The sequence below is a fragment of the Dermacentor andersoni genome, unplaced genomic scaffold (assembly GCF_023375885.2).
Source record: "Dermacentor andersoni unplaced genomic scaffold, qqDerAnde1_hic_scaffold ctg00000042.1, whole genome shotgun sequence".
Taxonomy (NCBI): domain Eukaryota; kingdom Metazoa; phylum Arthropoda; class Arachnida; order Ixodida; family Ixodidae; genus Dermacentor; species Dermacentor andersoni.
The window spans coordinates 816,184-959,139 of NW_027314756.1; the positions used below are offsets into that span (position 1 = coordinate 816,184).

General features: G+C 45.6%; 3 long non-coding RNA genes and 1 pseudogene across 3 annotated transcripts; all 4 read right to left on the reverse strand.

Moving 5' to 3' along the window:
* Positions 1-14,163: 14,163 nt before the first annotated feature.
* LOC129381294 (uncharacterized) lies at positions 14,164-64,252 on the reverse strand. The gene is made up of 5 exons (XR_008609494.2): positions 63,934-64,252; positions 59,289-59,392; positions 49,154-49,289; positions 20,500-20,784; positions 14,164-14,267 (listed from the first exon to the last, which is right to left on the reverse strand). It is a non-coding gene; the product is annotated as an uncharacterized lncRNA (long non-coding RNA).
* LOC126516859 (uncharacterized) lies at positions 23,970-26,022 on the reverse strand (annotated as a pseudogene).
* Positions 64,253-86,082: 21,830 nt separating the features above from the next.
* Positions 86,083-87,903, reverse strand: LOC129381261 (uncharacterized). The gene is made up of 2 exons (XR_011891360.1): positions 87,589-87,903; positions 86,083-86,840 (listed from the first exon to the last, which is right to left on the reverse strand). It is a non-coding gene; the product is annotated as an uncharacterized lncRNA (long non-coding RNA).
* Positions 87,904-108,955: 21,052 nt separating this feature from the next.
* LOC140214423 (uncharacterized) lies at positions 108,956-110,852 on the reverse strand. The gene is made up of 2 exons (XR_011891362.1): positions 110,472-110,852; positions 108,956-109,712 (listed from the first exon to the last, which is right to left on the reverse strand). It is a non-coding gene; the product is annotated as an uncharacterized lncRNA (long non-coding RNA).
* Positions 110,853-142,956: the final 32,104 nt, after the last annotated feature.

Consider the following 142,956-nt stretch of genomic DNA (forward strand, 5'->3'; position numbering starts at 1 on the left):
CGCTCTCTGCTCGCGGACGTCGTCAAATCGGATGAAGCTGTACGAGGCTTCGGGCGAGAGCCGACCTGCGGGCGGAGGTACCCGCTCGTAAGTGTACTGAAAGGTGCGCAGACCAGGCCTGGGTGTCTTGAGCCTGATATCGGCGTCACCCATCGGCATTCCTACAGCGTCCTTACGTATGGCGTGAATATGAAGACTCTGAAGATCCTGGCAATCATTCAAGGTGCGCTGCAAGAAGTCGGCCGTAAGCGGCGTCGCTACAACTTCCACGTACATGGACTGTAGGGTTAGGGTTTGTGACTGGCATTGCGTGCTTGTTCCCGCCACAGCGTCTTTCTCCAGCCACGACTCGTAGTGGCAGTCCTCGTAGAGAGACCATTCTAGTTTCTTCACCTTCCTGAGCCTCTGTGACAACATTCGAAAAAGCGCCGGAGGCTCGACGACGCAGTTCAGAACGCACAGCTCCTCGACGTTCTCACACCTGGCGACAAACGCTAGAAGAACCTCGGAGGCCAGCGTCAGGCAGTTGGTGAATCTCAGTTGGCGCACGTTCTTCATCTTTACCTTTTCGCGGTATGCATTCAGCGTCCACTCATCCGTGTCTGAAGTGAACGCTACCCTCTCGACGACCCGCTCGCAGTCGGCGACTCCTTTCAGCTCAGTTGCTGCCTTGGTGAGAGCGAGACGTGAGGCGCCGTCCAAGAGTTCGAATATTGATTCCCACGCTTCAAGCGGGAGTCCGCCGATTAGCTCAGAACTGGGGGACGGTTGCGCCATAGTGAAACGCTTCGCTCGCTACCTTGAAAGTTGCCTTGGCTCGACTGTGGGGTAGTTTGGTGCACTTGACGGGCCCGGCCAAACGCGTTTTCAAAGAACTGCAGCTGATGAAGTCTTAGTGCCACTTGGTAGCTTTTCGTTGGAGGAAAACACCACTTTCCAAGAAGACCAGGTCTGTAAAGTGAAATGATATGTGTTAACATCAATACCGACTTCCTGTAGACGAAATATGTCAGTGAACAGGGCGCTTATGGTGCCTTAGGTGAAACATCGCCAAGCTGGTTGATTGGAACTCTCCTGTCATTTCTACGCACACACGTTTTGTCAGGCTTACGGACGCCACATTATCCGAACCATGCCACAATATGGATGCAATATGTGCTCTTAATGACAGCTTCTGGTTAGTTTAGAGGAAGAAAATGCTTATTTCATCATTAATTTACATTTAACAACAGCGAGAGCGAAGCCATCGGGACAAAAATGTGTACCATACAGATGTAAATTCTATTGCCTCTACATACTACACAATCGTAAATTTGAATCTCAAAAGAAAAATGAAACGGGATATTTCAGCGTTGAATTCTTATTGCCTCGCGCAGAAAATTGCAGAAGGCGTCAGGAACGTTCCCGTGGCTAAAACCTAGTTTGGTAGCACCAAAGGAAAGGGCCACCGGGAAAGCCAACGGCAAGCGAGGTTTACGTAATGGTTCTTCCAACAATCGCTTTCTTTGAACCTTAAAATGGCGACATGCTAGAATGAAATGTTCTAGAGATTCACTCTCATTGAAGAAGTGACACAATGGTGACATCGGCAGACCAGAGCTGTGAAGGTAAAAATTTAGTGGGGGGACTCGACAACGTACTCTCTTAAGCGACACTTCTGCCTTTCTAGTAGTTCCAAGAAAAAAATTAGGTGCGAATATACAGAGGCGGACAATGAAGGTTTCTAAAAGTTGTTCTCAGTGGCTAATATTCTAAATCGCGAGGCTGTTACAAACGCAAATGATGGTAAAATAGGGATTACCGGGCGACCATGTGATGCTACTGCGAGTTCTTTAGCAAATTTATTTAGTATTGGACATTTGCTTCCCAGCACACACCAAACGAACGAGGCGTAAGTGTTTTGGGACGAACGAAGTGACTGCTTCTAATGCGTTTGATAAAGTACGAGTGGTTAGTGAAGAACAAACAGAGATAAAATTTGTTAGATTACGGCTGCTGATAAAGGTGAAGGTAATCTACGTAAAGCAAAACAATAATTCAGCTTGAAAAATAGGTGTAAAATCAGGTAGCCGGATTCAAAAACACCAATTAAGAGATGGCGATACAATGCTCACGGCTACCTTTTCTTTACAAACAGAAGCGGCAGTTGCTATTACAGTTTTTGTTTCTAGTTGTGCCAGGTGATCTTTTAAAATACAATACCATTTAGGAATTGACGGGGCAAATGTTTAGCATTATTTGCAAAAATGTCCTCGAAATCAATCTTAGCTATCGGAGTTAGAGCTGCTTATTAAGTCTATCGGACAAAAGGCCACGTAATGGGTCCAATATAATTTTCACAAAAAGAAAACAACTTTAAGTCACCGTAAACGTGGCCACTGATATTTAAACACTGAGTACGACTCATTATTGAAAGTGTACTGGGATGTCCTCGGTGGGAATGCGTAGATATTTAGAAAGGTTCGCACTGGTAGGATATGATGGGCCTATGATCATATTCTAATTCTTATTTTCCTTCTCACTATTCTTCTGTGGTACGTGCTGCTCTCCGGATACATTATTACTATGATCGGCTGGTCATCAGAAGGTAATTTGGAATGGACAAAATCGTACGGAAAATAAGATCACTACATTAAGTCTTCTCGGCTTGATTCGCAGGTCGTTGTCCATATTTTCGGTTTATTCGTATGCACTGAGTTTGCTTTCTTCTCTTTTTGGGTAAAAATCGAGAGAGCTTTACTACCGCGAGGCCTTGTCATTATTGCCAAAAGTGACATTTTCTTAAGGTTAAACTACTAATTGGCATATCAAACGTGAGATCCTCGACAATGATAGCAGGCTTGAGCCACCGAAGTGAACGAGGGTTGCAATGTGGGCTTGTTGGTAATGCATCTTCAAGGGAAGTATGGTAGCGCGATTCAAAGACGGGACAAAAGAAGACACAAAGGGACACACACAGCGCTGTGTGTGTCCCTTTGTGTCTTCTTTTCTCCCGTCTTTGAATCGCGCTACCATACTCCCCACCGAAGTGAACCCTGCCTTTCCTAGGAAGCACTTACATTGATGCGTAGAACAGTCCAGACAGGAGGATCTTCACGGTTGTTGTTCTTCTTGTTGCACGGTCCATCGAATGCCCGTCGTTGTCGTCGTCTATATTTTTCCTGCGCGAAGTGGCGCCGCCCCACTAAGGGGGTTTGGCCCAGCTAGAATCGGTTTGCGTTCATGGAATCTAGTGCGAAATAAAATTTAGAAACGCAGGAAGACTTCAATTTTCACGGGAAATGGTTAAGCGCCGCCAGCTTGAAAGCAAGGGGTGAGCAAATATAAATAGGAATAAAAAAACGCTGACGTGATGAGCGACATCGGAGCCAGCTGTGGAAGAAGACGACGACGACGAACGCGCGAGCAGTTGCACGAGCGCGTTCGCGCGGTGACACCAAGGGACGCCGACGCTCAATCCAGGAACAGGCGCCTATGAGCATCGCTCTAAAACGAGGAAAACAAAGCCTTAAATTTATCGAGCGAACCGTCCGGAATAAGCATGAATAGGGTAATATTTACTTAAACAGACACACACACACATTCTAATGTAATCAGCTTGTTAGCATTTCCAAATTTTTCTGCGTCTTAGCTTATCCCTTGTAATTAGTAAGAACCAATATTTTCCGAAACAAGAACCAAAGTTCGGCAAAACCGATTTTACCATGATTGTCGACTGTTTTAAGTCTCGTATTGAATAAATATAGCGACACAACGTATTGCCACCGTCGAAACAACTTATGTATGAGGCGTATACTGAAGCGGGACTCCTCTTTCGCACTTCCCCAAGAATATTCGGCGCGAGCTGGCGGCGGCGCCGCAAAACCTGCGAATGACCTCCGAAATGCATGGCGCGCCGCTTCATGCGAGCGCTAAGAAACGCGTCATGCGGCTGCCGGGCTCCTCCCTTCGGACACGCTGCGCCACCTACTGGCGCGGCCGAGAAGTCCGCGCGTGGCGCGCCGGCGCCTGGGGACGCCGAGATTTGTTCCCTCGCTTGCCGCACAGCCAGTGACACCTACTCAGTGACTTCAAGGGGTGTACGGTAGCGCCATTAAAAGACGGGACAAAAGAAGACACACGCAGCGCTAACTTCCCACAAGACCAGAAAAGAAAGAAAGTGTTCCTAGCTGCCAAGTTAAACACAGGAAAAAACGGCGCTCTTTGGCCAAACCTGGCCCTTGCGCCACTAAACACAACACATCATCAAACACAGGAAAAAGTTTAGAGATTGTAAGGCATCAATTATATATTGTATACCCTTATCGTGTGGAAAGTATTACGTCGGACAGTCGGGCAGATGTATTAATGATAGTCTGCGCGAACACAAAAGCAAAGTCGACAAAGTTGCATCAGATAGGTTTCTCTCCCTTCATTGTAAGCAACATAAGTGCTCCCCTCTCTTCGAATCAACAACCATTACTGGTAGAAATAAATGCGAACTGACTAGACTTATATTAGAAGCCGAGCAGATTGATGCCCTAGGGGATTACTGGATCGGCAAACAGTCATTGGCTCTCTCTGAAAAAGAACTGAAAATTTTGCGCATTGCTTAACATATCACTTATAAAAATGTTTCACTCTGAATGTTTATTTGTTCACGTGGATGTGACTCATCTCGGCTGAGTGTGTATAAGTACGACCTGGTTTTCGATAATAAACATTGTTGGAAGTTGGTACTGTGTGTGTCCCTGTGTGTCTTCTTTTTTCCCGTCTTTTAATCGCGCTACCGGACACTCCTTGAAGATGCGTTACCAACAAGCCCACATTGCAACCCTCGTGGCTACTCAGTGACCCAACTTGGCGAGAGTTTCATTGAAGAACAGAACGTGTCCGGTGAATTCATGGTGCAGCTCGCTGAAGCGTAGTCATGCAAGGAGATTCATTGAAAAGCGACACATACCCAGCGCATTTGTGGCGCAGCCTGCTAATGCGTCGGATTCTTGTCCTCGAAGAAAACTTGTGACGTGGTTTCGGTTCCAATCAGCATCGGATAAACTTAGGGAATTCTTTTTCATCATTGCAGAGCGGCAGATTCCCAGTGGTAGATACCTATTTATCCAAGTTGACGTCAAGAAAGCTCGTTGAGGAGCTGTACGCGCCTACTGGCACATACCCAGCAACCCATGTTGGCATCAAAGGGGTTCATTAAAAACCAGCACAGACGGAGTGGAACATACCCAACTGCCATCGCCCGCCATCGTTCCGCCGTCATCATATTATCACCATCCCGCCACCGTAATCATGCCGTCGTCATTGCATTGTTGCCATGCCTTCGTTGTCATGTCATCTTCGTAAGTGCATCGTCGTAATACTGTCGTTTTATATTCGTGGTCGTTGATCGTCATTTCAGCTTCGTCATCCAATTATCGGCATGCCATCGTCATTACGCAATCGTCATTGTATATCCATCACCATCCCATTCACGCAACCACTGTGTCGTCACGCTTCCTGTCATTATCAACGCGATAGCGTTAAGGGCCGCATGTCGCAGAAAATCCGGCGTCCCGCGTCCAGCGTCGAACACCGCTTCGTCAAAACGAATTTCTAACCAAATTCCGAACCGCTCTTTATCACCAAAGTTGTTCATAACTTGTGTTTCATTCATTACAAAGTTATTTCTCGCAATTTTGAGAACGGCAGCCCACAAACAAATGTAATAAAAAAACACCGACAGCGAATATATTTTATGTTACCTCTTCTCAGAACGAAATATTAAAAGTGCGAAACAATAACACGCGATCGACCCACGCAAGAGACCGCGTTTCTACCAGAAAGCTTGCCTTCGTGCATAGCGTTCGTCGCCTGCGTTGCCCGGTGTTACGTTTCGCCTCCGACGTGTGGTATAGCCGGCGCGGATGCAACGGACGCCGGGGCTTCGTTCACAGCGGCGGACATTTTGGCCAGTTCAGCGCTGCCCCAACGCCTCCTGCCAAGCGCGTCCAGGCATGTTTCAATACCACGTGTATTCGTTCGTGTGTGTGTGTGTGTGTGTGCATGTTGGTGCCCACGCTTGTCAAAGCGCGGCAGCTGGGGAGAGGAACTCCCCAACTGTGAAGCGAGGAGGTCTGACCGGCGCCGGCTCGGCGGATACGTCACTTCTTGTCACAACGTGTCCGTGCGCCGCCGTCACGTGCGCCTCTTGCGAGCCGTTCCTTCTTGCCCTCGACTCCGAGAGTATAAAAGCAGCTGCCCCCGCACGCCAAGAGAGAAGCTTCGATTTATTCAGTCGAGTAACGTGGTCTCCCGTTTCTCCACTTCGGTCGACCTGACCGGCCGCTCTTTTGCGATGCTAAAATAAACAAGTTGTTCTGTTAGCAGTCGACTCATCCTTTGTCAGGACCTTAACATGCTTCCAGCTGTGCCCCAGGCCGCCAGGCCAACGCTACCCTTGGGGCTTGCGACCCATTTGCAACACCGGTAAACGTTACGGTTACATAAGATGCAGTAGCCGGAAGGAGGAAAGGGGAGGAAAGACAAAAGCAGAAGGCAGGGAGGTTAACCAGAATAACGCCTGGTTGGCTACGCTACACCGGGGGATGGGAAAGGGGAAAACAAAGATGACAGCTAGGGAGAGAGAGGAGGGAGGGCAAGAAGGAAACTAGCGGTGAGTTCACTGACACGTGTGGTCTCAGTTGCCGGGAAGCATGAAAAGCAATCAGGGGTCTTTCAATGCTATCGCATTCCACTATTAAAGGCGAAGCTTAAGCGCCCTCCAAATATTTCCTTCTTCATTCCATTGTTATACTGCCGTCGTCATGCCATCTTATTCATTGAATTGTCGTAATTCTGTCGTGTTATTTGCAGTATGGTCATGCCGCGGTTGTCATGTTATTGTCGTTATTGCGTGGTCGTCATACAGTCGCCGTGAGGCATTCGTGGTCATGGCGCCGTGTTCGTTCTAATATCTACGCGCCGTGATTGCTTAGTGGCTATTTATTTCGTTACGCTGCCATGTACGAGTTCGCGGGATCAAATTCTGGAAACGGCGGACGCATTTAGTTGGTAGCTAAACTCACTAAATGCCCTACTACCGTGCTTTGGGTGCACGTTAAGGAACCCGAAGTAGTCAAAATTAATCCGGAATCCTCCACTGCGGCGTATCTCGTAATCAAATCGTGTGTTTGGCACGTAAAACACCAAAATGTTTTTTTTTTCCATCACCGTCATTCCAGCACTGTCATCTACGTTCGTCACGCCATTGTCGTCATACCATCCTTGTCCTGCTGTTATCGTCATACAATTGCCATTCCGTCATCGTCGTACCGTCGTCGTCGTTCAGCCGTCGTCATCCACTCTTCGTTATGCAATTACTGTGGTTGCGTCGTCGTCATCATTCGTTGTCGTCATGCCATCGTGGTCATTCAATTCTCATTATGTTGTCTTCATTCCCGTGTCATCCCATAGTCTTCACGCAGTCGTCGTCATGCGGTATGCGCATACTCGTGATCCGCACCTTTATCAGTATGGATTAATCCCGACGGTTCTTTAAATGACGGCTTGTTAGGCTGCTGGATCCTCGGTACGCAGTTGCTGCTTGCGCGCGGCAGAACGAGCCTGGCTTGCTGTAAAAATGTGTCCAATTAGGTCGTACGCTCCATACCTGCAAATGGCCCTTAAAGGGCTCCTCACCAGGTCTGGCCATTTAGATCTCACAAGCGCAGTGCATACAATGCGCAGTCGCGATCATGTCTGCTGTTACACCCCTGCGAGCTTCGGAAAGCTTAAATTTCAAACCAAACTACGTTTGCCTTTCTGCTCGCGGGCGCCGTGCGCCGTGCCGCGGAGTCGATCAAGGAAGTGCGCCTACGTAGATAGTAGTGCTGCGACGTCACTCATAGTGACACCTGACTTTGAGAATTATTCTCGGCACCATCAGTTAATAGTTGAAACTGTTGCTAGAATTAAAGTTTGGAGAAATAATAAAACATACACATTGAATGGCTGCGTGTTTTTCAAGCGAAGCTTGTATTGCCTCACTCATGTCGGCGTCGGTGTTGTACGAAAAAACCGAAGCCGCTCGAAAGTAAAAATTGCTTGACGGGTTACGAGACCACCGCTCCAACCGATTCAGGCACTGTCGGTTCATCATACGCGACATTTCAAGCGGGGTTTTATAAGCATGAAGAAGTAGGCGGAGAGCAAAGGGCGAACCAATTACAGGCGTCCCCTCCCTCTGGAGAAGGGAAAGGGTGTGATCGCGTGTTCGCTCGCCTCGGCGCCCGCCGTTTCCCGCCAGTCCACGGCCGGCAGTCAGATGGGGAGGCCGCGTTTGGTTCGTTCTGCCGAAGAGCAGGCTCTTGAAGGAAAGGCAGCGGGAGCGAGCCACGCGTCATGCATTCGGCCGAAGAAGAGGCGGCGTTTGATGACAGCCGCCGGGAAATCGCCCAAGAAACGGCGAGTCGTCGACGTGCGGACCTCGCCGTGAGGGAGCGCTAAGCCGAGGCAAAACGACAACGAAGAGCCGCGGATCCCAAGCTTCGCTTGCACCCCTCTTTACAGTAGTGGAAGGGCGGTCAATTTTTGTTTTGCTTTGTACCGTAGCAAGAAAGGTGTACTTCTGTTTCGTCTGTTTGTTCGCACTTCATGCAGGTGCGCGCGCAGAGAGCGAAACCGTATCGTTTCCTACCGTGTTCCAGCGCGCGATCATGCTCTGTGATCCGCTTGCGTCTGCCTCAGTGTTCGTGTAGCACTGGCTTATAGCGATATAGTCATGTGTTCCCGTGCTCAGCGCGCAAAATCTTGCGCTGCGCGAAACGAGAGAAACGCAACAGCTCGCGCGGGAGACCGTCAGCGTAAGTGCGCCATGCAGAAAGAACGCGTAAATAAAAAAAATCGCCGCCCAAGCACTCCGTACAGATGGTTAACCAGAGAAGCTGAAACGTGCGGCCCCGGTGCTTATCACTGGGTTAATCCCGACGGTTCTTTAAACGACGGCTTGTTAGGCTGCTGGATCCTCGGTACACAGTTGCTGCTTGCGCGCGGCAGAACGAGCCTCTTCTTGTGCCCGGGCTGCAGCATTAGCACGGCGTAGACGAGCTCGTTCCCGGTTCTGCTAGCGGCGTTGCTGATCGAAAGCTGCATGCTGCTAAAGAGTACGTATGACGCGTGTCCTACTCGTTTCGGAGCCGGAGAGAAACTGCTGCGCGCGCGCTCAGCCGCGATGGAGAGCAACGACGTCACTACTGGCGCAGCTAATGCAACACCATCTAGGTAGCACAAGGGCTTTTCATTCCGATCCATGAGTTCTCGTTACCTGGCCCGACTGCCATAGAATCTAATGGGGATGCTCCCGAGTAGGCAACTGTGATTTTTGGCCTTGTGCTATCTAGGTGGTGTCGGTTAATTGCGCGCCTCCTTTTTTTTTTTCGTTTTTTTTTCGCGCATGCGAATGGGGTTCCGCCGGAGGAGTTTTCGGCGTACAGGCGACAGACGGACGGATGAATCGGCTAGCCATATGCAGCTTCGCAGTAAAAAAAAAAAAAAAAAAAAATTAATGCGGGGCTTCTGACTTGGGCGTCAAGCGATCCTCCAGTTCCTATATGGGAGAACGCAGGGGTGGAATTTCGCTTGCGGAGGCTAGACGGGGGTAAGTGGAGAGAGTTTGTGTTAGCGGTGACGTCGCCTCCTGAAATCATGGGTTCGCTGCACTCAAATATTTTTATCTCGGTTATTGATGAACCAATTTCAAAATTTCCTACGGTAAAACGCTCCGTAAAGGGCAGGTAACTTCCAGCGCCTAAACAAAATTTGCTATGTGGCCTTGTGAGGGGCGCTCTTTAATGAAAGTATAAGGCATAAAATTAAAATAACAATTTGTAAGAAAAGAACGATGTATTCCAAATAATATTTAAATGAGAATTATAAATTTTGTGATGGTTGTTTAAATACATAATTTATGATTAAAACATTTTGTAGTGTCCGCTATTTCCTTTCTATGTATTAATGTATGCTATGGTATTCGAAATACAGGGACCAACTTCTGCACTCCCGGGTTACCCATATCCAAGCAGACAACTTTCTTTTTCTAACGTATAGTTTTATGCAACTTCATGTGCGCCGCTGGTTGACGAAAGGATTGTGATATTTTTCTTTTCGAACGGGCCAACTAAGTTTTTATCATACAAATTTGCTATTCAGCGTAAAGTTAAACTGACGTATTATTTTATCGAACATACTTTTAAGTCGACTTGGGATAGTGATCGCTCCAGAGAAGCTCAGGAAGACCAGGCAGGAGTTTGAGCACATGGGGGAGATTGGCATCGCTAAGCCGTTGTCGAGCAGCTGGTACTCAGCTCTGCACATGGTCCCCAAGATGTCTGGTGACTGCCGGTGACATTCGCCTTTTCTTCATCACCGACCCTGCCAGCAGCCTCCGATTCCTTAATGACACATGAGCCAAGGTCAACTTTCTGCCTGCCCATTCTGTCGACGCACCTGCGCGCCCATATGCCACCTGTAGGCTGTTACCGGCTCCAACATTCCTGTCTACCGGAATGCTGGTCAACCGGCGACCCCGGCGCTCGTTTCGCTATATGTTGTTCGCAGTGGGAGTCAGTCAAGTCATACTAGGAGTGGACATCACTTCAAACTCTCCCCTTCTGGTGGACATGGCACACAAGAAAGATTCTACTGTAGGCCTTTTCGTCAGCGGCAAGCCCTCGACCTAGTTTCCGTTCGCTTTCACGCTGCCTCGATCCGTCCCTTCGCCGTATGAGTTGGCTGAGAGAGTTCCTGTCTATTACTGGTCCTCCACATTGGACGAAGCGTGTTCAACACGTTGTCGTCTGCCCATGCACCACTTGCCCATGCACCGCCCATGCACCACTTCATCGAAGATTTCAATTGCTCACCTTTCCACCTCATCTTTGGCACCTCCTTAAGACTACCAGCAGAGTTAGTCTTCTGTTCCAACGTGGTCACATCAACACACATACCCAGTTCCTCTTATGTCGATCAGCTAGCGTACCTCATCACGTGCCTACTCGCTCCTCCTACCCGAGCCCAAGAACACAAGCCACCGTTCACACAGCCCTTGTTTCTTCTGCATCGACTGCAGCCGGCGTGCTCTCGAGGCAGTGTATTATTATTATTGTTGTTATTATTATTATTACATGGTGTGGGAAAATATATATGCTTGAAAGAGAGAAAAGGGAAAGCAAGGCGCAGTCTGGCGACTGCCGCCTGAAGAGGCGGAGTTGGTACGCTAACGCTACAGGAAAAGCTGCACGAACAAAGAAAACTGCAACAGCGCTGCCATGTTGTTACACCTTATTTCTGTAGCGCTGAGAATATTCAGGTTTAGTCCTGCACTATTCGATCGTGATCCATACTATCGGGAGTGTGAGCCCTGGACCGCGTTGTTCTGTGTTCAAACACTGCTAGGTGAAACACTGAAAAAAGTGGGGGCAGGTGGGCTGTGATGACGCAAATTCCCCATATATGTATATAAAAATTGCTAAAGCTGTTATCTTTAAATTTTGTAAAATTGTAAAACGGCGAACAATTCAATTCCTTACCTGCTAATGCTTATTCGCGATATAATGAGTATTTTTTTAAAAACATGGTTGTATTCAACACAAATTGTTCATTAGCAAGTTGCCGCTACTTTTCCGTATCGGGCATGTTTCTAGCCTCTTAACGTGGGCCGTTCCCGAAGATAGTGAAGCCTAAAAAATGTGGGCCGATATGTGCTACTGGGACCACTGGTCGCCATTACGTTCTGAATATATTAATGCGTAAGCATTTTAGGGTTACTTCGGAAATGTGTCCGCCTGTCCGTCTGTAACGCGTGACACGATGCGCTCCATAGGTATACATGGGGTCTTATAGGGGCATATATGACGATGCCTGATGACTACGTACGACTACTGAGGTTTATGATTTCGACTATAGAACACCTACATTTATAGCCGGCACGGAAAGAAAGGAGGCCGCTACAATCGGCACAACAAGTAAGGCTACCATGTTTCCGCAAATAAATTGAAGCCTATTTATTTCAAATGTACTCTCAAGGCCAGATGGCGTTACAGAGAGAAGTTCGATAGAAAAAAAAAAACATGTTCAATGTCCATGTAAGCCTTCAGCAGGTTAAAATCTTTCATTTGGTTTTACTTAGGAAAGCATATTGACACTTATACTTATTAGTGACACGAGCATCGAGGGACACTCGTTTCTTGCGCAGCACTTCCTGTTCACCTCCTGAGACGACCGGGATGAAATTCAAATCAGAAAAAAAAAAATTAAAACAATTGTACAGTACAATATTTATGGGTTTCATTATAGATTTGATATCAGGTCATAAGTTTAGTTACAAGTTGAGTTCCCGAAGTGTCTGAAATAATTGCAATTACAAATCGCTGAGATGAACTCAAAATACATAAACAAAATTGAAAAAAAAAAGTTTAGTACGAAATTCATGGGTTTCATTATAGATATGACATCAGAGTTTGAGTTACTGAAGTGTCTGGAATAGTTAGAATTAGAAATCACTGATTACCGCACACCAAAGCACGGAATCGTAGACTTTGGAGACCTGGCACGTGAGCACGACTTTAGCGAAATTCGTGGAAACCCTGAAGTAGAAAGCGGTAGTAATGACGTCACAAAAAGGTGGCATGATTTTAATGGAAAACAGTTGCCTCCGAGTTCGGTTCGTGCGTTGCGTTCGCCAAAAGTTATTCTAAAGAACACCAACCCCAAGGTGCGAGTACCACTGAGACACCCGTGTCAATGATTAGGGTCGCCTACCATTTTTCTATCCTTTTCTCCGCGACTGCATTTCACCCAGTAACAACTTCAAGCTATCGCGCAGCACAAAACGCGCCTGCATGATTGGAATGTTATCGATGGTTCTATCCGTTGTCTGTTGTCCCCGAAGCTAGTGTAATCTGATTGTATGCACGACGCGAATTGTGCAGAACTTTCTGGAAGACACGGGGGCACCAGCGATTACTCTGGAACCTTCGATCGCTCATGTATAAAAGCCGACGTGCTTGACCAGCGGATCAAATTTTCGACTATCGCCGACTGTTCGCCGCTATCGATCGTTGTGCTTTGAGTGTAGTCTGGTCACACGTTCGCCCAATAAATAGTTAAATTTCGCCATTCAGTTTTGCTACGGTGTTCGTTGGATGGATGGATGGAAGGTAGGAGCGTCCCCTTTGAAACGGGGTGATGGCAGTTGCCACCATGCTCAGCTTTTTATTTTTGTTTACCTGTGTTGAGGGTTATTAAAATTCGCCATTTTCTTTAAATACGTCTTCCTACGCTTTCATAAGGTCATAATTACCCTACTAAAAAACTTTGTTTTCAAACAGGTCTCATCAAATAGGATTACGCAATGGGACCCATTTGTACCAGGTCCAGTTTGTTTCCATTTGAACCCATTTAGTTCAGTCCCATTTGAACCCATTTAGTCCAGACCCATTTGATCCCGTCTATTCCTGTTCAGTCCTGCCCTGTTTAATATAGTCCTGTTTGATTCTGTTTATGCCTGTCCTGTCTGCCCCTGTCCAAATTTCTTTATTGCCCCATTCGAACCAGGTTATTTCAGAATGGTTTTATGTCGCTTAATATAATTTACTCTTTAAACCTATTTGGTACACTTGAGTATTTGCAATCAGCATTAAGACAAGTAGGTCTGCATTATGTTTGCTCCAAGTATGCCACTGTCACATATAGGTTTGCCTGGTACATTGCTTGATACAAAGCTGAACAATATTTTCTGCATAAATTGATTAGCACTACCAACACATATGATACATCATGAACGAGTTTTGTATGACCTATGAACACGTTCATCATGTATGACCTATGGGAAAATGCACCCTGAAAATGATTGGTACCTCATTTTCATATTTACTACAAGTATACGAATGTAATTCTTGCAAGTGTACTACCTGTTTGATCACTTGTACTGATCTTACTGCAGTGTTGTGTTGCTGTAATGGTTTGTTCACAAATCTAAAGTAAAGCATAATATTGAGGTGGAAAATGTCAGAAGTAATGACTTGCAATTGTAAATGAAAGGGAAGTATACTTTACGTAGGTTTTTCTGTACACCCACTTCAGCTTTCATTAATCCTGAAGTCCTCTGGTTCAAGCCAAAGCATGTCACACATCTCACAAGCACTGTTTATTGGACCTTCTAATGGTACTTCGATGCACCTAGTCTACTGAGAGAAGACCGTTGGATTGCGTTTCTTGGGCGAGAGCTTGTAGGGCACCTGAAAAAGTAAAGCCAATAATTTCTTTTCACTCATGCAATAGGTTAACGCATAGACAAAATCAGTTTCGCATATGTTCACACCGATAAGAATGGTTCAGCATTCAGATCATAGGAGATAATGAACAAATCTTATTGAAACATATGTGGTTTCATGCAATGCCTTTGATTCAAGGGAACATGCAATACTGTGGTAGAATAAGCTGTCATAATTAGCAGGCCACTGAAAGAAGTGTTATAAAAAAAGATGGACACATTGTTTGACTAACAAGAATTACTAGTATTGAAGCAACAGAAGTAATACATGTATAAAATGTACCCCTGAAAAGCAGCATAGACCGGTTGAGCTAATAAATAACTCAGAAATTACCCTTCTGCCAGCAAAGAAAATACTGTAGTGTAATGGCTTTGGCACTGCACTGCTCAGCCAGAGGGCATGGGATCGAATCCTGGGCACAATGGCTGAATTTTGATGGCGGGGAAATGCAAAACCACCCATGTAAGGTGCATTGGGTACACGTTAAAGAAGACTAAGTGATCAAAATGCCGCAAAACCCCGTTGACTCGAAGTTGTAAAAACTGGGCAAAATTTCGAGATAAGCGAATTCACAAAAGCAGAAGGCCCGCACGAAGACCATATAGAGCCTTTCAAAGTAGGCACCAGCAGCCACAAAATTTCTCACAAAAGCGAAATATAGCAGGTGCGGTATTTTTGGCAGATCACTTTTGTAGGACATTGTACAATTTGGCACCCGACATGTCGGGCATCTACGGGCAACAGCGATTCTTGCACAGATTGTAGAAAACACTGTTGCATGCGGGCGTTGACATATCCAAAGCCTAGCCACACAAAATACTGTCGACTCTCATTACAATGATCCCTGATAATCCAACAAAAACATTTGCTGTATCTGAAGTCTGTAATATGTGAAATGCCTCGCTTCCGAAGCGTTTGTCGCGATGTCTAACAACTTTATTACAAAGAGTGAGTGACGAACTTCCAAAGCAAGAAACAACAAAAAAAGTTGCAGTTTTGCCCGAAAGGCGAAGCATCGATTCCGACAGCAAATTAAGCAAGATAAGCGCGGCAGTAGCAGCGAGCAAATTGGCCTTCGTGCTGTCTCTCGCTTCAATGCAAACTAAATGGCGAAAGCACAGCATATACGAAGTTACCGGCACTGGGCACACTTTGTCCACATCGCAGATCGCTTTGAAGATGATGGCCGTGCGGGCATGCACTTTGTTCAGATCACTTTTAAGGTACGGTGCCCACACGGGCGCGCAATTTGTCCATATCGCAGATCGCTTTCAATATGTAGCGCCCATGCACTTCGTCCACATCACAGATTGCTTTCAAGATATGGTGCCCACGCGGGTGAGCACTTTGTCCACATCGCAGATCGCTTTCAAGATACGGCGGCCGTACCATAAGCAGCAGCCGCCTAGTTGAACCAGCCCTCGCTCTCTCTCGCCTCATGCGCAAAAGAAGACAGCGCGTTTCCACCCCGCCTTCCTTCCTTGCACGCGCGATATTGAGCTGCGATCGTCAGCTGACCCTTGCAAGTCAGTTGATAGCCTGTGTCAAGAGGGCAAAAGTATGTCTTATGCGCCCGATTTTGAAAAAAATTGCCACTAATTTCGTCCACTGTAGCCGATAGTCCATTGTAGCACGGTCTGTTAAACACGAACTTCGTTGCATTAATAAAATAGGTAGAACAAACTAAGGCTTAAATATCGTCTGTCATATCCAAAAGTTTGTTGTATGCGGATCCGTTGTAACAAGCATAGACTGTATAGCGAAAGTGCTTGCATGCCAAAAAAGTAATCAACCGGCATTACTGCCCCAGGGCCGAGATTTTGCAGTCCTGTCTTCCGCTTGATTATGTGCCGCTCTTTCTTCCACCGTTCTTGGCTGGCTTGTCCTGTACTGATAACGCAGGTGGAGCATCATCATAACCACTGACGAAGTGTAATTAGAAACGGCATCAAAGAAGGCATTGTTACAATATTGCTGCCCTAAATTTGTTAATAAGGAAAATACCTATAGCATACCAAACTTTTGGCACAGCATGGCCTAGCACACCGATCCATACAGAGCACAACAAATTTTTTTTTATTTATTTATTTATTTGTTTCCACAAGCAAGGAGGTACATGGTTGTGGCGAAAAAACAAGGGGAAAAAAGCTGCGGAAGAAGCAGCTTGACTGGCCCCAGGTTCCATGTACAATGGCAGCAGCAGGGCAGGTGGGAAATGTTTTAGGGGAAAAAGAGGGGAAAAAAAAGAAAGAAGAGCAAAACACCAAGGGCGAAAATCACAAAGTACAACCGTACACAGTCAAGATCGCAGAAACATTTCATGCAGATTTTTTTGCAGAACAAGTGAGCACATCGATACTGCATCTGGTGAGATCATTGAGTAAATTGGGCAGCCAGTGGCATAACATTTGCTGGCCATAATTAGTTCAAAGTTGAGGAACCCACCAAGTCTCAGGAGCTCGAGTTGTGTAAGGGATTTCTCGTTTTGTGAGATTAACGAGAGAGCTGAGGGCGCCAATATTTTTCTCATATCTTCTGTAGGTTGACAACAAGGGCAGGTTTATTAGGGCAGGCAATTTAAGGGCTCCAAGCGTGCTGAAAAGAGGAGGAGAATGAAAATTACGAGGCTTATTACAAATAACACAAAGAAATTTCTTCTGGATTACAAACAGCTTGTGAATATTTGTGGCTGAAGTTGTCCCCCATATGAGGCAGCAGTAATTTAGGTGACAGAAAAAAAGTGAGTTGTAAATCAGCAATTTCACGGATTGCGGCAGGTATCTAAAGGAATAGACAACACCGAACACCTGTGACAGTTTGCCGGTGAGGAAATCTACATGAGAGCGCCATGTCATATCATGATCAAAGTGCACACCCAGACATTTGATTGATTGGACAACTTCAATAGTACTGGAGTTAAGCAGAATATCTCCAGGTAGCTTGACATTCATATTTCTTGGATGAAAGAGCAAGACTTTGGTTTTTGAGGAGTTGATTGTTAGACCATTTTTGAGGGACCACTGGTGTACTTTGGAGAACACACTGTTAGCACGTAAGACCAAGTCATCCAGGGATTTGGATGAAAAAAGAAGTGTGGTGTCATCGGCATACATAACGTACATTGTGCCAGAATCAATGTTAATAAAGTCATTGACGAAAATATTGAACAACAGAGGGCCCAAGGTGCTTCCTTGTGGGACACCTACATGAACAGGAAGGACACTGGATGATAATCCATTTACATGCACAAATTGCTTCCTGTGACTCAAGTAAGATTCAAGTAAGCTGAGGGCAATGCCAAGGATGCCATAATAAGTTAGTTTACGAACCAGAAGTTTATGATCAATAGAATCGAAGGCTTTAGATAAGTCGACAAAAACGCCTAAGGTTAATAAACGTGCCTCAAAATTTTCAAGGATTAGTTCTTTCTGCTTAAGGAGTGCTAGTTCAGTCGACATGAATCTGCGGAAAGCATGTTGATGTGGGGTTAATAAGTTATGTTTGTCAAGAAAACAGGATAACCTACAAAATATTATCTTCTCTAGTCCTTTGGAAAAAATTGGGAGTATGGAGATGGGTCTGTAGTTCGAAATAAGTGTTTTGTCACCTTTTTTGAAAATGGGAAGCACCTTTGCCACCTGCATTCTTTTTGGGAATTGGCCTTGGGAGAGACAGATATTGTAGATATGAGCAAGAACAGGTGAAATAATATCAAGAATATAGCTGACAGGCCTGATTTGCAGGCCATCAGCATCACAGGCACTACTGTTACTGAGGTTACGGAAAAGCAGTGTTATTTCATGTTTATTTGTAGGGTTCAAAAATATTGATTCCGTGCAGTGAGTATCTATAAATTGACAGGCACTCGGGCTGGCAGTTTGGTGACATGTACTGGTGAAATGATCATTAAAACAACCAGGAAGCGCATCACTACCGATTTTCTCACCGTTAATGACTATGTGCGTCTCAGGTGTATGACACGGTTCTCTGTTTGTTAATGTGTTTAACTTCTGCCAGATTTTACGGCCATCATTCTGGCATGTTAAAAAGTTATTTTCAAAATATGAGGTACGAGCCATACGTAGCTGTTTTGTAAGCCGGTTACGGAAGGACCTAAAGGTTTTCAAATCACCAGGATCTTTGGAATTAAAGCCTATTTTTCTCTTTAATTTTTTAAATAGGTCATTCGTCACCCACGGTTTGCGAATTCGGGAAGCGCGAGGCTTTCGTGAATGGAACGGAAAATGTTTCTGATAACATATGCTAAAGGTGTCAATGAACAGCTCATTGAGAATCATAAACACAACTCCAGTCAACTTTACACAGTTCTTTGCGAAAATGGTCAAGGTTATCGCTGGTGATGGTTTGAAATACAGGAAGACATATATTTTTATTTTTTGATTTACGTTTCCAGCTAAAAAATATTGGCATGTGGTCACTGATGTGATATGAAAGAACACCAGATTTGATATCAGCCTGACCGCAATTCGTGATGAACAAATCAAGGCATGTTTAAGTATCAGAAGCCACTCTAGTAGGAGAACGTATGACATTACGTCAGGCAAAAGAGTGCAACAATAGCTCAAAATCACGCCTCAGGACAGTGTTAACACAAAGATCTATATTAAAGTCACCACCGATGATGATATTGTACTGGAAATCGGAAGTGTATTCGAGAAGCGTTTGAAGGAAGACCAAAAAACAATCAGAATTTCTATTTGGTGGACGATAAAAAACAGAGTAAACCGTACGCGCGTGAAGGATTGACAGCGCTTCATGATCATTAGTGACACACGAGAATTCCTCAACACACTTCACGTTGAGGCAGTTTCGCACTAGCATGCAGAGATCACCACCACGTGAAGCAGTTCTGGATCGAATAATATAATCATAGTTCGGGAGCAGCCAGGGAAACGAGCTCTGGTGGTACCAAGTTTCTGACAGCATAATAAAATCAAACTCCAGATCCAGGCTGCTAAACATGACGTCAAGTTCAGCTGTCTTGTTTCTCGCCGACTGACAGTTTACATGAATACAACGAACTGATCCATTGTGCCCAGGTCCAATGAACGCCTTTAATTCGGAAGGAAAAACATAAGGTTCACATATGGATGCCATTATGATATGAAAGAAAAAAAAATGTGCTGTTACTTGGACCTAAAAGACCAGCATATCAGGGTCTGCCGCGCACTTTATTAGGCAAGCATTCTGACCCTCTTCTTTCCTCACGAGGACTTTGCCATTACGGTACCATGCAAAGCGGAAATTATTGACACGTGCCCATTCCTTCGCCGTCTTCAGAAGCATTCGATCCTGTGTCGTCAGATTTTCCAGCATGAATGCATCAGGCACGATACCTGGAAGGAGTTACTTTTTGGCAAGCCATTTGTCCTTTGTTGACTGGCGAGTAAAGCGAATGATTATGCCCGGGGTCGTGTTTCTTGATTTTAGTCTATGGATGGCGGAGACAGTTTCATCGGTTAGGGGAGCAAGTTCCAGTTTAGAAGCTATGACGTTTAGCTTGTCCATGAGCGATTCGTCTTTGTCTTGCTTGATGCCACAAATTTCGAGGTTAAGCTTTCTACTATGATATTCCACGTCGTTAACCGCGGCGCGGAAGGCCTGCATATCAGTGATTGCGCACGATGCCTCAATTTTAGTCACTTTGGCAGCGAGCGTCTTTATTTCACCATCATGCTTGGCAAGGTTCACAAGGACATCATTGTACTTCTCCGATAGCAGCTTTACTGATGCCTTGATTTCACCAACAGTTTGCTTGAGTGGGAGCAGCTCATCCAAGTATTTTGTTGATTTCCAGGAGCATGGTGGCGATCGAGGCATCCGGCACCTTACAAACGGCGGAGCTGGCCTTACTACTGCGGCACGAAGAGCAGCGCCAGGACTTCCTAAATTCAACATCATTGGACCGAAATTTTTTCTTGGTAACTCCCGAACAATTATGACTGATGTGAAAATGTCCCGAGCATTCGCAGCAAAGCAGACAGTCATCATTTACCTTAATGGCCACATCACATTCGTCACAGAGTTAGACATTCTGACGGGCGTACTGGAGGGTGGTTGGTAAAAATGATGCGGTAACAAGTGAACAATATCGACAGGAAACTAGAACAATAGGCAGCAGCAGTGGCAGACTATCCTTAGGTGGCTAACTAAAACAGGGACGGCAAACACCAACCTGTAACGACAGTAGAAAATCCTCGATTAGACGAGTGTCCGCTCGTCGCCACTGCTGCTGCCAAATGAGGAGGTCATTGCAGAGACGCCCGTATTTGTAGACGACGGTGGCGCCTTCCACTTCCGTTGTCGTGACGTGGCTATCTGCGGTGAGCAGATACCAGCAGCAGGATCGGTAGGTGGGGTGGGCCTTGGTGCGCTCGAAATCCAATTCGCACACGTGCAGTGTGCGGCGAAGTGGAGTTCCGGGCTGCTGATAACTTAAACACGATGCGATGACTGCACACTGTAACGACAGTAGAAAATACTCGATTATACGAGTGTCCGCTCGCTGCCACTGCTGCTGCCAAAAGCAAGCAAATAAGCAAGCTAACAACTCTCCGTGCACATGTGAGCATGCAGGTTGTCGATGTCATGAGTGCCTTCTTGTGCTCATTGCGCTTTGTCAGGAGTCAGAGGTACAATCCGCCCAGATCATCAATGAGATCGCAGCTAGACGTGAACAGTAGATAAGAGTGGCGTAGAATGAATCAGAATTTGCTACAAACTTGCGATCCTGTCGCTTTTTGGCGATATTGAACTTGTGCACAAAGTATGGAAACCTTTAGGTGCCGACTTTTTCCCTACATTTTCGCAGTCAAGATTTTGAGATATCGGGAGCAAAGTGCAAAAGCATTTCGGCATAAGAGGTGAAATATACAGAGTTGACACCGAGCCAGGAAAAAAATTTTACTTAACCGACATTGAGATATCAGAGTTTGAGTTAACAAGTGTTTGACTCTCTCCCTACCATAGGGAAAATAGGTTTTTTTTGTAGGTTACATCACACTTTTTGTTCTCGAGGAACTACTGCACTTAATATTTTAGGTAATGCATCAACAAAAAGCAGAATGAGTGCACTTATGACGCATAAAAGCTTTATTGACGAGATGTATGTAATAAAAGAAGATATAAATTGCCAGAGTCAAGATTGTGGAATAAAATTGAGCAATGTTCGTAAAGACGCTTGTATCTACTAAAAAAAATATATAACAAAAATGTATTGCCGTCTAATGGGTACTAGCCCCCCACAAATCATAAATTTTCATTCAACAGGCATTTCACTAGAAAAAACTCAGTGCCCTTCCACTCTGTGAATGATGATCAGTGAAGCTGTGTATGTGGGCCCCTTAACGGCGAACTGCAGCTCCACCGCAGGTCGGCCCAGTATTGCACTATCCTCAGGATCGGCCGACGTTTGTGGAGTTCTTAGTGCCTTCTTCACTTCCACCGCGGGTCGGCCCAGTATTGTACTATCTTCGTGATTTTGTGTCTACAGACGGGAAAGATCCTGGGGGATCGTTCCCGTGTGTACAGTCCTTCCATGTTTTTTTCTGGTGAAGAAACTGCCGCCTCAGTTTCATATAAAGCCAGCGCCTGCCGCTAGAGGTGTAACAGTGCAATAAGAGGGCATGCGAATGCCGCTACCGCCGTGGTTGTGTGTGGGGCAATGTCGGTATTCTAGCTTTGTAAACTGCCGCGACCACCACTTTACTTCCATATAACTGCTTTCAACATTTCACATTCGTCAGTAACTGCCTGAGTGCGTCTTCTGCCATGAAACGAGTGCCAGGGAAAAAAAAAATTGGCGCTCAAAGCATGCAGCTTGCCGTGGTCTGTAAATAAAAAAAAAAAGAATAAAAATTTCTGGGATTTCACGTGCCAAAACGACATGATTATGAGGCACACTTTAGTGGGGGACTCCAGATTAACTTTGACTACCTGGGGTCCTTTAACGTACACCTAAATCTAAATAAACGGGTGCATTTGCATTTTGTCCCCATCGAAATCCGGCTGCCATGGCTGGGTGGTCTCAGTCCAGATTTCTTTCTCAGCACCGTTTGTCTGAACACTTTGATAGGTTTGGCTTTTTTAATAGTTGTCTGAACTTAAACATTGCGTATTCGCAACAAAGTGCCAGTGGTGCCACTTGTAAACAGAGGCAAACATCTGGACTGTTGCATTCCCACCCGCTCGTAAGCTCTCGGTTGTGCATAGCACCAGGTTGTTCAGCAAAACAGCTGTTCACTTTCTGTAAACTGTGAGCAATATGTTATCAGGAGATAAAAAAAAATGAAGTCATCGTTGTAAGGGCTGCTTCCATAATAATGACTTCATTTAATTCCAAAGAAAAGGAAACTGAGGTGCTCCGTGTGCTTCAGATTTCTCGGCAAAGCGATGCCATTTTTGAACGAGACTTAGGGAGAATAAATGTAAGACAAACCTCACAAATGTCTTTGGTGTGGCTTTTAGTAGGGCAAATGTGAAGTGTTAGGACCTGTACAGTTTAAACTGCATTGTAACTAGGCAATTTCCTTACCAAACAGTCGTTTAGAAGCGTCAGTAAGCTCAGCACGTATTAGCATTACTCCTAGTTTCAATGCAGAAACGACAAAACTGGGTGTTTTGGTTCTTAATGTGCAACTATCTGCAAGAAGTTATACTATTCTAATCACTGGTCCTGATATTTTTGTCAGGGTTGAAAAATGGGGAAGAAAATACAATTTTATAATTTATTCAGAAAAATAAATACAATGTGTTGGTGCTGAAACATCATACAAACACGACCATTGATTTATTATGCAAAATAAGCGACATAAAGAAAACACAAATAGGCATCCGAGCACGAATGCTCCACCATTCACAATGCAAGAAGTTTGTTAAAAGCATGGCGCTGATATAAGAAGCAAAAAGAAGGAACATCAAAACATGGCAGATGTGCACTGAGATGCAGGAAACACCAGTAAACAAATGGCAATAAACACAGAATGCATAATGGATTGTTTCTATACACAAGAAAGCGTAAAGCAAACATATCGTAACACAAGGCAAACAACTCTTATACACAAGTAGCTACAGCACCAATACTGCAGTTTTTTCTTACTCAATTTTTAAAAAACAAAAATTGGCGCTCTTCAATCGTACGCAATGACTAAAGTAGTTGTTTGCTTGGGGGTCGAGCTGCTGATGAGTGGGACCAAGGTATGGGTTTCGCGAGATACGCTAGAAGGCCTTCAAAAATCCTTATGAAGGCGTCGGGCTTCAGCGTCGGTTTTTCACACTCCAGGGACACAACGGCACAATTCATATCAACATTGCAGGCAGTGATGATATCCCAGGCACCGAAGTGTTTCGCGCACAAACGCGTATATTTGCATTTAAAGTTAAGGGGAGAGGCTCTTCAAAACAACTTTCTTTTTTATTGTTTGTACCAGAGACTTGAATATTCAGCCAACTAGAGAGATATTTACGCAGATTTCAAATATGCAATTAGTTTTTGTGTAGCTGCTATAGTACTCGAGTTATATCATACTCAATGACAAATTATAGCGATCTTTACAGGCACTTTTTTATGCACTAAACTTTCACAAAACGTATTGTGCTGTAGCTTATTTAGCTCTTTGTGGATCGCAGAGTGCCAATATCTAGTTAAAAAATATATGTTCACTTATTGGAAGTAGGACAAAAGAAATTATGGCACTTCAACCACTGTCTTTTTCAGTTCGCTGAAACGTAGCTTTGTACTATTGTAATTATTGACGAGAGATATTGCAATTTACAGTAGATATCGGCATTCTACATACCTTATGTATGTATGCCAAATTTCGTTAGTATACACCAATTCTAAATGTACAAAAGCCTTCCCGGAAAACACAAAAATATCCAAAAATACAAAAATGAGAAGAAGAGGTTTGAAAGTTTCAAAACCTTCTATTCTTCAAAATGCAATTGTTTCCACGTGAATCTTGGTGACATTGAAGAGAAGCTTTTACAGAAAGCTGATAAAGTTTCTAGAATGCTCCTGCGCTGTAGTATGGCCCTTCACTGCTCCTATGGCTGGCCTCCTCGGTGCGAGCCCTTTTCACTGTGCTCCGACGGTGTGCCCTTGCTTATGCAGTTCGCTTCGAGTTCATTTTCTTTATGCGCATGCCATTGCAACAGTCGCTGCGCGTGGCCAACTCTTCTGGGGGAAGTACTCCAATCTCTTGTAGGACTTCTTCAAAGCCGGCATGGCCTTTTTATACCAAAGTACGGCAATAGCCGTGGATGTCTCCACAGATGTCCCGGAAGCGAATTTCGTCTTTGGATACAGCAGCCATATTTTACTGCTGGGTGACTCCGCTGCGTTCTGCGTCTTGTCATGAAGGCACCGACCCAGGAGCTTCTCGTCAGTAAAGCGCTTGTAAATAGGCATAACTGCCAAACCCTGAGCTTTTTTCAACAAGGGTGTGTGGCATGGTGTAGGCTCCCCTAGTGCTTCAGTACGCCTATGTTTACACAAGAAATGTGGTTCAGCAGGGCAAATTCGCGGCTGCTGGCACCATCACTGGAGCAACAATGAAAATAGGAGGCCCATATAGCGGCAAACGTGCTACAGATGCTGTCCTTGTTATTTGTGATGGTTATTTGGTAATACGTCTGCAGTTTCTGGGTGGCTGTGGCTGTGATATTTAGCTTTTCACCTCGTGGCAGTGGCATTGTAATTTTTCACAGAGCAGTGCCTAGGCGTTTTGCAACGTAATGGTTGGTGCACTCTTCTTTTTCGATGACGGTGTCGCCATACACCTCTGCCCCACAGACGGCAGTATAGGCTTTCCTGTCGCTATCGTTCAAGAGAGGGAGAAACGGGATGGGAAAGGCAGGAAAGTTAACCAGATGAGATTCTGGTTTGCTAGCCTGCACTGGGGGAAGGGTAAGGGGAAATTAAAGATGGAAAAAACAGCGAAGAGAAAAAGTAAACTAACGGAAAAAAATGTAGGGAAGGTCGTGAATGTCCATGAGAATTACAGTCTCTCCAATAGACCACTCGAACGTAAAAATTTCAAGAGTACCTTCACTGTCTTGTGGTGTGACGACCGTATAGGTCAGCGTTCTAGGACTGTCTGCTCCAAAAACGGCCAGTCATCAAGACGTGCCAGCGCGGTCGCGAGCAACTGCCTGTGTGAGAGCTGTATCGGGGACAATGTCAAAGAATGTGTTCGATAGTTGCCTTGACACCACAGTGGTCACAGGCAGCACCATCCTCCCACCCAATACGGAATGAAAACGACTTCATAAATGCGACACCAAGCCACAATCGGTAAAGTACTGTTGTATCGGGTCAGGATGGTCTAGGTGGAGGCTGAAGTTGCAGAAAGGGGTCCAGTCGATGTAGACGTGTGTGCTGGAAACTAGGTGTGTTCCATAACGATTGCAGGGCATCATATGCAAGCAGTCGAAGTTGCGCTGCTGCATCTGTTCTTGACAGCGAGGTTGGCTCCTGCACGCCATCTTCACGAGCAAATCGAGCTGCTTCATCGGCCTGTTCATTACCCATTATGCCACAGTGCATTGCTCAAGAAATTTCTGAAGCGCAGTAGGGTCTCATATGACAAAGTCCTCTGCCATATGTGCACTGCTGCTTCAGGTTCCATTGCATGGACGAACACGCGGTGTTTTTGTCACATACAGGAAGATGAAAGGCTTCCAATATATCATCATCATCACCCATGTCCTTGTGGATACTGCAAGCAACACAATAATTTGAAAGGACCTCAAAGCCCAGGCAGAGAGAGACCTGTGTCCAGGGACAAAGGCTGTGGCCATTCCATTGTGGCTTTTATGGTCCCTTTTTTCCAAGTGCCATCAAACATGACCGCATATTGCCCGTCCTTCGTGGCCTTTTGTGCCTGTTCAATGTTTTGGCTAACAGCCTCCATTGCAGCACCATGGAGCTTCTTAGAAATACCATAGAATGGTATTGGATGCAGCACTTTTGGCAGGCCGATGTTCGCACAAAATTGCGAAAGCTGGTCATGTCTGGCACCTACAGTACGCGCTGCCAAAACAACCTTCATGTTTAAGGCGAAGCCGTCACGCGAGCACTCACTGTCGTAGCGAATGTTCGCCCCGGGGTCACCGCACTCACTGGCTAAGATGATCCGCTTCAATATACACGTGAATGAAAGCACAGATACAGAGCACTCAGCATTTTTGAGCATAGCTCTAGGTATGACAAAAGTCCTTTGCACTCCTCAGCTGCGTCTCGGACAGCAAGTTTCTGTTCGCAGCAAGTGGGGCAAGCCAAACCTTCCACCAGTGCCATCAATGCACCGACCGATTTTTATTCCCTTTTGAAGAATTCCATTTTCTTCTGGGATGCACTGACGAAATCCACAGTAGCATCAATTTCACCACTGCCGCGGTGACTGGTGTCAGTGGTTGGCCTAACAGACGTTGGGGCATTGTGGGCGTGTTCCCGGCTGTAGTTTTTTTAACTATCTTACGCCGTTTTCCTCGGTATACTTGTCTCGCGTTCTATACTTCCGGGCGTCAAAACTGCACTTTTTTGGGTAGTCATCTCAAGAAAACAAGGAGATAACATGAAAAACTGCGCGGCTAGCGAGAATGTGTGGCGGTGGTGGTTCAGCTTTACTGCACAAAAGGAGCACCGCCGTCCTATGGCGGCACCGCGCTGCATGGTGCGCAATTCAATACATGCGACAGTTGTGTCTTCTTTCTTGTTTTTCTTTTATCTCCGCAAGCATACGAGACTGAAAGCTACTGAACCTTGGAGGAAAGGGCTGATGCTGCGCACCCCGATGGTTGCAAATGGCGGGTGGCGCTGCTCAACTGCGTGAGAACAATGCAAACGGCACGGACTTTCTAGGCTTTTGGTGGATTACAGAGTTACGGCCACTCACTTAGCTGCATATCGTCGGCCTTAGTGAGATTAGAAGAACTGGTGAGGCTTATACATTGCTGAATAATTCGCAGAAAGAAATAAGCTTCGAATAATAAACACCTTTTTCAGGAAACGTAGCAACAGAAAGTGGACCTGCAAAAGCCCTAATGGTGCAACAAGAAATGAAAGTGACTTCATACTTTCTGCTGATCCCAGCATAGTGCAGGATGTAGAAGTGATAGGTAGGGTAAAGTGCAGTGATCAGAGGTTAGTGAGGGCTAGGATTCACCTCAATTTGAACAGAGAAAGAGCAAAATTGGTCAAGAAGAAACAGGTCAACCTAGAGCCAGTAATCGTAAAAGCAGGTAAATTCAAGCTGGTACTTGCAAACAAATATGCAACCTTAGAACAGTGAGATGATGATGACAAAGAGCTAGTGAATGAAACAGTACCCAGGTTGGCTTCGGGGGCAGCAATTGAAGTGGGAGGCAAGGCACCAAGGCAACCTGTAGGCAAGCTCTGCCAAGTAACAAAGGACCTAATAAGAAACGAAAAAAATGAAAGTGTCCAACTCAAGAGATAAGATAGAATTCGCGGAACTGGCAAAACTGATCAACAAGGTGAAAATAAGTGATATTCGAAACTATAGCGTGAGAAGGACTGAAGCTGTAAAAAATGGACCAAGCCTGAAATCAGTGAGAAAGAAACTTGGCATAGGACAAACCAAAATGTATGTATGCACTGAAAGATAAGCAGGGTAATGTCATCAGCAATCTCGAAGATATAGTAAAAGCTGCAGAAGAATTCTATACTGACCTGTACAGTACCCACAGGAGTCAGGATACCTCAATTAGAAACAGTAATGAACAGGATACAGAAACTCCTCCTATAAGTAGCGATGAGGTCAGAAGGGCATTGCGAGACATGAAACGAGGAAAAGCAGCAGGAGAAGATGGAATAACAGTTGATTTAAACAAAGATGGAGGAGACATAATGCTTGGAAAAATGGCGGCTCCTTATACAAAGTGTCTATCGACTGCAAGGGTCCCAGAAAACAGGAAGAATGCAAACATTATATTAACCCTTTCGCTGTCACTGACGTACCGGTACGTCATCGCGCTTCCCCCCCACAGTGTCACTGACGTACCGGTACGTTCTCTATCGCGCGTTCAAAATTTCACGCCTGAGCGCAAAGCTGGCGCTCCCAGACTTGGCCACGCCATCTGTTGACTCTTCCGACAAGTTCGTATTTTCGCCCCGGCCTGTGTTAGTACACGTATTGAAGAGTACGGTGCGACTGCCACGCCCCCCTCTCTTTTTGCCGAGTGGCGCGGTGGCTCCGCGTTCGCTGGATCATGCGTCGCGCGCGTGTGGTTATGGGTTCAAGGGTTGTTCTACCATCTCCGCCGGTTTGAAGGTTTTTATTTTCTTCTGTTGGTCTGTCTGCTACGGCGCGTCAAGTTCAGGCGCTCGCGCCGCCGTAGCCTCTCCGAAAAGAATGACTCGATTGCTGCTTTCGCTCTCTTGCCGCACCCTCGCTTCCAACTTGCAGCAGTAAACGTAAAGCCCTTCGAACTTTGTTTTAGCCTTTTTCCATCTCCCTCTTCTTGATCACACAACGTCCCATTTATCTTCGTTGCGCGGGCGACTGAAAGCGCATCCTCCCTGCGCGCGGTTACTTTCGGATAGCTGAGCAGCTCGAGACCTTCGTCTGTTCATTGGAGCGGTGGCTCTTACGATTCAGAATACGAGCCGAGCTCGGATTTGGACTCGGACAGCGTCTAACGCGACGAAGAGATGAGTTCCGCATCGTCAGATTCGGATGTTGAACGGATGTTATAGTCAGGCTGATGATGATGATGATGTTTACTAATAACAGCTGCAGAACATTAAAATGTGCATATTGCATTGACTATGTTATTTGTATACCAATCATAATCAAAAATAAATTGCTATGTTCATTCCCTGTTATGCTCGCTTCCTGAAACCAAGCCGACACTGGGGGTGCGTCACGGCCAGAAAGGTCCGACAGCGAAAGGGTTAATCCACAAAAAGAGGGATGTTAAAGAATTGAAAAATTATAGGCCCATTAGCTCACTCCCAGTATTATATAAAATATTTACCACAATAATCTCCAATAGAATAAGGGCAACACTGGACTTTAGTCAACCAAGGGAATAGGCTGGCTTCAGGAAGGGATGCTCTACAATGGATCACATCCATGTCATTAATCAGGTTATCGAGAAATCCGGTGAGAATAATAAGCCTCTCTATATGGCTTTCATAGATTACGAAAAGCCATTTGATTCAGTAGAGATACCAACAGTCATAGCAGCATTACGTAATCGAGGAGTACTGAACACTTACGTAAATACCTTGGATTCTACACAAGAAATTCTACACAAGAAAAGCAGGAAGATACCTATAAAGAAAGGGGTCAGACAGGGAGACACAATCTCTCCAATGCTATTCACTGCATGCTTAGAAGTATTCAAGGTATTAAACTGGGAAGGCTTAGGAGTAAAGATCAACAGCGAATATCTCAGCAACCTTTGGTTTGCCGATGACAATGTTCTATTCAGCAACAATGCAAATGAGTTACAACAAATGATTGAGGACCTTAACAGAGAGTGTAAGAGTGGAGTTGAAGATTAATATGCAGAAGAAAAAGATAATGATAAATGATGGTGATGTGTGGTGTTTTATGGCGCAAGGGCCAGGTTTGGCCAAAGAGCGCCATGACAAGTGGTAATGTTGATGATGTATTATTGATGGCGTGCGCAATGAACTCCTCATGGTAGATGTGACATGGCTGTAAAAGGCCCTAAAACCTGTAGCTGTAAGTGGCGTAGAATATATAGGTGCTAAAATAATGATGGTGACTAGGATGTGATGTGGGCTATGGCAATGGGCTTTCGTTAAAACATGATGCAACAAAACATAACACTGACACCAGAGTTTCAAGAGAGCCCTTGAATGCAGGGCTGTTAGTCATGTGCTAAAAGTAGCCTGGCCAAATGATTTTCAGGGTGTTGGTTTCGGCTAAAAGATCTAAGACTGTTTGTAGATTAAAAAGCGGTTCATCGCTAAGAAAAAATGCAGGGTGAAGGGGTATATTCTCGCGATATGCAGCAGGGAAATACTTTTTCCTCTCTGTTTCTATGGCAGGGCACTGAATAAGAACATGGATGACTGTGAGACTATTGCCGCACTTAATACAAGTTGGAGGATTGCCCCCAGTCAAGAGATAAGAGCGAGTACCGTATTTGTGGCCTATCTTTAATCGGCAAAGAAGTACTTCCTTGTACCGTGCTGTTTTCCACTTATCGAGTTCCCCAGTTTTGGTTTTAGAATGTGAAGCTTATTCATTACTTGTGTACCCCACTCGCCTTGCCAATGATTCCTCAATTTACGGTGCAGAAAAGGCTTTAGGTCTGTGGCAGGGATGGGGGTATTTCCATCTTTGTCGCTAAAACTCACTGACGTAGCCATTTCGTCAGAAGCCACATTGCCTTCTATACCCCTGTGGCCAGGTACCAAGCATAAGACGATCACTTGGTTGCACATATTTTCAGAGCACAACAAGGTATATAGTTCATTCAAAACAGGGTTCTTGTGTTTTCGTAGGCTAATTAGGGCTCTCACTACACTTAATCAGTCTATAAAGACAATAGCCTTAGCGATATTTGTGAGCCGTATGTGTTGAATAGCCTTAAGTATAGCGTATGCTTCCGCTGTAAAGATACTGGTGTGTGGGCTTAGTGCTCAAGACATTAAAAATGAGGGTCCTAGAGCTGCGTAAGCAACACCAGCAGGAGACTTCAAAGCATCTGTAAAAAATTCATCACAGGAGTACTTCTCCTTAAGTTCCAGAAAATGCGAATATATGTGTGCCTCCGGGGCTCGTTTTGATATTTCCGAGAAAGAGATGTAACATTGGATAGTCTGCCACTCCCAAGGCAGTGGAAGCCATGTAGGAGCCTTTAGGACATTGTGTAAAAGAGGGACCTCTGTTTTTTCTGAGAGTGCTTCCAACTGGAGGGACAGAGGAGGCCTAGTGGCTGGGCGGTTACGAAACAGCCTAGCAGTGGACAAGTCGCATATAGTAGAATGACAAGGATGTTTCATATCTGAGCTAACTTTCAGGGCGCAGGAGAAAGTTAAATATGTCCTTTGGTAGTACAATGACCATTCGTTTGATTCAACGTAGAGGCTTTGCACAGGCCTAGTCCTAAAGGCGCCTGTAGCAAGGCGGATACCTAAGTGGTGAATAGGATCTAGCATTTTCAAAGCGCTAGGTGCAGCAGAACTATAGACTATCGCTCCGTAGTCAAGCCGTGTTAATATTAGACTTTTGTACAGTTTTAAAAGGCACCGCCTGTCGCTTCCCCAAGATGTGCGTGACAAGAGCTTCAGCAGATTCATAGTCCTGAGGCACTTTGATTTCAGATACTTCAGGTGTGGTACAAAAGTCAGCTTACTGTCTAAAAGGATTCCTAGAAATTTGTGTTCATGGCTCACAGATAGCCGTTCTCCATTTAGACCTATTGCGGGGTCCACAAGTATGCCTCTCTTGTTAGAAAACAGGACGCATGTACTTTTTTGTGGGGTTTAGCTTGAAAACGTTTTTGTCCGCCCACTTAGATAATTTATTTATGCAAAGCTGTACTTGTCGCTCGCAGATACTTAGATTACATGATTTGAAACATATCTGGATGTCATCCACATATACAGAATAAAACATAGTATGGTGGTATGGCAGTCTGGATCGAGTTCATTTTGACAATAAAAAGAGTGCAGCTCAGCACACCTCTTTGTAGAACACCAGCCTCTTGCGTAAATGGGCGAGACAGAACGTTACCAACTCTAACCCGGAACATGCGATTGGGGAGGTAACTCTGAATCACGTTCAGCAAGTTGGCTCGAACTCCCATTTCAGACAAATCATGGAGAATTCCAAAGCGCCAGGTTGTGTCGTATGCCTTCTCCATCTAAAAATACTGACAAGAAAAACCGTTTGTGGATAAAGGCATCACGGATATTTGTCTCGATGCAGACAAGGTGATCTGTTGTGGATCTACCTTCCCTAAAACCGCACTGTGAGGGATTGAGTATCCTGTTGCGTTCAAGAAAATAGATGAGGCGACGGTTAATCATTTTCTCATACAGTTTGCATAGACAACTTGTCAGAGCTATAGGCCTATAAGTGTTGGGTGAGGAGGGGTCCTTGCCCTCATTGAGAATAGGGATTACGATTGCTTCTTTCCAGATGGAAGGAATGTAGCCGGCAGAGAACATGGATCTGAAGAGTGACAGTAGTGTTTCTTGGGTTTCAGGGTGTAAGTGTCTGATCATCTCGTACATTATTCTGTCACTTCCTGGAGCGGACTTGTTGGAACAGTTCAGTGAGGTCTGGAATTCAGCCATACGAAATGGACGATTGTATACTTCATTGGATGCGCCTTTCCGACCCAGAGTCATCTGTTCTGCTTGTCGCCGGTATTTTAGGAATGTATATGTGTAATGAGATGTACTGGAAATGTGCTCGAAATGTGCTCCTAGACAGTCAACCTGGCCCTCAAGAGTACCTGTTTGCGTGTTTACTAATGGTAGAGGATGAGTTTCGCAGCCTTTTATTTTGTTTACCCTGTTCCAGGCTTTTCTTTCGTCTGTATGCGAATTAATGCCGGAAATGTATTTTTGCCAACTGTCCCTTTTGGCACGGCGGCGCGTCCTTCTACCTTCCGATTTTATTTTGTTAAAGCTGATAGGGTTTTCGGAAGTCGGAGAGTCAAGGAGCTGATTCCAAGCCTTATTCTGTTTCTTTCGCGCTTCCTTACATTCGTCGTTCCACCAGGGAACACGTCGTTTAATAGGCGATGCATTTGTTTGCGGGATACATATTGACGCTACATGGACAATAAATGCGGTTAAATATGACACTGCATCGTCAATACTAAGTGCTCGAATATCATCCCAGGTAATGTATGTCAGCTCTCTGTATCACTGCCAGTTCGCTGAGTCAGCTTTCCACTGAGGCACATGTGGAGAACATTCGTCCCGTTTCTTTAATTTTAAAACAATCGGGAAATGATCACTCCCGTATGGATTCTTATGTACCTTCCACTCCAAGTATGGCACGACTGTACTTGAAACATTGGTTAAATCTATAGATGAAAATGTCTTGTTTGCAACGCTGTAAAAAGTTGGCTCCTTCTTATTTAGCAAACACGCATCTGTACTTAAGAGGAAGTTTTCAATCAGACGCCCTCTGGCATCACATCGAGAGTCGCCCCACAAGGTATGATGAGCATTTAGGTCTCCAACGACAGTGTCGGTAGTTGCACAATAAAGCTTTCAAATTCAGTTTTGGAAAGTTGACAGTTGGGAGGAATGTATAAAGATGCAATAGTCAGCAGCTTACTAAAGAGCACTGCTCTGACTGCAACTGCCTCTGGGAGCGTTTTAAGTTGTAATTGCCGGCAAGCAACACTCTGATCTACTATTATTGCCACACCGCCCGACGAGGCAAGGGCCTTGTTTCGGTCTTTTCGGAAAATGGCATACTGCCGGAGAAAGTTTGTTTGTGAAGGCTTAAGATGCGTTTCTTGGACACACAGCACCTTTGGAGTGTACCTATGTAAAAGTTCCTTAATGTCGTCTAGGTTGTGGAGTAAACCCCTGACATTCCATTGTATTATCTGTGTATCCATAATGTATGTGTTTTGTGCTGTGTGTCTAAGAAATATAGATTATATTAGCTCACGAGACCTTTCCAGGCCCCATGATACGAGATCTCTCTTTCTGCCCGGCGCGCTCGAGGGAGCTGCGCTGTTCCTTGGGCGTCTGAGACGCTGGAGTTGTGCTGGTATCCATCACCTCGTCTGAGGTGGTGGATACTGCACATGCGGCGGGCACTTCCGCGGGAATGTTGGGCCGATCTGCAAGGGCAGTGGCCCTGGGTCCAACAGGCCCGGGGGTCTGCTGGTCCTACTTTGCGGGGACCGGAACAGCACTGGCTGTCCAAGCCGGAGGGGCTGATGGCGTGACCGCCATCACACTCCTTGTGACTTAGGCGGCCGCCGAATGATGTAGTGCTGCCCCCCGGCGCGCCACATCAGTGTAGGAGGGACTTGACTGATTGTGGAGTGAGAAACGCTTACGTGCCTCTGGAAAAGAGGTTGAGTTTTACTTTCAGTTCTATGATTTGTTTCTCTTTTTTCCACGAGGGGCACGATCACGAGTAGGCGGGGTGATCTCCTTCACAGTTGACACAGTTACAGATGAAGTACAGATGCCTGAAGCGTGTTCAGAAGAACTACACTTAGCACAAGTAACACGTCCTCTGCAGTTCTGCGACCCATGCCCAAAGCGCTGACACTTGAAGCATCGATGCGTATTTAGAATATACGGCCTGACGTGAAGTTTACAGCAACCAGTTTCTATTATTTCAGGTAAGTTGCAAGTTCCAAAAGTAATGATTATGTGTTTGGTAGGTATTTGCTTGTCGTCTCGCCTCAATGTTATCCTTTGTACTTTCACTACATTCTGGTCTTGCCATCCTTCAAGTAGTTCGCTTTCACTCAGTTCGGGAAGGTCATCTTCTGAGACGACCCCGTGCACTGTGTTCATGGATCTGTGCGGGCCCACTGAGACTGGAATTTCCCCAAATGCTACAACTTTCGAGAGTTTGTCATATTGTGCTTTGTCGCGAAGTTCGAGAAGAAGATTGCCACTTCCCATCTTCGTTACCTTATAGCCGGAGCCAATTGCTTCCGTGAGAGATTTTGCTACAACAAATGGTGAGATCATTCTGACTGTTTTGGTATCGTGCTGCTGTGTGCAACGTGGTACTTTCGAAAAGATTGCTTTGATTTAATGAAAAACGTGAAAGTTTCATCGGTGTGCCCCCTCTTGAGGGAGCGATCAGGTAATGGTGGAAAGTTGTTTACCATATAGCGTTGGAAATTTCGGCAGCGATGGTGGCCACCCACCACCGAGCCCGACAAGGGGATGCTACAAGGTTGGAAGAATACCTGAAGACGCCAGCCATGCATCGCCGCTATAACCTAATATATATACCCAAGGCTGGGTATATTACACACGGTTAACTCTTGCCGCCACGAAATTTGGAAGTAATAAGAAGTGAAGAGAAGATAGGAAAGATGGAAAAGTGGGAGATAAAGACGAAGATTGGAGAGGAGGATAGGAAAAGGCGACTGCCGATTTCCTTCAGGTGGGTTAGTCTGGAGGTGCCGTCTATGTGAAGCCGAGGCCAAAGAGGTGTGTTGGCTCCGCTGGGGGGCCTTAAAGGTCCAAACACTCAGCATCGGCTCAACCCCCAGGATCCCCCTTTCCCCAGACACGGCTACACGCGGGAGGGGCCAACCGTCGTGTGCTCGGGTACGTGGTGTCGCAACACACCAAACGCCTGCTGACAAAGGTAATGATAAATAGCCGGGCAAAGGAACAAGAGTTCAGGATCACCAGTCGGCCTCTAGAGTCTGTGAAGGAGTACGTTTACCTAGGTCAATTACTCACAGGGAACCCTGATCATGAGAAGGAAATTCACAGAAGAATAAAAATGGGTTCGATCGCATATGGCAGACATTACCAGCTCCTGACTAGAAGCTTACCATTATCATTGAAAAGGAAGGTGTACAATCGGTGCATTTTACCAGTGCTGACATATGGGGTAGAGGCTTGGAGACTGACAAAGAAGCTTGAGAACAAGTTAAGGACCGCGCAAAGAGCGATGGAACGAAGATTGCTAGGGATAACGTTGAGAGACAGAAAGAGAGTGTTTTGGATGAGAGAGCAAACGGGTATAGACGATATTGTAATTGACATCAAGAGAAAAAAATGGAGCTGGGCAGGTCATGTAATGCGCCGGTTAGATAACCGTTGGACTATTAGGGTTACAGAATGGGTACCAAGAGAAGGGAAACGCAATCGAGGACGACAAAAGACTTGGTGAAGCGATGAAATGAAGAAATTCGTGGGTGCTAGTTGGAATCGGTTGGCGCAGGACAGGGGTAATTGGTTGATCGCAGGGAGAGGCCTTCGTCCTGCAGTAGACATAAAACAGGCTGATGATGATGATGACTTAGGTGCATTTTTACGTGACTTCTCATGCGAATTTCGGCTTGATATTTACACAAATAAATATTTACAGACCGAAGATGACAATGCAGCTTAAAACAAAAAAAAAGCTATTTTTATTTAGGAAACTGTGACTTTTTGACCCGCGTCTCCCCTTAAAACAATCACCACTTTCCTGCAGTATGGCCCACTTCCACTTCTCGCGCTGCTCCTTGTCACTCTGTAAACAAAGCATGACACCTTTTTGGGCATTCCCTTGTAGCCAGAATGGCACCCTGGCATGCAACACATGTTTGGCAGCGTTGTCTTACCCTACCACTTCAGCTAAACAGCCCATAACATGAAAAATAGCGTAGCACATGCATAGAACGCACCATATCAATCAGCTCGTCTTGCACCACGCAAGCGTTTCAGTATGCGAACGATGCCCTCTGTGGCACAGTGTCACCGCGTCGGGGCAGCTTTGAGCAGCATATGAACATCTTCCATAGCCTGACGGCAGAGCTTCGGGACAGGAAATTTGAGAGGCCTCTGGTTATACCACGCACGGCAGGTAAACTTGTGGGCCTTTTCTTTTTCCTTCAGAAGGAGTTGACTGAAGACATGTTCCACAGTGGAGGTTACTTTTGCCAGGATTGGGTGAAGCATTCTGCAGTGTTCAAGTTCAGGCCTTTGCACAAAATGGCAGTTTCAGGTTTAGTGGGCTTGTAGAAGACAAGCTGAACGACAGAAAGCTGAGCTAGTTGGTAAGGATTCATTATGCAAAAAAGAGGTGAGGCGTGCAGACAGGACGGCGTTCGTGTTGTCCCCTTCTCTTCTCTTGTGTCCTGTCTGCACGCCTCACCTCTTTTTTTGCATAATGACAAGCTGAAGATAACTTCTTGGTTTAAATGGGCTCTTTTGATTTTAATACGTCATGCTTTCTTGCGACTGTTCGGACAGTTGGTCCCTTAGCGTTGCCATGAAGTTGATATGGAGCTGTATGACCTGGGAGACGTGAACAATGGCCTGCTCTAGTTGGTACCTTGCGAAGAATGCATCAGTTTTCAAGCCCTTGATTTTCTATCAACAGTCTTGAACTTGTGATTCAAGTAATTTATTCCTGGCTCGCTGAATTATCTTGAGGCCCCACACTGACACTACCGATGTTTTCAAGCGCACTTTTTGGTGCAAGGTTCTTTGCTTTGTTAGTCTAGTTGAAGGAAAGGTGGCACTTACAAGGGGCTATTCTGGATGCGAGTAAGACAAACCAGTGGGTCCCGCTTAACATACCTTATTCCAAAGTTCTGTAGGAGATATTGTCAAAGGTCTGACGAAAATTCATCTAGTCAAGTAACATAATGATAAAGCTGTGGTCATTGACCAAGTGACTATCATCCTGTTACTAGTGAGATCAATTTTCTAAACCTTTGACTAACCCCTACAGAAATATGGACAAGACGTAACCAAGATTGGTCAGTTCGTTTCACTAATATCTAGAATAGCTACCTGTAAGTGCCACCTACCCTTCAACCACACTTGCAAAGCGAAAAACCTCATCCCGAAAAGTCTGCACTTGGAAGACTTCACATCAGTAGCATCAGCGTAAGGCCTCAAGATAATTCGGCAAGTGGAGAAATTACTGACAGAACAAGTACAAGCACGGCAATAGAAAATCAATGGCTTGGCAGACGATGCATTCTTCGCAAAGCGCTAACTAAAGCAGGTCATTGTTCAGGAGTTCCCTTCACGTCAATGCTAGGGAAGCACTCATGCACAGTTGCAAAAAAAATAAAAAATAAAGAAAAAAAAAAGCTTGATGCCCCAAAAGAAATGAGCCCACTCAAGCCACGGAAGTTATGTTTAACTTGCCTTCCTAGAACTCCTCTGAACCTAAAGCTACTGTCGTGCACAAGGGAACAAACATCAACACTGGTGCCTACCCGAGTCATCTGTGCTGTGGAAGGTGCCATCAGTCAGCCTCCTTCCAAAGATAAGGCCTGCACCTTTTATTTATTTTTATTTATTAACTTACCTAAATTCGCCCTGAGGCATTATTGTAGGGGGGTGTTATACATGAGCAAACGTAAAAAGTTACAAGCACGGCATACAAAAATGTTTGGCGTAATTACAGCAGTGGACACAGATTACAGTGGAAGCAGCAGGTGACACCGGCACACTCAATGGAAACTATTGATCTCGCGTTGCACTCATGCACAAATGCTGCCAGAGCACAGCAGAAAACATTTCAGTAGGGGCGGTAACAACAGCGTCGGGAAGAGTGTTCCACTCTTTAATAGTTTGGGGAAAAAATGACGCTTGGAACGCAGATGTACGGCATGAATATTCGCCAATTTTTTTTTTGCTGTTGTCCCTTGCAACAGGAAGGCCTGACCCTCGTGACCGACCCATCGGTTCCCACGAGAATAGGTACCAGCGTTTGTGCGGATACTACGCCAGATTTAACATTCACCAAGAACATACGGGACATGCAGTGAACAAATACGCAACACGACTTTGGGAGCAATCACAATATACTAGAAATAACGGTAAGGGCAGGGCCGCGCAAGACAAAGGGTAGACCACTTAAGATTATCGACTGGGACAAATTCACGAAAATAAGGGAGGAGGCTGACGACATGACACAAGGTATTGAGGAATGGACCGAAGAACTAAAGGGAGATGTGGTGGCAGCTACGAAAATGGTCCCGCCGGAGGCGCATTTAGAGAACGTAGACAGTAAGCTTCTACACATGTGGGAAGCTAAGGCAGGGTTGCAACGGAGATGGAAAAAACAAGAACACAACCGGACGCTTCGTAGAAAGATAGCCAAATTGAACAGGGACATAGAACAGTACGCCCAGCAGCTATGCAAACAACAGCGGGAGGAAAAATGCAACAACATGGACAGTCAGATAGGAATGCCAAAAACATGGAACATCCTTCGATATTTGTTAGACCCGGACGGGACAAAGCCTGCACATAGGCAAAATATAAATCGGCTAATACTAACGTACCAAGGGACAGAGCAGGACTTCCTCAAGGAAATCCAGAAAAGATACATCTCGCAAGCGCTGCCCGTCATACACCCTGACTACACAGGGCAGGTAAATGACGAATTAGACAGCAAAATCTGCGAGTCAGAGGTCAGGGCAGCCCTACAGAAACACAATACCAAGTCGGCACCTGGACTAGACAGTGTAACGAATAAAACGCTAAGGAACTTGGACGATGAGTCTACAGCTAAGTTAACCGAACATATTAACGAATTCTGGGACGCAGGGCAGATTCCGCAGCAATGGAAGACGGCACAAATCGTATTAATACCTAAACCGGGCAAGCGACTGCAAATTGAGAACTTGAGACCCATATCTCTCACTTCTTGCGTGGGGAAACTAATGGAGCATGTGGTCCTAGCGAGGATAACCACCTACCTCGAAGACTGCGACGCGCTCCCGCCCATGATGATAGGATTCAGGAGAAACCTCTCAGCGCAGGATGCTCTGTTACAACTAAAACATCAGATCATAGACGATTCGGGCAGATCGACAAAGGCAATTCTCGGGTTGGACCTAAAAAAGGCCTTTGATAACATAACACATGCAACGATACTAGATAGAGTAGGCGAACTAGGACTGGGAAAACGCACGTAAGATTATGTACGCAATTTTCTAACGGGCAGAAAGGCAAAGATCACGATAGCGGACCTAGTTTCGGAGGAGATCGAGATAGGCAGCGCAGGTATGCCACAGGGCTCGGTCTTATCACCGATGCTATTCAATCTGGCGCTAATCGGGCTGCCAGCCAAGCTAAAGGAAATCGAGGGTCTAAATCATACCTTATACGCTGACGATATCACCCTATGGGTGGGAAACGGAAGTGATGGGCAGATAGAACAAACGCTTCAAACAGCGGTCGAAACAATAGAAAAATATCTAGAGGGGACAGGGTTAACATGCTCGGCAGAGAAATCGGAGCTGTTGTTGTACAGACCGACTCGCAGAGGTCGCAAACCAGGCAACTACAGGGAAGATCTCACCCATAGAGAGGAGATACAGTTAAAGATGGCCGATGGGAAACCCATACCCAAGGTCGATAGGATCAGGGTATTGGGGCTCCTCATTGAAGCCAAGGGCAACAACGGAGAAACCCTCAGAAGACTGGAGGGAACTGTAGCACAAATCATGAGGCTAATCAGAAGGACAACAAATAAACATAGCGGGATGAAAGAGGAAAACATGATCAGGTTAATACAGGCCTTCGTAATAAGTAGAATAGTATACGTAGCGCCATACTTAAAATGGCAGGTCGCGGAAAGGATCAAACTAGAATGCCTCATTCGGAAAATATACAAACTAGCCATAGGACTACCGATCAGCACCAGCACGGACAAGTTGTTGCAATTAGGCCTACACAACACGATAGATGAGCTCATTGAAGCGCAATGTACGACACAATATGAACGCCTCTCTAAGACTAGAGCAGGCAGACACATCCTACAGAGATTAGACATAGGTTACAACACACAGCACGGTGTCAAGGTGGACATCCCGAGAGAGAAGAAGGAAAGATTGGTAATACCTCCCATACCAAAGAACATGCACCCAGAACACAATAAGGACAGAAGAGAGAGCAGAGCGAAGCAAATACAGAAGAAATTCGGCAGCGACAAGGACGCAGTGTTCGTAGACGCGGCTCGATACAGTCGCAGACGGGGGTTTACGGCAGCCATAATCGACAGGGAGAAACGGTGCAAGACGTGCGCGACGATACGCAACGAGATAGCTGAAAAAGTAGCCATAGCGCTCGCAGTAGCTCAGACTAACGCAACCGTGATAGTCAGCGACTCTCAGACGGCAATAAGAAACTTTGCCAACGGCCGAATCTTCCCGGAGGCACTACGCATTCTTCTTGCAGGAGGCCAAAATTACAAAAGAAAGATATACATCACCTGGACACCCGCTCACACCCTCGCGGAGGACGGCAACAACGAGGCGGCACATGACGCAGCTCGAGGGCTTACGGACCGAGCCGCAGTCGCAAGTGACGCCCCGACACCCTCCGGACGTGACGGTGCGGTAACTGAGTGGGAGTGGGAGGACAGAATGACAACATATAATGACATTACGAAATATTATAGGTTACAGAGGCGCATATTTCCGTGACCTCACGCAAAATTGACAAAAAAGCAGTCTGTCGCATGGCGGCAGTTACAAACTAGGACGTATCCGAATCCTGTGCTCTCGCACATCATATATCCGAATGTATATCCTACAGAGAAATGCAAAACACGTGAATCCAGAGCCACTCTGGAGCATATATTATGGGAATGCCGAGGGATAAATACCAATAAAGAAAACGCGGCCTCTAGCAGCAGCCTTCTCAAGCGCTGGGAAGCCGCGCTGCTCAGCCCCGCCATCGAGGATCAACTATGGGCCGTCCAGCGGGCCAAGGGTGCCGCCAGGACCCACGAACTCCTGGCCATCACCTAGGCGGGGCCTTTGGCCCTCTTCACCAACTCGGAGGGCACACAATAAAGTTCTTTCCTCCTCCTCCTCCTGTTGTCCCTTCGTCAGGATATGTACATGGGGGGCTGAAGGTACACATGTAGATTTATTGCCACCTCTTCACACACAATCTGTTTAAAAAATAAATACCTAGAAAAGGTGCGTCGGAGTTTCAGAGTGTCCCTCGAGACAGTGTGCTTAAGACTTGTAACGCTAACATGATGACTATACTTGTTAGTAACAAACCGCACAGCATGATTTTGTATTGCCTCCAACTTGTTCAAAAGAATTTTAGTGTTCGGGTCCCAGACCACTGCAGTGTACTCTAGAATTGACCAAACATTAGAAAAGTACAGAAGTTGTTTGACATCTTGAGGGGCTTTTTTGAAATTCCTTTTAATGAAATTAAGAACACGTCCGGCTTTTAAGGTGATGTAGTCCACATGTTTATCCCATGAAAGATCTGAAGAAAAGAAAATACCCAGATAGTTTGCCTGATCTACTTTTTTTGATTAATACGTCTAAATTATAGTTGTGGAGAATGTTAGCCCGCTTTCTGCTAAAGTTAATATCACTTCACTTACTGGGATTGAGGTTCATGTGCCATTTACGGCACCAAGCAAGTATTCGGTCAAGGTCACCCTGCAGGGACAAAGCATCAACGTGACTGTCTATGTCCCTATAAACCACGCAATCGTCCACGTATAACCATATTTTCGATGTAACATTCGAGGTGATGTCATTGATGTATATGAGGAATAAAAGCGGTCCTAAAACAGACCCTTGTGGTAACCCAAAAGTGACAGCCGCAGCTTCGGATTCATAGCCATTTATAACCACCTTTTGTGAGCGACCCAACAAATAATTCTGCACCCAGTTAAGCACGGAATCAGGGAGACCAAGGTAAGACTTCTTAAGGAGTAAGAGAGAATGGGGAACAGTATCGAAGGTTTCTTTAAAGTCTAATAAAATGCAGTGCACTTGCCTTCCAGCATCAAATGACGAAAAAATATCATGGGAGAATTCAAGCAGCTGGGTGACACATGAAAAGCCTGAACGGAATCCATGCTGGGTACTGTTGAAAAAGTTGTTCTCCTCTAAGTGGTGAAAAATGGTCGAGTATAACACATGTTCCAGTATTTTGCAACACACACTAGTAAGAGATATGGGTCTGTAATTTTGTGCATGCTTATGGGTACCTGCTTTATGAACTCGTGTGACATTTGCAGTCTTCCAGTCCTAAGGAATTTCACCGGAATAGAGGGACAATCTAAACAAAGTGACAAGGTATTTAGAAATAACGGATGCACATGTTTTGAGGACATAGGATGGTATAAGGTCAGATCCAGTAGCAGAGTTTGGCTTTAGGTTACACAGAAGTTTATGCACACCTTCATAGGACACTGAGATTTCAGGCATTTTCTGGTTAAAGTTATGATCGGGCAAAGCATGGACGTCGGTAATAGCTGCAGAAAATATTGACTTAAAGAAGTCATTGAAATGATCCTTCAACACGCTGAAATGAAACCTTCTGAATATCATCAGTGATGTCACACTGGGGACCTGATATTGTTGGTATTGAACCTTCCTTTTTGCCATTTGACTTAAAAACTTCCACATCTCTTTGGGATTTTGTTAGAGCTTGTTTCCCAATGATGAAAAAAAAACGAATCTTTTGCTACTTTAATCTTTAGCCTAATTTATTTTCCTAAGGTATCAGAGTGCAGAATAACTCTTCATTCCTGTCAGCTTTATACCTTTGCTGTCAGTGTGCTGCACATATTTCAAAAGCACCGCCTACAAGCTTGTCTGCCTTATTATGAGCAAGGAACCTGTATGGGCTCCAAAATCCATCAAACCAATGAACCGAAACCAACATACCAAGCTTTTTTCATGCCGAGAAAAGTTGTCTCACGTTGGCTTTTCCTAAAACCCTTTTTCGGCACAGAACAAGCTTGGTTTATTGTGTAGGCATGTAAGTAATGAAAAGGCCTGCACCACTACCTATGAAAAAAAGAAAGCATGCAAAAAGCATGTAGAGTACACAGGTGTAGTGTCGATTACATACCACTATCGTGCAATAAACGCTACAGTAAAAGCTTGTTAATTCGAATTCCGTGGGGACGCTACGAAAATTCGAATTATACAAAATCAGAACTAATAAAAGTAAGAGAGAAATTGCTCGGTTAAGGCACGTATATAGTCCGACGTAGCACGAGCGCGTGCACGCACATGCTACGTCACGTTGGCGAGAACAACGTCTATACCTCGAAGCACTGGCGCAGCCGACATAGCCGGATGCGACCAACGCGGTCCAACATGACCGCCGTCAAGATGGCTCTTGCTCCATCTGTGCGCTTGTTGTGCCGACCCACCATGCATGGTGCAGAGAAAAAAGGTGCTCATGCCGCTTTGCCGACGGCCGCGAACAGCTGTTCAAAGTGTTCAAACCTGCACGCTGGTTGGGGATCGTTCTGCGCATGCTCCAAAGAGAGCAGCTGACGGCGCGTCGTCGAAGCCCTCCATGGGATGGTATTTCAGCTAGAGCAGCGCAAGTGGTCCAGTGTGAGTTAGGGGCATTAAGCGCGACTGGCAGCAAGCGATGCACACCTGAAACGTCGGACTTAAAGGGAAGCTGAAACACTTTTCGAAAAAAATGAGTTCTCTGCGGCATTCTACAGTTTTGAGTCCCCTGAACACGAATATCTGGTTCAAAAAGGGCGGAAACAAACGCAAGCGGCTGTTTTTCCAAGAAAACGCGCACCAGCGCCTCAGGGCATCGCGCGAATGCCGCTGTTGCCCGTGATTGGTCGGGGCCGCTGTGACGTCATTGGCGGCAGTCGCCGGTCGGCGCCGCCGTTTCAGACCGTAGCACGCTGTTCTGTTCTGGCTTCATAGCTGAGTTGTAAGCATTATGGAACGTTCTCGCTGTCTCGGACAGCTTGTATTTTCGCCGTACATGTTCGAACCGACAGCCGATATGGAAAACGACGGCGGCAATGGCGGCAGCGGCGGCAACGACGATGTAGAGTGTGCCAACAGCGAGAGCGATGTGTGCACCTTCTCGCGCGTTGGAAATCTTAGCTGGTACTTATGGTTTTTTTTTTGTTTTTTTTTTCATGTAGCTGCAGGTTCCAATGCCGGGAGAAAAAATGCGCTAAAGTGTCACTGGGAACTTGCTGCTGGAAGAATGCCGAAGCACTAACTTCTCATTAGATTGTAAACACGGGTGCAATTCCGCGACGACAAGCACCTTGCCGCTGCTTGTCTAAAGTAGTCCCGTGGTTTTTTGAGTGTTGATACACGATCGCGAACATAAGTGCCGCGTTTCAAAGCGCGCACATGCAGTGCTGCAGGGTACAGTCATGGAAGTTGCTTATCATACAAATCCAGAGATGGCCAGAGGTATTTTATGTGCAATATTCATACTATGGTTCGACGACTTTGCGATTGTGGCTCGATCAAGAATCGGTATGCGTGCTCCATGCTAGTGTTGACATAAAGATATTAGGCAGTTTTAGCACCGCTGTGTGGTAAACACGATAACTGCAGCCGTACGTCGAATGTCACTAGGCAAGCCTATACTCCATGTCATACCTCAGGTGCAACGCTGTGGAAGCTACGCACGAAGTCCGGTCACCAAAATTTATTACTGCGCGCGTGTCCGTCTATGCTTCGCAGAGTGCCAGCGGCGTTTGCTCGCACGAGCATGCACGTGAAGCTGCCGCGACGGGCTGCAATTAAAAAATACCGAAAAGAAAATTGATTTAAAAGAACGTGTTAGCAGCCGTATAAGTACACGGATTGTTTCTATGGGTAAATTCTTTCTTTTTTTCATTCATAACTGAGCTTATATATGGAAAATTTTCTCAAAAATCGGGTCAAGCAACACCGAACTTTTTCTAAGTGCGAACGCAGCCACTGCAAGAAGTATCTCAAGCCTCCACAGCGTTGCACCTGATGTATGAAACGGAGTATAGCAACGCTAGCAACAACGCGTTTCCGCATTTGTCGTAAGGCTATCCGGCTACGCTAAAACTGTGGTTCCAGACGTTAATGGCTGCGAATGTTCGCATTTCTCGAGTGCATTAATGTGGGTCTAATCAGGCTTTCATTAAACTAGGTGCACCTGCATGTGCTGCGTATTGATGGAAGATGAAGAGCACAGCACAGTTGATTTCATCGGCACAAACTTATCTCTCCTCACCGCACGGACCCACTGCGCTGCAAGCTTCTTGTCCTTCGGGAAGCTGTGAAACACCACATCGTCTCGCCCGCCTGTGTTCGCGCAGCCGAATGCAGCACAGAACGAGGGCATGTTGGGTGCCCTTGGCTGTAGGCATTCACGCAGCACAGAATGAAAGAACAGTTTACGAAAATCGCAAAAGAAAACAAACGTGAGCGGCGGCCGCGGCAGATCTCTCATAGCGTCGTTCAGTAAAGCGCAGGACGGAAAGAGGCATGCCAGCACATGCCAGCACACCGGTCCGGCAGCTCGGTCCCCGCCAGTGACGTCACTCTCGCCAGTTCTCTCCTCTGGCAACCACCTCACCCGGCGCTCCGGGAAGCGATGGGGGCGTGTCCGCGGGGGTGATTTAGAAAGCGATTTCCGCCCCTTATATTAATAAAACGAAGAAAAAAATTACGGAGCCGTAAATTATTAGGTCTGTTCGTGCCAATCCCAGCAATTCATGGAAATTGAAAACCGTTTCAGCTTCCCTTTAAGAGGAAGCTTTAGCTCGGGCGCTCCTATCTAAATACACGTAAAAGGAGAATTCGTTTTTCTCGGCAACCACCGCACCAAATTTGACAAGGTTTGTTGCATTTAAAAGAAAAACTTAAAATCTAATGACTGTTGGTTTCTGATCTTTAATTTAGGTCGTGAATTTTTTATTAAAAATTGGCAAAAATTGAAAATCGTCAAAAAATGAAACTAGGAAGTTTACAGCTTTGTAGCTCAACAACGAAAATTGATAGTACAATTACGTGAATTGCATCTAATAGTACATCTAAAGCAGACAAAATTTATTTGTTACACATCAATCTAAAAAAATTTAGTAATATGGAAATATAGCTTTTGCAGAACCCTTGTAAAAAACGTAACAAATTCACATAAGATATAAAATGATGTACCGAATTTGTCCGCTTTCAATGATCTAATGGATCCTGTTTACAGAACTGAGATACCTGTTTTTTATGCAGAGCTATGAATCTGTAAACTTGGTACTTCTATTTTTTCAAACTTTCGAATTTTTGAAGATCTTTTTAACAATATTCAGGACCTAAATAGAAATTCCGCAACCAACAGTCACTAGAATTTACCTTTCTCTCTCAAATGCAACAAATTTCATTAAAATCAGTCCAGGGGTTATCTCAGAAAAACGTTTTTGCGTTTTACATGTATTTGAATAGGCCGCGTCGAAGTTGGGCCCGAGCTAAAGCTTCCTCTTAAGGCCAAACCACTGGCATGCATTGGTACGCTTTGGCACGCGCCAACTAGTGAACCTGTCGCTTCACATAATTAATAGGAAAAGGGCACACAACCACTGGACACAAGCTCTAATGCGCGCCGACGCTCCCTCCTTGGCTGCGGTGCACTGTTGCTGGACAATATTGTCTTCATATGTCAAAGTTCGGCCTAAAACAGCCTGCTCTTAACTGAGCTTGAAACAATAGGTTAGTGATCTGTATGCTCTTTTAGATATAAAGAACAGGTTTGATCAATGAATGTATGCCTGCAGCAACGGTTTCTTTTTACCTTTGCAGTAACAATAGTGCACAAAATATCGACATCAGCACTTGCGCTCGCATCGCCGTCTGTCTACAAGATCACATTCCAAACACCTGCATGACCATGCCATGTTATATCAATTTTTGGACGATTTCATTTTTGGTAGCTCACTGCACAGCCAACTATGCAAGAATTAGGCGTGCAAAGTATAACTGAAAAATCTAAATTTGAAATATTGTCACGTTGATGTGACTGGGAAGAATGGTGCAGAGTCAGCCTACATTTGCTGCAGAAACAAGAGCTGCATTCTAAGATGCACTCGCGAAACACATCGCAACCTGCTGCGACTCTGGTCTCCGTTGTACTTTCGTAGTTGCATCGGCCGTACACTGCCGAGTTCCACTATATGTATTGGTGGTGGCCAAACATGTATCACAGCTAATGGCCATGAATCTCAAAGGCTGTGCTTTTTGGTACTGAGATGTCACGGCCGCCATGTTTCAGACATTACCAGGTGCCACTTCTCAGAAGAACAACTTGTAGAGAAAGAGCATAGCCTCCAAGATGTAACAGAAAGATGAAAAGGAAGAAAATCAAAAAAAGAAACATGCAGTGCAGCCTCTGCGTTTTTATCTTGAAGGTCTTTAGAGAGGAAGAGAACCGACCTGCAACAGAGGCGTTGGCCATGCCTGGCCTGGCGCACACGCGTCTCTCCCCAGTCAGGCCTAAACAAAGTGCCGCAGATGGAAAGAGCAAAGCTGCGCGGCGACGCCAGCATCGCCAACGTGCTCCCGCGCATAAGCACTCTCCCCATCCATGATAGCATTAAGTTCAAATTATCGGTGCTGATTTCAAAGTGAATTATCGGGAAGCGTTACATATTGCTTTCAATACATTGTTGTATGGACCGCGGGGGCTACTTCGAATTATCCTAAATTTCAAATTAACGAGTTGTGAATTACTGAGCTTTTACTGTACATCAGCTAAACCGGCCAATGTATAAATGATTGGCTACATGACCACACAGACTTGATGCGCGGGTCAGTTGGCAGTGGTAGTGCGCTGCTCTCGGTGTCCATGCAACCAAGTTTGAAAACTGCTTGGTTGTAGCAAAATATAAGGACCAGAGCGCTGGAGAGATGTGTGAGGTTTTTCTTATATGTATGGAACCAGCGTGTCAGCTCCCCATCTTGAAGATTAGTAGATGGTGAGTCTGCTTATTATCATTGTAAAACAAGTGTCAGGCTAGCCATGCTATGTGGCCTTTTCATTTTTATGCAAGCAACATGCATTCAGATTTATCTGTTCTCCCCCTTTCATCTTTCGCACGATATCGCTGTGCGAATGATAAAACTTGACTGTTAGCAGCGCTCTGTCCTGCCTCCTTTCCTTCCTTGTGAACTGTGTGTTAAATAAAGCTTTTTCTTAGTGAAAGAGTGCTAGTTTAACACATGAACTAGCTTCATGGCTGTTTGCAATAAAGGAATGTTAGCATCCTCTGAAAATATGTCCATGAAGAACAGTGTCAAACGAGCACTTAAAAGAAAGAACATGAGTACATCTATTATAAAGGCCAACCCTTGTTTTTTTCCTTAACATATATTTCAATACCGATATTGAGGTGCAAGCTCACCATATTATATCACCTTGTCAATGAAGCAAGGTACAGTGGTGCCTAACTGTTGCAGGACCGACTTGGATGTGGAGATCGGCGCCGATCAGCAACATAGCATGGTCTGCTTACACTTCTTCTCCAGGCCCAGCCATACCTATAACAGCATTAAAACAAATGAGCTTAGTGTCACAAGAGAAACAATATAAAAAGTGGCAATGTGAACAAAGCAACCTTCATTAAGCACAAATAGGAATAAAATGCAGACAATGTGTCCATAGCTAACTTCACTTTGAGCATCAAAGCATGCAAGGTAAGAAAGATGTGATGTATGAGTCATCTATGTGAAAAAGATTAATCGAAAGCCCCTTTTTTTGCCACTCCCCTCCCCCTATGCATGGATGGCTCTCTGGCTGAGTAAACTGGGCTGATCCCAGACATAGTGTAAGCAAAGGCTGTCACTTGGTGGGCCAATCCTCATACTATTGCATGACATGTACAATTATTTTAACGTGATTTGTAATGCAGGCCATCCTGCAGGAACTGCAAAATTATAGCACCCATAAGGCTAATGGTATTGCTTGATAAGGTTAAATAATAAGTGTCCCCAGAAGCATAACTCAGCGTGTCTACCCGGAGGCCATCATTACACTTTGACAATTATCCTTCTGTAACTTCAACCCAATTTTCATCACCATAGTACAAGCTTTAAGCAACTGCACAAGCTTAATGTACCAGTGCACCATAAAGAATACAATAGCTTCCTACCCAATTCAGCCTTTATAATAAACTGTGGTAAATTCCACAATATGTTTAGAACAAGTGAAATTGTTCTGGAATTGCATAAGCCTTCTTCATACATTCAAAAATCACCAGCGCTATGATTTGCAATGGGAATATAAGGCTAACGGTATTGCTTGATAAGGTTAAATAATAAGTGTCCCCAGAAGCATAACTCAGCGTGTCTACCCGGAGGCCATCATTACACTTTGACAATTATCCTTCTATAACTTCAACCCAATTTTCATCACCATAGTACAAGCTTTAAGCAACTGCACAAGCTTAATGTACCAGTGCACCATAAAGAATACAATAGCTTCCTACCCAATTCAGCCTTTATAATAAACTGTGGTAAATTCCACAATATGTTTAGAACAAGTGAAATTGTTCTGGAATTGCATAAGCCTTCTTCATACATTCAAAAATCACCAGCGCTATGATTTGCAATGGGAATATAAGGCTAACGGTATTGCTTGATAAGGTTAAATAATAAGTGTCCCCAGAAGCATAACTCAGCGTGTCTACCCGGAGGCCATCATTACACTTTGACAATTATCCTTCTGTAACTTCAACCCAATTTTCATCACCATAGTACAAGCTTTAAGCAACTGCACAAGCTTAATGTACCAGTGCACCATAAAGAATACAATAGCTTCCTACCCAATTCAGCCTTTATAATAAACTGTGGTAAATTCCACAATATGTTTAGAACAAGTGAAATTGTTCTGGAATTGCATAAGCCTTCTTCATACATTCAAAAATCACCAGCGCTATGATTTGCAATGGGAATATAAGGCTAACGGTATTGCTTGATAAGGTTAAATAATAAGTGTCCCCAGAAGCATAACTCAGCGTGTCTACCCGGAGGCCATCATTACACTTTGACAATTATCCTTCTGTAACTTCAACCCAATTTTCATCACCATAGTACAAGCTTTAAGCAACTGCACAAGCTTAATGTACCAGTGCACCATAAAGAATACAATAGCTTCCTACCCAATTCAGCCTTTATAATAAACTGTGGTAAATTCCACAATATGTTTAGAACAAGTGAAATTGTTCTGGAATTGCATAAGCCTTCTTCATACATTCAAAAATCACCAGCGCTATGATTTGCAATGGGAATATAAGGCTAACGGTATTGCTTGATAAGGTTAAATAATAAGTGTCCCCAGAAGCATAACTCAGCGTGTCTACCCGGAGGCCATCATTACACTTTGACAATTATCCTTCTGTAACTTCAACCCAATTTTCATCACCATAGTACAAGCTTTAAGCAACTGCACAAGCTTAATGTACCAGTGCACCATAAAGAATACAATAGCTTCCTACCCAATTCAGCCTTTATAATAAACTGTGGTAAATTCCACAATATGTTTAGAACAAGTGAAATTGTTCTGGAATTGCATAAGCCTTCTTCATACATTCAAAAATCACCAGCGCTATGATTTGGAATGGGAATATAAGGCTAACGGTATTGCTTGATAAGGTTAAATAATAAGTGTCCCCAGAAGCATAACTCAGCGTGTCTACCCGGAGGCCATCATTACACTTTGACAATTATCCTTCTATAACTTCAACCCAATTTTCATCACCATAGTACAAGCTTTAAGCAACTGCACAAGCTTAATGTACCAGTGCACCATAAAGAATACAATAGCTTCCTACCCAATTCAGCCTTTATAATAAACTGTGGTAAATTCCATAATATGTCTAGAACAAGTGAAATTGTTCTGGAACTGCATAAGCCTTCTTCATACATTCAAAAATCACCAGCGCTATGATTTGCATATGGAAATTTTGTAGACAAAAAACACCAAGCACAAGAGTTGAAGCTTGGACCAGTTGGTAAGAGTTCATTTTGATGGTGCTCATGATGAACACATGCCAAGGAAATAAGCGACAGACAGAGAGCAAAAGAGCGCTGTCAGACAGCGTGAAAGAGCACTGTACTCTTTCACTCTCTGCCTGACCATTATTTCCTTGGTATGTGTGCACTGTGATCGCCACATCTGTCTGTCCTTTATATCTTTAGTATGTATGAACTGTGAATAGAATTGAAAGGAACACAGAGACCAGATAATGCTACGTTGGATAGAATGAGCAAGAAACATACCTTCTAATATAGCACATCTTTATGCAACGCAGTTTTCTACCAACATCCTAGACTTGCCACTGTGCTGAAAGAAGCTTATTAGATTTGCTGTGCAAGATAAGTTTCCTTTACAGAAAATGGGATTTGTTCAATTATTTTGACAAAATGGAGGTTATGCAGTATTGAGAAAACTGCATTAACTTTTGTGTAAAAAATAAGCATACACTCAACTCCAGATATCAGGCTAGGTATAAATATGCAACAGTGAAAGTGGTGAACTGATCTTTGCATGACTGCTGAGGTAAAAACAAGTGCTGAAACATTCCCGACACACTCAACATGTTTTGGAGAAGACAGCATATAAGCATTAAAAATGTTCAAGAGCAAATGTTTAGAGCAGTGCTTTTCTGCTGTAATGGTTTGCCACTGCTCCAGTATGATTGAGCTTACCGCTGGACATAATAAATAGATCCTCTTAATGGCTTTTTCAGGAATCATTACAATGAGGAGCAAGTGATGCGACATCTCTGAGCACCTCAAAGGCAGTGATGGCGATTATATAATGTCACAAACTGCTGACATGCAACTGAACCTTCGGGCAGTGTCATCTTATGCCATATGATCCAGACAAAAACTTTATAAAGGGACACTAAACAGAAACATAATTATTTGAGCTGCATTATTAAATTGCTCTGCCACAATACCAAAAAAAGAAAGAAATACTACAGTTACCAAGGGAGGAGGCTTCATAGGCCATAAAAGAAAGAATGAAAGATGGACGGTGAAACTAAAATGAAATTCCCATACCAGTTCGCCATGATGCCTTGAATTTTGACACAGCCTGCTAGGGGCCTCATTAACCCGGCATGCCCTACTGTAGTGCTTTCAGTTAAATTTTTGTAGTGCAATACCTGTTCAATGAAAAATTTTGATTTTTTCGGAGATAGTGCGTATTAGATAGTACTAATACATTTTGTACATCTCAAAACTTTTTTTACATATTTTTTTAGTAGATACAAGCGTGTTTTTACAAACTTTGTTCAAGTTTATCCCACAATCTTGATTCTGCCAATTTATGTCTTTTTTATGACATCCATCTCGTTAATAAAAGCTTTATGTGTGAAAAGTGCATTCATTCTGCTTTTTGTCTATGTATTACATAAAATATTTAGTGCAGTATTTTGTACAGAAAGAAAATCTGGCATAACCTACAAAAAACACCTATTTTCCCCATGGTAGGGAAAGAGCGAAAGCCATGCCTACAAGTCTGTTCACGAGCTATGTGACCCCAGTCATCTTATCCACATTCAATTCACTTATTCTTGGCTTCACTTAAAGTGCCTTTGTATTCCATGCAACATAAAACTGAATAACAGGAGTCACCGTAAAGGAAGAAACAAACGGGATGCTACTAGTGTGACACAACAGTACAGGCTTAAAGGGACTGACAACAGATTTTTAAAGAGCTGAGTCCTTTATGGTACAATGAAATGCTCATCCTCGGAAGTGGTTATACCTGCAGCGGTTCCAAAAGCATGTAGAAATTTTGTGATCAGCAATTCCCCCCAAAATAGGAGCCCTGACATCAGCAACACCGAGAAGTGAGAGCAATGCCTATAGCCTACCTCACTAATTGGAAAAGCAGAATGATGGGTGGCTTTCGCAGGAATTTATTTATTATTTATTTATTTATTTGTAAAATACCTTACAAGGCCCCTTCTTGGGGATTGAGTAAGGGGGGCACACAATCAAGTACATACAATTAACAACAATAACAAATGAAAACAGCAGCCAAGTGCACAGCCTAAAAGTCATGAAACATTAGCTACATAAAGCTGCATATGATTACAATAAAAAGGAACAATATAAGTTAGTAACAACGTATAACACTGCAAGAAAAAGGCCAAGAAATAATACAGAGCAGTGAGTGTGATATTAATGGTTAACATGGGTTAAGCGAGTTCAGTGAGCTCTTGAATTTATCACGGTCAGTTTCCAAAACTATGTTGTCGGGGAGGTTGTTCCAGAGCCGAATGGCACGTGGAATTGCAGACGAGTTAAATGCTTCTGTGTTACCATAGATGCGCGTGAAGCTATGATGATTGTATAATCTGTGCGACGTGTGCGATGGCGTTTCTAGGTGTAAGGAATGTTTGTTAGTGTGGTGGGCGTATTTATGAAATAATGACAAAAGGGCTATGTCGCGACGATTACTTAGTAGCTGAAGTGATAGGTGAATCTTTATTTGAGTTACGCTAGAACGGTAGTTATAATTTCGGGAAATGAAACGTGCGGCTCTGTTTTGGATTGATTCCAGCATCGTAATTAGGTAATTTTGATGGGGAGACCAGATTGGAGCGGCGAACTCAAGTCGAGGGCGAACAAATGTTTGATATGCCAGTTTGCGGATAAGTGGAGGTGACTACCGAAGGTTACGTCGCAGGTAACCCAGTGATCGAGAAGCACTGGCACAGATGGTAGTAATGTGAGAAGTCCAGGAGAGGTTTGTTGAAAGATTAACGCCTAGATATTTAAATGATGAGGTCCGAGATAATGGGACATTTTCAATACAGTAAGAATAGTCCAAGTTATTGCGTTTGCGGGTGAAGGACATCACTTTACATTTTGATGAGTTTAGAGTCATTAGCCAGGTGTCACACCAATTAGTGATTTCGTTAAGATCATTTTGGAGGATCAGGTGGTCATCGGAGGTGTTAATAGAACGATAGATAATACAGTCGTCAGCGAAAATGCGCATGCATGATGATAAGTTATTGGGTATGTCATTATTGTATATCAGAAAGAGTAAGGGACCAAGAACGCTTCCTTGTGGTACACCGGATGAAACATCTGAAAGGGGCGAGGAGAAGCTGTTAGCGAAAGTAAACTGCTGCCTGTTAGAAAGAAAATTTCGAAGCCAGGATAGTGTTAGTGAATTAAGTTTTAATGATGATAACTTCAAAAACAGGCGACAATGAGCTACGCGGTCAAAAGCTTTAGAAAAATCTAGAAAGATGCTGTCAGTTTGAAGGTTTGAGTCCATGTTAAAATGTAAATCTGTCGTAAATTCAAGCAGTTGCGTTTCGCACGACAAACCTCTCCTGAAACCATGTTGATTATGAAAAAAGAAGTTGTTCGATTCTAGATGTTGGTAAATATGAGATGCAATAATATGTTCCATCATTTTGCAGCATATGCACGTTAGTGATATGCTGCAAAACTTTCATTAGCCATCCGCAAAAACCCTTTCCAAAAATAAAATGCTGCCATAATAGTTACTGCAATTCCTAGTGCTAGCTAGTGACAATGCAGTGCCCTATTTCAGCGATATGTGCAAGTTCTCACAATGCCACTATGGCCTCCTAGAATGGGCTAAAGTGTGCACCACCCGACCTCCGAGACTGTGGCAAAATTTTTCTAGTCATAACAACTGATGACTTAGCTGAGCATGGCAAGTTACAGAAAGAACTTACATTAGAAAATAAATGTACTACATTTCAATATTTAAGAAAGCCGAGTAGCCGCTCACACTAATAGAAGGTCACATAATAGGACATCCTACTGTTGGTCATGCCTTTGCCGCATGAGGGTGCCAAAGGTCATTTTTCGCTATTTGTCAAGTATTAAAAATACAAATCCTCGTCTAATGAGAAAAACAATGCTCGTTTCAGACCATACGAGACACAAGCTTTCCACCAGTGAGGCTATCTCAATTTATGTTCTGAATGGTTGTCTTTCCCTTTAAGACAAAAGTGGTATCAAGGCCTAAAAGAAAAAAGAAATCTTCGAATGGGGCTCATTATGGTACATCAAAATCTTAACAAGTGCCTATTCAATCTGTACTTATCCCAGAAGCTAGCTAATGATAAAGACCTCCCTTTTACCACAATGGTGTGTCTATGCCAAAAGGGGCTAAGGCTAGAAGTTAGGTGGTCACACACATGATCTTTGTTTGCCATATTTAATAGTGTGCAGCTTTGTCAACATAACACGCTATCATTTTTTTAAAGAAAGCATGTCTTGAGCACTGCGTGCCTAAACCACTTTTCTTAGGTGAGAAAATATTGTTTCCGGTCCTTTTTAAGGAATTGCTTACGCATTATTCACAGCACAAAACATTGTTTCCCTAATAATTTCACAGACAATTGCATATTTTAAGTTAACCATATTAAGATGCATGCAATGTACAGCATGGCTTCAAGGGTACCACTATATAAATACTCAGGCACATATCAGCCAAGTTCAGCAGCCAACCTCATAACCAAGTCTTCATAAGTTATGCATATTATAAGGAGGGTTAGGCAAGAGGGATGCTCCTGCTGTAAGAGGGGCAATAGCAGAGTTGAAGCTTTATCCTGTGTCGTATGTGGAAGGGCCAATCATGCCCAGCTTTCGGTTACGCTCTCACTCGTGACCACTGCAACAGGATGACTGACGTGCGTAACCAGCAGTTTGTGGGACCACATTTTCATAAGCTGCAATTTTCGTGACATTGAAGAGATCAGCCTCAAGCTTCATGCTGTACTGCACTCAGGAAACATCATAAACTGGCACCATTTAAATGTTATACTGCATGGTTTGTTGCATGTTTCAGGAATTCACTTATTTATTTAGACATATAGCTCATAGGCTCCAGTTGGAGTATTGTGTGAGGTGGTACAAAAACAAATTCTAAACTAAAAAGGAGAACATTTAACAAAACAAGTCAAACAAAAGAAGAAAAAACCATACTGTCTTATAATGTGACTATGTATCCAGCAGCTAGCTTATAAAAAGGCAATTGCCCAGGTCCAAACACTGATGCTGCCTTAAGCTACATCAACACTTGTACTGATCAGACTGTTTTTCTCAAACCTATTTCAGAAAGCAAAGTTATGGCTTATTTCTGGAGTCAAGCAATAGTAAGGCAACTGATACATCAGGATTCCAAATAAAACCTGTGAAACACGCCATTGATATTCTAGCACTTTCTTTCACGCACATATTTAACTTATGTTTGCTTACAGGAATTTTTCCAAGGAATATGGAGATTGCAAAAGTGACAGCAATATATAAATAAGGAGATAAAAATGGCCAAGCTAACTACAGGCCAATATCAATTTTGCCTATTTTCTCTAAAGGCTTGGAAAAGGCTATTTTAAGACGTCTGACAGATTTTGTTGGCTGCCAGAATCTCATGATCCTGGCCCAATATTGTTTTCGTAAAAAACTACCAGACTAAGTTTGCTCTCCTACAACAAAAGTAGTACATAGCGGAAAATTTTGAATCCCAGAACATGGCACTTGGGTTGTTTTTGAACTTCACGAAGGCATTTAACCTTATTAATATCATGGCATTTTATTAAAGAAACTTGAATATCATGGTATAAGTGGAGTAGCAAATTCTTTAATTTATTCTTATTTGCAAAATAGGTCACAACTTGTAACCACTGCAGGTGAAAGTAAAAAAAAAAAAAAAGAGGTGACATAGTGCATTCCTCAGGGTATCTCGGTACCCTTTCTTTTTACACTTTACATAAATGAAATAACTAATGTAGATACGGCTGCTAAATACATAATATAATAGTACACGTGGAAAACACGAGTTTGTTTGTTGCCGGTAAATCAGATGCTGACTTAGTATTAAGAGCTAATAATGCACTAACTAAAATAAATGGCTGGGCAACTCATAATTACCTAAAAATTAATGTGAATAAAACCAAAGCCATCCTCTTCCGTCCAAGCAACAAATTTGTTAAGGTCCCTCCGATAAATGATAGCGAGATAGATATAGTGCCATCAGTAAATACGCTGGGAGTATTCTTTGGCGAACACATGACTTGGGACGACCATGTTAAGTACTATATTGTCAGTGAACTGTCTAGAATCAAGGGCAGAGTGGGTCACTACTCTTTTCATTTTCCTATATCAGTCAACATGTTGCTATACAATGCCCTCTTCTGCCCCCAAATTAACTATTGACTTCTTTTCTGGTGAACTACAAGCGAAAACCTGAATAGAATTACACGTTTACAAAAAAAGAATAGTCCGCCTAATAACCAAAGCTCCTTTCCTTGCGCATACAGCGGGCCTTTTTCAGAAGCATGATCTTATTTTCAGAAGCATAATCTTATTCTGGTTCATTCAATTCACAGTTATAAACTATTCCGACAGAACAAACTTGCAACAAAAAACAATGATGACACATTAATTAAGTTATCCAGGCTTTAATTAAGTTATCCAGGCTAGTAGAAGACGTAACCACATATAATACACGAAGACCGGAACAGTGGAATGTTTTAAAATGTCACACAAATTATGGTAAACAAAGTCTGCAGTTCTTATTTCCTACAATACAGAACACCGACTTGACTAATACTTCATTAAGCCAAGTGAGAAGCATATTTATAAATAGGAGCCCACTGGCAGTGAATTCCTGTTAACGTGTGATATAATTCTGTTTTGTGTGCATTGAACACGGGTATTCGTTCTTGGCTCGTACGACTGGAATAATTTACCACCCGAGGTTCTCGAAAGCACTGATCTAAAATCGTTCATTCTTGCGTTGCCTGCACCGTCTTACTGACAATTCTACTTTGGTTTATTTCTACTGTTTACTTTGTTCGTACCCCCATGCACTCAGAGTGACTGCTTTAATTCCCATTTAACTTATTGTCGCTTTAGTAATAAATATGCTTGCGTTTGCTTATATTATTGCTCTAAACATTTGCTGCATTATCTGTGGCACCTGTGCGTCGCTTTTGTCTGCAAGGTTGTACGAAGTTCTTTTACTTGTTATTGGATATTATGTTTTTCGTACGGTATGTGTATCGGTTCGTCCATTATTATTATGTTACATAAGTGCTAGTTGCTACTCCTATGGTGCTTAGGTGGTGTTAGTTGATATTGCTGTATTATTATATAACTTTGTTTTGATTTGTGTATCATTCGGGCTTTCATTCTACATGGCTATTCCTTTTCTTCTTTTTTGTTTTTCTACCGCAGTAAGATTAGCTCTACATTTCATTCTGTTCTTTATTTTCTGTGCTATGTTAATTCCAATGTATCGCTCAGTCCTGCCTAAAATCTAGCATTCAGACTGGCAGTATTTACTTAAATAAATAATAAACTATTTTCTTAGGTATTCCATGGTATTGTACTGCTTATGGATCTGTTACAACCTAATGTCTGATTTGAAGTTGTTTTTCTTTTTTGTTTCCCTATATTTAAGCAGATGTCTAAATTCTAGAATATGCAAGATGAAAGGTGTATTGTGTGTTGTATAGTAATTGCACTCTTCACCAATTGTCCATGAGCTGCACAGTGTTGTGGTGGCCAGGTCTCCTCAGGCTGTCATAAACAGCTTTTCTCCTGGTCACTCGCAGCATTGCTTTTGTTGGTGTTTGCTGAAAATAAATTCAAATTCAAATTAGAAACGTTTTCATACTAGTAGTGCTTTAGGAGACAGAATGTTGAATTCCGAGCTTCGAACACTTTTAAGCCATCTTTTGTGGCTTTTTGTTTTGAGGCCCCTTTCTCTGTAGTATAATAGAAATGAATAACCCCCCTCCCTCCAAAGGAAAATATGTAATACACAGTAATGACTACTTAGGAAAATATAATTAAGAACACAGAATCTGTGCGGGCATGGATGTTAGAAGTCTACAAGGAAGCATAATAGAGTTTTAGTTTAGGGAATGCAAGCCGCTTGCGTCCCCTAAACTAAAACTCTCTAATATTGAAGGTAACTAAAGCCCGTCCGCTTTTGTCAGGCAATTCATAGCAAGGCATTAAAGGATATGCATGCCTCACAACACAGACCCTAAAAAATACCTGTCACAATACACTCAGTAAGTATATGATGCATATCTACAATAGCCCCAAATTATACTTAACCCAGAGGAGGCTACCTACATAACTAATCAAATCAAGTTATATAGGTGGGCCAGGTTCTAAATATATGATTCAAGTAAACCGAAAATGGAAGTTACGAATATGGCATCTACAGCAAAAGTGTTGTACATTACGTCACACTTGCCAACCTGTGAACTTTATATTTTGTAAAAATGCTGCAGACACCAAATTCTTTGTTGGAGAGATAGCTCACATATTTCTAAAGCCTGCTCTCAGCCCCCACATTGTTAATACATACATACATTATTAACCAGTTTAACTTGACAAGCAGTACACAGAGCTGACCACATTGTTCTTTAGATCACAGAGCTTTTTTAGTGCTTTTGGTGCTGCCGATTTAGGCTGCTTCAGGAATTTATCTGAACAACTTTCCTAAAGCAAGTGCCCCTCTGGTATACTCGTTAGAGATATTTTGTTGCTAATAAGAAAGCAGTACAAGTACCGTTACAATTAATTTTTTTACATGCACTTTAACAATGTCATGCCACTGATCTCTCAACAGCTTTAAAACTTCTTAACCAACAGAACTTCATTCTCTTTCTAATGCAACATACGTAAAATTGAAGAATGAGCCCAAATTTGTAAATTCATGAAAAATTCAGGAGGGTCACTAGGTATTAATTATACCAACAAAACCTACAGCTCGTGTAAGTGGCAGTTACTGCTTTGTACACACCTTGTCGCAGGACGCAGATCAGATGCATTGCAGTGCTGTTTAGGCTGCAGACATGCCACAGGTATGTGGTGTATAGGTGCCTTTGGCTTACAAAATCGTGACATCTCTAAACAATAAGAAATGCTCAATTTATTATAATCCCTGCTGAAACTGGTGAGAAACTGGTGAGACTAGAAATGAAATCGACTTGATACTCTGCGCGAACCCTGACATCATACAAGATGTAGACGTGCTCGGCAAGGTGCGCTGCAGTGACCATAGGATGGTAAGAACTCGAATTAGCCTTGACTTGAGGAGGGAATGGAAGAAACTGGTACATAAGAAGCCAATCAATGAATTAGCGGTAAGAGGGAAACTAGAGGAATTCCAGATCAAGCTACAGAACAGGTATTCGGCTTTAACCCAGGAAGAGGACCATAGTGTTGAAGCAATGAACGACAATCTTATGGGCATCATTAAGGAGTGCGCAATCGAAGTCGATGGTAACGCCGTTAAACAGGAAACCAGTAAGCTATCGCAGGAGACAAAAGATCTGATCAAGAAACGCCAATGTATGAAAGCCTCTAACCCTACAGCTAGAATAGAATTTGCAGAACTTTCTAAGTTAATCAACAAGCTTAAGACAGCGGACATAAGGAACTATAATATGGATAGAATTGAACAGGCTCTCAGGAACGGAGGAAGCCTAAAAGCAGTGAAGAAGAAACTAGGAATAGGCAAGAATCAGATGTGTGCGTTAAGAGACAAAGCCGGCAATATCGTTACTAATATGGATGAGATAGTTCAAGTGGCTGAAGAGTTTTATAGAGATTTATACAGTACCAGTAACACCCACGACGATAAGGTGAGGGAGAATAGTCTAGAGGAACTTGAAATCCCACAAGTAACGCCGGAAGAGGTAAAGAACGCCTTGGGAGCTATGCAAGGGGGGAAGGCAGCTGGGGAGGATCAGGTAACAGCAGATTTGTTGAAGGATGGAGGGAACACTGTCCTAGAAAGATTGGCCGCCCTATATACACAATGCCTCATGACGTCGAACGTACCGGAATCTTGGAAGAACGCTAACATAATCCTAATTCATAAGAAAGGGGACGCCAATGACTTGAAAAATTATAGACCGATCAGCTTACTGTCCGTTGCCTACAAAGTATTTACTAAGGTAATCGCAAATAGAATCAGGAATACCTTAGACCTCTGTCAATCAAAGGACCAGGCAGGATTCCGTAAAGGCTACTCAACAATAGACCATATTCACACTATCAATCAGGTGATAGAGAAATGTGCGGAATATAACCAACCCTTATATATAGCCTTCATTGATTACGAAAAAGCATTTGATTCAGTCGAAACCTCAGCAGTCATGAAGGCACTATGGAATCAGGGTGTAGATGAGCCATATGTAAAGATACTGGAAGATATCTATAGCGGTTCCACAGCCACCGTAGTCCTCCACAAAGAAAGCAACAAAATTCCAATAAAGAAAGGCGTCAGACAGGGAGATACGATCTCTCCAATGCTATTCACAGCATGTTTACAGGAGGTATTCAGAGACCTGGAGTGGGAAGAATTGGGGATAAAAGTTGATGGTGAATACCTTAGCAACTTGCGATTCGCTGATGATATTGCCTTGCTTAGTAACTCAGGAGACCAATTGCAATGCATGCTCACTGACCTGGAGAGGCAAAGCAGAAGGGTGGGTCTGAAAATTAATCTACAGAAAACTAAAGTAATATTTAACAGTCTCGGAAGAGAACAGCAGTTTACGATAGGTAGCTAGGCACTGGAAGTGGTAAGGGAATGCATCTACTTAGGGCAGGTAGTGACCAGGGATCCGGATCATGAGACTGAAATAACCAGACGAATAAGAATGGGCTGGGGTGCGTTTGGCAGGCATTCTGAAATAATGAACAGCAGGTTGCCACTATCCCTCAAGAGGAAAGTGTATAACAGCTGTGTGTTACCAGTACTCACGTATGGGACAGAAACCTGGAGGCTTACGAAAAGGGTTCTGCTGAAATTGAGGACGACGCAACGAGCTATGGAAAGAAGAATGATAGGTGTAACGTTAAGGGATAAGAAAAGAGCAGATTGGGTGAGGGAACAAACGCGGGTAAATGACATCTTAGTTGAAATCAAGAAAAAGAAATGGGCATGGGCCGGACATGTAATGAGGAGGGAAGATAACCGATGGTCATTAAGGGTTACGGACTGAATTCCAAGGGAAGGCAAGCGTAGTAGGGGGCGGCAGAAAGTTAGGTGGGCGGATGACATTAAGACGTTTGCAGGGACAACATGGCCACAATTAGTACATGACCGGGGTAGTTGGAGAAGTATGGGAGAGGCCTTTGCCCTGCAGTGGGCGTAACTAGGCTGATGATGATGATGAAACTGCGAACTTGTGATATAACAAGATCACATTACATTTTGACAAGTCTTGTACAACCAGCTACATGAAGCTGCATCTGGTTGTACAATTACCTGATTGTTACATCACAGGCGGTTATATAACATGTAAATGGAACTGCAGCAAATATGGATCTACTATCAAAAGCTTCACACAAACACACATCTGTAGAAAGTGAAATGTTAATTGTACTATGAATTTCCTGGCACATGGAAAGCGTTCCAAAACCTAATTTGTTTTTGCGGTGGAACAAAGCACTGTCCCAAAGGACGATGCGCTGAAAATTACAACAGACCACCTGTTTTTCAGGAGGTGATTATGATGATGATGATGATGATGATGATAATAATAATAATAATAATATAATAATAATAATAATAAAGATTTTTCAATTAAAAAGTAACATTGCTCTTGTAATCTCGCCGCCTCTGTAAGATCAGAAACCTTTACAAATATACGAAAACACACAGCACACTAACACAGGCTGTCGCACGACACTTATAAACATAAGAATTTGCATACAAGCTAAACATCTGGCCATGCGTCAGACACAGTAATCGGTTTATCGGCCCTCTCGGGCAGCCGTAGCTGTGAAGACGACACATCGACGTACTCCTAGAAATGCCTCTACGATTTCTCGCCGAGAAATTACGTACACAAACAGCAATTTTCCTTGCTTGAATTTTTGTGCCCATTTAGATCAAACAATCACCTGTGCTAGCATGCTTCATAGCAGAAAGCTAATAAACGATAGAGAAAGCTCTTGGCAACATCAATACGCTTTTGGGCAATTTTCATGAAACTCTGCTAAATGGGCACTGCGACATGAACATTGAACATTCAAAAAGAAAATTTAGAATTTTTGTTGCTTTACTAATTATCTCGTGATCCGTACAACAACGCACACTTCACGAACCATAGACTAGAAGAATGAGCACAATCACCGGACTTACCTTTCTAGGCGTACTCAGCAAACGTTCCTTCGTGTCACAGGTGCCGCGACATCGACTGCGCCGACGGTCCTTCCGGCGTAAACACTGTTGAATTGCGGATTAACTGCAGCACGTGATAGCACAACTTTCAACAAATTCTTCCGTGCACTGTGATCCGATGCGAGAGTGCCAAAGGCTTTTCATGAGCTGGGCACAAAGAAAGCGTGAACGGGCCATAACTACGATAATCGACATCGGCGCACCACACGAAAGATACTGCGAGCTACATTACGCGGTCCAAAGGGTGTTGTCATCCTAAGTGCACACTAAATGCACCACATTTTTTCTCGGCACAGTGTACACAGGATTAAAGCGCACGCACGTGCAGCGATAACTGAAGATGAGAAAATAAGATCATTTGTAATTTTACCGGCGCTACTGGTGCCGCCCCCTGGAGGCCGCCACCGATCGCATGGATGGTGACGGCGTAGTATTTTAATAATAATTTTTAATTATGGGGTTTTACGTGCCAAAACCACTTTCTGATTATGAGGCACGCCGTAGTGGAGGACTCCGGAAATTTCGACCACCTGGGGTTCTTTAACGTGCACCTAAATCTAAGTACACGGGTGTTTTCGCATTTCGCCCCCATCGAAATGCGGCCGCCGTGGCCGGGATTCGATCCCGCGACCTCGTGCTCAGCAGCCCAACACCATAGCCACTGAGCAACCACGGCGGGTGCGTAGTATTTTGAGGCGACAATTGCAAACACAAACATTCCCCAGTCCGGTGCGATTGCAGCACATTTTCCCCGCGCAATACCCGACTGCTCTTTGCAAATTATGTCAGGAAACTAGAGCGACGCTGTCAGACATGTTGTGGGAGTGTCGGGTTACATCAGCTACAATGGCAGTAGCTCTGGAGGCTTTTGCGTCGAAGTGGGCCGCCGCTCTGCGCAGCTCCAACCTCAAGACACAAGAGTGGGCTGTCCAGCAAGCCCGAGAGGCGGCGACGAGGCAAGGCCTCGAAGTCCCCTCATGGGAGACCTGAGCCCGGGTCGTCAAATTTGCCGGATTCAAAATAAAGTTGTTTCCATCCATGCAGCAGGTTGTGTTAAAACAGCAAACGATCTGATATCTCTCTCTCTCTCTCTCTCTCTCTCTCTCTATATATATATATATATATATATATATATATATATATATATATATATATATATATATATATATATATATATATATATATATATGTGAAGTCATATCATAAGTGAGTGAAGAAACCTTTATTGCAGGTCCGGCGAGGACGCGAACTCGTCGCGCACCTGGCTAGTCCCACGTCGGGACCGGTCGCGGGCACGCCGGACAGCCAGGATTTGTTTTTCTAGAGCGAGGCTACGCAGAAGCGAGTCCCACTCCTCCTTGATGAACTTGGGGTATGTCGACCCGCACTCCCACAGCATGTGCGCTAGAGTGGAGGTCTGCCCGCAGGAGGGGCAGGCGTCGTCGCGATACACGTCCGGGTAAGCCTCGTGAAGAACGGACAGACACAGATACGTACTGGTCTGCAGAAGCCTAAGCGAAACGGCTTGCGCCCTATTCAGCTTGGGGTGAGGGGGTGGAAAGACCCTTCTAGACATGTAGAAGAATTTAATAATCTCGTTGTGAGTAGCGGGAGCGTCCCTGTGGCCGTAGGGAGGAGGGGAGTCGGTGCTTCTTGCAGAGGAAGCGCGGTCGGTGAGTTCACGCGCAGCCTCGTGAGCAGACTCATTGAGGTTCGGGGGAGCACCCTCGGCCGACCCTACGTGAGCTGGAAACCAGTGGATTGAATGATAAGAGAGCATATCGACTCGAGCTGCTAAGAAGACGAGCAGCTTGCTTGGCAATGCAACCCTTCTGAAAAGCCCTAACTGCCGTTTTGGAATCGCTATATATCTCGGACCCACGACCGTCTAGCAGGGCGAGGGCGATGGCGGCTTGCTCGGCGACTCCGGGGTCTGAAGTGCGAATGGAGGCGCAATTGGAAATCTTGCCGCTAGAGTCGACCACAACGATGGCAAAGGTCTTCCCATCGCTGTACTCCGCGGCGTCGACGAAGCTTGCTGTAATGTCTCGTTGCTTGATATGTTTCAGGATGGCTGCTGCTCTGGCCTTGCGCCTGCCCTCGTTATGGACGGGATGGACATTTCGGGGCACAGGGGCCACTTCGAACTTGTCTCGAATGCACCTAGGGATCGGGGTAGTGACCATCGGGAATCCCGCAGGTTGGTAACCCAGGTCTTCGAGGATGTGTTTACCTGCCTCTGTGGTGCTCAGGCGAGTGAGTTGCGCGCGTTCTTGGGCTTCGGCAATCTCCTCGGCAGTGTTATGCACCCCCAGCTTGAGGAGATCCTCGGTATGGGTCCTGATGGGTAGCCCGAGAGCCCTCTTGACCACTTTGCGGATGAGAGCATTGAGCTTGTCTCGCTCCGCTCTGAGCCAGTTGTGCATATATATATTGTGTACGTAAAGTGACATAGTACGAAGGCATTGATAAGCCTGAGGAGATTGTTTTCCTTCATTCCTCGGTGCCGGTTTGCTATTCTGCGAACGAGGCGGAAAGCGTTGTCCGTCTTTGCGATGATCTTGCGGAGAGCCGTTCCGTTCCCGCCGTTGAATTCGACAAACATGCCCAGGACCCGAATAACGTCGACCCTGGGTATCACCCCCCCGTCACAAGTGCGACGACTGATGCTGCTTTCGGAGTCTGGCTTTCAATCTTTGGGTCTGCCTCCCTTCTCTTTTCTGTAAAGCAGAAGCTCCGACTTGGCGGGGGAGCATCGAAGTCCGGTGGGGCGGAGATACTCCTCGGTCACGTCGATCGCCTCCTGCATGGATTCTTCAACTCTGCCCTCGCAGCCTTCGGAGCACCATAAAGTGATGTCGTCGGCGTATATGGTGTGCTTGACGAGCTCCACGCGTGCCAACCTCTCGGAAAGGCCAATCATACAGATGTTGAACAGGGTGGGTGAGATGACGGCGCCCTGAGGAGTGCCCCGCCCTCCGAGGGGCACATCGTTGGAGCGGAAGTCCCCAATGCGAAGCTTATCATATCATATCATAAGAAGCCAACAAACACTGACACCAAGGACGGGGAAATTACTTGCGCTCAATAAATGAACTAAAGAAACGATAAATTAATGGAAATTATAGTGCATGAAAAAACAACTTGCCGCAGGTGAGAACCGAACCCACAACCTCCGCATTTCGCACAATATATATATATATATATATATATGTATATTGTAAGGAATTCCGCTTTATTCCAGCTCAGCTCGTGCTTACCACCAGGATCAAGCTGTGCTACTGGTGATGATATGATGTGCAATGTATGATGATATGTGGAGATGATGAAGTTGAAAGTCAGGCATGTGTTGTGCTCACACTAATTCCCTCTCTCTGTGTAAGCGGCCGCCTGGCCGCGCGGAAGTATTCTGAAATGCGTCGAGAAGGGCAGGTTGCGTTTTAAGCGAGAAACATGTGCTATCTGTCCCACGGCAACGAGAATCGGATGGCGTTCTAAGGGGCGAGGCGCGGTAATTGACAGGTGATGTCTGCTCAATTACCTGTAAGGTCCAATAAACGCGCGAGAAATTTTTCGCATAAGCCGGGAACGTGCACAGGAGTCCAAAGAAGAACTTCGTCGCCAGGAGAAAAAGTCACCGCACGGTGGGTCGAGTCGCAACGAAACTTGCGTCCGTCCTGCGATATGCCGGTGTTAAGGCGGGCGAGGCGACGGCAGTCCGCGAGGCGTGACAGAAGCTGTTCCGAGAAAGGAGCCGCTGGGGGTACAGCAGTCGAAAGGAACGATACATCAAGAACGAAATTTGGTGAACGGCCATAGACGAGGAAAAAATGTGAAACGACGGTGGTACGTTGCGTAGCCGTGTTATAGGCGCGATGTCACGAACGGCAGGATTGCATCCCAATTCGTGTGGCCGGGCGGATGTAAGTACATCGCAATCATGTCGGAGAGGGTACGATGAAAACGCTCCGTCAAGCCGTTCGTCTGCGGATGGTAACTGGAAGTCGTCTTGTGAATTGTGTTAGAGGCGCGCAGATCTTCGGTAAAGATAGGAGAGAGAAAGACTCTGCCGCGTTCGCTGAGGAGAACACGCGGAGGGCCATAGCGTAAGAAAATGTTGTGCAGAAATAAATCGGCGACTTCAACAGCAGTCCCGGATAGTAGAGATGCTGTCTCTGCGTAGCGTGTTCGATGGTCTACGTCCGTTACAATCCAACGATTGCCATGTGAAGTCGTGGGAAGAGGACCGTACATTTCAACTGCTTCGAAAGGCGAAGCGGGACAAGGTAGAGGTTGTAAAGAGCCAAAAGGAGCTGTTGTCGGCCGTTTGCGGCTTTGACAATGAACGCAGGATGCAACGTACTTCGCAACGGCTCAAGACAGGCCAGGCCAGGAGCAACGACTTCGTATTAGACTTCTTTAGCCTAGACGACCGGCCGTCGGATGATTGTGAAAGTCTTCGAGCACCTCACGTTGCAGAGAACGTGGTATGATCGGGACCCATTTGTTGCCATCGAGGTAATAAATGTAGCGATGTAAAGCCCCATTGTGCAGCTTGAATTGATTTAGTTGTCAACGAAAATCCTTGGAACACGTGACAGCTTATTATGCTGCTCATTTGGTTTTGATTCGCACGCTCAGGGTTCCCGGTCTCACTGCGACATAAGGACATATATATATATATATGTGTGTGTGTGTGTGTGTGTGTGTGTGTGTGTGTGTGTACACTTGTAAACACAGGCTTACTAATTAAATTACCAATAATGATGTCAGCGCGCATAGGCAAACACGCACGCATCACACTCGATGACCGTGGACACTCGCTGCCAAAACCCTGGCGTGAGTAACCGCGGCAGCAGCAGCGAGCGAAGTTACCTTCGTGTTGCCTATCGCCTTAACGCAAAGTGAGCGCCGAAAACGCAGCACACGAAAAGTTACGAGCCGTCGGCCCACCTAGACTGCAGTGCCCCAAAGCTTTCAAGGTCCACACGACAGCGCGTGCTGCTGCCGAAGTACAACGCTTCCCCTCCCTCGGCAAACCCCCCCCCCCCCCCTCGGTTCCTTGCATGCTACAGAACACTGCGCGCATCCTCCCCGCTTCTTGCGCACGCGAGATTCAGCCGTGATCGTTGGCTCACACTCGCACGCTTTCACTCGCACATACAGCATACGGTGCGGCGCGGCAGTGTTATCGCCTTTGGAGTTTATACTGAAAATCACGGCGACGGCGATGACTACGCAGAAATACACCTGGAGTGTTCATACAATTTCTATCGCAATATTAAGTGAAAGAGCCTGGAAACGCTTCGATCAGTTATGTTTGTATTAAACAGACATAACCTATTTATCAATACACATAGGGCCACGGGGGCCCGAAAAATTATTTTAATTTGCATTTATTTCTCGCAACTATATAAAATCACAAGGTGATACAGGGACAAAAAGCAATGAGTGCCCCACAGAGGTCCCGGATCCCGCCCAGTAGCAGCAGTACAGCGCACATGAAAAATGCTAATTTGCGACAAATAATTTTAATTATTAAACGAAGAAAGTGCACTCGGTGTTTAACTTCGCAGCATTAACGTATCGCTAGTCTAGGTAATAGCATTGTCGAGGTTATACGCAACGAAGTATAATCAACGTAAGTTACTTGCAATATTCACAAGAAAGACAGCAGATGTGTGCGACCTTACAGAATTACAACCCGATTTCCAGCGAAGCTGTTTCTCTCGAACAATTGGAATGAACGTTTCAGTTTCTATTAATTATATCGCATACTTTAAAAAGTTGCCATTATATATATATGTATGTATAGTCGCGTAGTAGTGATGGCGGATAATACAGTGGGAAAACTGTGAATGACGAAATTTTTTTATTGGGCGAACTTGTGCCCACAAAAGCAAGTTACCCTCAAAACACAGCGATAGCGGCGAAAACAGTCGGCGATCGTCGAAATCTGATCTGCCGGTCAGGCATGGTCAAGCGCGTCGGCTTCTATACATGAGCCATCGAAGGTTCCAGAGTAATCGCTGGTGCCCGCGTGTCAGAACATCAGGGCTGTAATGATGGCCTCATATTATGGCTCATACCGACACTGGAGTATTGGCCAAGAATTGCGTGTTGACACGCTTACTTAATCTTTTGAAGCTCTACATATTCGATTAAAACAAGAAAAAAAGGCATACAAAAAAGTCAGACGAGTCCTGTGTACGTTTAATGGAGTAACACGGCAGCGTAATCTCGTGATAAGTACTTCTAGTTGTCTTGATGAACCCCCCCACCCCCCCCCCACCACTGGATTTTCCACGGAAATTTTAGTTGCTGAAATTCTGTCCATGTTATTATTGATTCAGTGACGTCTCTATGAATTAAATATTTTCGATATAAAATTCATGTTATGTGCGCCACTACTGGAAGAAGCGGCATTATATGTCCACTCAGGCATGCTCGCGCTATCGAGTGTGCCATTTCATTTAAATATAATCCACAGTGACTCGGTACCTATACAAGTTTTAGAGAATTCAACTGTGATTAAGGAACTAATGTTAGAAACATGTTTAGATTTTACGAATTGCATGAAGCTGTAAGCCAAGTACAGACAGAAGGGAAACGTGTTATAGGAAGCGCACTTAATGCTTTCGAAGGGAATTTCCGAATCGCTAAAATCATTGCTTCAAGCTCGACATCAAAAACAGGAATGAAATCTTGCAGTCCCAAAGGGAATGAACAGCCAAGCGAAAGCGAGGAAATGCCTACCCCCGCCTTTTCGTTGTTCACTGAAGCGTCTGTAGCTATTATGTTATTAGTTTGTACGTGTTCTAGGTAATCTTGCAGCAGCTTATTAAGAACGACACTGATTGCAATTGAGGGTTTCACGGGAAATTGTCATCAAATGCTATCTGAATATTGTGATTCGATTCAGTTGGTCGAATTACCTCTGGAATGTTCACATTTAGACAACCTAAATGTTTTTGTACCAATACAATCTTTGGAGTGTGGTAAGGAGGCCAATTAGCAAGCAAAAAGGAATTTGGATCATTAATAAAGGCGTATTCAAATCGTCTAAGTGGCAAGCTGTAAAATCTCAGAAATGTTTGAATTGTTAGCATGCGAAATCCCCAGGGCAATGTTGGTAGGCGCGCTTCTTGATAGATAACATTATCAGCCACAAATCTACCCAGTCCCACACACAGCCGCAGGGCTTCACGCTCCAAAAGAACCACAGGCTTTGTTTTGTAAGCAGGGCCGCCTGACAACAATACACACACGAATTACAATATTGGGCGCATATACATTTTTTAAATCGTTAGGGAATCTCTACCAAGTCCACATTGTCGGTTACTCATTCAGCGGCGCATACCTAAAGCACGTTGTGCCTTAGACGCTACACTTTGTATGTGTGGACTCCAGTTGTTTTCTGCCATACATAATTTCCAAATATTTTAGAGACTCAACCTGGGGAATGGGTTTTCTATAAGATATATTGAAATCGGATCCGTAAGCGGCAACTCCAGGAAGCCTAATCAGTCTCACTTCAGAAAATATTGCACGCGGACTGACCATCTGACTGACCACCTTAAAAGTGTACAGCCTGCACTATTTCCTCAAGTCAGAAATGTGATACGTCCTAACTGAAAACTAATCAGCAGATATAGTCAGAAACCATTAATTCTCATGGTACACCTACCAGGTAATCAGTAATCACACTGAAGGGTGTAGCTATTTCAGCGAGTTATTAGATCGACTTCCCGTACGTAGCGGACGAAAAACAAAGACAATACAGAGCGAAGAGGAGACAAAGCTTCCAGCGGTTCATGTCTCCCCTCTTCTCCTTCTAATCGCTTTGTTCATTGTGATGCCAGCTCATGCCTGTTATCATAACAAGGAAGCCTTAAATTCCGATAATGCAATGACGATGCACCCCAAAAAGTAAATATTCAGGCCAACTACAAACATTGCATAGGTGACAATATATTTTACGAAATAGAAAAAAATTGAAGATCTCGCCGTAAAAAAGAACTCAGAAATGTCCGCCTCAACGGAGCGCTGCGTCATCCGTCGAATTCTCTGGAGGCGCTTCATCGGAAAAATTGCCCGAGGGCAGCCAGGATTCCAGCTCGGCGATTGCAGAGCCGATTTCATGGAAGCCTATAACATCCGAACGAACAGCCCGGACGTCCTTGTACTGCTTGAAAAGTATATTCGAAAACTGCTCCGCCACAGTCAGAATGGCGGCGGAGTGCTCGCCCTCGCGGAACTGCAACTGCCCGCACGTATGTTGAAGGTCTCGTGGTGCTCGACGTGGGACAGGGCAGCGCGTCGAAGGCGATGACGGCGGGGTTCTCGAAACCACGCGCGGAGCCAGCCACGCAAAAGCTGTGGGTGCACTCGAAGCGAGACGCGTCGCCCTTGCGCCAAGCCCCACCGCTGGAACAGGGGCTAGGACTGCGAGGTGCCCGTGCGATGGTCAGACGGTGGGCGCAGGATTGGACAACACGGGGCTGGTGTGGAGATCGCCCGGGATGACACGCTGTACCGGCTGCGAGCTCGTTCCGCCTCCTGTGAACCGTCGCGTTGGTTGCTGAAGCTGGAGTGAGAAGCCACGCCGAGATTGCAGCAGCAGATCCGCGACCAGAATTTCTTGGGTTGACTGCTTGGTGGTGCTTTCCGCTGAAACATTAAGATTTTGCAATAAATCGGAATATTTGCATCACTGTGCCTAAAAAGTTCGTCACAGTTTGTTTGTCCTCTTCTATAATATTTTTCTTTCGCATAATTACTTTCAATACTAAATGCTCAAATAACAATGATGTATTAAGTGAAATTTATATTTTCTTAATTAATCTTTCATTAAAGGCCTAATCGAATAACATGAATTTTGCTCCTGGGCGCTTACACAAAATAAATTTCATTAAGCTAGAAGTGTTCACAAGAGCAAATGTCACCCAAACGTGATTTTCGACGTTTTACGAAGCAGAAGCAACCTGCCAATGCCAAACAACCAGTTACAACCAAAAAGTATCTCCTTACTTTCGCTGCTGATTAAAGTCAATAAAACAAGGCTGCCACAATGAGAACACGTCGACACGAGGTGAGCGCAGTGTCGCATGTGTTCTCTATGTTTGGCCTTCTGCTGCGCATGAAAAACACTTACGCAAGTTTCAACATGCCCGCTTAACAGGTTAAAGGAGCCTGCGCACCCAATGTACGAAGGACATGCACGTTTCTATTGGGATTAGCGCTACGTGAGAAGACGTATTCGAAATAGCCTTAAAATTGCTTGGCCCGACAATTGCCGCGGGCCTTGGTGTACGGTGCCACCGACACGAGTGCGACCTCTCGCCAGAGCACTGCATGAAGGATACTTTTAAACTATCTCTCTCAGAAATGCTAAAGTTTGGCTGAGAGAACACGTAAGAATATTCACCTGTCTGCTGTTCCGTTATAGACGCGCGGGCAAGCGCCTCCGGGCAAATGGAACGCCGACACGTGGCGGCCGCCAGAAGGGAAGACCCCGGGATGCATGCCGCGTTTCGTCCACCCACGAGAAGGTTGAAACCGAGGGTCGCCGTGTGCGGACACCGTCGCTGATGCCTGAACGCGGCCGCAGGCGTCGTCTTGTTGAGCAACGTGGCGAAATCCGTGGCCAGTCGTCTTTGCATCCTGGTGCGAAGTCGTGGCGTCGGACTGAGGCCGTTGCATCTTGATTGGCAGGAGGCGTCGCAAGAGCATCGCTCGACGGAAAGGCAGGAGTTCCCGCTGGTCGGCGTCCAAGAAACCTCGCCGGATTATTTAGATGAAGTACTGCGGGACCAAAGCGCCTAGTTAGCTCCCACAGAATGGAGGCGGGTGCGCAATGCACGAGGCAGGCTGCGTTCTTCTTTTTCTTCTACTCACGCGCATAGAACGCATTCGAGGATGTTATATAAGGCGTCGCTGCCTACCGCAGCGCCATGAGAAGGCGCGCGCTTGAAGCCGCCCAAGGTGGAGGAAAAAGAGGATGGAATAAAGGCAGAGAATGAGTAATGCCTCCATTGCTGTCGTACTGAGTAATATGCACGATATATCAGAGGAAATATCTTCTGAACACTCCAGAGGATTATTATTATTATTATTATTATTATTTATATATTATTATTATTATTATTATTATTATTATAATTATTATTATTATTATTATTATTATTCCATGTGGGAACGCATATGCATTGCACAGAGTGAGTGAGTGAATAAACTTTTATTTGGTCCAGCAAAGCGCGATAAAACGCGCACCCGGCTAATCCCACGACGGGACCGAATAATCTAGTCTGCCGGCCCGATCGCGGGCGCGCTGGACGGCCAGGATTTGGTCCTCAAAGACGGGACTTCGCAGGAGCGCGTCCCACTCTTCCTTGGTGAACTTCGGGCCCAGCGACCCGCACTCCCAGAGCATATGAGGCAACGTAGCTACCTCACCACAGGCCACGCAAGAACAATTCGGATAAATCTCGGGATATATGCTATTAAGGGACGCCGGATTTGGGTACGAGTTCGTTTGCAGAAGTCTTAGTGTGACCGCCTGCGGCCTGCTTAGCTTGGAGTGAGGCGGGGGGAAAACCCTTTCGTGATTCCGTTGTGTGTGAGAGGAGCGTCTCTGTGTCCGTTGAGAGAGTCGCCCGATCCGAGGGCAGCGCGGTCGGTAAAGCCACGCGCAGCTTCGTGGGCAGACTCGTTGAGGTTCAGAGGAACCCCCTCAATCGCCCCGACGTGTGCAGGGAACCAAAGGATCGAGTGCATGGAGGTGTTGCCCTGTTTGGCGCCTTTCAGAATTCGAACTACTGCCGGGCTACCCGGCCTTCCTGGAATGCCCTGATGGCGGCTTTCGAGTCGCTATACACCCTGTCTCTCCGACCGTCTTGCATGGCGAGTGCAATGGCCACTTGCTCGGCCACGTCTGGGTTCGTCGTCCGGACGGAAGCACAGTTGATGACTTTGCCCAGCGTGTCAATGACGGAAACCGCAAAAGCCTTGCCGTCTCGGTATGCAGCTGTGTCCACGAAGCTTGCTGCGATTTAAACCTTGTTTATTTGCTTTAGTATATTAAATGCTGTTGCTTTGCGACGACCTGCGTTGTGAACGGGATGAACGTTGCGGGGCAAAGGATTGCACAGAGATGGAAATTTAATCGAGAGGCGCCGAACGCCTGCGTACTCTTCAGGAAGGAGGGAATATAAAAAGAATTTTAAAATGAAAAACAAATCAAGTTGAGGGGAAAATTGCAGTTGTTTCGTGGATATTTCTTAGTTATTCATAGGTTGTTTTTTTTTATTCATTTCTTCATGAGAATTTTCACTTTTCAGGAGTAGCTGAAAATTTCCCTAACACCATCTGCATCTTGGCTGATCTCTCACACTGGGCGTGCGCCGTAAGCGTAGGAAAACAAAACGAAAGAAGAGAAATAGCAAGATGATAGGCCACACGGACTAAAGTAAAATAACGGCAAAGTGTAGAGTGTCCCAGTATGAACGGAACAGCAATGCAGGAGCTCCGTTGAACACCAGCCTAGAAGACATGTTCGAATAGGTCTTCTTTTGCAGCTACGCAGCAGTGAGTCCGCTTTATCACACCTTCAGTGCGTTTCTTGATGACCGACGCCGGAACTCTATGGCAGACATCCGTTACTCTTGCCTTGAACTAATCTGACGTCCGTCTCGATCATCCAAGTACGATCCTTCGCGTAACCCCAAAGAAAGAAATCGACTGGAGAGAAGTCAAGTCACCTAACCGGCCAAATTACAGGCCTGTGCGTTCCAATCTATTGCGCATGAAAAGTCGCATCCAGCCAGTTTCGTGCTCGGCTGCTGCGGTGTGCGGGCGCCCCATCTCGCTGATACCACAGAAGTGGAAGACGTGCCGTACAGCGGGATTTCGATGAGAAACTCGTCCACCACTCCTTCAAGGGTTTCGTTCACGTAACGCTGTACAATCAGTGTGTGATCAAAGTAGATGGGACCGATTATAGCACCGGCGAAAATACCGAAACACACATTGAGAGACCACTGGTACTGGTGCCGATTGCGCTTTACCCGGTGTAGATTGGAGTCCATCCAATAGTGTGCATTATGCAAATTTACCTAGTCGTTTCTGCGAAAATTGGCTTCATCTGTGCACATGATGTTACGCAAAATTTAAGGTGACTCATCGGCTTTTGTGAGGACACAATTCGAGAAATCTAGAGGTTTCTACTGGTCCATATCTTCTAAGCATTGGTGCTGTTTAAGGTGGTGCGGGTGAAAGGCCGAGTCATTTAAAATCTTCCAAACTGATGACTTGGAAATTGGTACCTGGGCGGCCCCGTCCCGCACGCTAGCAGGAGGGTTTGAGGCAATAAATGCTAGAACACCCGTGCATATGCTAGGACTCAAAGATGGACTCCTCCGCCGCAGTTTCTTGAAGCTGCCGGTTTGTCGCAGGTTTTCATGATTTCTGATGATAGTCGATGCGTTTGGTCTACCGCCTCACTTTCATGACTGACATATCTTTATTTTTATTTATTTCACACTACTGTCAATCCCGATAGGGATTATTACAGGTGTGGGCACATGGTTATCAAAAAAGTACAATAGGAGCAAACACTGAACAAACAAGGAGTAAGCATAGAGGAACATGGGCACTTACATTTATTGAGTAACACATTGGTCTTCACACAATTGCTCTTGCAAAAAAAAAGAAATTAAGACAAATAAATAAAACACTAAGTTGTGATCGCGACTGTTTCTTCTAAATTATTTGTAAATGTTTCTAATGTGCGCTGGGCAGTAATAGCAGGGTTTAAGCAGTTCCACTCTCGCACAGCTCGCGGAAAGAATGAAAAGAGAAAAGTATTGTTGTTACAAAGAAATTCTTCTAGCGTGAAAGCGTGCTTATGCCGAGTCGGTCTGGTGTGTTCGTACTTTAGAAAGGCGGCGGAATCCAACTTCAGCGCACTGTGTAATACTAAGTATAGGAACTTTAGTCGTTGAACCTTAGCTCGAATTTCGAGGGTAGCGAGACCTGCGCGAGAAAGAAGTTCGGTTGGTGAATCTGTGCGTTTAAAACAATTATAGATAAATCGGGAAGCTTTTCTTTGTATGCGTTCCAGCCTATGAATGTGGTTTTTGGAATGTGGAAACCACACTATGTTGGCATATTCGAGTGCAGGTCTGATAAGGCTGACGTAAGCAAGCTGCTTTGTCTGGCTGGGGGAATGCGATAAGGTGCGTTTGAGGTAGAACAGTTCGTTCAGGGCTTTTTTAGCTACGTACTGTATGTGCGCATTCCAGCTGAGGTCGGATGAGATGATTATGCCTAAGTATTTATACTGGGGTGACGCTTTGGAGAATGGTGCCGTTGAAACAGTACGGGAACTGCAGGCTTGACCTTTTGTTTGTGACCGACATGCAGACAGTTTTGTCGGAATTAATCACCAATTGCCAGTCTGCACACCACTGCACTACCTTATTTAGGGAATTGTTCAGTTTTGCATGATCTTCGTGGTTACGCACAGTATGATAAAGAATGCAGTCGTCTGCAAAGAGGTGAATGGTGACGTCGTCTTGGTTTGTTATATCCACCTATGTACAATAAGAATAGAAGTGGGGCCAGAACAGAGCCCTGGGGAACGATGGACAAAACAGGGACAACATCATAAAGGTGATCATTGTATTCTACGTATTGGGAGCGGTTTGACAGAAAGTCATTGATCCAACGAACAAGAGGGCCGTTACCAAGCAGGCGGCTAACTTTGTGAAGCAATTTAACATGGGCAACACGATCAAACGCTTTAGAGAAATCCATAAAGATTATGTCTACCTGTAGTTGCTAATAATGTTTTGATTTAAGTCGTGAAGGGTTTCCACGAGTTGGGTGACTGTTAATAAACCGTTTCGAAAACCGTGCTGGTTTGAATGGATTAAATTGTTTGATTCCGTGAATTCTGTTAAGTGTTTCAAGATTATGTGCTCTAGTATCTTGTAGCGCGTGCATATTAAAGAAATTGGCCGGTGGTTAGACAGGCAAGATGTGTCACCTGATTTTGGTATGGTAATTATTTTCGCAACCTTCCACTCTGCAGGAAGGCGGCTCTCACTGAGTGACTTTAAGAAAATTAAATGAAGAAACTTGCTGACTGGGTTTGCGTATCTTTTCAAGAAACTGTTCGGAATTTGATCTGGGCCATTGCTTTTCTTTTCATCTAAATTCAACAAGAGAGATAATATGCCAGCTTGTGATATTTTTGGGGTGCCCAAAACGCTTTCTTGGCAGTGGCTAGGGATGAAATGGTTCAAGGAACAATTATCGATGGTGAAAATGGATTGACAGTACTCGTTAAACACGTTAGCTTTTTGCTTACTTTCCTGAGCATTCATTGAGTGTACGTTAGCGCAATATATATATATATATATATACATATATATATATATATATATATATATATATATATATATATATATATATATATATATATATATATATATATATATATATATATATATATATATATATATATATATATATATTGCGGTCTTCCTCGGCCGGGGCGCGGCGGATAAGGCACTAGCTCGATCATAATGTTTTTCTTTTTTCTTTTGTTTCGTTCTGGGTAAGTCAGAGGGAGTCTGTACGAGGGCGCTGCCTTATGATCCGGGTGGGAGCGCAGTCACGTAGTATTCCTCATATTTTGCAGAGTTTATTTATCAGTCGCAAAAATTCAGTACGCACTTAGCACGTCGCTGAAAACACCGCAGTTAGATGTCCCTTGGCTGCGCCTACAAATGCTCATTGACTCTTTGATAATTAAGATACGTCTCGATTTGAATAATTAATTACAATCACCTAATTAAATATCAGTAATGAAAATATTACTGGCAGCTATTTCACGGTACTGGAAACAATATGCACTAGGTTTTCTTCGACTAACGCATTGCTCTTTTTAAAATCTTGGTGCATGATAGTTAATAGGGACACCCTGGATATATTTATAAACTTTGCGTGCAACAGACGATGATTTCATCCCTAACAAATGGTGTAAATTTTTAGAAATGCTTTTTTTTTTTCATGAGTCGTTAGCATTGCTTAGTGGAAAGAGAAGCAATACTGAGACACACAACATTCACGTGCATTTCACACGCCATTGATAAAAGACTCTGCTGAAGGGGTTGCTGAAGACTATAGGTTTCTTTCCTGGTCAAAAAAGCACGCAAAGCAATTTGAAGGGTGGCGAACAAACAGCAAAATATTCATTCTCTAGGCATGGGCTATCCATAGCTTTGGAAATAATTTTTGGTTGGCTAGCTCTATCCCTTTCAAAAATATAATAAACTTTGTCCTGTGTGTAATTTAAATATATCGTGTATGTGCATGGTACTTACAGTGGAAATTTAAAACAATGTTGAAGTGCGAAAATACGGATGAGGCAGCCGCAGCTAGCGCTACTAATGCGTATGTCCTCCTATTGTCAGGATTTGCAGAAATAAAGCGAAAGTATGAATTAAAAGCCGTGCACGTCTGCGCCAACAATGATGCAGTAAGCTATTAGCCCCAGTAATTTCAAGTGAAATGGTCGAGGAAAGTTAAAAGAAACCTCACATGTTGTGGGTGACAAAACTCTGGTAATGGCACTTTAGGTGTGTGTATGTTGGGGGGGGGGGGGGCTTCAGCATCTCCCGGAGGGAACTCAGCCCCCCCCCCCACGGAAAACTCCGGAGGGGGCTTGGGTCCAGGAGCCCCCCCCCCCCCCCCCCCCTTCATTCGTAGTCGGCGCCTATGCAAGCCGCCATGGAGTCTGGTGGCGTCGAAAAGCAAAACCACTCTGGGTGGTCGTGCTTGGTCCGCAGTGTACGACACTTGAAAGGATCAGCTGTACGTAAAATGACACCGGGTTCAGTGTGCATTGAAGATTGTGGTTTTGGCAACTGAATTGAAGATCGTGGTTTATTGCAGCGTGCGGCACCACAGTCGATGTTGAATCTTTAAAACATGGTGCATATATACTCACGTTGACGAATGACCACAGAAAAAGCGATCCTGCAAGATTTTAACAAGTGTCTAAACTTGCAAAAAAAGGAAATTATAGTACATGGCGCATCTGTGAGACACATCGTTCTTGTGGCGTTGTAAGTACAATACGAAGTCATAATTTTTAAGGATGTTTTTAATCTCGCCGGTGGCAGGGAGTATAATTGTATAATTCTAGTATAATTGTAAGAACAAAAGCCCGAAAAATTCCACTGTCACTGTGCATTGTACAAGGTCAGCATTGTTCGTCCGTGCTATGTATTTAACGTATGGTTGCTTGGTAGACTTGGATGATTAGTTAAACGTGAAAATGGTTTGTTGGGCTAGTTGGTAGATGGCCCTAGTCGCAGAATGCCAGCAAACTTGAAAAAGGAGAAAGTCGAGAGGATGATGGCTGGACAAACAACTTGTCTTCATTCTTGAAAACAACTACCCCAAAGCCGCACTAAACATGCGCAAGGCACAACACCTCATAATAACGGTAATCACATTATCTATGCACGGCAACACGGCTAAAGATGCTAAAACTCATTCTTGGTTAGGACCACCGATGTCGCGCTTACACACTTTTCGGGGCCAAGTTTAGAAATGCGATAGGCTTCTGTCAACTTTCTTTCCTGCTGCGTCCTCGCCTTCCCCCCGACTGACATGTTGCTGAAGATGGGAGTGCATCCGTGCTGCCTACAATGTTGCGGAAGGTTGCCGCCCGAGCTTGTAGGCACACGGGACACGAGGGGCAGCTGTAGCTCTCCCATGTTCAGTTTGCCGCCACGTTTACGTAAAGCTTTAAGCACTCCAAATAATTTTCGAAGTCGGCAAGCAGTCGGTACGTGTCTGCGTGAGAAGCACAGCGTCTGCCGCTGTCCAAAACTGCGTGTAGTCGAAACAAAAGGTGAACAAAAGTACGGAAGAAAAATCCTTGGAACACGCGGCAGCTTATTATGCTGCTCATTTAGTTTTGATTCGCACGCTCAGGGTGCCCATTCTCACGGCGACATAAGGAAAAAACAGCCCTCTAGCTACAAATCAGTGAGTGTGCATATATATATATATATATATATATGGGCGCTTGCAGGTTGAGGATGCACGTTCGAGAAAAACGATGCTTTACTCCTACGGTTCGACAAGGGTCCGGCCTTCGTCAGCGTCGGTCAGCCGCCGAAATGTAGGGAATAAAGCAGTGTTTTTTTCGTACGTGCATCCTCAACGTACAAGTGCCTCTTCGACTATCGGATCCCGGCAGACTCTCATTTTGTATAGGAATATATTGTAATGGAGACAGATAAGCAAACAACAAACGCACCTCATCAGTTCTGCTGAAAGTCTCTTTTCTTAAGGCGATACAAATGCACAAAAAATTGTTTCTCCTGCGTTGGTCCACACCGGTATCACTAGCCGGTTACCGTACAGGCCACGTGTTCTCACTCAGTGTCTCGGCGATCAGGAAAGGACAGTCCAACTTTGCGTACAACTTCTTGCATGGTGACTGTGCGTATTGCTCTACCCACAACTCGTCCCAGACCTGCTATTACGGCGCTGGTCGGTGCCAGCGGCCATAGTACCGTTTCTGGGCTTTTGCGCGTCGGGGGCCCTTTTGCGTACCTCAGCCCGAATGTTGAGGCAGATGGTTTGTCTTGTAGTGGTACGTCTATCTTTTACATGTGTGTCCAAGTTTCTGACGGCGCTCAGTTTTGTAATGTGCCGGTAGACATCTTCATAAGGCGAAGTTCCAAAAGAAGATTGAAACGCCGCATTAATTGCGCATGGAAGTGCTGCTTCCAGGTGGTCATCCCAGTCCGTTTCGGTTTCTTGTTCTTGCATTAAGCGATGAGTCGGGCCTGTAGGGTCGGGTTGTGACTCTCAGTTAATCCATTCGCTTGAGGGTGCTATGCTAAAGTGATGTAGTATTCCACGCCAGCATTCAGGACGTAAGTTCAAAGTTCACGACTGCGGTTAAAGGGCCACGTTTCTTGAGCAGACCGTGTTTCCATTGAAAGCGGTACTGCAGAAATTTATGACCAAGTTAGACGCGAGAGAAGGCACTGCAGTGACTTCCACAAACCTCGATAAGCAATCCACTGCGACTAACACGTCCCGCTTGCCTGCTGCTGTAGTTGGTAATTGGTCGACGTGATCACTCCCGTTTTGTTAAATTAAATTAAATTATGGGGTTCTACGTGCCAAACCACTTTCTGATTATGAGGCACGCCGTAGTGGGAGACTCCGGAAATTTAAACCACCTGGGGTTCTTTAACGTGCACCTAAATCTAAGTACACGGTTGTTTTCGCATTTTGCCCCCATCGAAATGCGGCCGCCGTAGCCGGGATTCGATCCCGCGACCTCGTGCTCAGCAGCCCAACACCATAGCCACTGAGCAACCACGGCGGGTTCTCATTTTGTGACGAATAGTGTCAGGGAGCGGCATAGCTTGGCATCCCGGGCGACACTTATGCTTTTGGCTCATCTCACAGCTTGTGACGTACGACGGAATGCTCTTATCCATCCTAAGCCACATAACGTCCCTGGATCTTACGAAGATTAGCCCTTAAGGGCGTGTGTCGTATGCGGCGACCCGAGTGAAGCTCCAGTGAGAATGTGCGAGAGGTCTTGGGGAACGAAAAGCCCCGTCCACCACTTGTAAGTTGTAAGGAACCTCTTTGTTCTAGCCGAGCTCGTGCTACTACCACGAGCATCAAGCTGTGCTGCTGCTGCCGATATATTCAGATGAAGAAGATGCACAATGGTTGATGATATGTGGAGATGATGAACTCGAAAGTCAGGCATGTGTTGCGCTCACAATATATATATATATATATATATATATAATGTGTGTGTGTGTAAACTTGTAAACACAGGCTTACAAACTAAATTACCAATTATGATGTCAGTGCGCATAGGCACACACGCACGCATCTCACTCGATGACCGTGGACACTCGCTGCCAAAACGCTGGCGTGAGGAACCGCGGCAGCAGCAGCGAGCAAAGGGACCTTCTTGCTGTCTATCGCCTTAACGCGAAGTGAGCGCCGAAAACGCAGCGCACGAAAAGTTACGAGCCGTCGGCTCACCTAGACTGCAGTGCCCCAAAGCTTTCAAGGTCCACACGACAGCGCGCGCTGCTGCCGAAGTACAACGAGATTGAGCCGTGATCGTTGGCTCACTCTCGCACGCTTTCACTCGCACGTACAGAATGCGGTGCGTGGCGGTAGTGTTATCGCCTTTGGAGTTTATACTGGAAATCACGGCGACGGTGATGACTGCGCAAAAATGCACCTGGAGTGTTCATATAATTTCTATCGCAATATTAAGTGAAAGAGCCTGGAAATGCTTCGATCAGTTATGTTTGTATTAAACAGACATAACCTATTTATCAATACACATAGGGCCACGGGGGCCCGAAAAATTATTTTAATTTGCATTTATTTCTCGCAACTATATGAAATCGCATGGTGACACAGGGACAAAAAGCAATGAGTGCCCCACAGACGTCCCGGATCCCGCCCAGTAGCAGCAGTACAGCGCACATGAAGAATGCTCATTTGCGACAAACAATTTTATTTATTAAACAAAAGAAGTGTACTCGGTCTTTAACTTCGCAGCATAAACGTATCGCTAGTCTAGGTAATGGCATTGTCGAGGTTATACGCAACGAAGTATAATCAACGTAAATTACTTGCAATATTCACAAGAAAAACAGCAGATGTGTGCGACCTTACAGAATTACAACCCGATTTCCAGCGAAGCTGGTTCTCTCGAACAATTCGAATGAACGTTTCAGTTTCTATTAATTATATCGCATACTTTAAAAAGTTGCCATGATATATATATATATATATATATATATATATATATATATATATATATATATATATATATATATATATATATATACATATATATATATAGTCGCGTAGTAGTAATGGCGGATAATACAGTGGGATAACTGTGAATGACGAAGTTTTTTGATTGGGCGAACTTGTGCCCACAAAAGCAAGTTACACTCAACACACAGCGATAGCGGCGAAAACAGTCGATGATCGTCGAAATCTGATCTGCCGGTCAGGCATGGTCAAGCGCGTCGGCTTTTATACATGAGCCATCAAAGGTTCCAGAGTAATCGCTGGTGCCCCCGTGTAAGAACATCAGGTCGATAATGATGGCCCCATATATATGCCTCATACCGACACTGGGGTATTGGCCAAGAATTGTGTGCTGACACGCTTACTTAATCTTTTGAAGCACTACATATTCGATTAAAACAAGAAAAAAAGGCATACAAGAACGTCAGACGAGTCCTGTGTAAATGTAAGTTTAATGGAGGAACACGGCAGCGTAATCTCGTGATCAGTACTTCTGATTGTCTTGATGGACACCACTGAATTTTCAACGGAAATTTTAGGTGCCGAAATTCTGTCGATGTTATTATTGATTCAGTGACGTCTCTATGAATTGAATATTTTCGATATAGTATTGCTGTTATGTGCGCCACTACTGGAAGAAGCGGCATTATAGATCCACTCAGGCATGCTCGCGCTAATGAGTGTGCCATTTCATTTAAATTTAATCCACAGTGACTCGGTACCTATACAAGTTTTAGAGAATTCAACTGTGAAGGAACTAATGCTAGAAACGTGTTTAGATTTGACGAATTGCATGAAGCTGTAAGCGAAGTACAGACAGAAGGGAAACGTGTTATAAGAAGCGCACTTACTGCGTTCGAAGGGAATTTCCGGAGCGCTAAAATCATTGCTTCAAGCTCGACATCAAAAACAGGAATGAAATCTTGCAGTCCCAAAGGGAATGAACAGCCAAGCGAAAGCGAGGAAATGCCTACCCCCGCCTTTTCGTTGTTCCCTGAAGCGTCTGTAGCTATTATGTTATTAGTTTGTACGTGTTCTAGATAATCTTGCAGCAGCTTATTAAGAACGACACTGATTGCAACTGAGGGTTTCACGGGAAATTGTCATCAAATGCTATCTGAATATTGTGATTCGATTCAGTTGGTCGAATTACCTCTGGAATGTTCACATTTAGACAATGTAAATGTTTTTGTACAAATACAATCTGTGGTGTGTGGTAACGAGGCCAATTAGCAAGAAAAAAGGAATTTGGATATTTAATAAAGGCGTATTCAAATCGTCTAGGTGGCAAGCTGTAAAATCTCAGTAATGTTTGAATTGTTAGGATGCGAACTCCGCAGGGCAATGTTGGTAGGCGCGCTTCTTGATAGATAACATTATCAGCCACAAATCTACCCAGAACCACACACAGCCGCAAGGCTTCACGCTCCAAAAGAACCACAGGCTTTGTTTTGTAAGCAGGGCCGCCTGACAACAATACACACCCGAACTACAATATTGGGCGCATATACATTTTTTTAAATCGTTAGGGGATCTCTACTAAGTCGACATTGTCGGTTACTCATTCAGCGGCGCATAACTAAAGCACGTTGTGCCTTAGACGCTAGACTTTCTATGTGTGGTCTCCAGTTGTTTTCTGCCATACATAATTCCCAAATATTTTGGAGACTCAATCTGGGGAATGGATTCTTTTTTATAAGATATAGAAATTGAAATCGGATCCGTAAGCGGCAACTCCAGGAAGCCTAATCAGTCTCACTTCGGAAAATATTGCAGGCGGACTGGCCATCTGACTGACCACCTTAAAAGTGTACAGCCGGCACTGTTTCCTCAAGTCAGATATGAGACGTCCTAACTGAAAACTAATCAGCAGATATAGTTAGAAGCCATAAATTCTCATGGTACACCCTCCCGGTAATGAGTAATTCAACTGAAGCGTGTAGGTATTTCAGCGAGTTAATAAATCTTGACTTCCCGTACGTAGCAGACGAAAAACAAAGACGTAAAATGCAGAGCGAAGAGGAGACAAAGCTCCCAGCGGTTCATATGTCTCCTCTTCTCCTTTTAATCGCTTTGTTCATTGTGACTAAGGCATATATGAAGTCGAGATATGCCAGCTCACGCATGTTATCATAACAAGGAATCCTTAAATTCCGACAATGCAATGACGATCGATGCACCCCAAAAAGTAAATATTCAGGCCAACTACAAACATCGCATAGGTGACAATATATTTTTACAACATAGAAAAAATGGAAGGTCTCGCCGTAATTAGGTAAAAGCGCCGTACGAGTTACCGCAGATCCCTACGAAAAAAAGAAATCAGAAATGTCCGCCTCAACGGAGCGCTGCGGCATCCGCCGAATTCTCTGGAGGCGCGTCATCGGAAAAATTGCCCGAGGGCAGCCAGGATTCATGCTCGGCGATTGCAGAGCCGATTTTATGGAAGCCTATAACATCCGAACGAACAGCCCGGACGTCCTTGTACTGCTTGAAAAGTATCTTCGAAAACTGCTCCGCCGCAGTCAGAATGGCGGCGGAGTGCTCGCCCTCGCGGAACTGCAACTGCCCGCACGTATGTTGAAGGTCTCGTGGTGCTCGACGTGGGACAGGGCAGGGCGTCGAAGGCGATGACGGCGGGGTTCTCGAATCCACGCGCGGAGCCAGCCACGCAAAAGCGGTGGGTGCACTCGAAGCGAGACGCGTCGCCCTTGCGCCAAGCCCCACCGCTGGAACAGGGGCTAGGACTGCGCGGTGCCCGTGCGATGGTCAGACGGTGGGCGGAGGATTCGACAACGCGGGGCTGGTGTGGAGATCGCCCGGGATGACACGCTGTACCGGCTGCGAGCTCGTTCCGCCTCCTGTGAACCGTCGCCTTGGTTGCTGAAGCTGGAGTGAGAAGCCACGCCGAGATTGCAGCAGCAGATCCGCGACCAGAATTTCTTGAGTTGACTCCTTGGTGGTGCTTTCCGCTGAAACGTTAAGATTTTGCAATAAATCAGAATATTTGCATCACTGCGCCTAAAAAGTTCGTGACAGTTTGTTTGTCCTCTTCTATAATATTTTTCTATCGCATAATTACTTTCAATGCTAAACGCTCAAATTACAATAAAGTATTAAGTGAAATTGATATTTTCTTAATTATTATTTCATTAAAGGCCTAATCGAATAACATGCATTTAGCTCGTGGGCGCTTACTTCATTAAGCTAGAAATGTTCACAAGAGCAAATGTCACCCAAACGTGATTTTCGACGTTTTACGAAGCAGAAACAACCTGCCAATGCCAAACAACCAGTTACAACCAAAAGGTATCTCCTTACTTTCGCTGCTGATTAATGTCAATAAAACAAGGCTGCCACAATGAGAACACGTCCACACGAGGTGAGCGCAGTGTCGCATGTGTTCTCTTTGTGTTTGGCCTTCTGCTGCGCAGGAAAAACATTTATGCAAGTTTCAACATGCCCGCTTAACAGGTTAAAGGAGCCTGCGCACCCAATGTACGAAGGACATGAGCGTTTCTATTGGGATTAGCGCTACGTGAGAAGAAGTATTCGAAATAGCCCTAAAATTGCTTGGCCCGACAATTGCCGCGGGCCTTGGTGTACGGTGCCACCGACACGAGTGCGACCTCTCGCCAGAGCACTGCATGAAGGATACGTTTAAACTATCTCTCTCAGAAATGCTATGGTTTGGCTGAGAGAACACGTCAGAATATTCACCTGTCTGCTGTTCCGTTATAGACGCGCGAGCAAGCGCCTCCGGGCAAATGGAACGCCGACACGTGGCGGCCGCCAGAAGGGAAGACCCCGGGATGCATGCCGCGTTTCGTCCACCCACGAGAAGGTTGAAACCGAGGGTCGCCGTGTGCGGACACCGTCGCTGATGCCTGAACGCGGCCGCAGCCGTCGTCTTGTTGAGCAACGTGGCGAAATCCGTGGCCAGTCGTCTTTGCATCCTGGTGCGAAGTCGTGGCGTCGGACTGAGGCCGTTGCATCTTGATTGGCAGGAGGCGTCGCAAGAGTATCGCTCGACGGAAAAGCAGGAGTTCTCGTTAGTCGGCGCCCAAGAAACCTCGCCGGATTATTTAGATGAAGTACTGCGGGACCAAAGCGCCTAGTTAGCTCCCACAGAATGGAGGCGGGTGCGCAATGCACGAGGCAGGCTACGTTCTTCTTTTTCTTCTACTCACGCGCATAGAACGCATTCGAGGATGTTATATAAGGTGTCGCTGCCTACCGCAGCGCCATCAGAAGGCGCGCGCTTGAAGCCGCCCAAGGTGGAGGAAGAAGAGGATGGAATAAAGGCAGAGAATGAGTAATGCCTCCATTGCTGTCGTACTGAGTAATATGCACGATATAACAGAGGAAATATCTTCTGAACACTCCAGAGGATTCTTCTTCTTCTTCTTCTTCTTCTTCTTATTATTATTATTATTATTATTATTATTATTATTATTATTATTATTCGATGTGGGAACGCATATGCATTGCAGAGATGGAAATTTAATGTTGCGAAGGCAGGCTGGCCACTGCCATCGAGAGGCGCCGAACGCCTGCCTACTCTTCAGGAAGGAGGGAATATAAAAAGAATTTTAAAATGAAAAAGAAATCAAGTTGAGGCGAAAATTGTAGTTGTTTCGTGGATATTTTTTAGTTATTCATAGGTTGGTTTTAGTCATTTCCTTATGAGAATTTTCACTTCTTTCAGGACTAGCTGCAAATTCACCTTTGGCTGATCTCTCACACTGGGCGTGTGCGATAAGCGTAGGAAAAGAAAACGAAGGCAGAGAAATAGCAAGATGATAGGCCACACGGACTAAAGTAAAACAACGGCAAAGTGTAGAGTGTCCCAGTATGAACCGAACAGCAACGCAGGCGCTCCGTTGAACACGAGCCTAGAAGACATGTTCGAATAGGTCTTCTTTTGCAGCTACGCAGTACTGTGTCCGCTTTATCACACCTTGAGTGGGTTTCTTGATTACCGACGCTGGAACTCTACGGCTGACATCCGTTACCCTTGCCTTGAACTAATCTGACGTCCGTCTCGATCATCAAAGTACGATCCTTCGCGAAACCCCAAAGAAAGAAATCGAGTGGAAAGAAGTCAGGTGACCTAGCAGGCCAAATTACAGGCCTGTGCGTTCCAATCTATTGCGCATGAAAAGTCGCATCCAGCCAGTTTCGTGCTCGGCTGCTGCGGTGTGCGGGCGCCCTATCTCGCTGATACCACAGAAGTGGAAGACGTGACGTACAGCGGGATTTCGATGAGAAACTCGTCCACCAATCCTTCAAGAATTTCGTTCACGTAACGCTGTCCAGTCACTGTGTGATTAAAGTAGATGGGGCCGATTATAGCACCGGCGGAAATTCCGAAACACGCATTGAGGGACCACTGGTACTGGTGCCGATTGCGCTTTACCCAGTGTAGATTGGAGTCCCTCCAATAGTGTGCATTATACAAATTTATCTAGTCGTTTCTGCGAAAATTGGCTTCATCTGTGCACATGATGTTACGCAAAATTTAAGGTGACTCATCGGCTTTTGTGAGGACACAATTCGAGAAATCTGGAGGTTTCTACTGGTCCATATCTTCAAAGCACTGGTGCTGTTTAAGGTGGTACGGGTGAAAGGCCAAGTCATTTAAAATCTTCCAAACTGACGACTTGGAAATTGGTACCTCGGCGGCCACATCCCGCACGCTAGCATGAGGGTTTGAGGCAATAAATGCTTGAACACCCGTGCATATGCTAGGACTCAAAGATGGACTCCTCCGCCGCTGTTTCTTGAAGCTGCCGGTTTGTCACAGGTTTTCATAACTTCTGATGATAGTCGATGCGTTTGGTCTACCGCCTCACTTTCATGACTGACATAGTTTTATTTTTATTGATTTCACAATACTGCCAATCCCGATAGGGATTATTACAGGAGTGGGCACATGGTTACCAAAAAAGTACAATATGAGCAAACACTGAACAAACAAGGAGTTAGCATAGAGAAACATGGGCACTTACATTTATTGAGTAACACATTGGTCTTCACACAATTGCTCTTGCAAAAAAAAAAAGAACTTAGGATAAATAAATAAAACACTAAATTGTGGTCGCGACTGTTTCTTCTAAATGATTTGTGAATGTTTCTAATGTAGGCTGGGCAGTAATAGCAGGGTTTCCAGAAAAAATGAGTGAACATCTGTACATAATGGTTTTCAACCCTCCGAATTCGAATATCGTATCGAAATTGAGCGAAAGAAAGCGCAAATATATTTTATTTCGACGAAAAGTGCAGCAGCGGACACGCCCAGCTCGCGCGTCTCGTTTCCGCCTGTGATTGGTCGGGCGCCTCGTGACGTCAACACTAGTAACCGACCGCTGTCGCTACACATGAAGCGCGGTGCCAGGTAGTTTGGTACCGAGCTTCAAAAACCCAAAATTTTACCTCCATGGTTTAAAAGGTTCCCGCATCCGCATATGAGCGTCTTATTGAATTCGACAGATTCTTCAGCTTCCCTTTAAGCATTTCCACTCTAGGACAGCTCGCGGAAAGAATGAAAAGAAAAAAGTATTGTTGTTATAAAGAAATTCTTCTAGCGTGAAAGCGTGCTTATGCCGAGTCGGTCTGGTGTGTTTGTACTTTAGAAAGGCGGCGGAATCCAACTTCAGCGCAGTGTGTAATACTAAGTATAGGAACTTTAGTCGTTGAACCTTAGCTCGAATTTCGAGGGTAGCGAGACCTGCGCGAGAAAGAAGTTCGGTTGGTCAATCTGTGCGTTTAAAACAATTATAGATAAATCGGGCAGCTTTTCTTTGTATGCGTTCCAGCCTATGAATGCGGTTTTTGGAATGTGGAAACCACACTATGTTGGCATATTCGAGTGCTGGTCTGATAAGGCTGACGTAAGCAAGCTGCTTTGTATGGCTGGTGGAATGCGATAAGGTGCGTTTGAGGTAGAACAGTTCGTTCAGGGCTTCTTTAGCTACGTGCTGTATGGGCGCATTCCAGCTGAGGTCGGATGAGATGATTATGCCTCAGTATTTATACTGGGTGACGCTTTGGAGAATGGTGTCGTTGAAACCGTACGGGAACTGCAGACCTGATTTTGTGTTTGTGACCGACATGCAGACAGTTTTGTCGGATCACTATTTGCCAGTCTGCACACCACTGCACTACCTTATTTAGGGAATTGTTCAGTTTTGCTTGATCTTCGTGGTTACGCACAGTATGATAAAGAATGCAGTCGTCTGCAAAGAGGCGAATGGTGACGTCGACTTGGTTTGTTATATCCATCTATGTACAATAAGAATAGAAGTGGGGCCAGAACAGAGCCCTGGGGAACGCTGGACAAAACAAGGACATCATCAGAAAGGTGATCATTGTATTCTACGCATTGGGAGTGGTTTGACCGAAAGTCATTGATCCAACGAACAAGAGGGTCGTTACAAAGCAGGCGGTTAACTTTGTGAAGCAATTTAACATGGGAAACACGATCAAACGCTTTAGAGAAATCCATAAAGATTACGTCTACCGGTAGTTGCTCATTAACGTTTTGAGTTAAGTCGTGAAGGGTTTCCACGAGTTGGGTTACTGTTGATAAACCGTTTCGAAAACCGTGCTGGTTTGGATGGATTAAATTGTTTTATTCCGTGAATTCTGTTAAGTGTTTCAAGATTATGTGCTCTAGTAGTTTGTAGCCCGTGCATATCAAAGACATTGGCCGGTGGTTAGACAGGCAAGATGTGTCACCTGATTTTGGTATGGTAACTATTTTTGCAACCTTCCACACTGCAGGAAGGCGGCTCTCACTGAGTTACTTTAAGAAAATTAAATGAAGAAACTTGCATACTGGTTCTGCGTACCTTTTCAAGAAGCTGTTCGGAATTTGATCTGGGCCATTGCTTTTGTTTTCATCTAAATTCAACAAGAGAGATAATATGCCAGCTTGTGATATTTTTGGGGTGCCCGAAACGCTTTCTTGGCAGTGGCTAGGGATGAAATGGTGCAAGGAACCATTATCGAGGTGAAAATGGATTGAAAGTACTTGTTAAACGCGTTAGCTTTTTGCTTACTTTCCTGAGCATTCATGGAGGGTACGTTAGCGCAATATATATATATATATATATATATATATATATATATATATATATATATATATATATATATATATATATATATATATATATATATATATATATACATAGGTTTCTTTCGTGGTCAAAAAAGCACGCAAAGCAATATGAAGGGTGGCGAACAAACAGCAAAATATTCATTCTCTAGGCATAGGACATCCGTAGCATTAGAAATAAATTTTAGTTGGCTAGCTCTATCCCTTTCACAAATATAATAAACTTTGTCCTATGTGTATATTTATATATATCGTGTATGTGCATGGTATTTACAGTGTAAATTTAAAACAATGTTGAAGTGAGAAAATACGGATGAGGCAGCCGCTGGTAGCGCTACTAATGCGTATGTCTCTCCTATTGTCAGGATTTGCCGAAATAAAGCGAAAGTATGAATTAAAAGCCGTGCACGTCCGCGCCAACAATGATTCAGTAAGCTGTTAGCCCCAGTAAAATTTCGAGTGAAATGGTCGAGGAAAGTTAAAAGAAACCTCAAATGTTGTGGATGACAAAGCTCTGGTAATGGCACTTTAGGTGACTCTATGGCGGGGGGGGGGGGGGCTTCAGCATCTTCCGGAGGAGGCTCAGCCCCCCACCCCCCCTTCGTGGTCGGCGCCTATGCAAGTCGCCATGGAGTCTGGTGGCGTCGAAAAGCAAAACTACGCTGGGTGGTCGTGCTTGGTCCGCAGTGTACGACACTTGAAAGGATCAGCTGTACGTAAAACGACACCGGTGTCAGTGTGCATTGAAGATTGTGGTTTTGGCAACAGAATTGAAGATGGTGGTTTATTACAGCGTGCGGCACCACAGTCGATGTTGAATCTTTAAAACATGGTGCATATATATATACTCACGTTGACGAATGGCCACAGACAAAGCGATCCTGTAAGATTTTAACAAGTGTCTCAACTTGCAAAAAAATAAAAAATAAATTATAGTACATGGCGCATCTGTGAGACACATCGTTCTTGTGGCGTTGTAAGTACAATACGAAGTCATAATTTTTAAGGTTGTTTGTAATCTCGCTGGTGGCAGGGAGTATAATTCTTGTATAATTCCAGTATAATTGTAAGAACAACATGCCCGAATAAAACTTGAAAGGGGGAGTGATTCCACTGTCCCTGTGCTTTGTACGAAGTCAGCATTGTTCGTCCGTGCTATGTATTTAACGTATGGTTGCTTGGTAGACTTGGATGATTAGTTAAACGTGAAAATGGTTTGTTGGGCTAGTTGGTAGATGGCCCTAGTCGCAGATTGCCAGCAAACTTGAAAAAAGAGAAAGTCGAGAGGATGATGGCTGGACAAACAACTTGTCTTCATTCTTGAAAACAACTTCCCCAAAGCCGCACTAAACATGCGCAAGGCACAACATATCATAATAACGGTAATCACATTATCTATGCACGGCAACACGGCTAAAGATATTGAAGCTCATTCTTGGTTAGGACCACCGATTTCGCGCTTACACACTTTTCGGGGCCAAGTTTAGAAATGCGATAGGCTTCTGTCAACTCTCTTTCCTGCTGCGTCCTCGCCTTCCCCCCGACTGACATGTTGCTGAAGATGGGAGTGCATCTGTGCTGCTTACAATGTTGCGGAAGGTTGCCGCCCGAGCCTGTAGGCACATGGGACACGAGGGGCAGCTGTAGCTCTCCCATGTTCAGTTTGCCGCCACGTTTACATAAAGCTTTAAGCACTCCAAATAATTTTCGAAGTCGGCAAGCAGTCGGTACGTGTCTGCGTGAGAAGCACAGCGTCTGCCGCTGTCCAAAAGTGCACGTAGTCGAAACAAAGGGTGAACAGAAGCACGGCAGAAAAATCATTGGAACACGTGATCTTATTATGCTGCTCATTTGGTTTTGATTCGCACGCTCGGTGCCCGGTGTCACTGCGACATAAGGAAAAAACAGCCCTCTAGCTACAAATCAGTGAGTGTGCATATATATATATATATATATATATATATATATATATAAATATATACATATATATATATATACATACACGGATGCACGTTCGAGAAAAACGGTGCTTTACTCCTACGGTTTGACAAGGGTCCGGCCTTAGTCAGCGCCGGTCAGCCGCCGAAATGTAGGGAATAAAGCGTTTTTTTTTTTCGTACGTGCATCCTCAACGTACAAGTGCCTCTTCCACTATCGGATCCCGGCAGACTCTCCTTTTGTATAGAAATATATTCTAATGGAGACAGATAAGCAAACAACAAACGCACCTCATCAGTTCTGCTGAAAGTCTCTTTTCTTAAGGCGAGACAAATGCACAAAAAATTGTTTCTCCTGCGTTGGACGACACCGGTATCACTAGCCGGTTACCGTACAGGCCACGTGTTCTCACTCAGTGTCTCGGCGATCAGGAAAGGACAGTCCAACTTCGCGTAGAACTTTTTGCGTGGTGACTGTGCGTATTGCTCTACCCACAACTCGTCCCAGACCTGCACTTGCGGCGCTGGTAGGTGCCAGCGGCCATAGTACCGTTTCTGGGCTTTTGCGCGTCGGGGGCCCTTTTGCGTACCTCAGCCCGAATGGTGAGGCAGATGGTTTGTCTTGTAGTGGTACGTCCATCTTTTACATGTGTGTCCAAGTTTTTGACGGCGGTCAGTTTTGTAATGTGTCGGTAGACATCTTCATTAGGTGAAGTTCCAAAAGAAGATTGAAACGCCGCATTAATTGCGTATGCAGGTGCTGCTTCCAGGTGTTCATCCCAGTCCGTTTCGGTTTCTTGTTCTTGCATTAAGCGATGAGGCGGGCCTGTAGGGTCGGGTTGTGACTCTCAGTTAATCCATTCGCTGGAGGGTGCTATGCTAAAGTGAAGTAGTATTCCACACCAGCATTCAGGACGTATATAGTTCAAAGTTCACGACTGCGGTTAAAGAGCACTCTATCTGGAACCACGTTTCTTGAGAATACCATGTTTCCATTGAAAGCGGTGCTGCAGAAATTTATGACCAAGTTAGACGCGAGATAAGGCACTGCAGTGACTTCCACAAACTTCGATAAGCAGTCCACTGCGACTAACACGTCCCGCTTGCCTGCTGCTGTAGTTGGTAATTGGTCGACGTGATCACTCCTGTTTTGTTAAATTAAATTAAATTAAATTATGGGGTTCTACGTGCCAAACCACTTTCTGATTATGAGGCACGCCGTAGTGGGAGACTCCGGAAATTTAAACCACCTGGGGTTCTTTAACGTGCACCTAAATCTAAGTACACGGGTGTTTTCGCATTTCGCCCCCATCGAAATGCGGCCGCCGTGGCCGGGATTCGATCCCGTGACCTCGTGCTCAGCAGCCCAACACCATAGCCACTGAGCAACCACGGCGGGTTCTCGTTTTGTGACGAATAGTGTCACGGAGCGGAATAGCTTGGCATCCCGGGCGAGACTTATGCTTTTGGGTCATCTCGCAGCTTGTGACGTATGACGGAATGCTCTTATCCATCCTAGGCCACATAACGTCCCTGGATCTTACGAAGATTAGCCCGTAAGGGTGTGTGTCCACCTTCCGGGGTATCATGAATGGCGTGGAGGATTTCAGAACGCATGGTCGAGGGGATTAGTAGAAGATGACATTAATCTTGGTTGCTGGCCGATTGGGGTCGATACAAAGTTTTTGGCCCAGCACAAATTTGGAATCGCACTGCCTACTCTGACGGAAGTTATTATTCATGCCAAATCTGAATCACACCGTTGAGAGAAACGTCCAGTTGTGCGAACCAGATCCACACTTCTTCGGTTTGAGGTGAGCTCTCCTCCCATGGATTTCGCGATAGTGCATCAGAAACCTGGTTTCGCGTCGCAACCCGATGCTTTACATCGTAGGCGTAAATTAATCTTGCAGTCGAACGATCCAGCGGGTGAACTTGTGCGTCAGGTGTTGTTTGGCAAACACCCATGCATGGCGGCGTTGCCCGTCGCGACAGGGAACTTGCGGCCGAAGATGAAGTGCCGAATCTTTTCGCGAACGCTCCAGACAACGGTCAAGCGCTCCAGGCCGTTCGAGGGGTAATGGCACTCCATGTATCATAATTTATAAGTGACGCAGGCGACAAGCTGCTTAGCCCCATCGGGATAGCGCTCAACGAGAACTACTCCTAGGCCGACCTGGCTGGCATCAGGCTCCACCTGTTTGTCTTACCGGTCCTTGAAATTGTGTGAGGCGGTGCTAGAGGGCTTCAAATGCGGTGTCTTGTGAAGACGCCCACTCAAACCTCGAGGCTTTCTTAAGCATATTCGTGAGTGGAGCTGCTGTCCATGTGAGGCTTGGAACAAACTTCAGCAGGCACGACGCGAGGCCCTGAAATGCCTGTAGCTGCTTCAAACACGTCGGAGTAGGAAAGCTGGCTACAGCTGCCACCCTTTCGGGTAGAGGTTCCCTGCGGTCACGTTGTTCGAAAGAAATTGGCATTTTCTCGGATTAATCGGAACCCCGCCTCAAAAAGTCGTTGTAGAAATTCGTCCATGTTCCAAAGATTTCTTCTTCTGTTGTGCCCATGACTAATATGTTGCCGAGGAACCTGACACAAGCGTGGTCTTTCAATGTGCCGACAAAAATACTCATGGCACGCTAAAATGCACTTGCCGCTGTTGACAGCCCGAAAGGCATGTGGTTAAACTAGTGAAAGCCGGAAGGTGTTCGCAACGCTGTGTTATTCTTGCCTTCAACAGTAACGTTGATTTCCTAGTGCCCCGAACGAAGATAAAGTGATGAATAAAATCTAGAGTTTCGCAAGTTGTCGGTGGCGTCGTCAATGCGGGTACGTGGGTAGGAATCAGAGGTGGTACGCCTGCTTAACTCTCAATAATGAACACAAAACCGGAGACTGCCGCTCTTCTTAGTAAAGACGACAGGTGTGGCCAAGGGGCTACAACATCATTTGATGACGCTAGCGGCCAGCATTTCCTGCCCTTGTTTGGCAATGACGGTACGTTCCCGATCAGTGTAACGTAGCAATGGTATGTACATGGGTGGGTGCTCCTCCATACGAATGCGATGTTCCAGTGAGTTAGTGCCTGGTAACTACTATGTAATGTCTGCGAAAATCGCTCCATAGCGTTCGAGAACTATGAAAACTGTTATACATCTGTCATGCTCACCTGTAGCGACTTCAGTGGCTGTTGAAGTCGAGGCTATTGGGTGGAGAAGGACTGCAACGCCCTCGATGACGAGATGTACGTCAACGGACAGGAGGTAGGCGGTTCCTAGGTTCATATCGGCTCGTAATTATTTGAAGACGGGAGCAGCGGCCAGAGACTTGCTTCCATCGTCTGTGGGGAGTTGCAGGTGAAGAGCAGCAGTGGGCAGCATGCTAGCCAGAGGCCTCAAAGAGGTAGCTCGGTCCATGGCTAAAGTGTGTGTGTGTGGTGTGACGTCGCAGAAGGGCCGCGCGCTCAGCTAACGTGTCAACAAGTACCGTGAGCTCATTTATGCCGACAACGCGGACACGGAGTGTTGGTAGTGGGCGGGTTTGATATTGCATGGTCTATCTTGGATCTAGCGAACAGTTCCTGTAGCAGTGGCCCACGCTGCCACAAGGAAAACATCCCCGTCTAAGCAGGACCTGGGGAGAGGTGTGCTCAGGGGCTGTGGCTGCCACACGCTGACGTGCGGTATTCTGTACTTCGGCTGCCTTCCGGACAAAAGCTTGCCGACTGGGTTTCGTTGGCTGCACGAAATTAAGGGCGGTAAGGGTGGGACCTCGGATGCCACCAGTGATATACTGCCTGAACGCAGGGTACGCCCAAGCAAGGCGAGAGTTTCGAGAAGGTATGATTTCCAGTTGATGTTTGTGGCGACATCCCATTGTCCCTCTGAAAACAGGATCGCATCCCCATCAATCGAATATCGTAGCTCCCCGGAAGTTCCTCAAATTGGGAAATCAACGCTGCGCTCCAGTTTGCCCATGTCGAGTATTCGCGTACCTCAGAACGACGCCATGATACTGTAGCTCCATGGAGACATACCTCGGCGATGGATCTCTTCTGCGCGTCCGTCCGTTGATTGGAGACGGCCAGTGTCCACTTTGTGAACTAAGATGGAAGAGTCATCCTTGAACCCGTGAACATCAGTGAGCGTCTGTGCAGAAGTTGCCAAAGCACCGGGACCGACTGGTGGAGTAAAGGAATTAGTCGCGTCACGGAGACTGTCTGTTCAAGGTCACCGTCAGCAGCGCTGCGGCCGCCCTTTACCAATGCCGCTGTGGAGACCTGAAGGCTGTCCAAGGGCGTTGCGGCAATTGAGGGCTGGGAATGTTGGTCCGGAAGGCGGCGACCTTTTCTAGGAGCACCATGTTTCACGGTCAGGTGTTGGGAGTCCCGTTGTTAGTCGACTGCGCCATTGTAACGGGGAAAAAGACACAACACCCGTTCTACGGGCCGCCTCTTTCGTTCATTACGGTGATGATGTTCTTAAAATGACACTGTTCATAAAATCATCTTGTTGTTCTTGTTGACTGAAAACGTGGTTCGTACCGTCTGTTCTGTTTCCTCCTTTGTCGTAACCGAAAGCGTTACCATGCTAAGCAACAAATGCACTTGGAATGTTCCGCTTTCGATGAACACTTATCACACCGACATTTCAGCGAACTGCGCCATGATATCACCGGGTATCGGCGGTTCAATAAATACTTGCAACGCTTCGAACTCGACCAGGAACGCAAAAAATTGTTGCACATTGCAGTTACCATGTCCAGTTACCAAGATATGGGCGACATTTTTGCACTGCCAGAACAACAGCAAGGCACTCCCCCTGCTCGGTTATAGTGTTATTCTTCTCTGCAGTGGTTAGTGTACGACTAGCGTATGCAATTACTCGTTCCCGGAAGATGTTGTCACGTTGCAGTAGAATGGGGACAAGGCAGAAGTTGTAAAGAGCCAGAAGGAACTGTTATCGGTAGTTTGCGGCTTTGACAATGAATGCAGGATGCAACGTACTTCGCAACGACTGAAGACAGGCCAGGCCAGGAGCAGCGACTTCGTATTCTATCGTAAGCCTTGTGGTAGCCTAGATGACCAGCCGTCGGATGATCGCGAAAAGCTTCGAGCACCTTACGTTGCAGAGAACGTGGTATGATCGGGTCCCATTTGTTGCCATCGACGTGATAAATGTAGTGTTGTAAAGCCCCATTGCGCAGCTTAAATTGATTAAATTGTCGACGAAGTCGGGCGTTCGGAGTTGACGAAGAACCTTCCGTGCGTTGGAGAATAGTTCAGCAGTATGGGTCGATACGTTGGTGGGACACAAGAACAGATGGGCTGTGGGGTCTTAGGCAATGGGTAAAGCGATGGGTAAATGCGATGGGCAAAGCCGATGAAGGGGACTCGCGACGTACGCTAGTACGGAGAGGAGAGGGTGAATCGTCATGATCCTGGCAGAGGGTAGCGAGATAGAGCATCGGCGTCTTGATGCTTTTTTCCAGCCCTGTAGGTGACAACGAAATGGTACTCCTGTAGGCGAAGCACCCAGCGACCCAGGTGACCTGATAAATTCTTTAGCGATGAAAGCCAGCAGTGTGCGTCGTGGTCGGTAAACACTGTGAAATAGCGGCCGTGAACATATGGGCGAAATTTTTGCACTGCGAGAACAACAGCAAGGCACTCCCCCTGCTCGGTTATAGTGTAATTCTTCTCTGCAGTGGTTAGTGTACGACTAGCGTATGCAATTACTCGTTCGCGGAAGAAGTTGTCACGTTGCAGTAGAATGGGACCGAGACCAAGACTGCTAGCGTCAGTGTGGAGGATGGTGGGCGCGCTCGGATTGAAGTGGCACAGTACTGGGTTGGACGCCAGAGCAAGTTAGCCAGGAAAGCACGTTCACATTCGTCGGACCAAACGAAGGGCTCATGAATGGCGAGGAGTTGATGCAGCGGGGCCGCAAGCGCAGCGACGTTGCGTATGAAGCAACGGAAGTATAAGAAGCAAGTCCGACAAAACTGCGCAGGTGTTTTTGGCGCAGTGGACGGCAAAATTCGAGGAGGGCAGCGAGCGTTTCAGGGTCCGGTCGAATACCTTCTTTGCTGACTATGTGCCCCAGAACTTTGATGGTCTTGCTGGCGGAACTTCATTTTTTCTGTTGAGCTGCAGGCCAGCGTTTTCCAGACAGGCAAGCACTTCATCAAGACGTTGCAAATTTTGTGAAAACGGGCTTGAAAACACTACAATGTCGTCGAGATAGCACAGACATGTTTTCCATTTTCAAACCACGCAAGACGTTATCGATCATGCGTTCGAAGGTGGCAGGCGTATAGCAGAGTTCAAAAGACGTCACATTGAACTCGTAGAGTCCATCAGGGGTAGCAAACGCCGTTTTTTCTTTGTCGGATTCGGACATCCCTATTTGCCAGTATCCTGATCTAAGGTCAAGGCTGGAAAAAGATTCGGCACCGTGGAGCGAATCTAGTGCATCATCGATCCGTGGCAGGGCTAAACGTCTTTGCGGGTGATTTTCTTCAGTGCACGGTAATCGACGCAAAAACGCACTGAGCAGTCTTTCTTTTGCACTAGAACAACTGGGGAGGACCAGGGACTCGAGGAAGGACGTATGATATTTCGTCTAAGCATGTCTGATACATTTTCCTCGATGATCTTACGCTCTGCAAGAGACACGCGATATGGGCGCCGCTGAACAATGCGGGATCCATCAGTCTGTATGGGGTGAGTAGCGGCGGTAGTCATACCGAGGAAGGGCGAATTCACGCCGAAAAAGGAGCGGTGTTTTTTGAATAGTGCTAGGAGTTCTTGACTCTGGGAGAACGTTAGGTCAGGGCTCATGGTTCCCAACAATGGTGTGGAAGAGGCATTACTTGGCGGCGATCTTGACCCGGGTGGCACTGTCGGAAGTGTGACAATTGCAGCGGGATGAGTGTCAACAGCGCAAGTGACAGTTCATCCACGAGGCAACAGTTGGGGTTCGGGCTCGAGTTTGGTTTAAGGCGGTAAGCAATGCAGACCCCTGAGAGAAATGAATAAGGCCAGGGGTAATCAGAATCCCTCGAGATAGGGTAGGGCCGTAGGGTAGAATGAGCACGTCGCCATTCACAATGTTGCAGGAGTTGACGCTTATAATATCTTCTCTAGAAGGCCAAAGAACGTAATCGGAGGAGGTGACGAGACGAACGCGGTCTTCATGGTTAGGAAGAGATTTGCCGGTGGCATCCAGTTGTATGAGGCGCTGACGACAAGAGATAGAAGCGGACGCGGAAGATCAGAACTCCCACTCCAAGATGAGTTCGTGGGTACACTCACGAAATACCGTAAAAACAATGTGGTGACGAATTCCGTTTGTGGGCACCCGAACAGTACACTGCGCGATCGGCCGAACAATAGCGTTGGTCGCTGCACGAAAAGAAGGGCCGGAGTAAGGCGTGGTCACTTTTCGAAGGCGGGATCAAAAGTCAGGACAAATAATCGAAATGGCAGCGCCTGTAATAACGGTAGCTTCGACGAATACACCTTCTACAAACACTGACAACAAGTTGGGCGGTCGCTCCGGAGTAATTGTAGGCTGACCAATGGATGCAGTTTCCTCTCCTAAAACTACATCGAGGAGTTTTCCGACAGGGCGTTCGTGACATGAGAAGCAGGTCGGAAAGGCGACACCTAACGACGACATGGAGACGGCAACCTTTTGCGATTGTCACGAGAATTCACATGCATATCAGTAGGGTAGGAAGGAGGTGGTGACCGGTGATAAGAGGAGCGGTAAGACGTGCGCTGATAGCCCAATGCATGATGGACGCTTGTACGTTCCTCGGGAGCGTTGCCACGCTGCTCATCTTGTTGACGCCTACTACAAAATCGGGAGATGTGCCCTCGATAGCCACAGTAGTAGCAAATGGGCCTGGCAGGACGCGGAGCGTTGTAACGCTGTACACGCACTGGCGGCGACAACAAAGCCACTGGAGGGTGCTCGCCTGGTGCAGGCGAAGGGGCGGTGATGGCTGGAGAGAGTGCCGCAAAGTGGACATGCGTTGGAACCTGATGGGAGCAGGGGCCGTCGGAGCACGGTAGCCGAGATGCGGACGTGATCTCTTGCCGAATGATGTCGCACAAGCCGGTCGGTGAATAAAGGATGATACATTGCGGAGCACAGGAAGAGCACCGCCCGTGAAGCTCTTCACGGACGATGTCGCGAATAAGCGTGCGTCCATGGACGAAGGAAGACGAATGTCGGAGATATCGATGCATAGCCGAAAGGACTGGAACTCCTCAAGTCGCTGGCAAGTAGTCATCACATCCTGGATGGTAGCAGGATTTTGCGTAGCAAGGGCATTGAAGGCGACGGTGTTTATGCCGTTAATAATGTGGCGTATTCGGTCGCTTTAGGACATGGTGGCGTTCATACGCTTGCACAATGTAAAAACATCCTCAATGTATGAAGTGTACGATTCCACAGCGAATTGGATGCCCTCACCGAGCTTCTCCTTCGTGGCCTAAGCGCGATCAGCTGGGGCACCGAAAATCTGCCGAAGCTGTTGCGAGAATGTCGCCCAGTCAGGAAGATCGGGCTCATGGTTCCAAAACCAGGTTTTCGCGACATCGTACAGGTAGAACGGGACGTTCCGTAATTTCTGTGAACTGTCCCACTTGTTGAAGTCGCTTGCGAGGTCGTAGTTTTGGAGCTAGTCCTGTAGGTCATCTACGCGTAGACCAGCGAAGACTTGCGGCTCGCGGTGGCGGCTGTCGATGGTCACGAGGGAAGGCGAAGGCTGCAGTGGAGCAGCGGCCTCGGACGTGTCTGGATTCAATGAAGCGAGCATGGCCGGTGCTGTTATGCGGCGACCCGAGCGAAGCTCCGGTGCGAATGTGCGAGAGGTCTTGGGGAACGTAAAGCACCGTCCACCACTTGTAAGTAGTAAGGAACCGCTTTGTTCCAGCCGAGCTCGTGCTACTACCACGAGGATCAAGCTGTGCTGCTGCTGATATATACAAATGAAGCAGATGTACAATATATGATGATATGTGGAGATGATGAAGTTAAAAGTCAGGCATGTGTTGCGCTCACAATATATATATATATATACAGGCACGTACCCAGGATTTTTTTTCGGGGGGGGGGGGCACCACCTCCATCATCATCATCATCATCATCATCATCATCATCATCATTATCATCATCCTGTTTTATGTCCACTGCAGGACGAAGGCCTCTCCCTGCGATCTCCAATTACCCCTGTCCTGCGCCAACCGATTCAAACTAGCGCCCGCGAATTTCCTAATTTCGTCGTTCCACCTAGTGTATTGTCGTCCTCTACTGCGTTTCCCTTCTCTTGGCACCCATTCTGTAACCCTAATGGTCCAACGGTTATCTAACCGGCGCATTACATGACCTGCCCAGCTACATTTTTTCCTCTTGATGTCAATTAGAATATCATCTATATCCGTTCGCTCTCTGATCCAAACCGCTCTCTTTCTCTCTCTCAACGTTGTGCCTAGCAATCTTCGTTCGATCGCACTTTGCGCGGTCCTTAACTTGCTCTCAAGTCTCTGCCCCATATGTCAGCACTGGCAAAATGCACTGATTGCACACCTTACTTTTCAATTATAATGGTAAGCTTCCAGTCAGGAGCTGGCAATGTCTGCCGTATGCGATCCAACCTATTTTTATTCTTCTGTGAATTTCCTTCTCATGATCAGGGTTCCCTGTGATTAATTGACCTAGGTAAACGTACTCCTTCACAGTCTCTAGTGGCCAACTGGCGATCCTGATCTCTTGTTCCTTTGTCCGGCTATTTATCATTATCTTCATCTTCTGCATATTAATATTCAACCCCACTCTTACACTCTTTCTGTTAAGGTCTCCAATCATTTGTTTTAACTCTTCTGCATTGTTGTTGAATAGAACAATGTCATCGGCAAACCGAAGGTTGCTGAGATATTTGCCGTCGATTTTTACTCCTAAGGCTTCCCAGTTTAATAGCTTGAATTCTTCTAAGCACGCAGTGAATAGCTTTGGAGAAATTGTGTCTCCCTGTCTGACCCCTTTCTCTATAGGTATCTCCCTGCTTTTCTTGTGTAGAATTAAGGTAGCTGTAGAACCTCTGTAGATATTCTTACGCGATTAGTATAATGTCTGCGTTCTTCCAGTTTTCTGGGACCCTTGCAGTCGATAGACACTTCGTATGAACAGCCGCCAGTTTTCCAAGCATTATGTCTCCTCCATCTTTGATAAAATCGACTGTTATTCAACCTTCTCCTCCCGCTCTTCATCGTTTCATGTCTTGCAGGGCCCTTCTGACCTCATCTCTAGTTATAGGAGGAGTTTCGGTATCCTGTTCATTACTGTTTCTAAGTGAGGTATCGTGACTCCTCTGGGTACTGTATACAGGTCAGCTTAGAATTTTTCCGCTGCTTTTACTATATCTTCGAGATTGCTGATGATATTATCCTTCTTATCTTTTAGTGCAAACATCACGGTTTGTCCTATGCCAGGTTTCTTTTTTACTGATTTCAGGCTACGTTCATTTCTTACGGCTTCTTCAGTCTTTCTCATGTTATAGTTTCGAATATCAGTTATTTTCGCCTTGTTGATCAGTTCTGACAGTTCCGCGAATTGCGTAACGCTGTGCGGCCGCCAGTCCCATACAACCGCGTAGAGCGCTGGACTCTGCGATTCTAGACGTACTGCGCTCACCGCGAAAGGTTAGAAAAACACCCACATAAGCAGAGCAGAGAAGTGGCTACGTGAGGCGGTTCGACCGATAACTGTAGAAGCGTCATTCAAAACAAGTAATTGTTCTCCGCTTCCGGCGGCGTTTTCTCTACTTCCTTTTTAAATAAAAAGATGTTGATCCATAAATATTCTCATAAACAACGGTTAACTTTTTATTATTCGCTTTTGCTTGCAGTTTGGTTGTTGCCTTGGCTCTTTCCCTTAGTAGATCGCTTAATTTCTCAACTCCTTGCGATTTTTGTTTCCAGTTGCCAATTTTGCACGAAAAGTGCTATACAATTAGGGAAAAACAGACGAGGTAATGGGCGAAAGTCATCTTGCTTATGGGTTTAAGGGTCATTGCAGGGTTTCATGATGGACGCTCTTTCACATTATTTTATTTCCCACCTTATCAACCCATATCACGTGTATATGGTTCCGGGCATCTGCCAGCGTCGCGGCGAGCCGTAACTCAAGGAAATAATGAAGCAAAGGCACAAGTTAAACGCAATTGGCGTTTTCTCCGGCAGCAACTCGTTCCATGAGAGTACAGACCAGCTGAGTAACAGCCGCATCCCTCTCCTGGTCCCAGGATCAGCCTAAACAAAGAAGGTTGAACTAACAAAAGCAGCAGCTATGCGCGTGACGGTTGAATAGATGGTGACAATTGAACGCATCTTGAGTTAATCGCGCGGGTACGGAATCTATGAGAAAACTGTCCTTCACATTACAAGAGATGCCGATAACTACCGCCACCTAAAAGGAGTGAAAAAGGCAGCTTAATGCTGACCGATGAACAGCTGCCAAGTCTCAACATTGATCTGGCGGCGCTTTAGGAATGTGTGAGGAGTGGTGGCGTGGGTGGACAGGGGGGGTATGCCACTATTTCGGGGGGGGCCCGGGCCCCCCCGGGGCACGTATATATATATACAGGCACGTATATATATACGTGCCTGTATATATATATATATATATATATATATATATATATATATATATATGTGTGTGTGTGTGTGTGTGTGTGTAAACTTGTAAACACAGGCTTACTAACTAAATCACCAATAATGATGTCAGTGCGCATAGGCACACACGCACGCATCTCACTCGATGACCGTGGACACTCGCTGCCAAAACGCTGGCGTGAGGAACCGCGGCAGCAGCAGCGATCGTTGGCTCACTCTCGCAAGCTTTCACTCGCACATACAGCATACAGTGCGTGGCGGTAGTGCTATCGCCTTTGGAGTTTATACTGAAAATCACGGCGACGGCGATGACTACGCAAAAATGCACCTGGAGTGTTCATATAATTTCTATCGCAATATTAAGTGAAAGAGCCTGGAAATGCTTCGATCAGTTACGTTTGTATTAAACAGACATAACCTACTTATCAATACACATAGGGCCACGGGGACCCGAAAAATTATTTTAATTTGCATTCATTTCTTGCAACTGTATGGAATCGCAAGGTGATACACGGACAAAAAGCAATGAGTGCCCCACAGAAGTCCCGGATCCCGCCCAGTAGCAGCAGTACAGCGCACATGAACAATGCTCATTTGCGACAAACAATTTTATTTATTAAACAAAATAAGTGTACTCGGTGTTTAACTTCGCAGCATAAACGTATCGCTAGTCTAGGTAATAGCATTGTCGAGGTTATACGCAACGAAGTATAACCAACGTAAGTTACTTGCAGTATTCACAAGAACGACAGCAGATGTGTGGGACTTTAGAGAATGACAACCCGATTTCCAGCGAAGCTGTTTCTCTCGAGGAACAAACGTTTCAGTTTCTATTAATTATATCGCATACGTTAAAAAGTGGCCAGTAAATATATATATATATATATGTATATATATATATATATATATATATATATATATATATGTGTGTGTTTGTGTGTATAGTCGCGTAGTAGTAATGGCGGATAATACAGTGGGAAAACTGTGAATGACGAAACTAACTTTTTTATCGGGCGAACTTCTGCCCACAAAAGCAAGTTACTCTCAAAACGCAGTGATAGCGGCGAAAACAGTCGATAGTCGTCGAAATCTGATCTGCCGGTCAGGCATGGTCAAGCGCGTCGGCTTTTATACATGAGCCATCAAAGGTTCCAGAGTAATCGCTGGTGCCCGCGTGTCAGAACATCAGGGCTGTAATGATGGCCCCATATTATGGCTCATTCCGACACTGGAGTATTCGCCAAGAATTGCGTGTTGACACGCTTACTTAATCTTTTGAAGCACTACATATTCGATTAAAACAAGAAAAAAAGGCATACAAAAACGTCAGACGAGTCCTGTGTACATGTAAGTTTAATGGAGGAACACGGCAGCGTAATCTCGTGATCAGTACTTCTGACTGTCTTGATGTACCACCACTGGATTTTCCACGGAAATTTTAGTTGTTGAAGTTCTGTCCATGTTATTATTGATTCAGTGACGTCTCTATGAATTGAATATTTTCGATATAATATTGCTGTTATGTGCGCCACTACTAGAAGAACCGGCATTATAGGTCCACTCAGGCATGCTCGCGCTAATGAGTGTGCCATTTCATTTAAATGTAATCCGCAGTGACTTGGTACCTATACGAGTTTTAGAGAATTCAACTGTGAAGGAACTAATGTTAGAAACGTGTTTAGATTTGACGAATTGCATGAAGCTGTAAGCGAAGTACAGACAGAAGGGAAACGTGTTATAAGAAGCGCACTTAATGCGTTCGAAGGGAATTTCCGAATCGCTAAAATCATTGCTTCTAGCTCGACATCAAAAACAGGAATGAAATCTTGCAGTCCCAAAGGGAATGAACAGCCAAGCGAAAGCGAGGAAATGCCGACCCCAGCCTTTTCGTTTTTCCCTGAAGCGTCTGTAGCTATTATGTTATTAGTTTGTACGTGTTCTAGGTAATCTTGCAGCAGCTTATTAAGAACGACACTGACTGCAACTGACGGTTTCACGGGAAATTGTCATCAAATGCTATCTGAATATTGTGATTCGATTCAGTTGGTCGAATTACCTCTGGAATGTTCACGTTTAGACAATCCAAATGTTTTTGCACAAATACACTCTGTGGAGTGTGGTAACGAGGCTAATTAGCAAGAAAAAAGAAATTTGGATCTTTAATAAAGGCGTATTCAAATCGTCTAGGTGGCAAGCTGTAAAATCTCAGTAATGTTTGAATTGTTAGGATGCGACCTCCGCAGGGCAGTGTTGGTAGGCGCGCTTCTTGATAGATAACATTATCAGCCACAAATCTACCCAGCCCCACACACAGCCGCCGGGCTTCACGCTCCAAAAGAACCACATGCTTTGTAAGCAGGGCCGCCTGACAACAATACACACCCGAACTACAATATTGGGCGCGTATACGTTTTTTAAATCGTTAGGGGATCTCTACTAAGTCCACATTGCCGGTTACTCATTCAGCGGCGCATACCTAAAGCACGTTGTGCCTTAGACGCTACACTTTATGTGTGGTCTCCAGTTGTTTTCTGCCATACATAATTTCCAAATATTTTAGAGACTCAACCTGGGAAATGCGTTATTTTTTATAAGATATAGAAATTGAAATCGGATCCGTAAGCGGCAACTCCAGGAAGCCTAATCAGTCTCACTTCGGAAAATATTGCAGGCGGACTGACCATCTGACTGACCACCTTAAAAGTGTACAGCCTGCACTATTTCCTCAAGTCAGAGATATGAGACGTCCTAACTGAAAACTAATCAGCAGATATAGTTAGAAGCCATAAATTCTCATGGTACACCGACCAGGTAATGAGTAATCCAACTGAAGGGTGTAGCTATTTCAGCGAGTTATTAAATCTTGACTTCCCGTACGTAGCGGACGAAAAACAAAGACGACAATACAGAGCGAAGAGGAGACAGCGGTTCATATGTCTCCTCTTCTTCTTTTAATGGCTTTGTTCACCCGCCGTGGTTGCTCAGTGGCTATGGTGTTAGGCTGCTGAGCACGAGGTCGCGGGATCGAATCCCGGCCACGGCGGCCGCATTTCGATGGGGGCGAAATGCGAAAACACCCGTGTACTTAGATTTAGGTGCACGTTAAAGAACCCCAGGTGGTCGAAATTTCCGGAGTCCTCCACTACGGCGTGCCTCATAATCAGAAAGTGGTTTTGGCACGTAAAACCCCATAATTAATTAATTCGATTTGTTCAGTGTGACTGGCATATATGAAGTCGAGATGTGCCAGTTCATGCCTGTTATCATAACAATGAATCCTTAAATTCCGACAATGCAATGACGATCGATGCACCCCAAAAAGTAAATATTCAGGCCACTACAAACGTCGCATAGGTGACAATATATTTTTACAAAATAGAAAGAAATTGAAGATCTCGCCGTGATTAGGTAAAAGCGCCGTACGAGTTACCGCAGATCCCTACGAAAAAAAGAACTCAGAAATGTCCGCCTCAACGGAGCGCTGCGTCATCCGTCGAATTCTCTAGAGGCGCGTCATCGGAAAAATTGCCCGAGAGCAGCCAGGATTCCAGTTCTGTGATTGCAGAGCCGATTTTATGGAAGCCTATAACATCCGAACGAACAGCCCGGACGTCCTTGTACTGCTTGAAAAGTATATTCGAAAACTGCTCCGCCACAGTCAGAATGGCGGCGGAGTGCTCGCCCTCGCGGAACTGCAACTGCCCGCACGTATGTTGAAGGTCTCGTGGTGCTCGACGTGGGACAGGGCAGCGCGTCGAAGGCGATGACGGCGGGGTTCTCGAATCCACGCGCGGAGCCAGCCACGCAAAACCTGTGGGTGCACTCGAAGCGAGACGCGTCGCCCTTGCGCCAAGCCCCACCGCTGGAACAGGGGCTAGGACTGCGCGGTGCCCGTGCGATGGTCAGACGGTGGGCGGAGGATTCGACAACACGGGGCTGGTGTGGAGATCGCCCGGGATGACACGCTGTACCGGCTGCGAGCTCGTTCCGCCTCCTGTGAACCGTCGCCTTGGTTGCTGAAGCTGGAGTGAGAAGCCACGCCGAGATTGCAGCAGCAGATCCGCGACCAGAATTTTTTGGGTTGACTCCTTGGTGGTGCTTTCCGCTGAAACATCAAGATTTTGCAATAAATCGGAATATTTGCATCACTGCGCCTAAAAAGTTCGTCACAGTTTGTTTGTCCTCTTTTATAATATTTTTCTACCGCATAATTACTTTCAATGCTAAACGCTCAAATTACAATAAAGTATTAAGTGAAATTTATATTTTCTTAATTAATATTTCAATAAAGGCCTAATCGAATAACATGCATTTAGCTCCTGGGCGCTTACACAAAATAAATTTCATTAAGCTAGAAGTGTTCACAAGAGCGAATGCCACCCAAACGTGATTTTCGAAGTTTTACGAAGCAGAAACAACCTGCCAGTGCCAAACAACCAGTTACAAACAAAAGGTATCTCCTTCCTTCCGCTGCTGATTACAGTCAATAAAACAAGGCTGCCACAATGAGAACACGTCCACACGAGGTGAGCGCAGTGTCGCATGTGTTCTCTTTGTGTTTGGCATTCTGCTGCGCATGAAAAACATTTAAGCAAGTTTCAACATGCCGGCTTAACAATTTAAAGGAGCCTGCGCACCCAATGTACGAAGGACATGCACGTTTCTATTGGGATTAGCGCTACGTGAGAAGACGTATTCGAAATAGCCTTAAAATTGCTTGGCCCGACAATTGCCGCGGGCCTTGGTGTACGGTGCCACCGACACGAGTGCGACCTTTCGTCAGAGCACTGCATGAAGAATACTTTTAAACTATCTCTCTCAGAAATGCTAAAGTTTGGCTGAGAGAACATGTCAGAATATTCACCTGTCTGCTGTTCCGTTATAGACGCGCGAGCAAGCGCCTCCGGGCAAATGGAACGCCGACACGTGGCGGCCGCCAGAAGGGAAGACCCCGGGATGCATGCCGCGTTTCGTCCACCCACGAGAAGGTTGAAACCGAGGGTCGCCGTGTGCGGACACCGTCGCTGATGCCTGAACGCGGCCGCAGGCGTCGTCTTGTTGAGCAACGTGGCGAAATCCGTGGCCAGTCGTCTTTGCATCCTGGTGCGAAGTCGTGGCGTCGGACTGAGGCCGTTGCATCTTGATTGGCAGGAGGCGTCGCAAGAGTATCGCTCGAGGGAAAAGCAGGAGTTCCCGCTGGTCGGCGTCCAAGAAACCTCGCCGGATTATTTAGATGAAGCACTGCGGGACGAAAGCGCCTAGTTAGCTCCCACAGAATGGAGGCGGGTGCGCAATGCACGAGGCAGGCTACGTTCTTCTTTTTCTTCTACTCACGCGCATAGAACGCATTCGAGGATGTTATATAAGGTGTCGCTGCCTACCGCAGCGCCATGAGAAGGCGCGCGCTTGAAGCCGCCCAAGGTGGAGGAAAAAGAGGATGGAATAAAGGCAGAGAATGAGTAATGCCTCCATTGCCGTCGTACTGAGTAATATGCACGATATAACAGAGGAAATATCTTCTGAACACTCCAGAGGATTATTATTATTATTATTATTATTATTATTATTATTATTATTATTATTATTATTATTATTATTATTATTATTATTATTATTATTATTATTATTCGATGTGGGAACGCATATGCATTGCACAGAGACGGAAATTTAATCGAGAGGCGCTGAACGCCTGCCTACTCTTCAGGAAGGAGCGAATATAAAAAGCATTTTAAAATGAAAAACAAATCAAGTTGAGGGGAAAATTGTAGTTGTTTCGTGGATATTTTTTAGTTATTCATAGGTTGTTTTTATTCATTTCTTCATGAGAATTTTCACTTTCTTCAGGAGTAGCTGCATATTCCCCCAACAGCATCTGCATCTTGGCTGATCTCTCACAATGGGCGTGCGCCATAAGCGTAGGAAAACAAAACGAAAGCAGAGAAATAGCAAGATGATAGGCCACACGGAATAAAGTAAAACAACGGCAAAGTGTAGAGTGTCTCAGTATGAACAGAGCAGCAACGCAGGCGCTCCGTTGAACACCAGCCTAGAAGACATGTTCGAATAGGTCTTCTTTTGCAGCTACGCAGTACTGTGTCCGCTTTATCACACCTTCAGTGGGTTTCTTGATGACCGACGCTGGAACTCTACGGCAGACATCCGTTACCCTTGCCTTGAACTAATCTGACGTCCGTCTCGATCATCCAAGTGCGATCTTTCGCGTAACCCCAAAGAAAGAAATCGAGTGGAGAGAAGTCAGGTGACCTAACCGGCCAAATTACAGGCCTGTGCCTTCCAATCTATTGCGCATGAAAAGTCGCATCCAGCCAGTTTCGTGCTCGGCTGCTGCGGTGTGCGGGCGCCCCATCTCGCTGATACCACAGAAGTGGAAGACGTGCCGTACAGCGGGATTTCGATGAGAAACTCGTCCACCACTCCTTCAAGGGTTTCGTTCACGTAGCGCTGTACAGTCAGTGTGTGATCAAAGTAGATGGGACCGATTATAGCACCGGCGTAAATTCCGAAACACACATTGAGGGACCACTGGTACTGGCGCCGATTGCGCCCAGTGTAGATTGGAGTCCCTCCAATAGTGTGCATTAGGCAAATTTGCCTAGGCATTTCTGCAAAAATAGGCGTCATCTGTGCACATGATGTTACGCAAAAAGTGAGGTGACTCATCGGCTTTTGTGAGGACACCATTCGAGAAATCTAGATGATTCTACTGGTCCATATCTTCTAAGCATTGGTGCTGTTTAAGGTGGTACAGGTGAAAGACCGAGTGATTTAACATCTTCCAAACTCATGACTTGGAAATTGGTACCTGGGCGGCCACGTCCCGCACGCTAGCATGAGGGTTTGAGGCAATAAATGCTTGAACACCCGTGCATATGCTAGGACTCAAAGATGGACTCCTCCGCCGCTGTTTCTTGAAGCTGCCGGTTTGTCACAGGTTTTCGTAATTTCTGATGATAGTCGATGCGTTTGGTCTACCGCCTCACTTTCATGACTGACATATTTTTATTTTTATTGATTTCACAATACTGTCAATACCGATAGGGATTATTACAGGAGTTGGCACATGGTTATCAAAAAAGTACAATATGAGTAAACACTGAACAAACAAGGAGTTAGCATAGAGAAACATGGGCATCTTACATTTATTGAGTAACACATTGGTCTTCACACAATTGCTCTTGCAAAAAAAAAGAACTTAAGATAAATAAATAAAACACTAAGTTGTGATCGCGACTGTTTCTTCTAAATGATTTGTAAATGTTTCTAATGTGGGCTGGGCAGTAATAGTAGGGTTTCCAGAAAAAATGAGTGAACATCTGTACATGATGGTTTTCAACCCTCCGAATTCGAATATCGTATCGAAATTGAGCGAAAGAAAGCGCAAATATATTTTATTTCCACGAAAAGCGCAGCAGCGGACACGCCCAGCTCGCGCGTCTCGTTTCCGCCTGTGATTGGTCGGGCGCCTCGTGACGTCAACACTAGTAACCGACCGCTGCCGCTACACATGAAGCGCGGTGCCAGGTAGTTTGGTGCTGTTTTTCTGAGACGGTAATGGAAAATTTAGAGAGACTGCGTTTATCTGAGGAGTTCGGCGTTACTACCTACATGTAGCAGCCGATTGCGAAGAGCCGGCCTCTCGAAGAAGCAAACGATGCTGGTGCGAGCAGTGCTTTCGACGCGAACGAAAGCAAAGTCTTGGGATCTCCTCGTGTTGGAAATGCTCTTTGGTGAGTATGTTTTTTGCAAAGCGATCTAGTGATCTCGCGGATCTTTCGCCGATCTAGTGAGCTCGTTTCCGGTCAAACAACTGTAGTGTTGTGTTCCTGCATGGCTCCTCGTGGAACGTAAGCGGGGATGCGATCGTCGGCATTTGTGCGCTGTCCAAAGCTGTCGGCAATCTACAAAGACGGTTTAAACGCGTGAATAGCTTCCCGGTTCATGCAGTACGTGTAGTGACCTTCATCTGTTGACTACCACGTTGACTATCACTCACGTTGATTACCACTCACGTTGACTACCACGCACGTTGACTACCACTCTACATACACGCAGACGCACCAACAAAGGAATGCAGGGTCGATCGAAGCAGATTACGATGGCACGCACGCAGAAACAAGCGCGGTCAGGCACGGTCGCGGACGCTGCGAAGGAACGAAACACTAGAGTTGACGTCACAACACCGCGGTTTCCGGTCTCCGCTCGCATCGTCAGCGTCAGCGTCAGCAGCAGCGCGCGGCATTCGACGGGGGGCGGAGCTACAGCGCAATTTCAACCGACGATTACGTCGCTCCTGATTGAAAAAAAAAAAAACCAAAATTTTACCTACATGGTTTATAAGGTTCCCGCATCCGTATATGAGCGTCTTATTGAATTCGACAGACTCTTCAGCTTCCCTTTAAGCAGTTCCACTCTCGCACAGCTCCCGGAAAGAATGAAAAGAAAAAAGTATTGTTGTTACAAAGAAATTCTTGTAGCGTGAAAGCGTGCTTATGCCGAGTCGGTCTGGTGTGTTAGTACTTTAGGAAGGCGGTGGAATCCAACTTCAGCGCACTGTGTAATACTAAGTATAGGAACTTTAGTCGTTGAACCTTAGATCGAATTTCGAGGGTAGCGAGACCTGCGCGAGAAAGAAGTTCGGTTGGTGAATCTGTGCGTTTAAAAGAATTATAGATAAACCGGGCAGCTTTTCTTTGTATGCGTTCCAGCCTATGAATGTGGTTTTTGGAATGTGGAAACCACACTATGTTGGCATATTCGAGTGCCGGTCTGATAAGGCTGACGTGAGCAAGCTGCTTTGTCTGGCTGGTGGAATGCGATAAGGTGCGTTTGAGGTAGAACAGTTCGTTCAGGGCTTTTTTAGCTACATTCTGTGTGTGGCCATCCCAGCTGAGGTCGGATGAGATGAATATGCCTAAGTATTTATACTGGGTGACGCTTTGGAGAATGGTACCGTTGAAACCGTACGGGAACTGCAGACTTGATTTTTTCTTTCTGACCGACATGCAGACAGTTTTGTCGGAATTTATCACCATTTGCCAGTCTGCACACCACTACACTACCTTATTTAGGGAATTGTTCAGTTTTGCTTGATCTTCGTGGTTACGCACAGTATGATAAAGAATGCAGTCGTCTGCAAACAGGCGAATGGTGACGTCGACTTGGTTTGTTATATCCATCTATGTACAATAAGAATAGAAGTGGGGCCAGAACAGAGCCGTGGGGAACGCTGGACAAAACAGGGACATCATCAGAAAGGTGATCATTGTATTCTACGTATTGGGAGCGGTTAGACAGAAAGTCATTGATCCAACGAACAAGAGGGCCGTTACCAAGCAGGCGGTTAACTTTGTGAAGCAATTTAACATGGGAAACACGATCAAACGCTTTAGAGAAATCCATAAAGATTATGTCTGCCTGTAGTTGCTCATTAATGTTTTAAGTCGTGAAGAGTTTCCACGAGTTGAGTGACTGTTGATAAACCGTTTCGAAAACCGTGCTGGTTTGAATGGATTAAATTGTTTGACTCCGTGAATTCTGTTAAGTGTTTCAAGATGATGTGCTCTAGTATATTGTAGCACGTGCATATTAAAGAAATTGGCCGGTGGTTAGACAGGCAAGATGTGTCACCTAATTTTGTTATGGTAATTATTTTTGCAACCTTCCACTCTGCAGGAAGGCGGCTCTCACTGAGTGACTTTAAGAAAATTAAATGAAGAAACTTGCTGACTGGGTCTGCGTATCTTTTCAAGAAACTGTTCGGAATTTGATCTGGGCCATTGCTTTTCCTTTCATCTAAATTCAACAAGAGAGATAATATGCCAGCCTGTGAAATTTTTGGGGTGCCCAAAATGCTTTCTTGGCAGTGGCTAGGGACGAAATGGTTCAAGGAACCATTATCGATGATGAAAATGAATTGAAAGTACTTGTTAAACGCGTTAGCTTTTTGCTTACTTTCCTGAGCATTCATGGAGGGTACGTTAGCGCAATATATATATATATATATATATATATATATATATACATAGGTTTCTTTCGTGGTCACAAAAGCATGCAAAGCAATATGAAGGGTGGCGAACAAACAGCAATATATTCATTCTCTAGGCATAGGCCATCCGCAGCATTAGAAATAATTTTTAGTTGGCTAGCTCTATCCCTTTCAAAAACGTAATAAACTTTGTCCTGTGTGTATATTTAAATATATCGTGTATGTGTATGGTATTTACAGTGTAAATTTAAAACAATGTTGAAGTGAGAAAATACGGATGAGGCAGCCGCTGCTAGCGCTACTAATGCGTATGTCCCTCCTATTGTCAGGATTTGCAGAAATAAAGCGAAAGTATGAATTAAAAGCCGTGCACGTCCCCGCCAACAATGATGCAGTAAGCTATTAGCCCCAGTAACATTTCGAGTGAAATGGTCGAGGAAAGTTAAAAGAAACCTCAAATATTGTGGGTGACAAAGCTCTGGTAATGGCACTTTAGGTGTGTCTATGTGGGGGGGGGGGGGGGGGGCGGCTTCAGCATCTCCGGGAGGAGGCTCAGCCCCCCCCCCCCCCCCTTCGTAGTCGGCGCCTATGCAAGTCGCCATGGAGTCTGGTGGCGTCGAAAAGCAAAACCACTCTGGGTGGTCGTGCTTGGTCCGCAGTGTACGACACTTGAAAGGATCGGCTGTACGTAAAACGACACCGGTGTCACTGTGCATTGAACATTGTGGTTTTGGCAACTGAATAGAAGATTGTGGTTTATTACAGCGTGCGGCACCACAGTCGATGTTGAATCTTTAAAACATGGTGCATATATATACTCACGTTGACGAATGGCCACAGACAAAGCGATCCTGCAAGATTTTAACAACTGTCTAAAGTCGCAAAAAAAAAGAAAAAGTTAGAGTACATGGCGCATCTGCCAGACACATCGTTCTTCTGGCGTTCTAAGTACAATACGAAGTCATAATTTTTAAGGATGTTTTTAATATCGCTGGTGGCAGGGAGTATAATTGTATAATACTAGTATAATTGTAAGAACAACAGCCCGAATAAAACTTGAAAGGGGGGAGTGATTCCACTGTCACTATGCTTTGTACGAGGTCAGCATTGTTCGTCCGTGCTATGTATTTTACGTATGGTTGCTTGGTAGACTTGGATGATTAGTTAAACGTGAAAATGGTTTGTTGGGCTAGTTGGTAGATGGCCCTAGTCGCAGAATGCCAGCAAACTTGAAAAAGGAGAAAGTCGAGAGGATGATGGCTGGACAAACAACTTGTCTTCATTCTTGAAAACAACTTCCCCAAAGCCGCACTAAACATGCGCAAGGCACAACATCTCATAATAACGGTAATCACATTATCTATGCAGGGCAACACGGCTAAAGATATTAGAGCTCATTCTTGGTTAGGATCACCGATGTCGCGCTTACACAGTTTTCGGGGCCAAGTTTACAAATGCGATAGGCTTCTGTCAACTCTCTTTCCTGCTGCGTCCTCGCCTTCCCCCCGACTGACATGTTGCTGAAGATGGGAGTGCATCCGTGCTGCTTACATTGTTGCGGAAGGTTGCCGCCCGAGCCTGTAGGCACATGGGACACGAGGGGCAGCTGTAGCTCTCCCATGTTCAGTTTGCCGCCACGTTTACATAAAGCTTTAAGCACTCCAAATAATTTTCGAAGTCGGCAAGCAGTCGGTACGTGTCTGCGTGAGAAGCACAGCGTCTGCCGCTGTCGAAAACTTCATGTAGTCGAAACAAAGGGTGAAGAAAAGCACGGAAGAAAAATCCTTGGAACACGTGACAGCTTATTATACCGCTCATTTGTTTTTGATCCGCACGCTCAGGGTGCCCGGTCTCACTGCGACATAAGGAAAAAACAGCCCTCTAGCTACAAATCAGCGTGTATATATATATATATATAGTCATATCATAAGAAGCCAACAAACAATGACACCAAGGACAACATAGAGGAAATTACTTGTGCTTAATAACGGAAACAAAGAAACGATAAATGAATAGAAATTAAAGTGGATGAAAAAACAACTTGCAACAGGTGGGAACCGAACCCAGAACGCCTGAACGCGGCCGCAGGCGTCGTCTTGTTGAGCAACGTGGCGAAATCCGTGGCCAGTCGTCTTTGCATCCTGGTGCGAAGTCGTGGCGTCGGACTGAGGCCGTTGCATCTTGATTGGCAGGAGGCGTCGCAAGAGTATCGCTCGAGGGAAAAGCAGGAGTTCCCGCTGGTCGGCGTCCAAGAAACCTCGCCGGATTATTTAGATGAAGTACTGCGGGACGAAAGCGCCTAGTAGCTCCCACAGAATGGAGGCGGGTGCGCAATGCACGAGGCAGGCTGCGTTCTTCTTTTTCTTCTACTCACGCGCATAGAACGCATTCGAGGATGTTATATAAGGCGTCGTTGCCTACCGCAGCGCCATGAGAAGGCGCGCGCTTGAAGCCGCCCAAGGTGGAGAAAAAAGAGGATGGAATAAAGGCAGAGAATGAGTAATGCCTCCATTGCTGTCGTACTGAGTAATATGCACCATATAACAGAGGAAATATCTTCTGAACACTCCAGAATATTATTATTATTATTATTATTATTATTATTATTATTATTATTATTATTATTATTATTATTATTATTATTATTATTATTATTATTATTATTATTATTATTATTATTATTATTATTATGCGATGTGGGAACGCATATGCATTGCACAGAGATGGAAATTTAATCGAGAGGCGCCGAACGCCTGCCTACTCTTCAGGAAGGAGGGAATATAAAAAGAATTTTAAAATGAAAAACAAATCAAGTTGAGGGGAAAATTGTAGTTGTTTCGTGGATATTTTTTAGTTATTCATAGGTTGTTTTTATTCATTTCTTTATGAGAATTTTCACTTTCTTCAGGAGTAGCTGCAAATTCCCCTAACACCATCTGCATCTTGGCTGATCTCTCGGACTGGGCGTGCGCCATAACCGTAGGAAAACAAAACGAAAGCAGAGAAACAGCAAGATGACAGGCCACACGGACTGAAGTAAAACAACGGCAAAGTGTAGAGTGTGCCAGTATGAACCGAACAGCAATGCAGGCGCTCCGTTGAACAGCAGCCTAGAAGACATGTTCGAATAGGTCTTCTTTTGCAGCTACGCAGTACTGTGTCCGCTTTATCACACCTTCAGTGGGTTTCTTGATGAGCGACGCCGGAACTTCAGGCTGGTTCAGGCCGGCCCTTCAGACTGGTTGTCCCTGGTGCCTGCTGGCCTCGATAGAGCGACCGTTTCGTTGACCTGCAGTGGTGTTTTGGCTGAGTATCGGGTGGTTTAAGGTGTCTCAATAACCACATTTTAGTTCCTGGTTGATTGGCATTCCTTGCGTCAGCCGTCTTGAGCTGATGTCGACCAGTTCTCCTGGCCAGGCGCGATCCGCCTGGTCAGCATCCCTGCCACCTAATGAATTGCCCATAGATTTATTTTTTCGCAGTGGCGTCAGCACCATTCCTGTGGCGCTTGTGCCTACCAATGGAGGTTCCATCAGAATCACGAATCCACAGGCTGTCCAGAAGGCACTTGAGGCCACGTCCAACCACTTCCAGACCATCACTGATGTGCGAGCGTTCGGACGGGGAGGTATAGTGTGTCGTTCACCCGACCAGACCTGTGTAGAAGACCTCTTGAAATGCACTTCATTCGCTTCCCCCCCGGTGAGTGCTTTTATTCCGCCTCACCTTGCGTGCACCAAGGGTCTTGTACGAGGCGTAGACTCCCGATTAAGTCCTACTGAAACCCTGGACAAGCTATCCGCAGCAGGCGTCATTGCCATCTACCGTTGCAATCGACTGGCCAATAACGAGAGGGTTCCTACAGAATCTGTTATTGCAACGTTTGTGGGCACATCATGTCCATCTGAAATAAAGGTGTGGCCTCTTGTGTTCCGTGTAGAGCCGCTTGCGTCACGTCTAATCCAGTGTAAGAATTGTTGGAGATTCGGGCACAGCGCAGGAGGATGTAAGTCTAGCTTGCGTTGCCGCACCTGTGGGGATGGTCATTCTTCAAGTGAATGCTCTACTCAATCTCAAAAGTGCTGCCTCTGTGGGGGAGAACACCCAGCAGACTATTCGAACTGCTCAGCTCGCGCTCAAGAAATACAAATTCTTGAAATAATCGACCGCCGTCGTTGCTCCCGAAGAGATGCAATTTCAGTTATCAAAGACAGGGCCTTCGGATACTCTGGTGTTACAGCGCGCAACACTCCAAGTATGGATCTTAACCTCTCAGAAGCAATTGACTCTGCTGTGGAAAAAGCAATGGCTAAAGCTATGGACAAATTGATATCCAGTCTCTCTGATTGCTTAGCACAAATCATTTCCAGCCACATGATGCAAATATTGCAGCCCAATAAGACACCAATGCAGTGCCCAGTATCTAACGCCACACCTCAAACGCCTAGCAACGAGGTAGAGACGCCTTCCACAGTTGCAGAATATTCCACAGACACTACTTCGGTAGTCCAAACACGCGAGGATGAGCCCTCTTATTCAGACACTGTTATTGTCACAGACATGGAACTTGACACTCGAGCTCCCAAACGTATGGGGTCCCCAATTTCAAAAACTATGAAACCAAAATCAGAAAAGAGTCAACCAACTCCTGTGCTTACAGAAAGTATTCTAAAGGCGGCAGTTGCCGCTGCTGTGCGTTCTACACCATTGGACAGTTGAAAGTGCTGCAGTGGAACTGTCGTTCTATATTTTCAGCTTCAACAGATTTATCTTGCCTATCTATTCAATTCAATCCAGATATCTTACTTCTTCAGGAAACGTGGCTTTCACCAGAGAAAAATTTTCATTTAAAAGGTATTCGGTCCTTCCGATTAGAGAGACTCGCGAGGTGGAGGATTAATGATACTTGTTTCCAGTAAAATTTGTCACAAGGCAAAAATTTCTTTTCAAATCATGGACTGCGACTGTGAAATTTTGGCCATAGATTTATGCCTCCCAGGATACCATCCATTTTCAATTATAAATGCTTATTTCCCCAACGGCGTGCAAAGTACACGTCAACTTGATAGGGCTGTGGCTGCCTGTAGAAAAGAAATTTTGTTTGTAGGGGATTTCAATTCGCTTCGCTCTATTGGTCTAACTTTATCAGTGCCTGTGATCCTATCTTTTGGAGCCTCCATTGTTGGGTTCCGCCACAGAAATGTTTGCTTGGCGATCCAAAATTAGCTAATTGAAACCAATCGATTTCCATGTTAGATTGATCGTTCTCCCTCCCTACCATAGCTTTCTTTTATTTCTTATCTATTATTAATTATTATTGTTATTATTATTATTATTATTTTCTTATACCCGGTTTTCATCTGATTATCTATTTTTTTCTCCAGAGACAAAACGTTTACTTTTAAGCTCACACGCCCAAATTGTTAACTCCCTTGTTATCAATATTATTTTTAGGCACCTAATTAAACCGCCCGATTCTTGGCCAATCCCCCACTGTGGGTATGTGCCACGGCCATTCAGGACAACAACAACAACAACAACAGCTACGCAGCAGTGAGTCCGCTTTATCAAATCTTCAGTGGCTTTCTTGATGACCGACGCCGGCAATTTACGGCTGACATCTGTTATCCTTGCCTTGAACTAATCTGACATCTGTCTCGATCATGTATGTACGATCTTTCGCGTAACCCCAAAGAAAGAAATCGAGTTGAGAGAAGTCAGGTCAGAAGCGAGTCAGGGTCTCACTTCTGCGTAGCGGCGCTCTAGAAAAGCAAATCCTGGCTGTCCGGCGTGCCCGCGATCGGGCCGGTGGGCTAGACCTGCCGGTTCCGACGCGGGACTATAGCCGGGTGCGCGACGAGTTCGCGTCCTCGCCGGACCTGCAATAAAGTTTCTTCACTCACTCAAGTCAGGTGACCTAGCCGGCCAATCTACAGGCCGGTGCCTTCCCATCTATTGCGCGTGAAAAGTCGCATCCAGCCAGTTTCGTGCTCGGCTGCTGCGGTGTGCGGGCGCCCCATCTCGCTTATACCACAGAAGTGGAAGACGTGACGTACAGCGGGATTTCGATGAGTAACTCGTCCACCACTCCTTCAAGGATTTCGTTCACGTAACGCTGTACAGTCAGTGTGTGATCAAGGTAGATGGGACCGATTATAGCACCGGCGTAAATTCCGAAACACACATTGAGGGACCACTGGTACTGGTGCCGAATGCGCTTTACCCAGTGTAGATTGGAGTCCATCCAATAGTGCGTGTGCATTGTGCAAATTTACCTAGGTGTTTCTGCGAAAATTGGCTTCATCTGTGCACATGATGTTACGCAAAGAGCACGATGACTCATCGGCTTTTGTGAGGACACAATTCGAGCAATCTAGACGATTATACTGGTCCATATCTTCTAAGCATTGGTGCTGTTTAAGGTGGTACGGGTGAAAGGCCACGTCATTTAATATCTACCAAACTGACGACTTGGAAATTGGTACCTGGGCGGCCACGTCCCGCACGCTAGCATGAGGGTTTGAGGCGATAAATGCTTGAACACCCGTGCATATGCTAGGACTCAAAGATGGACTCCTCCGCCGCTGTTTCTTGAAGCTGCCGGTTTGTCACAGGTTTTCATAATTTCTGATGATAGTCGATGCGTTTGGTCTACCGCCTCAATTCCATGACACACACACACACACACACACACACACACACACACACATATATATATATATATATATATATATATATATATATATATATATATATATATATATATATATATATATATATTTGTGGCCTTCCTCTTGTTGCCATTTCGAGATCCCAAAGCAAGGACCATGTTTGAAAGACATGGCGAATTGGACGAAACAAACCGCACCTTTAAACCCTCTGCACTGACGTTGTTGATTCGCTTTTGTGGCGATATGTTTTGTTGCAAAATAAGAAACAAACATCCGTGCACTTTATCTACGCTAAGACAACACCTGTCACAGCTTGTTTCTAACTAAAACCAAACGCGAGGTGTTACTTCGGCCGGGGCGCGGCACATAAGGCACTAGCTCGATCATGATGTTTTTCTTTATTTCCTTTGTTTCGTTCTGGGTAAGTCAGAGGGAGCTTGTTCGAGGGCGCTGCTTTCTGATCCGGGTGGGAGCGCAGTCACGTGGTATTCCTCATATTTTGCAGGGTTTATTTATCAGTCGGAAAAATTCAGTACGCACTTAGTACGTCGCTGAAAACACCGCAGTTAGATGTCCCTTGGCTGCGCCTACAAATGCTCATTGATACTTTGATAATTAAGATACGTCTCGAGTTGAATAATTAATTACAATTACCTAATTAAATATCAGTAATGAAAATATTACTCGCAGCTATTTCACGGTACTGGAAACAATATGCACTAGGTTTTCTTCGAGTAACGAATTGCTATAGGTTTCTTTCGTGATCAAAAAAGCACGCAAAGCAATTTGAAGAGTGGCGAACAAACAGCAAAATATTCATTCTCTAGGCATAGGCTATCCATAGCTTTAGAAATAATTTTTAGTTGGCTAGCTCTATCCTTTTCAAAAATATAATAAGCTTTGTCCTGTGTGTATATTTAAATATATTGTGTATGTGGATAGTATTTACAGTGGAAATTTAAAACAATGTTGAAGTCAGAAAATACGGATGAGGCAGCCGCCGCTAGCGCTACTAATGCCTATGTTGTCCTATTGTCAGGATTTGCAGAAATAAAGCGAAAGTATGAATTAAAAGCCGTGCACGTCCCCGCCAACAATGATGCAGTAAGCTATTAGCCCCACTAAAATGTCAAGTGAAATGGTCGAGGAAAGTCAAAAGAAACCTCAAATGTTGTGGGTGACAAAGCTCTGGTAATGGCATTTTAGGTGTGTGTGGGGAAGGGGGGGGGGGCTTCAGCATCTCCCCCCCCCCCCCCCCGAAAACTCCGGAGGGGGCTCGGGTCCCAACCAAAGCCCCCCCCCCCCCCCGTAGTCGGCGCCTATGCAGGTCGCCATGGAGCTGTAAGTACAATACGAAGTCATAACTTTTGACTTTTGAGGTTTAGGGATCTTTTTAATCTCGCTGGTTGCAGGGAGTATAATTCTTGTATAATTCTAGTATAATTGTAAGAACAAAAGTCCGAATAAAAATTGAGAGGGGGGAGTGATTTCACTGTCACAGAGCTTTGTATAGGGTCAGCATTGTTCGTTCGTACTATGTATTTAACGTATGGTTGCTTGGAAGACTTGGATGATTAGTTAAACGTGAAAATGGTTTGTTGGGCTAGTTGGTAGACGGCCCTAGTCGCAGAATGCCAGCAAACTTGAAGAAGGAGAAAGTCGAGAGGATGTTGGCTGGACAAACAACTTGCCTTCATTCTTGAAAACAACTTCCCCAAAGCCGCACTAAACATGCGCAAGGCACAACACCTCATAATAACGGTAATCACATTATCTATGCACGGCAACACGGCTAAAGATGCTAAAACTCATTCTTGGTTAGGACCACCGATGTCGCGCTTACACAGTTTTCGGGGCCAAGTTTACAAATGCGATAGGCTTCTGTCAACTCTCTTTCCTGCTGCGTCCTCGCCTTCCCCCCGACTGACATGTTGCTGAAGATGGGAGTGCATCCGTGCTGCTTACATTGTTGCGGAAGGTTGCCGCCCGAGCCTGTAGGCACATGGGACACGAGGGGCAGCTGTAGCTCTCCCATGTTCAGTTTGCCGCCACGTTTACATAAAGCTTTAAGCACTCCAAATAATTTTCGAAGTCGGCAAGCAGTCGGTACGTGTCTGCATTAGAAGCACAGCGTCTGCCGCTGTCCAAAACTGCATGTAGTCGAAACAAAGGGTGAACAAAAGCACGGAAGAAAAATCCTTGGAACACGTGACAGCTTATTATGCTGCTCATTTGTTTTTGATCCGCACGCTCAGGGTGCCCGGTCTCACGGCGACATAAGGAAAAAACAGCCCTCTAGCTACAAATCAGCGAGTGTATATATATATATATATATATATATATATATATATATATATATATATATATATAGTCATATCATAAGAAGCCAACAAACAATGACACCAAGGACAACATAGAGGAAATTACTTGTGCTTAATAACGGAAACAAAGAAACGATAAATGAATAGAAATTAAAGTGGATGAAAAAACAACTTGCAACAGGTGGGAACCGACCCCAGAACCTTCGCATTTCGCGTGCGATGCTCTACCAATTGAGCTACCACGGCGCCGCTTCCCATTCACTTTCTTGGGTATTTATGTGTCCTAGTAGAACCCTGGGGTGTTAGCCAGCGCCACCACTCACAGACCTTCGCGGTGGACGTGAAACGTCCTTTTTGCCGCAGGAGTCACGAGAACGTGATCTTTTTGAGTGAAGGCAACTGGTCAATAAACCCACATATGCTACCTGAAGGCATCAATGTTGCCGGATTTGAAATAGCTCAATTGGTAGAGCATCGCACGCGAAATGTGAAGGTTGTGGGTTCGGTTCCCACCTGCGGCAAGTTGTTTTGTCATCCGCTTTAATTTCCATTAATTTATCGTTTCTTTATTTCCTTTATTAAGCACAAGTAATTTCCTCTATGTTGCCCTTGGTGTCATTGTTTGTTGGCTTCTTATGATATGACTAATAAAAATCGGGCCACTTGGTTAACCCCCTTGTTTCTCGTTTATATATATATATATATATATATATATATATATATATATATATATATATATATATATGGGCGCTTGTAGGTTGAGGATGCACGTGCGAGAACACCGATGCTTTACTCCTACGGTTCGACAAGGGTCTGGCCTTCGTCAGCGCCGGTCAGTCGCCGAAATGTAGGGAACAACGCATTGTGTTTTTCGTACGTGCATCCTCAATGTACAAGTGCCTCTTCCACTATCGGATCCCGGCAGACTCTCATTTTGTATAGATATATATTGTAATGGAGACAGATAAGCAAACAACAAACGCACCTCATCAGTTCTGCTGAAAGTATCTTTTATTAAGGCGAGACAAAGCACAAAAAATTGTTTCTCCTGCGTTGGTCCACACCGATATCACTAGCCGGTTACCGTACAGGCCACGTGTTCTCGCTCAGTGTCTCGGCGATCAGGAAAGGAGAGTCCAACTTTGCGTACAACTTCTAGCGTGGTGAGTGTGCGTATTGCTCTACCAACAACTCGTCCCAGACCTGCACTTGCGGCGCTGGTCGGTGCCAGCGGCCATAGTACCGTTTCTGGGCTTTTGCGCGTCGGGGGCCCTTTTGCGTACCTCAGCCCGAATGTTGAGGCAGATGGTTTGTCTTGTAGTAGTATACGTCCAAGCTTTTGACGGCGGTCAGTTTTGTAATGTGTCGGTAGACATCTTCATAAGGTGAAGTTCCAAAAGAAGATTAAAACGCCGCATTAATTGCGCATGGAAGTGCTGCTTCCAGGTGGTCATCCCAGTCCGTTTCGGTTTCTTGTTCTTGCACTAAGCGATGAGTCGGGCCTGTAGGGTCGGGTTGTGACTCTCAGTTAATCCGTTCGCTTGAGGATGCTATGCTAAAGTGAAGTAGTAATCCACGCCAGCATTCAGGACGTAAGTTCAAAGTTCACGACTGCGGTTAAAGGGCACCCTCTCTGGAACCACGTTTCTTGAGCAGACCGTGCTTTCATTCAAAACGGTCCTGCAGAAATTTATGACCAAGTTAGCAGCGAGAGAAGGCACTGCAGTGACTTCCACAAACTTCGATAAGCAGTCCACTGCGACTAACACGTTCCGCATGCCTGCTGCTGTAGTTGGTAATTGGTCGACGTGATCACTCCCGTTTTGTTAAATTAAATTAAATTATGGGGTTCTACGTGCCGAACCACTTTCTGATTATGAGGCACGCCGTATACTAGTGGGAGACTCCGGAAATTTAAACCACCCGGGGTTCTTTAACGTGCGCCTAAATCTAAGTACACGGTTGTTTTCGCATTTCGCCCCCATCGAAATGCGGCCGCCGTGGCCGGGATTCGATCCCGCGACCTCGTGCTCAGCAGCCCAACACCATAGCCACTGAGCAACCACGGCGGGTTCTCGTTTTGTGACGAATAGTGTCAGGGAGCGGAATTGCTTGGCATCCCGGGCAACGCTTGTGCTTTTGGCTCATCTCGCAGCTTGTGACATACGACGGAATGCTATTATCCATCACAGGCCACATAACGTCCCTGGATCTTACGAAGATTAGCCCTTAAGGGCGTGTGTCTACCTTCCGGGGTATCATGAATGGCGTGGAGGATTTCAGAACGCATGGTCGAGGGGATTAGTAGAACATGACATTAATCTTGGTTGCTGGCCGATTGGGGTCGATACAAAGTTTTTGGCACAGCACAAATTTGGAATCGCACTGCCTGTCTCCGAGGGAGGTTATTATTGATGCCAAATCTGAATCACACCGTTGAGAGAAACGTCCAGTTGTGCGAACCAGATCCACCCTTCTTCGATTTGAGGTGAGCTCTACTCCCGTGGATTTCGCGATAGTGCATCAGAAACCTGGTTTCGCGTCGCAACCCGATGCTTTACGTCGTAGGCGTAAATTAATCTTGCAGTCGAATGATCCAGCGGGTGAACTTGTGCTTCAGGTGTTGTTTGGCAAACACCCATGCATGGCGGCTTTGCCCGTCGTGACAGGAAACTTGCGGCCGAAGATGTAGTGCCGAAACTTCTCGTGAACGCTCCAGACAACGGCCAAGCCCTCCAGGCCATTCGAGGGGTAATGGCGCTCCATGTATCATAATTTATAAGTGACGCAGGCGACAAGCTGCTTAACCCCATCGGGATAGCGCTCAACGAGAACTACTCCTAGGCCGACCTGGCTTACATCAGGCTCCACCTGTTTGTCTTACTGGTCCTTGAAATCGTGTCAGCCGGTGCTAGAGGGCTTCAAATGCGGTGTCTTGTGGCTTTCTCGAGGCTTTCTTAAGCATATTCGTGAGTGGAACTGCGGTCCATGTGAGGCTTGGAACAAACTTCAGCAGGCACGACGCGAGGCCCATAAATGCCTGTAGCTGCTTCAAACACGTCGGAGTAGGAAAGCTGGCTACAGCTGCCACCCTTTCGGGTAGAGGTTCCCTGCGGCCACGTTGTTCGAAAGAAATTGGCATTTTCTCGGATTAGTCGGAACCCCGCATCAAAAAGTCGTTGTAGAAATTCGTCCATGTTCCAAAGATTTCTTCGTCTGTTGTGCCCATGACTAATATGTTGTAGAGGAGCCTGACACAAGCATGGTCTTTCAATGTGCCAAAAAAAATACTCATGCCACGCTAAAATGCACTTGCCGCTGTTCGCAGCCCGAAAGGCATGTGGTTAAACTAGTGAAGGCCGGAAGGTGTTCGCAACGCTGTGTTATTCTTGCCTTCCACAGTAACGTTGATTTCCTAGTGCCCCGAACGAAGATAAAGTCATTAATAGAATCTAGAGTTTCGCAAGTTGTCGGTGGCGTTGTCAATGTGGGTACGTGGGTAGGAATCAGAGGTGGTATGCCTGCTTAACTCTCAATAATGAACACAAAACCGGAGACTGCCGTTCTTCGTAGCAAAGACTACAGGTGCGGCCAAGGGGCTACAAGATCATTTGATGACGCTAGCGGCCAGCATTTTCTGCCCTTGTTTGGCAATGACGGTACGTTCCCGATCAGTGTAACGTAGCAATGGTATGTATATGGGCGGGTGCTCCTCCATACGAATGCGATGTTCCAGTGAGTTAGTGCCTGGTAACTACAATGTAATGTCTGCGAAAATCGCTCCATAGCGTTCGAGAACGGTGAAAACTGTTATACATCTGTCAGGCTCACCTGTAGGGACTGCAGTAGCTGTTGAAGTCTAGGCTATTGGGTGGAGAAGGACTGCAACGCCCTCGATGACGAGATGTACGTCAACGGACAGGAGGTAGTCGGTTACTAGGTTCAGATCGGCTCGTAATTATTTGAAGACGAGAGCAGCGGCCAGAGACTTGCTTCCATCGTCTGTGGGGAGTCGCAAGTGAAGAGCAGCAGTGTGCAGCACGCTACCCAGAGGCCTCAAAGAGGTGGCTCGGTCCATGGCTGAAGTGTGTGAGTGTGTGGCGTGACGTCGCAGCAGGGCCGCGCGCTCAGCTAACGTGTCAATAAGTACCGTGAGCTCATTTATGCCGACAACGCGGACACGGAGTGTTGGTAGTGGGCGGGTTTGATATTGCATGGTCTATCTTGGATCTAGCGAACAGTTCCTGTAGCAGTGGCCCACGCTGCCGCAAGGAAAACATCCCCGTCTAAGCAGGACCTGGGGAGAGGTGTGCTCAGGGGCTGTGCCTGCCACACGCCGACTTGCGGTATCCTGTGCTTCGGCTGCCTTCCGGACAAAAGCTTGCCGACTGGGTTTCGTTGGCTGCACGAAATGGAGGGCGGCAGGGGTGGGACCTCGGATACCACCAGTGATATACTGCCTGAACGCAGGGTACGCCCAAGCAAGGGGAGAGTTTCGAGAAGGTATGATTTCCCGTTGATGTTTGTGGCGACATCCCACTGTCCCTCTGACAGCAGGATCGCATCCCCATAAATCTAATATCGTAGCTCCCCGGAAGTTCCTCAAATTCGGAAATCAACGCTGCGCTCCACTTTGCCCATGTCGAGTATTGGCGTACTTCAAAACGACGCCATGATACTGTAGCTCCATGGAGACATCCTTCGGAGATGGATCTCTTCTGCGCGTCCGTCCGTTGATTGGAGACGGCCAGTGTCCACGTTGTGAACTAAGATGGAAGAGTCATCCTTGAACCCGTGAACATAAGTGAGCGTCTGTGCAGAAGTTGCCAAAGCACCGGGACCGACTGGTGGAGTAAAGGAATTAGTCGCGTCGCGGAGACTGTCTGTTCAAGGTCACCGTCAGCAGCGCTACGGCAGCCCTTTACCAATGCCGCTGTGGAGACCTGAATGCAGTCCAAGGGCGTTGCGGCAATTGAGGGCTGGGAATGTTGGTTCGGAAGGCGGCGACCTCTTCTAGGAGCACCATGTTTCACGGCCAGGTGTTGGGAGTCCCGTTGTTAGTCGACTGCGCCATTGTAACGGGGAAAAAGACACAACACCCGTTCTACGGGCTGCCTGTTTCGTTCATTACGGTGATGATGTTGCTAAAGTCCTTGACACTGTTCATAAAATCATCTTGTTGTTCTTGTTGACTGAAAACGTGGCTCGTACCAACTGTTCTGTTTCCTCCTTTGTCGTAACCGAAAGCGTTACCATGCTACGCAACAAATGCACTTGGAATGTTCCGCTTTCAATGAACACTTATCACACCGACATTTCAGCGAACCGCGCCATGATCTCACCGGGTATCGGCGGTTCAGTAATTACTTGCAACGCTTCAAACTGGACCAGGAACGCAAAAATTTTGTTGCACATTGCAGTTACCATGTCCAGTTACCAAGATATGGGCGAAATTTTTGCACTGCCAGAACAACAGCAAGGCACTCCCCCTGCTCGGTTATAGTGTAATTCTTCTCTGCAGTGGTTAGTGTACGACTAGCGTATGCAATTACTCGTTCGCGGAAGATGTTGTCACGTTGCAGTAGAATGGGGATAAGGCAGAAGTTGTAAAGAGCCAGAAGGAACTGTTGTCAGTAGTTTGCGGCTTTGACAACGAACGCAGGATTCAACGTACTTCGCAACGACTGAAGACAGGCCAGGCCAGGAGCAGTGACTTCGTATTCTGTCGTAAGCCTTGTGGTAGCCTAGATGACCAGCCGTCGGATGATCGCGAAAAGCTTCGAGCACCTCACGTTGCAGAGAACGTGGTATGATCGAAACCCATTTGTTGCCATCGACGTGATAAATGTAGCGATGTAAAGCCCCATTGCGCAGCTTGAATCAATCAAATTGTCGACGAAGTCGGGCGTTCGGAGTTGACGAAGAACCTTCCATGCGTTGGAGAATAGTTCAGCAGTATGGGTCGATACGTTGGTGGGACACAAGCACAGATGGGCTGTGGGGTCTTAGCCAATGGGTAAAGCGATGGGTAAATGCGATGGGCAAAGCCGATGAAGGGGACTCGCGACGTACGCTAGTACGGAGAGGAGAGGGTGAATCGTCATGATCCTGGCAGAGGGTAACGAGATAGAGCATCGGCGTCTTGATGCTTTTTTCCAGCCCTGTAGGTGACATCGAAATGGTACTCCTGTAGGCGAAGCACCCAGCGACCTAGGCGACCTGATAAATTCTTTAGCGATGAAAGCCAGCAGAGTGCGTCGTGGTCGGTAACGACTGTGAAATAGCGGCCGTGAACAAATGGGCGAAATTTTTGCACTGCCAGAACAACAGCAAGGCACTCCCCCTGCTCGGTTATAGTGTAATTCTTCTCTGCAGTGGTTCGTGTACGACTAGCGTATGCAATTACTCATTCGCGGAAGATGTTATCACGTTGCAGTAGAATGGGACCGAGACCATGACTGCCAGCGTCAGTGTGAAGGATGGTGCGCGCGCTCGGATTGAAGTGGCACAGTACTGGGTCCGACGCCAGAGCAAGTTAGCCAAGAAAGCACGTTCACATTCGTCGGACCAAACGAAGGGCGCATGAATGGCGAGGAGTTGATGCAGCGGGGCCGCAAGCGCAGCGACGTTGCGTATGAAGCAACGGAAGTATAAGAAGCAAGTCCGAGAAAACAGCGCAGGTCTTTTGGCGCAGCGGACGGGAAAATTCGAGGACGGCAGCGAGCTTTTCAGGGCCCGGTCGAATACCTTCTCTGCTGACTATGTGCCCCAGAACTTTGATGGTCTTGCTGGCGGAACTTCATTTTTTCTGTTGAGCTGCAGGCCAGTGTTTTCAAGACAGGCAAGCACTTCATCAAGACGTTGCAAATGTTGTGAAAACGCGGTTGAAAACACTACAATATCGTCGAGATAGCACTGACATGCTTTCCATTTTCAAACCACGCAAGACGTTATCGATCATGCGTTCGAAGGTGGCAGGAGTATTGTAGAGTCCAAAAGATGTCACATTGAACTCGTAGAGTCCATCAGGGGTAGCAAACGCCGTTTTTTCTTTGTCGGATTTGGACATCCCTATTTGCCAGTATACTGATCTAAGGTCAAGGCTGGAAAAATATTCGGCATCGTGGAGCGAATCTAGTACATCATCGATCCGTGGCAGGGGTAAACGTCTTTGCGGGTGATTTTGTGCAGTGCACGGTAATCGACGCAAAAACGCACTGACCCGTCTTTCTTTTGCACTAGAACAACTGGGGAGGACCAGGGACTCGAGGAAGGACGTATGATATTTCGTCTAAGCATGTCTGATACGTTTTCCTCGATGATCTTACGCTCTGCAAGAGACACGCGATATGGGCGCCGCTGAACAATGCGGGATCCATCAGTCTGTATGGGGTGAGTAGCGGCGGTAGTGATACCGAGCAAGGGCGAATTCACGCCGAACAAGGAGCGGTGCTTGTTCAATAGTGCGAGGAGATATTGACTCTGGGCGAACATTAAGTCAGGGCCCATGGTTGCCAAAAATGGTGTGGAAGAGCCATTACTTGGCGGCGATCTTGACCCCGGTGGCACTCTCGAAAGTGTGACAATTGCAGCTGGATGAGTGACAGCGCAAGTGACAGTTCATCCACGAGGCAACAGTTGGGGTTCGGGCTCGACTTTGGTTTAAGGCGGTAAGCAATACAAACCCCTGATAGAAATGAATAAGGCCAGGGGTAACCAGAATCTCTCGAGATAGGGTAGGGCCGTAGAGTAGAATGAGCACGTCGCCATTCACAATGTTGCAGGAGTTGACGCTTATAGCTTCTCTATATGGCCAAAGAACGTAATCAGAGGAGGTGACGAGACGAACGCGGTCTTCATGGTTAGGAATAGATTTGTCGGTGGCATCCAGTTGTATGAGGCGCTGACGACAAGAGACAGAAGCGGAGGCGGAAGATAAGAACTCCCACTCCAAGATGAGTTCGTGGGTACACTCACGAAATACCGTAAAAAAATGTGGTGACGAATTCCGTTTGTGGGCACCCACTGCGCGATTGGCCGAATAATAGCGCTGGTCGCTGCACAAAGAGAAGGGCCGGAGTAAGGCGTGGTCACTTTTCGAAGGCGGGATCAAAAGTCAGGACGAATAATCGAAATGGCGGCGCCTGTAATAACGGTAGCTTCGACGAATACACCTTCTACAAACACTGACAACAAGTTGGACGGTCGCTCTGGAGGAATTGTAGGCTGTCCAATGGATGCAGTTTCCTCTCCTAAAACTGCATCGGGGAGTTTTCCGAGAGGGCGTTCGTGACATGAGAAGCGGTTCGGAGGGGCGACACCTAACGACGACGTGTAAACGGCGACCTGCGGCGATTGTCACGAGAATTCACATGCATATCAGTAGGGTAGGAAGGAGGTGGTGACCGGTGATAAGAGGAGCGGTAAGACGTGCGCTGATAGCCCAATGCTGGATGGACGCTTGTACGTTCCTCGGGAGCGTAGCCACGTTGCTCATCTTGCTGACGCCTACTACAAAATCGGGAGGTGTGCCCTCGATAGCCACAGTAGTAGCAAATGGGCCTGGCAGGACGCGGAGCGTAGTAACGCTGTACACGCACTGGCGGTGACATCAAAGCCACCGGAGGGTGCTCGCCTGGTGCAGGCGAAGGGGCGGTGATGGCTGGAGAGAGCGCCGCAACGTCGACATGCGTTGGAACCTGATGGGAGCAGGGGCCGTCGGAGCACGGTAGCCGAGATGCGGACGTGATCTCTTGCCGAATGATGTCGCACAAGCCGGTCGGTGAATAAAGGACGATACATTGCGGAGCACAGGAAGAGCACCGCCCGTGAAGTTCTTCACGGACGATGTCGCGAATAAGCGTGCGTCCATGGACGAAGGAAGACGAATGTCGGAGATATCGATGCATAGCCGAAGGGACTGGAGCTCCTCAAGTCGCTGGCAAGTAGTCATCACATCTTGGATAGTAGCAGGATTCTGCGTAGCAAGGCCATTGAAGGCGACGGTGTTTATGCCTTTAGTAATGTGGCGTAGTCGGTCGCTCTGGGACATGGTGGCATTCACACGCTTGCACAATGCAAACACATCCTCAATGTATGAAGTGTACGATTCGACAGCGAATTGGATGCCCTCACCGAGCTTCTCTTTCGTGGCCTAAGCGCGATCAGCTGGGGCACCGAAAATCTGCCGAAGCTGTTGCGAGAATGTCGCCCAGTCAGGAAGATCGGGCTCACGGTTCCAAAACCAGGTTTTCGCGACATCGTACAGGTAGAACGGGACGTTCTGTAATTTCTGTGAACTGTCCCACTTGTTGAAGTCGCTTGCGAGGTCGTAGTTTCGGAGCTAGTCCTCTACGTCATCTACGCGTAGACCAGCGAAGACTTGCGGCTCGCGCTGGCGGCTGTCGATGGTCACGAGGGAAGGCGAAGGCTGCAGTGGAGCAGCGGCCTCGGACGTGTCTGGATTCGATGAAGCGAGCATGGCCGGTGCTGTTATGCGGCGACCCGAGCGGAGCTCCGGTGCGAATGTGCGAGAGCTCTTGGGGAACGAAAAGCACCGTCCACCACTTGTAAGTATTAAGGAACCGCTTTGTTCCAGCCGAGCTCCTGCTACTACCACGAGGATCAAGCTGTGCTGCTGCTGATATATACAGATGAAGCAGATGTACAATATATGATGATATGTGGAGATGATGAAGTTAAAAGTCAGGCATGTGTTGCGCTCACAATATATATATATATATATATATATATATATATATATATATATATATATATATATATATATATATATACAGGCACGTACCCAGGATTTTTTTTCGGGGGGGGGGGCCCACAACCTCCATCATCATCATCATCATCATAATCATCATCATCATCAGCCTGTTTTATGTCCACTGCAGGACGAAGGCCTCTCCCTGCGATCTCCAATTACCCCTGTTCTGCGCCAACCGATTCAAACTAGCGCCAGCGAATTTCCTAATTTCATCGTTCCACCTAGTGTTTTGTCGTCCTCTACTGCGTTTCCCTTCTCTTGGCACCCATTCTGTAACCCTAATGGTCCAATGGTTATCTAACCGGCGCATTACATGACCTGCCCAGCTAGATTTTTTCCTCTTGATGTCAATTAGAATATCATCTATACCCGTTCGCTCTCTGATCCAAACCGCTCTCTTTCTCTCTCTCAACGTTATGCCTAGCAATCTTCATTCGATCGCACTTTGCGCGGTCCTTAACTTGCTCTCAAGTCTCTGCCCCATATGTCAGCACTGGCAAAATGCACTGATTGCACACCTTACTTTTCAATTATAATGGTAAGCTTCCAGTCAGGAGCTGGCAATGTCTGCCGCATGCGATCCAACCTATTTTTATTCTTCTGTGAATTTCCTTCTCATGATCAGGGTTCCCTGTGATTAATTGACCTAGGTAAACGTACTCCTTCACAGTCTCTAGTGGCCAACTGGGGATCCTGATCTCTTGTTCCTTTGTCCGGCTATTTATCATTATCTTTATCTTCTGCATATTAATATTCAACCCCACTCTTACACTCTTTCTGTTAAGGTCTCCAATCATTTGTTTTAACTCGTCTGCATTGTTGTTGAATAGAACAATGTCATCGGCAAACCGAAGGTTGCTGAGATATTTGCCGTCGATTTTTACTCCTAAGGCTTCCCAGTTTAATAGCTTGAATTCTTCTAAGCACGCAGTGAATAGCTTTGGAGAAATTGTGTCTCCCTGTCTGACCCCTTTCTCTATAGGTATCTCCCTGCTTTTCTTGTGTAGAATTAAGGTAGCTGTAGAACCTCTGTAGATATTCTTACGCGAAGGACGAGTCAGTAAAACGAGAAACTATTTACAGATTATATTTACAACAACGGTTGCAGCGCTAACCGGTTAGATTCACAGCGCGAGCCGAGTTCGTTCTTCCTCCTCTTTTCTGGAGTGATGGCGCCTACGCGCCTCGTTCAAACAAACAAATACCACACGCATGTAGCAATATTTTCCAGGCTTTTTACGTAAGCGTTCTGTACTCCTTGATTACGTAGTGCCTCTATGACTGCTGGTATCTCTACTGAATCAAATGCATTTTCGTAATCTATATAAGCCACGTGGAGAGGCTTATTGTTGCAGATTTCGCGATAACCTGATTGATGACATGGATGTGATCCATTGTAAAGTATCTCTTCCTGAAGCCAGCCTGTTCCTTTGGTTGACAAAATCCAGTGTTGCCCTTATTTTATTGGAGATTATTTTGCTAAATATGTGACATAATACTGGGATTAAGCTAATGGTTCTATAATTTTTCAATTCTTTAACGCCTCCTTTTTTGTGGATTAGTATAATGCATGCATTCTTCCAGTTTTCTGGGACCCTTGCAGTCGATAGACACTTCGTATGAAGAGCCGCCAGTTTTCCAAGCATTATGTCTCCTTCATCTTTGATTAAATCGACTGTTATTCAACCTTCTCCTCCCGCTCTTCATCGTTTCATGCCTTGCAGGGCCCTTCTGACCTCATCTCTAGTTATAGGAGGAGTTTCTGTATCCTGTTCATTACTGTTTCTAAGTGAGGTATCGTGACTCCTCTGGGTACTGTATACATGTCAGCTTAGAATTTTTCCGCTGCTTTTACTATATCTTCGAGATTGCTGATGATATTATCCTTCTTATCATTTAGTGCATACATCACGGTTTGTCCTATGCCAGGTTTCTTTTTTACTGATTTCAGGCTGCGTTCATTTTTTACGGCTTCTTCAGTCTTTCTCATGTTATAGTTTCGAATATCAGTTATTTTCGCCTTGTTGATCAGGTCTTACAGTTCCGCGAATTGCGTAACGCTGTGCGGCCGCCAGTCCCATACAACCGCGTAGAGCGCAGGACTCTGCTATTCTAGACGTACTGCGCTCACCGCGAAAGGTTAGAAAAACACCCACATAAGCAGAGCAGAGAAGTGGCTACGTGAGGCGGTTCGACCGATAACTGTAGAAGCGTCATTCAAAACAAGTAATTGTTCTCCGCTTCCGGCGGCGTTTTCTCTACTTCCTTTTTAAATAAAAAGATGTTGATCCATAAATATTCTCATAAACAACGGTTAACTTTTTATTATTCGCTTTTGCTTGCAGTTTGGTTGTTGCCTTGGCTCTTTCCCTTAGTAGATCGCTTAATTTCTCAACTCCTTGCGATTTTTGTTTCCAGTTACCAATTTTGCACGAAAAGTGCTATACAATTAGGGAAAAACAGACGAGGTAACGGGCGACAGTCATCTTGCTGATGGGTTTAAGAGTCATTGCAGGGTTTCATGATGGACGCTCTTTCACATTATTTTATTTCCCACCTTATCTAACCCATATCACGTGTATATGGTTCCGGGCATCTGCCAGCGTCGCGGCGAGCCGTAACTCAAGGAAATAATGAAGCAAAGGGAAAAGTTAAACGCAATTGGCGTTTTCTCCGGCAGCAACTCGTTCCATGAGAGTACAGACCAGCTGAGTAACAGCCGCATCCCTCTCCTGGTCCCAGGATCAGCCTAAACAAAGAAGGTTGAACTAACAAAAGCAGCAGCTGTGCGCGTGACGGTTGAATAGATGGTGACAATTGAACGCATCTCGAGTTAATCGCGCGGGTACGGAATCTATGAGAAAACTGTCCTTCACATTACAAGAGATGCCGATAACTCATCATCATCATCATCATCATCATCATAATCCTAGTTACGCCCACTGCAGGGCAAAGGCCTCTCCCATACTTCTCCAACTACCCCGGTCATGTACTAATTGTGGCCATGTTGTCCCTCCAAACGTCTTAATGTCATCCGCCCACCTAACTTTCTGCCGCCCCCTGCTACGCTTCCCTTCCCTTGGAATCCAGTCCGTAACTCTTAGTAACCATCGGTTATCTTCCCTCCTCATTACATGTCCGGCCCATGCCCATTTCTTTTTCTTGATTTCAACTAAGATGTCGTTTACCCGCGTTTGTTGCCTCACCCAATCTGCTCTTTTCTTATCTCTTAACGTTACACCCATCATTCTTCTTTCCATAGCTGGTTGCGTCGTCCTCAATTTCAGCAGAACCCTTTTCGTAAGCCTCCAGGTTTCTGCCCCATATGTGAGTACTGGTAACACACAGCTGTTGTACACTTTCCTTTTGAGGGATAGTGGCAACCTGCTGTTCATGATTTGAGAATGCCTGCCAAACGCACCCCAGCCCATTCTTATTCTTCTGCTTATTTCAGTCTCATGATCCGGATCCGTGGTCACTACCTGCCCTAAGTAGATGTATTCCCTTACCACTTCCAGTGCCTCACTACCTATCGTAAACTGCTGTTCTCTTCCGAGACTGTTAAACAATACTTTAGTTTTCTGCAGATTAATTTTCAGACCCACCCTTCTGCTTTGCCTCTCCAGGTCAGTGAGCATGCATTGCAATTCGTCTCCTGAGTTACTAAGCAAGGCAATATCATCAGCGAATCGCAAGTTGCTAAGGTATTCTCCATCAACTTTTATCCCCAATTCTTCCCACTCCAGGCCTCTGAATACCTCCTGTAAACATGCTGTGAATAGCATCGGAGATATCGTATCTCCCTGTCTGACGCCTTTCTTTATAGGGATTTTGTTGCTTTCTTTGTGGAGGACTACGGTGGCTGTGGAGCCGCTATAGATATCTTCCAGTATCTACACCCTGATTCCGTAATGCCTCCATGACTGCTGAGGTTTCGACTGAATCAAACGCTTTCTCGTAATCAATGAAAGCTATATATAAGTGTTGCTTATATTCTGCACATTTCTCTATCACTTGCTTGATAGTGTGAATATGGTCTATTGTTGAGTAGCCTTTACGGAATCCTGCCTGGTCCTTTGGTTGACAGAAGTCTAAGGTGTTCCTGATTCTATTTGCGATTACCTTAGTAAATACTTTGTAGGCAACGGACAGTAAGCTGATCGGTCTATAATTTTTCAAGTCTTTGGCGTCCCCTTTCTTATGGATTAGGATTATGTTAGCGTTCTTCCAAGATTCCGGTACGTTCGAGGTTATGAGGCATTGCGTATACAGGGTGGCCAGTTTCTCTAGAACAATCTGACCACCATCCTTCAACAAATCTGCTGTTACCTGATCCTCCCCAGCTGCCTTCCCCCTTTGCATAGCTCCTAAGGCTTTCTTTACTTCTTCTGGCGTTACCTGTGGGATTTCGAATTCCTCTAGGCTATTCTCTCTTCCACTATCGTCGTGGGTGCCACTGGTACTGTATAAATCTCTATAGAACTCCTCAGCCACTTGAACTATCTCATCCATATTAGTAACGATATTGCCGGCTTTGTCTCTTAACGCACACATCCGATTCTTGCCTATTCCTAGTTTCTTCTTCACTGTTTTAGGCTTCCTCCGTTCCTGAGAGCCTGTTCAATTCTATCCATATTATAGTTCCTGATGTCCGCTGTCTTACGCTTGTTGATTAACTTAGAAAGTTCTGCCAGTTCTATTCAAGCTGTAGGATTAGAGGCTTTCATACATTGGCGTTTCTTGATCAGATCTTTCGTCTCCTGCGATAGCTTACTGGTTTCCTGTCTAACGGCGTTACCACCGACTTCTATTGCGCACTCCTTAATGATGCCCATGAGATTGTCGTTCATTGCTTCAACACTAAGGTCCTCTTCCTGAGTTAAAGCCCAATACCTGTTCTGTAGTTTGATCCGGAATTCCTCTAGTTTCCCTCTTACCGCTAACTCATTGATTGGCTTCTTGTGTACCAGTTTCTTTCGTTCCCTCCTCAAGTCTAGGCTAATTCGAGTTCTTACCATCCTGTGGTCACTGCAGCGTACCTTGCCGAGCACGTCTACATCTTGAATGATGCCAGGGTTCGCGCAGAGTATGAAGTCGATTTCATTTCTAGTCTCACCATTCGGGCTCCTCCACGTCCACTTTCGGCTAACCCGCTTGCGGAAACAGGTATTCATTATCCGCATATTATTCTGTTCTGCAAACTCTACTAATAATTCTCCTCTGCTATTCCTAGAGCCTATGCCATATTCCCAAACTGACTTGTCTCCAGCCTGCTTCTTGCCTACCCTGGCATTGAAGTCGCCCATCAGTATAGTGTATTTTGTTTTGACTTTACCCATCGCCGATTCTACGTCTTCATAAAAGCTTTCGACTTCCTGGTCATCATGACTAGATGTAGGAGCGTAGACCTGTACAACCTTCATTTTGTACCTCTTATTAAGTTTCACAACAAGACATGCTACCCTCTCGTTAATGCTATAGAATTCCTGTATGTTACCAGCTATTTCCTTATTAATCAGGAATCCGACTCCTAGTTCTCGTCTCTCCGCTAAGCCCCGGTAACACAGTACATGCCCGCTTTTTAGCACTGTATATGCTTCTTTTGTCCTCCTAACCTCACTGAGCCCTATTATATCCCATTTACTACCCTCTAATTCCTCCAATAACACTGCTAGACTCGCCTCACTAGATAGCGTTCTAACGTTAAACGTTGCCAGGTTCAGATTCCAATGGCGGCCTGTCCGGAGCCAGGTATTCTTAGCACCCTCTGCAGCGTCACAGATCTGACCGCCGCCGTGGTCAGTTGCTTCGCGGCTGCTGGGGACTGAGGGCCGGGGTTCGATTGTTGTATTCATATAGGAGGTTGTGGCCAAGTACTGCACCAGGGTGGCCAATCCTGCTCTGGTGAGAGAGTGCGTTACCGGTTCTGGTCACCGGGATCAGGCCGCACTCCAGGCCTGTTTGTGCAATTTTCTCAACACACGGTTTTTTTTTTGTATTTTCCGGTGGAGAATTGCGCGGCACCGGGATTTGGATCACGGTCCTCTTGCACTGGAGACGGATACTCTACCGTCCACGTAGGAGTTAAATTAAAAATTAATTTATGGGGTTTTACGTGACAAAACCACTTTCTGATTATGCACGCCGTAGTGGAGGACTCCGAAAATTTCGACCACCTGGGGTTCTTTAACGTGCACCTAATTCTAAGTACACGGGTGTTTTCGCATTTTGCCCCCATCGAAATGCGGCCGCCGTGGTCGGGGTCCGATCCCGCGACCTCGTGCTCAGCAGTCTAACACCATAACCACTGAGCAACCACGGCGGGTCCCGCAGGAGTTGTACGCCTCATTTAACCTACAGTGGTGCCCTATTTGATCAGTCAAGGTGGACCAATCTGAGCTCGGTTATACCGCATGGATGGCACTCGGCTAGAGAACCTGGTATTTATGACCTGCACATGTGAGGCCACACATATTTAAAGATATATATCTTTATTTTTTTTTTAGGAGGGTTCCCGTACAGTGATAAAATAAAGGAAAAGACATTAAAAGAAAGAAAAAAAAAAAGAAAGAAAAAGGGGCGAAAAAAAAAAGGAACATAACAGGTGATTTGAACTCGTGACCCTTCGATGTTGCCCGGAAAGATAGCTCAGTCGGTTGGTTCGTCAGGCCCCAGGCTACTTTCAAGCTCCACAGCTCCTGCTCCGAGCCTCACACTTACGTGGAAAGAGACTCATGTTGTCCGCGATAGCCGGTTTTTGCTGGTTGGAAGGTCGGATAGTGGTTGGAACGCATACTTTCTAGGAAAAATGGCCGCTCGAGGAGAAGAGCGAACTCGAGCGGCTTTAGAGGCTAGGAAAACTGCCTTAAAATATTTAGACTTGAGGGAAAGCTTCGTTAACAAACTATAACACGGCAATCAGCACTCGAATACGACGAGAGAAATTACTGAGACGTGAAAATCCCCTTGAGAAAAATCTGGTTTGCGAGACAAATGCTTGCATGTATTGAACCTCTTAAAAGATGAGGGGGGAAATATGCGCTCACCGAGAGGGCATCGTCAGCACGAGACCACCACAAGGCACACCTTACAGAGATGTGGAGAGCTTCGCGGCCGGAACGAAGCCTCCCCTCTCCGCCGGCCAAGAGGGGAAAACGCGCTTTCCGATCGCTGAAGGTTGCGCGGACAAAGCATAACTCTAGCGTCTAGGAAAAGCTTAACCAGGTGCGATGGCGGCACGCATAGCGTGGGAAGCTAGCCGCCAGAGTAACTATACCAAGGACTGCTGCTGACAAGGGCGAAATACCTTCGTGTAATTATAATAACCCTAATAGGACTACTTTCGAAAGAAAAAAAAAAGGAAACGGCCCAGAGGGCTATACTACGAGAGCTATGACTGATAGATTTCTATAGATATATAGGTGTATATATATACATACATATATATATATATATATATATATATATATATATATATATTCCTCTTATCTATGGGATCGCATGCGCGCGCTGTTGCTTTGTCTCTGCGTGTAGTAGTTAAGAGAGCCAGTTTAAGGGCGGAGAAGAAGAAAGAAAAGAAAAGCAAAAACTGCAGCGCCGTGGTTTTAAAGCGCACCCGTGGTAGAGAAACGGAATGCGATATAAGCGTGCGTAGCCATGATACGCACACGACAAACTGCCTTAAAATATTTAGACTTGAGGGAAAGCTTCGGTAACAAACGATAGCACAGCAATCAGCACTCGAATATAATTATAACCCTAATACTAATTGTAAATATTCATCTCATCTATAGGATCTAATGCGCGCGCTGTTGCTTTGTTCTGTGTGTAGTAGTTAAGAGAGCCAGTTTAAGGGCGGAGAAGAAGGAAGAAAAGGAAAGTCTCTGAAGCAAAATTACAGCGCCGTGGTTTTAAAGCGCACCCGTGGTAGAGAAACGGAAGGCGATGTAAGCGTGCGCGGCCATGATACGCACACGACAAACTACCTTAAAATATTTAGACTTGAAGGAAAGCTTCGTTAGCAAACGATAGCACGGCAATCAGCACTCGAATATAATTATAACCCTAATAATAATTGTAAATATTCATCTCATCTATGGGATCTAATGCGCGCGCTGTTGCTTTGTCTCTGCGTGTAGTAGTTGAGAGAGCCAGTTTAAGGGCGGAGAAGTGGGAAGGAAAGGAAAGTCTCTGAAGCAAACTTGCAGCGCCGTGGTTTTAAAGCGCAACCGTGGTAGAGAAACGGAAGGCGATATAAGCGTGCGTGGCCATGATACGCACACGACAAACTGCCTTAAAATATTTAGACTTGAGGGAAAGCTTCGTAAACAAACTATAACACGGCAATCAGCACTCGAATACGACGAGAGAAATTACTGAGACGTGGAAAATTCCCTTGAAAAAAATCTGGTTTGCGAGACAAATGCTTGTATGTATTGAACCTCTTAAAAGATGAGGGGGGAAATATGCGCTCACCGAGAGGGCATCGTCAGCACGAGACCACCACAAGGCACCTTACAGAGATGTGGAGAGCTTCGCGGGCCGATAACTACCGCCATCTAAAAGGAGTGAAAAAG